The 144,179-nt window shown below is 45.7% G+C and overlaps 2 protein-coding genes and 1 long non-coding RNA gene across 12 annotated transcripts in view; 1 reads left to right on the top strand and 2 right to left on the bottom strand.

The window, feature by feature from the left end:
- The window catches only part of CASR (calcium sensing receptor), a 71,250-nt gene extending 28,303 nt beyond the window's left edge, over positions 1–42,947 (bottom strand). Inside the window, exon 1 of one of the 7 annotated variants that reach the window (XM_084802263.1) lies at positions 42,927–42,947. The gene's annotated coding sequence lies outside the window, so the exon portion shown is untranslated. The other 6 variants (XM_084802262.1, XM_084802258.1, XM_084802259.1 and 3 more) reach the window with 6 other exon arrangements.
- Positions 42,948–70,511: 27,564 nt separating this feature from the next.
- LOC311608171 lies at positions 70,512–85,465 on the top strand. Its single transcript, XR_014782862.1, has 4 exons — positions 70,512–70,645; positions 71,640–71,725; positions 83,206–83,426; positions 84,996–85,465. It is a non-coding gene; the product is annotated as an uncharacterized lncRNA (long non-coding RNA).
- On the bottom strand, positions 74,444–139,927 carry CD86 (CD86 molecule). Of its 4 annotated transcripts, XM_084800503.1 has the most exons (8): positions 139,773–139,925; positions 116,149–116,253; positions 102,844–102,893; positions 93,388–93,723; positions 90,241–90,537; positions 86,687–86,827; positions 77,531–77,573; positions 74,444–76,048 (listed from the first exon to the last, which is right to left on the bottom strand). In XM_084800503.1, exons 2-6 carry the CDS (start codon positions 116,175–116,177, stop codon positions 86,691–86,693), a joined length of 849 nt encoding a protein of 282 aa, XP_084656629.1. In that variant the 5' UTR covers positions 116,178–116,253; positions 139,773–139,925; the 3' UTR covers positions 74,444–76,048; positions 77,531–77,573; positions 86,687–86,690. The 4 variants fall into 4 exon arrangements, with proteins under 4 accessions (XP_084656629.1, XP_084656627.1, XP_084656628.1 ...); XM_084800501.1 differs by lacking the exons at positions 74,444–76,048; positions 77,531–77,573 and having other exon boundaries at positions 86,101–86,827; XM_084800502.1 differs by lacking the exons at positions 74,444–76,048; positions 77,531–77,573; positions 139,773–139,925 and adding an exon at positions 132,582–132,714 and having other exon boundaries at positions 86,101–86,827.
- Positions 139,928–144,179: the final 4,252 nt, after the last annotated feature.

Below are 144,179 nucleotides of genomic sequence, written 5' to 3'. Positions count from 1 at the left end.
GAAGAAGCATTGACTAGAAATCAACTCCTCTGGTAGTCCTTGCCCAGGATGCCTCATGTGACGTCACCATCATGTGACCTTACCACCGCCTTGGTTCTGCGCACACAGGAACTTGGGCACTAGCCTGTCATCACACTAGGTGACCCACCTAAGGTGCCCTGGAAATCACAATGGTTTTGAAAATGCCTTAGCTTGGATCCAAGACAATTGTGTGTATGGACTGCAGGGTTTTGTTGAACATACAAAGTTTTCTGCTCTTAAACAAACACAATGGCTTAGCTATGGAAAACAGGCGTTTACTCAATAAGGAAGTATTGCCGTTCTTTGGCATGTGTTGACTCATTGTATCTTCAGATTGTATTGTGTCAGAAGGTTTGTTTGTTTGTTTTTTTTTTTTCTTCAACATTGCCATTTTAGTTGCTGACTTGAATGTCTTTAAAAGAAATTATTCAATGAATTTTGGCTTGGAATGGGGTAGATTTTCAACAGTTTCTGATATGGTCCTAAACAGACTTCTGCCATTTTGTATTTCATAAGTATATGAAGTGCCATGTTCAGTATTTGTGATTATAAATGAAATACCAATGAACTCTCAATAATATTGGAGATGAGGCATAATTTTTATCTGAGATTTAATTTTTATGTAAAAATAAATAAACACATCTATATCATCAGCATGCAAATTTGCTGATGTCTTTAATAAATGTTAAAATTATATGTATACTGAATGTCCTATAGTTTTTGCTTGTTTGTTTGTTTTTTAAATATACATTCTCTCTATAGGCCTGGCTAGCCTGGAGCTCTCTATGTAGACCAGGCTGGTCTCAAACTCACAGAGATCCTCCTGCCTCCGCCTCCTGAGTGCTGGGATTAAAGGCATGTACCACCACTTCTTAGCTCTTTAAGTTGCTTTTGGTCAGAGATTTTTTTTTTTTTTGGAGGGTGGAGTGAGGTGGGGTCACAGTAACAGAATGAAACTAGAACCCTAAATAATTGCTTTAGATACATTCCTTTCTGGTTTATTATCAGTAAAGATTTTTCTCTGTGTGACTATTTTATGTGCCTACACACCTAAGGCCATATCAATTTTGTTTTTCAGGAAAAAGTGGTGACAAGTGAAAAGGCATTAAGAAGCCCTGTGGTAAAAGAGTCAGGTAAATTACGGATCGGCCATTGGATCCGGGGAATCCTCCTGAGGTTGTCTGACCAGCCTGCTAAGAACCCTCTGCTGTGTTCATCCGACATCCCAGCTCTCTCCTGTGTGGGTCAACACTGACTGCTTTTTGATGTTGTCTCAATAGAGTCTTTTTTCAAGTTCAGGGCCAAGGACTGTACTGTCAACTGGGCATCTTCATCTGGGCTGTCCCTCCCAAACTGCTTCATCTTAGCAAGCCCTAAGTGCCCCTCCCTCCAAAATGCGTGTTTCTTTCATTGTTTTCTATTACAGAAAATTATTTCGCACCTACCAAGAAACAAGCTTAGGCCCCATCGTTGCTCCCTTGCCAAGACATGACCACACTCGATCACTGCAGAACTTTCTTTCTAAATTCCTCTGGGACTTAGAATTCTCCCCGTTTCCAAGGGCATTTATTTATTTATTTATTTATTTATTTATTTATTTATTTATTGTACCTGAACTTTTACATTTTTTTCCTAACTGTGAGGAAATTTTTATTGTCGTTGTTGGTCTTTTTGTGTTGTTTTTTTTAGTTTGTTTAGCTTTTGAAACAGGTCTGACTAGGTTTGGAGGATATTTTTTATCTCGTTGTGAAGCCTGAGATTGTGAACTGTAAAAACCTGTTTCTTGTTTGGTGTGGTTCATCCATAACACACACCTTCAATTTGAGAAATCTCTGTTTATTGCAAACAGATGATTATGGTGTGGCTCAGACCTAGTGCACACCTTTAGCTGTCTGTACACAGGATATAATAAAATTAACCCTAGGTCAAGAGACAGAGCAAGCAGCCAGCTGACCTTCCTATTCAGCTCACATCCTAAAGGAAAAAGTCTTTCTTACTCAGATCATATCCCAAATGGAAAAAGCCAAAACCCAAAACCCAAAACCCAAACCTAGAAGCCCCCCAAAGCCCAAAAGTCAAAAGCCAAGGCCAAAAGCTTGCTAACTCAGTTGACAACACAGGAAAAGCCAAAGAGCTCCATTTTCTTCTCCACACTGTCTTAAATACTCTTCTCCCAAAGTCCCTCCTTTCTACTTAATCCCTCTTAGTTGGTTTCTGGTTTCTTGATCTGCCTCTTGACCTAGGGTTAATTTTATTAAATCCTATATACAGAAATCTCTTGGATGAAAGATGTGTATGCTAGGGGTGAGCCACACCAAACGAGAAGCAGGTCTTTACAGTTCACAATCTTGGGGTTCACATTAGGATCACATAGGTAGATCAGAACGGCCAAGAACTCCGATGTAGCTCGGGCTGCCCTCAATCTTGCAATTGTCCTGCATTGCTGAGCCTCAAGGTGCGCAGGTGCACCACCATGCTGAGATTCCGCCTTCCGTCTTGTCACTTGGCAGTGTATCCTTGCAAGCTTTCACACTTATCAGAAGGAAGCGCTGGGAGCACAGGCTTCTAGTTAAACCTGGATTTGACTGTATTTCTACTGTGTCTCAACGTGGGACTCTGGGCAAGTTGCTTGACCTCTGTGAACCCTTATAAACCATCAGCACATTGTAAACTTCTAGAGATGGTCAGCCTCGACAAATCTCTTAAAAGTTTTTGTATTACACAAGGTCACGTAAGGCTGTGAGTGTAGTCTGAGAAAATTCTTTCCCTGTACCTTCTACTTAGCTCTCTCTCTCCTCACCCCTATTCCCATTAGCATCCTTTGTTCCTAGACAGCTTCACTTCTACTTCTGTGCCAACTACACGTACATAACTTTATGTGCACTTCAACACGTTATCTGCAGTTGCATCCAGCTCCGGCAAATGACATACCTTTTTCTTTAAAAAGATTTATTTTTTTTTTATTAGTGAGTGTGCACCTGTGAGCTGCCCCACTAGGGTGCTTGTTGCTAAACTCAGGTCCTCTGCAAGAGCTGGAGGCACTCCTAACTGCTGAGTCATCTCTCCAGACCCCAACACCATCCTCTTTGTGGCTGAAATAATTCCACTGTGTATATAAACCATAGTTTAAAATCCACCCCGTTGCTGTTGGATACTGAGGTTGCCTCCACTCTTTAGTGTTATGGATATTGCTGCAATAAACGCTGATGTGCAGTTACTTGTGTGATATGTTTATCAGTACCCAGGAGTGGAATATCTGAGTCATGTGGTAGATTATTTTTTACATTGTTGTTGTTGTTTCATTTTGTTTTTGTTTTGGAACCTTTACTCTGATTTCCATAGTGGCGGTACCATTTTACAGTTCCCACACCCTCTACAAAGATTCCCACCCACCCATCCTTGCCAACATTGGTCACTACTTGCTTTCTCGACTGTCTTTCTGACGGGAGTGAGACAGGCTTTCAGTGGAGTTTTTGTTTGTTTGTACTTCTCTGATGGCTAACGATGTTAAAAATGTATATGCTTATTGGCAACTTGCATTCCATCCTTTGAGAGCTGAGAGTTCACTCCATTAGCCTATCTATTGATTGAGCCACTTGGTGTGTAGTACCTTGAGTTCTTTGTATATTCTAAATATTAATTCTTTTTACAATGGTGTAAAAAAAAAAAAACAAAAGGTATGCATTGGAGAAAAGACAGTTTCCTGAACAAACAGTGCTGGCCAAGCTGGGTAACTTGCACACAGAGAATGAAACGAGGTCAGTGTTTCTCACTCTGTTCAAACATTGAATCCAAATAGATCAAAGGCCTTAGGCTAAGACCCGTCAGAGGAAAAGGTCCAGGACCCACTGTGAAGGCTCTGGCTTGGACAAGACCTTTGTGACTGGGACTCCAGTCGCTCAAGTAGCAGCACCGAGGCCCCAAGCAACAGGAAAAACCTTTGCTAGCTGCCCCTCTGACTAGGCACCGCCTGCTTTGTGCTTTACCCTCCGCCTCACTCAACTTCTTCCGTTCTCATGGCCTCCTAGGAGACTCTAACAGTCATTCTAGCCAACGGCACTGGACTCCTCCACCCGGAAGAGAAATCAGAGATAACGAACTTCCCAGAAGTTACCTCCGGAAATATCCAAACACCCGGGAACATTTCAGTTTTTTTGCACACTGCCATCTTAATTTTGGATATTTGGCTTCATCTTATGGACCTGGCATGCGTGCTTGTCTACACAGCTTAACATAGAAGTGTGCAGAGGCCTGGCAATATAAAGATCATCTGCACATATATAATCACATGTAATTCTGTCCTCAGGCAGTTGTTTCTGGAGAGCGTCAGCATTTACCTCAACAAGAAGGAGTGAAAAACAAGCTACTCCCTCACCCCCAACCTTCAACTTTCTTTCTTTGAACTAAATCAAACAGTGACTCAGGCACTGTTCTTAGCGCTGTGTCGAAAGCAGCAAACGTCAACTGTTCGTCAAATGAACACGTAGGAAAAGCGAGTGCTTGGAGAGAGACAGACACTAACGTGAATTAACCAGGCATTGTGCGAGCTCCTACAGACCCCAGCTTACTTTAAACTTGCCAGTGATTTGGCAAAGAAGTAAGACCGAATCCACTTTGTAGGTGAGAAATAGACTCCCTGTAGACGCGGCTTAGTCAGGTGAAAACGCCGGTACTTGAAGCGAGCCTGCCTCAAGAACTCAGAATTTTTAAGGAGCCCTGTGCACCGAGTTAGGTAGAAGTGAGAACATCGTGACCGGCTGGAGTCACTAAGTAATTAAGTTATTAATTGTTTCCAGTGACGGATTAGCTCCTAAGGGAAGTTTATTAACTTCTAGTCCACGCAACAGAAACTTCTTGGTAAGAGGGAGCAGGTGCTGGAAGACGTGGGGTCAGTTTGCAGCAGCAATCAGGGCTGCCAGGCTAACGTGGTCTCCGTGCAGCCCTTTTCGGTCCTGACCAGTGACTAATTTGCTTTCCGAGCTGAGAGTCACCCTAGGGCCTCTCTTCTTCTCCGTCTCATCTCACAGCCATGCCCTCCTGCCCCGTTCTGCCCTCATCCTTCCCTCTGCCTTGCCCTGCCTGCTGCTGGTCCCTGCTTTGGACTCCTATCATCTCCCCTGCCAAGAGCATCCTTCCTTCCCCTCTAGCCCTTGCTCCCACTCCTAGGCTTGACAGTTCGGGCAAGTGTGGACCAGCTCGTCTGCTTAATCTTGGCTTATTCATGGCTGTGACCTTGGCTTACGTTTGGCTTGTAGCAGTGAGACTAGACAAGCTTGCGAGCGATCGCTAATAACACTTAGTATCTTATTTTTGCTTATGTGTGTGCGCCTCTGTCTCTCTTGCGCAAGTGTGTGTGTGTTGGGGGGCGGGGCTTAGTGTAGACACGTGTGAGTGTCGAAGATGACGTCAGACCTCCTGGAATACGAACCACAGACAGTTGTGAGCTATCCTCCGCGGCTGCCAGGAAATGAACTCAGAGCAAGGGCAGCTAGCATCCCCTAGCCACTGTGCCATCTCCTCAGCACCAAGACTTCAGTTTTAGTATTTGTATCTCATATCTTCCCTCATTTTTAATGCCACTACAAACTCATTGTTAGCAGGAGAAGTGGCTAAAAGAAGCTTATCTTCCTCTCTCTCCTCTTCCTTCCTTATGATGCGAGGTCATATATTACATCTCTGCCAACAGGGTTTGGGCTGGTGCCAAGTGGTAGCTTCTAGGAAACCTGCTTAGGAAAGCCAGTCCTTCATCCCTGCATCACCTCATTTGCTCTGTTGCATGGAGGACTGTGTGACAGCTGGCGCCCAGCTGGAACCCAGAGCCACATTCTAGGGAAGGATGGCTCTGGCCAGTGAACCATCCTGACCGTCACGTGACAGAGAGCACGTTTCTGACTTGTTTAAGCCCTGGTTTTTCTATATATTTTTTTTCTTAACTAATTATTCCTAACAGTGCCTGTCCTGGGGCACAAACTCATTTGTTCTCCTCACATTCTGTTTACTCCATTTAAATCACATCACTCCTATTTGCCTTCCTAAAAAAAAAAAATCACCACACGCAAAGCCAAGGCTAATATTTGCTTTGTTTTGTTTTTCTTTCTAACTGGCAGACATATATCGGAAGCAGCTGGTTCCATGTTTAAGATGTTCTTGCCATCATGAGGATGTCATGAGGGGTTTTTCAGCACAGGCAGGTGATTTCTTATGGAGCTCCCTACCTGAGAGGCGATGTGAGCAGACTGTGCTCCCAGGATGAACTGAGTCACAGTTTTGTAAGACAAGCAGCACCATGGGCGGCGCAGGGCCTGTCTCTTCCTCATTAGGCCACTTGCCGGCCTACCACAAAGTGCCACCAAGTAGTGTATCTGATGTTTAGTAGATAATACAGATAAAAATATTTGTTAAATGAATGACTGACGTGTAAGTGGTCCAGGGCAGGTCGGCCTGGGCGACAGAGCAGGGATGGAGTCACCGCACGTGACCTAAGGATGCCTGTGAGTGCGGCTTCTTCACAATCCCAATTACGTCTATAGTGTTGAACAAGGGGCTGAAGCTGAATGGATACTTTACAAAACACACACACACACACACACACACACACACACACACACACACACTCAGTTGAATTTACTTTTGCACAAGTAGGAGGCCCTTGGCTCGTCTAAGATCCACAGCCCAGATCAAGCTGCCAGAGGATGAAGACAGGCTAATTACTGACATTTGGACTTTCAGTTTTCACCAAGGTAAACCCCTCCCTTACCTCCCTTAGGCGGTGACATTTCTGGAAGCCATATAATTCTCCTGCCTAATGACTTTGTCTATCCAGAGAACACCCAGGGCACAGATCTCCCCAACACGGAGCCTGTGCATATACTTAAGACATGGCAAGCTCAAAAACCGGAATTTCTCAGCTTCTGGGTTTTAGAAATAATATTTCTAGACTGCCCATGAAAGACAAATGGAAAAAAAAATGTTTACAAAGCCAAATTGATTTCCAATGGAGGTCACCTGTCTTTGTAGGCTGAGCACACAGATTTCTCTCTGGCTTATGGTAATCTTTGCCCTCTCAGTCACACTGACTGTGGATACAACCTCCAGGGATCAAGCCACTGTTGTGGAAAGGTGAGATGTGCATGCTTTAATGAGGATGAACGGGAAAAATAACCGGGAGAGGTTGAGTAATGATCTGCAAACATGTGTGTACCTGGCTCTGGTTGCAGCTTTTCTTACTCTTGCTGAGGGTGCATCCACAGTAAGAGGTTTCTGTACACACTCGCTGCCCAAGAATTGGGGAAGGTCAACCTATCTGTCGTCATCAATGCCAGCATCCCTCACCAACATGACTGTCCCCAGGCTTGGGCCAGGCTTCATTTCTTCTGTTCCAAGGTAGGACACCTCTTGTTTTTACAATGAGCAGGGGGCTCTTTCAGCACTGTAGGGAGCACAAACCTCCAGGTCACTCAGCTGCCTCCTCCTAGCCTGGCTTGTTGGCTGGCTAGCCGTACAGGTTCTGCACCCCCACCCTTCCAAAAAAAAAAAAAAAAAAAAAAAAAAAAAAAAAAAAAGAAAAGAAAAGAAAGAAAGAAAGAAAAAGCCCTCCCCGACAACAGGTGTGACTTTTGGAGAGTCCATGCCTCATTTAGCCCTGGTAATGGCTTAATTGAGTTGGAAAAAATGCAAGGGCAAGAGCGTGATAAAAACCAGCTGAGCTGGGTTCCTGTCACTTGATAGGGAAAAAAAAACCTATGGGGAAGGGAGGGAGAGAAGGAGGGAGATGGATGCACAGGAGTTGGGAGCAACAGCCTAGGACTAGGAGCGCCATGGAGAGAAGGCAGATACAGTGAATGAAGGCGAGGAGCCGGGGTCCTGACTTCCATCACCCTGCATTAGGAGGGTCCCGAGAGGCGCACAGCGGTGGCTCAAGGTGGAGGGCTGCATGTACGTGCCCAAAAAACACTCGTCGCTGTGTAAGGAGCTCACGATACTCTCAAGGAAACAGAAAGAAAAGAAAGAAAGAAAGAAAAAAAAAGGAAAAGAGAGCAATGGAAGTGTGTAAGTTCATAGCTAAAACGCGCGCAGGATTTTAAGAGAAAAAAAACTTCTTATAAGGGGTTGTGGCATGGCCCCTGCTGATGGCTAGTCTCCAGACAGAACTGGGTGAGCTACTGGGGCACGGATCAAGACTTTTTCTCTTGTCCTACTTCACTTCATGCCTAAGTGAGCTCTGTTGATGGACGTGTGGACACCCAAAGGGTTACTGAAACGGTTCATTTGAACTGCAGAGATACCCAAGGCATGCCTTTATAAATATAACAGACCTTCCATGAGTACCTGTAACTCCAGCTCCGTGGGACCCAACACCCTCTTCTAACCTCCATAGGCACATTAAAAAAAAAAAAATGGCTGTACAAATGACCACAAATGTTAAACACGAAAAGCCAAGGGGCTTTGTGCCTAGTTATATGGCACAGCTTTCAGACGTATTTTCGGCAGTCTGTGCTCGTGGCTCCTGCACTGCACGTCCATTGGCAGGCTGCCTCTGCTTCATTTTTCCTTATTGCCTACGTCTCCCCTTTATCTCTCCTTTATATCTCCCTCCCTTGAAGTAACCTTTGATTTACAGCGTGACAAACACCAAGACAGGCGCACAAACCATAAGTGAATTCTCAGTGTGTGCAGACATCCATGGAGTTGGCTTCCAAGCAGAGAGAGATGGAGACTCGGAACCTCGGAACCTCGGAGGCTGACCCAGGTCTCTCCAGGCATGATGCTCCCTCCCCCTGGGGACCAGAGCTGACCTCCACTACCAGACTGGTTTCTCCAGCTTTGAACTTCATATAGATGGACCTATGTATTCTAGGCTCTTGGCTGCACACACGCTAAGCAAGCTCTCCTCCCAGCTTTAAGTTCCCTCCTCCTTCTGTGTCTGGGTTCCATTAACACCCTTACAAGACTCAACCACATGGTAATGAGGAACCTGTTTGCTTTTCCTCTTCATCGCATAACACAGCCATGTGCCAGTCAGCAGCGGGACAATGGCTCAGGCATGGAGGTTATGAAAGTCAGTTGCAGTGCCCTTACAGGGGACCCACATGGCTTAGGTTCGTCACTCAATGTGTCTTCTCCTTTTAAAACTGTTTTCTCACTTGTTTTATGTATATGGCTGTCTTGCTTGTATGTATGTCTAAGCACCACGTGTGTGCCTGGTGCCCTCAGAGGTCACATGAGGGTGTCTGATCTGGAGAGGAGTTACAGACAGTTGTGAGCTTCTATGTGGGTGCTGGGAATCAGACTCAGGCCTCTTGGAAGAGCAGCCAGTGCTTTTAGCAGCTGAGCCATTTCTCTAGCCCTCCCCACTTTCCCAGCCATTATCAAAAAAAAAAAAAAAAAAAAAAAAAAAGAACAGTTTTAAAATTTGAGCCAGAGCCTCACTAAGTTGTCCAGGCTGACCTTGAATTTAAAAAGCCTCCTATCTCAGCCTCATGTAGGGCATCATTATCAGGCCCAGTTTGCCTTCCATTTAGGTGTGTGTGTGTGTGTGTGTGTGTGTGTGTGTGTGTGTGTGTGTGTGTGCGCGTGCGTGCGTGAGCGCGCGCAGCCCTGACTGCCCTGGAACTTTGACTCTGTAGACCAGGCTGGCCTCACTCAGAGCTCTGGCTGCCTCTGCCTCCCGAGTGTTGGGATGGAAGCACCACTATGCCTGGCTGTACATTTTTGTTTGTTTGTTTTTTGTTTTTTAAAGTTAGCTTGCCAAACAGCAGGTTTCCATATGGAACGTCCGTGCGTATTTCATGTTGGTTGGTCCTCATCTCCCTGTCCCCTTTGCCTGCCGCACCTTTTGTCCATGGCGCCCCTTTCACTTCATTCTGCTGTCTTTCCCGTTCTCCTTCTTTGGAGCCTCTCTGGCCCCCAGTGTCACGGACCCCTTTAACTCCTCCTCTTAGAGGCCAGCATCTGTGGATGAGAGAGAACTTAGGCCGCGTGTGTCTTTCTGAGCCTGGGTTATCTAGTTTCAACGCCTTCTATTTCCACCCATTTTCCTACAGATCTCATTTTTATTTATTTGCCTCCTTTTTATATTGTTATATTGTGTTCACCTGTATTCCTAAAAGTACTAGAATGTTTTTTATTACTTTAAACTTTGTAAAAGAAGACCATTCTGTGTACAGTCTTCTGACACTACACTTTCACGTCGTCAAGACTCATCTGTCTGTTTCTGCTCTAAGTCATGATTTTGGCTGCTATATGATGCCTCACAATGTGACTAGATCACAGTACACTTGTTCATGCCTTCTCAAAAGGGCATTTGAAAATTTTCTTTCTTTCTTTCTTTCCTCCCGAGACAGGGTTTCTCTATGTTATCTTGACTGTCCTGGACTCGCTTTGTAGACCAGGCTTGGTCTCGAACTCACAGTCTGTGGACGACCTCTATGCAACTTATGCAAATACTACTAACTTTTTGCAAAATTTTAAGGATTTAAATGACATATTTCCACTGGGGGGATAGGAACAAAGTTTATTTTATATGCATTTGAAGTTATAAAAGAATAAACTAAAAATATTTGAAAAGTTAACTAAAAGTCTTAACTACTTAACTATTTTAGAATTAAGGCTGCTTCTCTTGCTTGGTTAGCCCTGCCATGAAAAATCAGAGACAAGGAAAAAAACCCAGAGAAGAGACAAATGCTCATTTTTGAGGGGTAGAATTAAGTCAGCCTCCTTGTTCCAGGCCTAACAACTCAAAAAGACTTCATTTCCAGAAACTTCAAGTTATTTCATATTTTTTCTAGAGATTTATATTAATATCCCATAGACCTTTCCATCATCTTTTAGGGCATGCTAACAGTCATGGGTATCATGTTTTTTAACTGACCTTGGTCTGAGAGGAACAGCTTAGCTGATCTTAGGGCACACATTCGTGGGCCTGCTCCCTGTGATGTCACAACGTGGCTGATCACTGTCCACATCCCTGTCACCCAGGCTGTGCGTTTGCCTTTTGGAGAAGTCCTTTTGGAATCCATGTCTGTGTTTTAATCTCCAACTGTATCACTTTGCAACTGGTAAAACCGAGCTTGATTTTATTTTTGAGGAACCATGTCTCTTGGTTAATTCATTTTGAATGTTGTTCCCAGTTTAAAAGGAACTCAGCTCCCTGTCAGGAAATATTTATAGACTTACTAGCTGGCCTCTCCAGGTTTGCCCAGGTGTGCCTTGAACCACCCTTTAAAACAAACAAACCAAATGGAAAAACCAAATCCTGGAGTGCCACAGTTGCCTCTGTGAAGGGTCTCCATTAGTGATGTCACCTGCAGCTGTCCCTGAGGGAGGGCCTCTCCTAGAAAAAGCAGAATTTAAAGCAAATGGGAAAGCATTTTCCTATCTGTGCTAGGAATTTCACCCAGGGCGTTAGCCTTACAGGCAAGCAGTCTGCTGCTGAGCCAGGGCCCTAGCTTAAGAGGCATCATCTGCTTACAGAAACCGAATACTAAAGAGCTGTGGTCACCAGGTTAGGTGCAGGACAGTGAAGCTTAACTTGTTCCTGGGCCTGCAGTGGCAGCAAGTATGGAGACTGGCCAGAACTGTGGGTTTCTAGTCACATCCACCCACCGAACTGGAAGCCCGAGCTTGTGTAAGTTCCCTGCTTGGAACTGATGCTCACTCAGGTCTGAGCATCTCAGCTAAATTATCCATTATCTGCACGCGCCCAAGGTCATATACTGTTCTAAGAGCCCCAATCCCTCTGAATCCAAGAATGATTTCTTTTTGTTTTAAACGAATCTCTTCGGCTCCGGCACTATAATTTCCCAAATGTAACCAACCGGCCAAGCAAAGATGCACCTTCAAGAGACAAAAGGACTTCCTGTCGGTGTCCACCCCAAAATCAGCTTCCCCCAGATCTATCTCATGCAACAAGCTGCTCAACAACAGTGAAACTGCATTCTAGAAAAATCACTCAGAGATCACGACGCTACAGCCTTGTGAATTTCTGTGAGACAATGAAATGAAACCACTGCCCACAGGAGGCAGCTCCCACCCTCCATCTCAGCCACACGAAAGGAAGGGACTTACCTTTGTGGTTGTTACACCCTCCACCCTTTCCCAGAAGGAGCCTCCTGAGGTCCATTTTTAACTTGAATCTCATTATTAAGGCCCTTACTCAGACATGACTGCTGTTTTTTTTTTTCTCTCTCCACAGTTTTCCATTGGTCCCAAATAGGATGGTCTGGGACTCTTAAGCAGGGCGTTGGGAAATCCCCTTTGCAGAGCCCCCCCCCCTTATCCACCACTCCCTGCCCCTTCTGGTCTCCCAGGAATGCTTAGGCCCCTCCTCGGGCTGACTTCCAGCATTCTGCAGTCTGGTTTGTGCTTCCCCGGTGCGCCCTGTCCCTCTTGCCCTCACCCGGCCTCACAGCTGGCCAGCATGAATACAGATGACCAGCCTTCCAGAGTCACAAGGTGGCCTTGCTACTCAGAGGCCAGGATGACAGCTATTTGACTCCACTGCCCTTTGGAATGAGATTTGATCTTCTCCTTCTTCCTCTCCTCCATCCCTCTTTTTATGGTCATCTTCCAGAAGTTTCCAAACTGCTTTTTAAAATATTTTATTCGTTTATTCATATTACATCTCAATTGTTAGCCCATCCCTTGTATCCTCCCATTCCTCCCTCCCTCCCGCTTTCCCCCTATCCCCCTCCAATGTCTGTGACTGAGGGTGACCTCCTCCCCCTGTATATGCTCATAGGGTGTCAAGTCTCTTCTTGGTAGCCTGCTATCCTTCCTCTAATTGCCACCGGGCCTCCCCATCAAGGGGACGTGGTCAAAAATGGGGCACCAGAGTTCCTGTGAAAACCAAACTGCTTTTTAAAAGTCTTCTCCTGGTCTCTCTGTGGGTTGTCTAAAAGTCAAACACAAAGGTTCATGCCACTTTTTCTTTCCTAGTTTTGTGTCACTTTAAGTTGATTTCATAACATCAGGACTCAGCTCAGCCCTCGGGTGGCTTGTTTGTGTCAACACACCTTGTTAATATACAAGCACACCCCCGCCTCCGGTGGCTTACTTGCATAATGTCTCCCTGTTTTTGTGTGTGTGTGTGTGTGTGTGTGTGTGTGTTGTGTGTGTGTGCGCGCGCGCGCGTGTTCCAAGGGCAGTTTGAGTACTTATGGCAAAAGCTAACTGGCCCACGAGGTCTAAAAGGTTTACAATTTGGCCCCTTACAGAAAAGTCTGCAAGAAGCTGGGCCCCAAATCCCTGCTCCTGTCACAGCCCAGACAACTCAGCTCTAACAACTAATGCACCTGGCAAGAGCTGCACTTTCTTGCAACTTTAAAGGAGTTGGTTTCCCCAGGATTCTTGAGAGAAGGAATCAGTTTGATGGTCTAGCCACGATTAGGGATGGAGGTTGGTTCTTTCTGGTGGTTGTCACCTGACTCCAGGCACCTGGAGCTGTGTTTATTTACCATTTGTTGGCAGGAACAGAATAGAGTGGGAGCATGAGATGGTAACCCCCCCAACCTCCCCCACTTCCTCCACCCCCCCTTCCCCCCACTCCCACCACCTCTCCATGCCCCGACCACTAGAAAGCCTTCATCTCTGAGGGGAACTCAGGCTGTGGGTCTGACTCAACAGCAGAGCACAGAGCTTGTCCCTGACAGGTTTCCCAGAGGGGGCCAGTTCTAGGACATAGGGCGTCCCCTCTCTGTGAACTGACCTAAAGGGATTAGGTTAGTTCGCTGGGGCTTGACTGACGAGCAGAAATGTCACTTACCATGCAGACCTAAAGCTGGGAGGGGGAGGGGGAGGCACACAAGAACTAAGCCCTCTTTCTGCAGAGAGGGGAGAGGACTGGCCCACTCTTGGTTTAAGTCCCTTCTCAGAAAACCTCCCTGTGAAATTGCTGTCTTTTGTTTCTCTTCCTCGTTTCCTTTTTAGCAACAGGCACCTACCTTGTGGAGAGACTAGGGGAGAGCAATCAGAGAAGACAGGCTGGCGTGAGTGTCCTTCAAACAGGGCCTGCCTGGGTGGGTGGGGAACAGGCTTGAGGCAAGAGGTAGGAAATGAAGGGATGCACAGCTTGGCAGAGCCGGGGCCGTATTGGCGCACTCTTCAGCCATGCTCTGTACTACTGCTGAGCTGGAATCAGGCAGAGGAGGACGGCTGTGGGGTAGCACATGACAGAGGTGCTAGATAGGGCTGGCAGGGGAGCCCAACTTGTTGATACGGAGATACATTGTTAACTACAAGTGTATTCCTACTTATTCTGGGATGCATGTGGCCTATTGGCTGCACGTGGAACATCTTGATAAAGGACTGGGGCTTGTGCTGGGTGATTTGTGGGAGGGTTTGCAGAAGCTGGCCTCTGCACGCTGTCAGAAGCAGCTGTCAGTCAGTCTCTGCAGCTCTTGCCGTGAAGGAAGGCAGGCTAGAGTGAGGCTGGGCCTGAAGATGTAAGGTAGCGGCTACCACTGACTGGAAACCAGACCAGGGAAGTGACTGGCGTTTCTCTTGATTGGACGACGTTAAAGTTTTTGTGTTCACTCGGACACGATTGCAGGGTGGCTCTGCCTTTACCGCAGTCACTGGGTCTCCTTGCTTCACACTGCTGTTCTATGAGGTCACAGATGTTCAACAGGAGAGCACCAAGGCCGAACCAATAGGCCCCCAGAAAGTTGCCAAAACTTTCCTTTTTGGTACTGACTGCTTCGCTCTCTCTTTCTGAAGTCACAAAGGATTTTTGAAAACCATCTAGTTTACACCCTCCAGGTTCAGGGAAATGGGAACTCTGGGATGTTATGTGACCTGCCAATGTCACTCAGCCAGCAAGAACCACAACTGGTAACCCTGAGCCGCAACCCACACCCCCCCCCCGGCCCCCAGCACAGCCTGGTAACCCTGAGCATCCCCCAGCCCGCAGCACAGCCCAGTGGTAACCCTGATCATTCCCCCACCCCCAGCACGGCCTGGTAACCCTGAGCATTGCCCCAGCCCCCAGCTCCCAGCCCCCAGCACAGCCCAGTGGTAACCCTGAGCATCCCCCCACCCCCAGCACAGCCCAGTGGTAACCCTGAGCATCCCTCCACCCCCAGCACCACTCGATAACCCTGAGCATCGCCCCAGCCCCCAACCCCCAGCACTGCCCAGTGGTAACCCTGAGCATCCCTCCACCCCCAGCACTGCCCAGTGGTAACCCTGAGCATCCCCCACCCCCAGCACTGCCCAGTGGTAACCCTGAGCATCCCCCCACCCCCCAGCACTGCCCAGTGGTAACCCTGAGCATCCCTCCACCCCCAGCACTGCCCAGTGGTAACCCTGAGCATCCCCCACCCCCAGCACTGCCCAGTGGTAACCCTGAGCATCCCCCCACCCCCCAGCACTGCCCAGTGGTAACCCTGAGCATCCCTCCACCCCCAGCACTGCCCAGTGGTAACCCTGAGCATCCCCCACCCCCAGCACTGCCCAGTGGTAACCCTGAGCATCCCCCCACCCCCCAGCACTGCCCAGTGGTAACCCTGAGCATCCCCCACTGCCAGCACTGCCCAGTGGTAACCCTGAGCATCCCCCACTGCCAGCACAGCCCAGTGGTAACCCTGAGCATCCCTCCACACCCCAGCACTGCCCAGTGGTAACCCTGAGCATCCCCCCAGCCCCCAGCATGGCCTGATAACCCTGAGCATCCCTCCCCTGACCCCCAGCATGGCCTGGCTTCCATCAGGGCTCATGTCCCATCTTTTTAGCCCACACAGTCCCTTAGCTCCCCATTAACTTCAATTCTTCATGATCTTTCTCACCAGATTTTTTTTTAATAGCAGCAAGGTAACGTCATTCAGAACAAGGCAATAGAAAAGACCAGAATGAATGGAGCACAAGAGAGCAGCAGGCCTCGTGAGCGAAGACACACAAACGAGGGCCCTGCTCAAGGCTCTGCCTGTTGTGTGCAAGGTTTTTTCAGCTCCCTGACCCACACTGTCCACTGATGCATTCCTTCTCTCCCAACTCCACATCTCCACAAAGCCCTTTCTGACTCTCAGTGCTCTGTGCCTCCGCCCGCCACTTCTATTTCAGAGTCTCCTGTCCTTGTCACGCAGCCAGGATCCCTGGTCTGTCTTGTCAATATCATGTCCTCCTGTCAATCATGTGATAACGGAGAGCTGCTTCGCCCCAGGCCCGGCGGAGGCTCTAAGACCATCCTTCTTTTCCTAGCACAACTTAAAAAAAAAAAAAAATAGAAAAAAGGTTCTGAGAGAGATCCTTTCTCAGGTCTCAATAGAAACACGAAGCAGGCACAGTCAAGAACACACAAAGCCAAGTAAAAACGCTGAGGTGGTGCAGGTGGAGGGTGAATCTGATGATGCCCAGGCCAGCCTTCCTGTGATGGCTATCTGGGCATGCGGGCATGCTGGAAGAGCTGCCTGCGACCAGGGATTCCGGCTCAGGGTGGCAGCAGCCTGCAGCTGGTGTGTTCAAGGCCCTGATAGAAGAGAACCTAGGGTCAGCTGGGCAGCAGAACAGAGTGTGAGGAAGCAGGCAGTGGTCTCTTCAGTGTTAATGAAAAGTAAGCCTGCTCTTTCCAGAAAAATGCTCATACGCATATGTGATCCATTTGGGTGTTTCATGTATCTGAAAAGTAAGAGTGAATGATTTGCCCAAGGTCATGCAGACAACAATGGCGGGATGTGTATGTGTGTGTGTGTGTGTGTATGTGTGTGAGTGTGTGTTGCTTGGTGGTTTGATGGTTCGAGGGTTAATATCATGAACTGTTCTTCTAGAGGAACTGGGTTCGAGTCCCAGCACCCACATGATAGCTCCCAACAGTCTCTAACTCCAGTTCTAGGGCATCTGATGCCCTCTTGCCTTCATGGACACTGCATGTTTACGTACACAGGACGTACTTAGTAAACAGTAGCTCTTAATGTGATAATGTGACTCCCCCAGGTCCTTACTAAGCGAACTGAGGAGGAGAGTGACTGGATACCTCCCCACTGACTGCAGAATGCTATTGTGGGGGGGGGGGCTGCGCAGGAGGCTCAACTTCCCTCAGTGAGCTATGCTGATGAGACAAGACTGGCGGAAAGCCCTGCAAACCAGCTCACTGGATCAGAGATGCAAAGCAGCCTTAATTAGTGTTGTGAGGTATGTGTGGAGGTCTGGCAGTGTGACACTTCCCTACTCCCCAAGGTGTAGGGAGGGGTGTAAGTGGGGGGATGGGTGGGAATGGAAGTAGGGATGTGGGGGGAGGATTCTGGGTTACAAAGGTGGGGTTTCCCATCCTTTAATGATTCTGCATTCAACAAGACTGTGGAACACCTTGGAAATGTGTTCTTCTAAAGAAGAGAGCCCTTTTGGGGAAAAAAAAAGCCTGGAGGAGGTAACAGAGCACTGGAAGGGAAGGGGTCAGGCTACAGTGTGTGGCTCTGGGTCTTTTGGCTTTTGGGTAGGATGAATCGCCTATGTGTGGTGCTTCAGTAGAGGCTGAGTTAGAAGCTGCCCTCTGTCCCCTCTCATTGCCTGCTGCAGGTGAGGGTCTTTCTGCTGCGTGTTTCCCAGGGCCATCTGCCCCAGAGCCACAGCTCCTTTCCCCCTTGTCAGCAGCCCGCATCCGCCCGCGCCTGCCTCGCCAGAGCAGAAAGATCTCCGCGGGTCAGTTTGCAGCCTTCCCCGGCTTGGCGTCAGCAGGAGGGGTCGGTTTGGTTGTGTAAGGCATCTTTCTGAAGCAGTGGCCCTCTGGCTAGGAAACACCACCTCACCCGAAAGTCTTCTTGAGCCCACAGAGGCTGGGCTTCCCTGTTGGTCTCCAGGCATTGTTGACACCTCAAGACCAGTGAGATAACCTCTGCACCGAGTGAACAGACATAGGGTCCAAGCTGCTGCCGGAAAGTGTCTCAGAATAGTTCACCGTCACAGTCCCATCTTACAAATGGGTGGACTGAAGTTCCAAGAGGGAAGAGAGACTTGCGCTGACGACTGGGGGTGAGGTGTGGGGAGGATGGAAGCCATCTTATTATGTATTATCAGGGTGTGAAGTCTGCATAGAAGGGAGCAAGCCGTAGTGGGAAATGGTCACTCCCAAAAGTATTAGGATGTGTTCAGATGGGAGAATTTTAAATTTGGAGAAAAACTAGAAGTCATGTATCTTGTTTACTGATTGCTTAGCTGCTGCCTAGTGTCTGTCGAGCAAGGGTGCCGACTCCAGTGACCCCTGACCGTTGCCAGGGCCGGCATGGTTTCTGCCTTAAGAAATGTTGCAAACATTCTCCCTCCTTCCTGAATCTTCCTTGGGCAAAACAACTTAATAAGAAGCCAGGTGCTCTGTGTACCCCCAGGGCACACAGATATTGGTGGGTGTCATTATCAGAAGGGAAAACCAAGGGTCAGAAGTGAAGGAGCCTCTTTCCCGTCAGTACCAGTGATCTCATTTTACAGCTTCTCCTTTGAGATGATGCTGTTGCCTCTGAAAAGCTATTCCACAAACAGCTGCCCTTCTCCAGAGGATCTCTGTGATGGGCTAGGCAGGAGGGAGCAGGCCAAGTGTTTGCATGGAGACTGAGCTAGCTTAATGGATGTAAGTGGAAATGGGAGAAGACAAGTGTTTAATGGATAAATAAAGGCGCCGGGGTGAGTAGTCGGTAAAAGGCATTGTGTATTTGCTAGCACTGTCAGTCAAGTACTCCAGTGACGGAACAGATACACCGTCCCTGTGTGTAAGCGGATGAACTGGGGGAGACTCAGAGAGACGGAGAGAATGGGCAAGCACACTAGTAACCATGGAGGAGGGTGAGCTCAGACCTAGAGCGTGCTACTAGCCCCCCCATTCCCCCCCACCTCCCTCCCCACCCCACCCCACCCCCCCCACCCACCCCCGCCCAGGACGCTTGGCAGGCACACTGGGGATTTGTGTGGGTGTTATTTTTTGTCGCTTTCTTTTTGACAACAGATCACTAAAGAGTCTGCATCTTTAATGTTCAAGGATCTGTTGGTTTTCCAGTCTGAAGAATTCTGGACTCTGGCTCTCCACTCTGCCCCCTTGGGCCATCCGGGCCGGCGACGACTGTGGGCAGTGAAGAGAGATGGGCTCTGGGTGGGGGCAGGGTCTGGACTGAGATGAGAGGGAGCATCCTCAAGATAGTTCTAGAGGAGTGAGGACTGACGGGTGGGCAAGGCAGGGGATAAGTGGAAAGAAAATGAATGACAACCTTGTGTCAAACACACACACACCAACACCGTGCTGAATACATTTAAATTTAAGCAGATTTTTCTGTTTCTTTGAGACAGGGTTTCATGCAGCCCAGGCTGGCCTCAGACTCACTATGTAGCTGAAGATAACCCTGACCTTCTGATCCTCATACGCCCATCTCTCAAACGCTAGGATTACATGCATGTGGCGCCACACCTGGTTTATGCAGGCTGCAGACCGAAGCCAGGGTTTCAGTTATGTTTGCCGCCAACGGAGCTATATCCCCGGCCCCTTATGAGAGTCTCTAACAGTCTACAGCACGTTGTCAAACCCTCCAAGAGGAAGCTCTAGCAAGTAATGCGGAGAGTTGACAAGAAAAGCAAACTCCGCTCTGTTCCACCTTCTTTTGTCTTTTCCTCATTTTCTCCACAAAGTGTTAAGTCCGTGGCTTGCTTGACTCATTTGTGGCTGGCTACGATCACCAAGGATACTGGCGATAAACAAGGCTGCTCTGTATTATTTTTTCCCTAGAAAATTTCAGTCCATGTCACGCTGGATCCCAAATGTTTGAGAAGAATCAATACCCCTCGGCCCTTCACTGGCTCCTGGCCTGCTGTCATGAGCAGCCATCTTCCAGATGCCCCTGGGTAGAATGCAGCGTTGGCTGGGGTTGGGGGTTGAAGCAAAAAGCAGCAAGGAGTGGCTGGGCATGAACAGATTCTAAGAGGACATGCCTCTCTGCCTTGTCCAGTCTTTTTCTTGTCTTTCTGAAAACTATTTTTTATTAACCTATAACTTATTTCAGTCAAGTTTGCAGTTCTTAAGGATACAACTTTTTTTTTTCCCCCAAAGTGGATCCAGGTTACAACTATCCAGATTGAAACCACGACATTTCTAGCACCCCAAAGGTTCCCCAGTGTCCCTCCTACCCCTGCACACCTTCAAGTGCTGCTCTCTGCTTTCAGATCTTAGATAGCTTTGTCATCTCCCTTAGCGTCACATGTAACGTGTGGCAAGGAGCTGTGTGTTGCTCTGCGGTTAACAGGCTGTACCCAGAGGCAGCCATCACTCATGGCTCAGGCTCCACATGTGCTGATGGGCAAAGCTAGAACACACCTTCCTGTCTCCAGGAGCACGTCGGTACACGAGCCTGCTACTTGCCACGGATGCTTCGTGCTTGATCTTACACGCAGGATAATGTGGAAATGGCAGAGAAACAACAAGTATAAGAGCCAGCAATATTCTAAAAAGATTCCCTCCAAATGCCCTATTCCAATCAGCCCGCAAGGCAAGGATTTCTCTGGCTTAACTTGCAAAATAATAAACGACATTGAGCTCACGCTATGTTCTGTTCTAGTGACGAGTCTCAGGTGTCTAAACATCTCTTCCAAGCAGCATGAGAGGTGGCAGGCCACCATCCCTCTACCTACCTTAACTCTTGTTACTTTGAGCCCCCACTGGCCCAGCCTTCCCAGACGCAGGTTTTAAATATCACAGATCAGGCAGCACTCACAGAAACCTGGCTCCACTTGGTGACCCCAGTCTTGGTGACCTATGGTCCGATCTATTACTCTGGGTACCCAGGTTGTCCCTGATTCCTGAGCTGGCTTGTGTCTCCTTACTATTAAAGCCTTGATCTTGCTCTTGCTCGGCCTCATGAGATATACCACAGATTCTCGGAGGACACTCGACTTTTATCTACAAAGCGCACCTGCTGTCAGCTCACCTCTGATCCACTGCGGTAGCATTAAACTGTCCTCCGCTACCCTCTCTTGAATGGCTGGCTCTTAACTGGTCTCCCTGCTTTTACTCTTTCTCTGAAACAGTCCATGCCCCTCACTTGTCTTGGAGACAGAGGCCAGATCATTCTGGCTGCTGTATGAAGAGGGAAATGTCCCAACTCTGTGCTCTGACCTACGTGATCACACACCAGGCTCCTGTGTCCAGCCACGCTGACTTCCTACGTGCTTCTGAGACATGCTGGCCTCCTTCACCTTGCTCTGTCTTCTACCTGGAATGCTCTTCCACTGACTTTTCTGAAAGTGCCCCTCTCTTTCATGTTTTACATTAAGCATCATCTTTTCTCAAGTTTGTATTTCTCATATACCCCCTTTATTTTCCTATAACATTTACCTATAATCACGCACTCCGTAATATGTAATTTATAATTAAGACAACTAATTTCTCTATTTAGTGGTTTATTATCAAATTTCCAGTTCCAAACCCAAAGTATGCCCTTCCCTGGCAGAGAGTTCCTCTTGTTCACAACTGAATCCTCATCACTTAGTAAGGAGCGATAGACAGTCACTGAGTGAATAAAATGATTCTTCACATTTCTGGCTCTCTGGAGAAAGCTTTTAGAAATCACACTTATTAATGCACACCTGTGGCTGTATGTGCTAGAGCACATGTAGAGGCCAGAGGGCAACTTGCTGGGTTTTTTTTTTTTCTCTCCTTCTACCATGTGAATCCCGGGGATTGAACTCAGATCATTCATCTTGGCCACAAGCGCCTTTTCCTGTGGAGCCTTGCCTCATAAAACTACTTTCTCATCAGATCCTACAGGTCTCTTAAGTAAGCCTTGAGTCTTTCCATTTCCTTCTAGCTTCACCACAGCACTCCAGGCTAAACTACCACCATGCCCCGAGTCCTGCGTCGACACTGACAGCCTGTTACGCCTACTGCCTGCTCCCCTCCTCAGGCCCCTTTCAACCCGTTCTTCTTGCAGTGGCATGGCTTTTGGGTACAGACACCTGTATTCAAATGGCCTCAATGGTTTCCTCCGCCATTAGGCTTTAAGACCACGCTTCTCCCAGCGCTCTTCGCAGCTCTCTGCCTGGCTTAGTTTTTTCTGCCCTCAGTTTCCTTTCTCTGTTCCATACCCCCACACTGCTTCAGATGTGACCGTGTCTCACTTCTTGCAGCCTCAAGGCCTTTGCACACATTTCTCCTTCTGTTTGGGATCTGCTTCTCCTCACTCTTATGCTTTGAATCTCGACTTAAATGTCAATGAAGAGAAATCTTCTTTATGGCCCTATATCTCTCATTACACAGGATTCTCCATAGGGTGAGGTGTGGTCTATCCGGCTGACTGCCCTGTTTATAACACATGGCAGAATACTTGGCATATGTCAATGGCTCAATAAGTATATGACCAACAAGTGAATTTTAAAAAGGGAATACTCTAAGTGGCAAAGTTATACCCAAAACTTGATTTGAGTAACAATGGCTCAGTTCTGATGAGTCACGCATCCATGTGTCCAAAGCCCCCAGTGGCTTATCCAATGGCATCCTTCTAACAAATGGAATCTGGAAGTTCTGTAACAGCTAGACTCTACTGAGCTCTTTTGACGTGTCGCATTGTACCAAATCCCTGAAATGTAGTTCTTCCAGCCATCATTACGTCATTAGAATGGTTCTGTTATTACCACCATTTCAAAAGATAACTCGTGTCTCTGTGTGTGTGTGTGTGTGTGTGTGTGTGTGTATGTGTTATAATATGTGTCAGTGGGTTAATCTCAGATATTTTCCTCAAATGCTCTTCATATCATCATCATCACCACCACCACCACCACCACCACCATCATCATCATCATCATCAGAACAGGTTTTCTCAGTGGACTAAAGCTCACTGATTTGGCTAGACTGGTGGTTCTCAACCTGTGGGCCGTGACTCCATTGTACAGGATTGAATGACCCTTTCACAGAGGTCGCCTAAGGCCATTGGAGAACACACATATTTATATTATGATTCATAACAGTAGCAAAATTACAGTTACAAAGTGGCAGCAAAAGTCATTTTATGGTTTGGCGGGGGGGGGGGGGGGTCACCACAACATGAGGAGCTGTATTAGAGGGTCACAGTGTTAGAAGGTTGAGAAGCATTTGCACCCCACAGGCCCTCCTGTCTGTGCCTCCCCAGCACCAGGATGGCAGGTGCATGCTGCAGTGCTGGCTTCCTAAAATGTCCTTGCTGGGGATTTAAACTCAGTCCCTCATGTTTTCAAGGCGAGCACTTAACTGACTGAGCCATCGCCCAGGTTCAGAGCAGCTAAAATTGTTAACCTTTCTTCCTGTTATTACACATCATGGGAACGCCTCAGCTTTCTCAGATTCTATTCTCCTGTGATAGCTATATCTATAATTATATATATAATTTAAGTATATATTAATATATATAAATTTTAAATATTGAATTAAAAAATATCATTTAAAAAATTGAAAACAAACCCATAAGCAAGCAAACTAGTTCTTATTATGTAGCCCAAGTGAACCTCAGACTCCTGATCTTTCTGCTGTTGCCTTCTGAGTGCTGATATGGACACGTGCTACTGAGCCAGGCTCATGATCAATGTCTGCATGGATTTCTGATCCTCAAAGAACTTCCAGGAAAGTAGGAAACTGACTGAGTCCTCCTAACACTGCAAAGCAGACGTTCTGGCTGGAGACCATTCGCTTGGCAGGCTGTAAGGCGCCAGAAATGGTGGGTGGTGTTACAACTCTGACTGTGCTCCCCAGCCTATCCTTGCTCCCCTTGCTCACCTCTAGCAGTGGGAATAAATTGGGTGAACTGCCAGTCAGGTCAAGGACGAGGCAGCGCGAACAGAGCAGAGGGGGAGAAGACAGCCTCACTCAGTGAGGCTTCGATGACCTGGCTGACTGACTGTGTCTGTGGACAGTATGCCCATCAAGAAACAAGATTGACAAATATACTTAAATATTAGAGCCTGACATTTGTGTGGCGCTTGACAGTTTGCAAAAGAGCTTTCATGCCCCTGACCTAATTTGACTCTCATAACAGGTTATGAAAAGTGGACATTATGAACATCTCATTAGAGATGAGTAAACAGACGCTCTGTCAGAGGGGAGGTGCCTGACGGAGGCCACAGCCCTCAAGTAACACAGCTCTGGCTCTGTTCCAGAGGTTGTGGTCCCCAAGACTTCTAACACATGTCCTTCACAGAGTCTCGCTGAGGGCACTGCTCGTCGGTCACTTCCGACATGGGTCCCCTCATGACAATCTCTGAGCTGTCCAAGAAAACCAATTATACCTGACTTGGCACTAGAATTTTGTCGCTCAGCTTAATCATTACCCATTCACCAGATCTAAGCGCCTCCCGGCAACCCTGGCCTATTTTGAAAACTCAAATCCTCTCATCAGAGTTAAAGCTTTGCCCAAAGCAATGATTTCAAAAGACTGGGACATGTAGACTAATGTCCAGAAAATATTAGTGATGGGATTTTTGCCTACTTCAAAAAAAAAAAAGCCATTTGATTTTTTGTTCTTTTCTTCACAATCAGGAATCTCTATGCCCTTTCTATCCCAAGTTGTTTAAATGAGAAGCAATGGAAACAGTTTTGATTTTTTTTTTCTTTTTGAGATAGGATCTCACTTTGTAGTTCTAGCTGGCCTAGAATTCACTATGTTGACCAACCTGGCCTCCAATTTACAAAGATCCATCTGTCTCTGCTGGGGTTGAAGGTGTGCACATCACAGCCAACAGAAAGATTACTTAAAGAAAAAACGCTGACACCGGAGGCACCAGACAATTCTGAGTTGAGGATACAGATGACGGTCACTTTCTCCTTACAGTTTTCTTTGCTCGGCTGCCTGACAATCTTTTGAGCTCTGTGCAGGCATCATGGATGGAGTAAGTGAGAAACTCGACGGGTCTCTCCGCAAAGGATGCTGCACTCATTTGTCATGCTGATTTAAAAGAAAGCAGCAGGTTCTTTTCTGTCTCACTCATGGTCAGTGTCCCAGCCTTGCTCCTGGCTTGCTCCTGCGGGCGGGGGCGCGTGTGTATGTGCATGGTACATAGTAGGGCATCACTTTTCCAATTATGTAGCAAAGTCTTGTTATTAGCCTGTTACGGTTTAAATCTTGAGTGTTCCGCAAAGGCCCACATGGAAAGACTGTCACTGTGGCACTTTTGGGAAACTGTAGAGCATGAGGAAGCCTTTATCCTGGAGGTGTATGTTATCCCAGGGCCTTTCCTCCTGTCTGTTGCTTCCTAGTAGTTTGCTCTGTCACGTGCTCCCACCATGCTGCGCTGCCTCTCAATGGGTTGAGAGTGACAGAGTCAGTTTATTATGAAGGGGAACTTCCAAAATCATGAGCCAAAAAGAACCCTACAATCATGCCCACCATCCTTCTGATGTTGCGACCTGATGTGCCACGTATAAAGGCCATGGTCAAGAACCATATAATCCATCAGGTACACACACACACACACACACACACACACACACACACACACACACACACATACACACACACAGTTGTTGTGAGGAGATGGGTTTTAGCAGGAAAGGGGGAGGGAATAGGATAGTTAATAAGGAAGATGTGGTGAAAGTACATTATATGAATGTGTAATGTTGCAAACGAATAAATGCTCTTTCTTACGTTAAAAATGACCAGCATTTTAGGTAAGTTTATGATGTGTTGGGCTACACTCATAGCTGTCTTCAGATGTTTGAGGCCTCTGGGCTGTGGTTTGGGTGTGCCTGCAACATGGAAGCAGATGGAAGACTATTTGAGGGGAGGTATGGTAGATCCCCCCGCCCCCTAGGAAGGGCATTGTTTGGGAGGGTGATGGTGGCAAATGCAAGCCAAGTGAAAATGTCAAAGGAGCCCATTATTTCCTATGATTACTTAAAAATAATATAAATATAGCACCTTATATTGACATAAACTCTACCCCTTTGCAAGCTGATGTTCTCGGGCTTTTTGTTACAGCCACAGAAGCTGATTAACAGGCCTTTCAGGATGCTAGAGGCAGCCATGTTTTTAATAGCAACAAAGACAAGGATAAACGTAGTACTTTTCCCCCACCCTCCCCCCACCCATGTACCAGTCCAGAAAACTCCAGTTACAGCTTCTGAGTGTGTGGTTTGGGCTAGTCTCTCGGTGGTGCATTTCACATTCTCAAAGTTAATAAATGACCGGAGAAAGCAAGTCACTTACCATGGGCTTTGTGTGACCCTTAGTCCAGTCAATGAAAAACAATACTGTGCTCAGTGAGCTTTCAAACAGGAACTGGCCTTACTACTACACAGCCATGTGTCCAGTCAGAGGACGCAAACTATTCTTAGTAACTTTATCCCAAGGTCTCCTTTGCAGAAACTCAAGATTTTATTTGACTAAATTCTAGTTATTAGCCTTTCTATCTAGGTTGTGTATAAGGTGAGTGATAACAAAATCCATCCAAATGGCAGCTATATTTTTCCCTGGGGGGAGCGGTCAGAGTTAGGAGTATATTCCATTTGTGATGTTACATGACCTCCAGTGGTCTGCCCTCCACATCCACCCATAGACCCCACCGGCTCCTTGAGCTTTGCTAACATTTGCATTAAGAGAGGCTGGAATTCTGTTTGTCTTTATCTTCTTGTCTAAGCCCTGAGCCATACAAATATATGTATATGATGTATATGCATATGTCTGTCTATCTATCTGTCTATCTATCTGTCTATCTATCTGTCTATCTATCCCTCTCCCTCCCCCACCCCCAAATGTGTGTGTGTTCCGAGAGCTTTTTTACTATTGCTGTTAGAAGCCCTCACAAATGATAAATCAACAGTTTTCATTAACAAATCTTCAAATGGATTTGGAAAACAGAGTCATAAGATGGAATCAAACCTAAATGGACAAAGCATTAGCCTTTGGCACAGAGAACAGAGTGAAGGGCTGGGGAAGCAGTGTGAAACAATAGCAAAATTCTAGCCCTTCCCAAGAGAACAAGACTCGGGATCAAGTGTCGACCTAGTGGTTCAGGACAAGGTTAATTTGAGCTTCCCTCTTTCCATGCTCTCAAGTTCCTGTCCTTCCGTGCTAGAGGCAGAGAAGCAGGAAGAAGGAGCTCTGCGCATGTTCTGGCTTCTTCTCTTATCCGGGACACCTGCTGCCAGGGCCGAGACCTATTTTGACAAAAATTGTACGTCCACTTATGGTAGCACCTTTGCAAGCTGGGAGCTCCACAGGCTATCTTAATGTCTATGAGGTATCTATGCTCTACAATGCTGAACTTTCAAAAGCCTTCCCCTTAAATTCAGCAACAAGAAAAGCATGGCTCTTTAACATATCCCCACAGAGGTTTTAGTCAGCTTAGTGATACATCCCAGTGATCTCAGAAGTGCCATGTTTAGGGAAAAAAGTGATTATTATTATAGACAACAAGATAGTTTTAGAAGTCATATAAGTAGAATTAATAAGAGAATTCAGCAAAGTTGAATTTTTATTTATATTCTTTGTGAGAAGATACTGCTTATAATAGTAACAAAATAACTTTCCTCAGGTATGAAAGAAATGAAAGAAGTGTAATAACTTAAAGGAGAAAAATTCAGAAAGTGGACAGATTAAAAAGCAGTCTAAGTAAGTGACATAATCTCCTGGATTGAGGAACCATTAGAGTCAACATTGTTAGGGTTCCAGTTCTCCCCCAGTTCAGTGATGATTTATCTAATTCCTAACAAAAAAGCGTAACAGGTGTGTGTGTGTGTGTGTGTGTGTGTGTGTGTGTGTGTGTGTAGGTGTACACAACTTAACTACTTGATCTTTAAAAATTATTTTAAAATTTATGTGTATCTGTGTTGGGAAAGTATACTCAAAGGTGGCCTTAAAGTATTGGTTCCCCTAAAGCTGGAGTCAGGCGTCTATGAGCCACTTGATGTGGGTGTTGGGAATTGAACTCAGGTCCTCTGCAAGAACAGCAAGTACTCTTAACTCATGAGCTATCTCTCCAGACCCAACTTCTTGATTTTTAAAAGCTACATGGACAAGCAAAGTACTGAGAATAGTTGATACTCCTGGATAAAAGGCTTGCCCTCCCTGCTGCCAAAACTTAACTCTTTGGTGGAGTAACAGAAATTGTAATGATGGTGGGAAAGCCAAACAGCACAGACAGACTAACAGCACAGAGAGACCAACAGCACAGACAGCCAAACAGCACAGACAGACCAACAGCACAGACAGCCAAACAGCACAGACAGACCAACAGCACAGAGAGACCAACAGCACAGACAGCCAAACAGCACAGACAGACCAACAGCACAGACAGCCAAACAGCACAGACAGCCAAACAGCACAGACAGACCAACAGCACAGAGAGACCAACAGCACAGACAGCCAAACAACACAGACAGACCAACAGCACAGAGAGACCAACAGCACAGACAGCCAAACAGCACAGACAGACCAACAGCACAGACAGCCAAACAGCATAGACAGACCAACAGCACAGACAGCCAAACAGCACGGACAGACCAACAGCACAGAGAGACCAACAGCACAGACAGACCAACAGCACAGACAGGCCAACAGCACCGACAGACCAACAGCACAGAGAGACCAACAGCACAGACAGACCAACAGCGCAGACAGACCAACAGCACAGAGAGACCAACAGCACAGAGAGACCAACAGCACAGACAGACCAACAGCACAGAGAGACCAACAGCACAGACAGACCAACAGCACAGAGAGACCAACAGCACAGATAGCCAAACAGCACAGAGAGACCAATAGCACAGACAGACCAACAGCACAGACAGACCAACAGCACAGACAGACCAACAGCACAGACAGACCAACAGCACAGACAGACCAACAGCACAGACAGACCAACAGCACAGAGAGACCAACAGCACAGATAGCCAAACAGCACAGAGAGACCAATAGCACAGACAGACCAACAGCACAGACAGACCAACAGCACAGACAGACCAACAGCACAGACAGACCAACAGCACAGACAGACCAACAGCACAGACAGGCCAACAGCACAGACAGACAAACAGCACAGACAGACAAACAGCACAGAGAGACCAATAGCACAGACAAGCTGTTTGCACACACAGAATCCCAACACTTGGGCACCCAGCACCCAATGACCTTTGCTCAGATCATACACAAATATCAGCTAGCTCAAACATGTAATGTGATAGGTAAAATTTGGAGTTCTTTAGAAGAAAATACAGAATGTGATTATGATTGCAACTATAATTATATAACTGTAGTTTTAAATAAAAAAGGTAAAAGCTATAAGAAAAGAAACAATGAACTCAGCTATGGCAAACTAAGAAATTCTGTTCACGGAACTGCTTTTCTCTCTGAAGTGAAGAAGACAAGCAGCTGCAAGCTGGGAGGGCCAGTTGCTGCAGTGCAGCGGAAGAAGGTACATTTGCAGAATAGAGAGAACTCTGCTAAAAGATAAACAGAAAGCGGTGGGCACTGGACATCAACAGATGTTCTACATAGAAAATATGTGAATAAAATAACACATATGCTCTTAGATAATCAAATTAAACCCCCCCAGCTCACAAATGTGGCAGCAATTCATGGTTGACAGGAATGGGCTAAAATTTGCACTTTGGCAGACTAGTGGGGGAACTTGAAAGCCAGTGAAATTATTTTGGATATTCATTTTGCATCACCTACAAACACAAAGATGTTCAGAAGGTGCCTTACACTTTTACTCTAATTCCCTAAAGATTCTTGAACATCTACATTAAAATTTTATTTGGGAATATGATGTACATACATATACACATGTAACAATAGTTAATGATAAGAGAGGCCGTGAACGTGAAAGATAGCGGGAGGGGTATATGGGAAAATTTGGAGGGAGGAGAGGGAAAGGAAGAATAATGTAATTATATTATAATCTAAAAAAAAAAGAACAGAAGTAATACAAATAATTGTAATTGGGGCTGGGCAGATGGCTCAACAGTTAAGAGCATTGGCTGCTCTGCCAGAGGACTCAGGTTCGATTCCCAGCACCCACAAGGTACCTAGCATCCACTGCATGTAACTCCAGTTCTAGGGGATCCAATGCGCTCTTCTGGGTTTCATGGGCACCAGGAATGCACATAGTGCACAGACATAGTCACAGGCAAAACACTTAGATACATAAAATCTTTAAAAAGAATAAAATAAATCTCAGGACTCAGGGAGGCAGAGGCAAGTGGATCTCTGTGAGTTTGAGGCCAGCCTTGTCCACAAAGTGAGTCCAGGGCAACCCAAGGCTACATAGAGAAACCCTGTCTCAAACCCCACCACCCCCAGAAGAATAAAATAAATGAGATTATAATTGTTTTCTATGAAAAAAAATCCAATGTAACTTTTCTATTAGAATATTAATAAAACCAAGAACAAACCTAATTATAATCAATAATTCAAGACACATTAAATTTCATCTAGGCTGACCGTGGACTTGCTATGCAGCTAAGATGACCTTGAATTTCTGATCCTCCTTCCTCTACCTCCTGAGGGCTGTGATTACTGGCATGAAGAACCATCTCTATGTTGTGTTGGGGGTCGAACCTGAGGCATTGTGCTTGCTAGGTGGGTTTTCTACCAGCTGAGCCACACTCCAGCCTCAAGACATTAAATTTCTAATAGTATAAAAATTTGTCTTTTAGAAAAAAGAAAAATATAGGCCCACCACCGTGTGTGTGTGTGTGTGTGTGTGTGTGTGTGTGTGTGTGTGTGTGTGTTATTGGGAACTGAACTCAAGAGCATGCACATGCAATTTCCCCAACAGCTATATTCCCCACCCCAGAAGATAACTTCTTAGAAATTTCTAGAAGGTTGAGGAAGCTGCCTTAGGACCATGTGATGGAATAGCAGGACAGACTGTGAAAGCACTGTCAGAACAGATCACAAGGGCCAAGTGAACCCTGGTGAGAAGCTGCAGGGATGCGCTTCCGTCCTGAGACACTGGCTTGCCATTGTCAGCTGCGTACTCTGCACCAACTGCAGTTCTGTGGTGGCTTAGGGCATGTATGTGCTGGAAGACAGTGGCTACTTAATGTGCTGACCAGTTCCCTCGGTTGCCAATTGCATATGAATTAATGTGTATTACTGCAACAGAAGTTGCAGCACACGGGCTGAACAGGCGGATGTCACGTGACTACAAAGAAAGGGAAAGCGAGAGATTCAGGAGTGGCTGGCTACAGCTTTCTAGGAAGAAACAGGAAGGGTTGATTGGGAAACCCAAGTATCCATTTCTGTTGTTTTCCTTTTTCATAGATAGGTAGATAAGTAGATGGATGATAGGTAGATAGATAGATAGATAGATAGATAGATAGATAGATAGATAGTTTATATAGGTATAAATGGCTTATTTCATGGTAAAAAACATCAGGCAAAATGAGTATTTTTCACAGTAAAATGTTTACAAATATGTAAAAGGATGATAACAATAAATTTACCTAAGTAACGTACTGAGAAAGAAAAAAACCCTAGTATATTTTGGACTAAAACAATCTTTTCAGTGAAAACATACAATAGTGAAAAGAAAAAACAAAACAAAACAAAAGAGCCCCCAAAACCCAAAGAAAAGCAAAAAGGTTAGAATTTTCTAAAAAGTCTGTCATGAAGAGACCGTATTGTGATGACTCTGTACTCACATGATCGTACAGAGCTTGGATCATATTATGCACCCATTTCATACTGTGTCTTTATTATCGTTAATGCATAATGATCATGCTTAATGAGGTCAGAGTGGTTCACAGTAGGTATGACTCAAAATCATAGGAAGCCATCTACTTTGGGGATTTAAATTTTTTTACTTTGTTATAGTTGTACATATCATTTCAGTTGGCCTATTTTCAAATTTGCTTTGGAGGTGCTTTCACTGTGCCCCTCAGGATGATCTCAATCCCATGATGTTCCTGCTCCTGCCTCTCAAGCGCTGGGGTTATGGGGACATGCCACCATTCTGACTTCAAATACGTCACTGATGTTAGGTTTCACTCCAAGAGTTGAAAAAAAAAAAAGAGCCACGAATTCATTGGGAATTGGGGGTGTCCCAGATAACATATATCTCTCGTAAAAATAAGTTGTGTTAAATTTAAACCAACACTTTGTTTTGTGGAGAACTGCTGAGCTGTTTCACATCGGTAGTTTATCTTCCTGCCTGCTCCTCCCGAGACTGACCGCGCTGGACTCCAATGTTCTAAGTCTCCTCAGGGGCCTGAGCGGTGGTGAGGCTGGTTTTAAAGAGGTCTTAATGAAGTATCAAAGGCTTAAATGGCTGGACAAAGGGCCACTGAGGAATCAAACAGGAGGCTCAGGAGAGGGCTTTCTAGATACACAAATGGGGCGGAGCAGGACCAACGAAGGAAACCATCAGAGACAGCGTCAAAGTGAAGAGAGAAGACAGAACAGAGGAGGACCTCCCTAGAGCCTGGAGGAAAGGGAGCCTGTGAATGGGTGGAGATCCTGAGCCAAAGGTTAAGGAGGTGGCTGGGAGGCAACAGAACACAGGGACGACAGGGCAAAACTAACGCAAACCTTCACTAGGAAAGCAAAAGATCCCTAAAGACACAGAGAAACTAGCATCCACTGTCTAGATATGAGCTTGTTTGTTTGTAGGAGCATCTTGGGTATACAGTGGGGGGGGGGGGCGGCAGGCGAATAAGAACAGTGGACAAAGACCTACACTATGGGTTAGTTTGTTTGTTTGTTTGTCTTTCCGTTTCTTTTGTGGTTTGTTGTTACAGGCTCCTGATGTGTGACCTCTGCTGTCCTGGAGCTTACTTTCAGTGGAGCTCAGCTGTGAACTCAAGATCTGACCAGACGGAGCCTCCGGATTGTGTACTGCCATGTTAACATCTGTAGTTAAGAGCATGGAGTTTCTTTCCATGGAAAGAGGAAAATGGCTACTACTCAAGAGGAAAAGATGAGGGTTGCTGGGCCAAATGGGGGAGTGGAGGGAGGTAGAGAGGACTCTCAGAGCATGAAAGGGATTTGGACGCAGCAAGTGAGGAGCCACACAAGGACACGCTGCCAGACCAGAGCTTAGTTTTGTGCAAATGTGCTCAGCTTAAATTATTGTCCCCCAAACTCAGCCTGTTAGGGCAGTGACAAAGAGAGCCTACAAAAGGGCTTCAGTTAAGACCAAGATGGAGGTCCAAAGACACCACATCCAAAGGGGCGGATGCCACCGAGTTACAAGCTTCCATACGTTCTGAGGACCAAATGGAAGAGCTCTCTTCAGGGTCTTGTGAAACAACAGGGGTGCATACCAACCAACCAAACATGGCAGGGTGCAAATAGGGGATAAACAAGAAGAAGCCTTTTTGTCTTTTTTTCCCCCTGTGTTTTGATGGTACCAAGATTACAGGGTGGGAGAAAGAGAGAAGGAAGAGAAAGTGAGGGCTGAGGGTGAACCGGGCATTGAGAGGCCCCTCATGGCTCCTCCAAGGGGACTCACAGGTGCAGGAGATGAGCCCTGCCTTGAGGGGGCTCAAATCCAATTAGGAAAACAAAGTCACTCATCATAAAAACCACAGACATGATGAATTGCCACGTAGGAAAAACAGGGCAGCTGGTGTGCACGAGCAGGTGTTGTTCAGAAAAGCTTCCTGGTTTGATGGTTTGTGAGGCCTCTGGACAAATGGTGCTGTAAGAGCAGGTTCCAGATTGTGAATGAGGCAGGAAGGGAGGAGCCAGGCACAGCTGGGGAAGGCACACAGAATGCAGATGTGGTCCCATTGTCATCACCGACACAGGAACGACAGAAAACCAGGAGCTTGGACTTTGGGACTGGAAGGGCTTGTGTCTATCACCTGTACACAGGTTGCCCCGGAATCCCAGGCTCTCCCTTTTAACGCCTTCCCTTCAGGGCGGTTGAAGGGATGTAAAAATAAAGTGACGAAAGGTAAGTCTTGTGGCATGTAATACACCCTGCAAGTCACGTTATTATAGCACGACTCTTAGATATAAAGGTACTGGCTGGAAATTGGAGGACAGGAAAATGACAAGACTGAAAAGTTAAAAATTTCAGGAATGAAAGCGTTGAAATACAAGGAACAGTGTTAGAGCCACTGAAAGATGAGCCAGGTAGAACAGGGTTGTGAGAGAGTGGTGCACGGATTAGCATCACCAGCTTCTCCTGGGAGCTCTAGGGAAGGCAGACATTTGCCCAGGCTGCCTCAATTAGCAATTCTATGGGCAGAAATCAGCAATCTACATGTCATAATGCCCTCACCCAAGCCACCTTAAAATTAGAAAGCTCTGGAGGAAAGGGTTTAGAAAGCTTCTTGTTCAAGAGATTATTCTGAAGTAGATTACTGTCCACTCAAACCTGTGACGGCAAAAATCCATCTTCTCACCTAGGTAGAGTGAGTCGTCGATTTACAAAGGAAGCCCGGAGAGTCTCCGAGCCACAGCATGGCATGAGAGAGATTCACGATTGAGTCCAGCTCCGGAGTCTAGCCACCGGAAGTGGAGTACGTATGTCCTACGTTTGTGTAAGTCCCATATCTCTGGAGGCTGAGTCGAAAAACATTCTATACGTATTTTAGAGCTTTGAGAGTTTTGAAGCTGTAGACTTTTGTTGGCCCACTTAACTCAGATATCAGTCCCAAATAACACATATCTTCAGCCTGCCCAGTTTATGAGGAAAGTGGAGCTCGGACAGGTCTCTATGGTTACAGGCTAATGCACGTCAGAGGCTGGATTTGAACCCAGGACCCATGATTTTAGCTGCTAGTGAATGCTCTTTTGTAGCCTATAGCATTGTTAGTCATCCCATCAACACTGGAAGCGTAGGTTACCCTCAGTATTTCCCTTTCAGATAACACCCTGTGAGGAGACCCTCTGGTCATATGCCTAATGATATTTCTGATGATGACTCTATGATAGAGTCCCAGAAATAGAAGTCCTTGGTCAATTACAATGAATAGGTCAGAGATTTTTATTACTACATATTAATTATATATAATAATGGATTTTGTTATATTTTCATACATTTGCATAACGTATTTTGATTATATCTACCCCCTTTCCTTTTTTGTCACCCCTCCACTGTTGCTGAACTCTTCCAACTAACCACCTTTGTACTTTCTTTTTAAAAATACTTTATTTATTTTTATTTTATGTATATGAGAGGAGTTTTGCCTGCATGTTTGTTTGTGTACCATGCATACAACCCAGCAGACCTGAGGAAGGGATCAGGTGCACTGGAAATGGAATTGCAGACCACTGTGAATTACCAGGTGGGCACTGGGAACCAAACCCAGGATCTCTGGAAGAGCAGCCAGTGTGCTTAAACACTGAGTCATCTCTCCAGACCTCTCCTTCTACTGCCTTCTGTGCCTTTTACTTATTTTTTACTCCTTTGTTATCCACTGAGTTTCATTAGGGTTCTGCTTACAGGAACATGGCTAATTTGCCAGTGCCTGGAGCACTTGAAGACACATTTCTCAAATGTGTCCCTCTCTCAAATCTTCCGGGAGAGGTAGGGCCCCAAGACCCCCTGCCTCCTTCATTTATAAGGGCGTTGATGGGTTGTATTTTGTGCAGATAGTCACGCCGTGGTGCGATTAGCAGTCATGCCATACCTGGAAGTCAGGGGCCCACAATGGTCCCTTCCCCTTTCTTATATTTCTGTCCCTTCATCCTTGATAGAGCACTGAGCCTATGGGGTGATAGAAGAAGCCATGAGAAGTTCCAAGGCAGATGCTTTCTGGGTAGTCTGTTCTGGGGTTAATTATTTTCTCTCATTGATCAGCGTTATCTTTAACTTCTTAGTTTACCTGATAAGCTGGCCGGTGTCTTCATTTAAAAGTGATTATTTCTGGAGCGGGAGGGATGGCTCAGCTGTTAAGAACACTTGTTGCTCTCCCAGAGGACCTGGGTTGGGTTCTTAGCACCCACATAATGGCATACAACCCATCCTGACTCTAGTTTCACAGATCAGATGCCCTCTTCTGGCTTCAGAGGGCACTGCATGCATGTGGTGCAGGCAAAACATTCACACACATAACTAAAAACTAACTGTAAAATTAAGTTTACTATTTCCATCCAAATAAAGTTAGCACACCTAAAACAACTTCCAAAACCGTGTTTTATTGGAGTAAGAATGTTTAATGTTAGATCTGACTTTGCTATCTTTGCTTCATTACTTTTATTTACTTGACTTTAAGAATTAATTGCCCAAAACCAAACCAAAATAAAACAAAACAACAGGCTGGGCATGGCAGCACACACCTTTAATCCCAGCACCCGGGAGACCAGAACAGCCAAGGCTACACAGAGAAACCCTGCCTTGAAAAACCACAAAAAAAAAAAAGAAAAAGTTTTAATAATTCTATCATTTTATGCATGTATATAGTTTATTCTGATTTCTTTCCCACCTTTCCTATTTCTCTTCCTAGTTAGCATATTTTTAAATATTCTGATGCCTGGTGTGTTTTTCATCTGAAAAATGTTATGTCTTTTGTCTATCTTTAAAAAAATTATCATGTTCTTAAAAGTTTTTGTTGTTGTTGTTAAATTCTATGTGTTCTTTACACATTTTTTTCTTTTTTTGAGACAGAGTCTCATACCTCAAGTTGGTCTTGAACACGTGATATTGCCAAGAATGACCCTGAATTCTTGATTCTCCTGTCTTTATCTCAGAGGCATGGGGTTGTAAGCAAGGTTTACAATGCCTGGTTTCTGTGGAACTGGGAGCCAAACCCAGGGCTTTGTGCATGTGAGGCAAGCCCTCTGCCAACTGAGTTACAGCCCCAGCCACACCTTTACAAAGTTTAACCTTTATTTTCCTCAAAAAAAAAAAAAAATACAACTTATTTGTGAGCAGTCCAAATATCTATATAATAAAATATATCAATATTTCTCTTCAAGAGTCTATTACTTTCATTCTTAGACCTTCTTCATCTTCATAAAGCATCTGTTGTTCTCCTCTCTATAAGGCAGAAACTTTCCAGACGCTCAAATTCTGGTTCTGATTTGGGTCAGCAACTTGAGTATATCTACAGCAAGACGCTTATGGCCTCAGCACTCCAGAAACACCATTCTTGAGTGTGAATATTCTTTGTGTTCTACCAAACCTGTATAAGATGAAGAGGCACTCAGTCAGGTGTGGGGAGACTAGGATGGCATGAAGCCAGCCGTATCATCTGGGTCGTCGCAAACTATCCCACCTTCCAGAGTCCCGCTGTCCCTAGTGTGTAAAGTGAAGATGATGGTACCTTTTGTGGTCAATTTCCTGGGACACTGATGGTCTGCCAGTCAGTGAGTTATCAGGGTCCTCTCTCTCAGTCACCATCAGTGGCATCTCAACAGAAAAGTCTACGTACTGAGATTCAGTTGCAAGGCATGCGTTCACTCGGTCTCCGGGTAGCTGGCTCCTTCGTTCCTCCAAGGTTCTAGACACTATGTGGGAGCCTAGAGCTTCAGTGTTGAGTAAGAGTCTTAAGAACTAATGTCCGGGGTAAAAATTAATAAACTTGGTTCAGAGGGAAGGAAAATGGGCACAGAGAAATTAAGCACCGTGGAGCTTGGCTGGGCGCCCAGGCAGCCTAGGTCCAGAGTCCAGGCTTTGACCTGCTGTACGACACCGCCTTTGAAAAGACGAGGGTGTAAGTTGCCTGGTTGCATGGAACAGAAACAGTTTTGTAATGCTGGTCACTTTCAGGAGCATAGAAAAGAGCCGCCTGGTCTCCTTGTCACCATTTTTCCTCTGATTCCACAAACAGCACCACAGGGCTCCCTGTAGCAGTAGTTCTGGGCTAGGCAGCCCCAGCCCCTGATAGGAAAGACTTCTCAACCTGTGGACTGCGGCGGTGGGGGGTGGGGGGTGGGGGTGGGGTCTGATGCTGTGTGTGTGTGTGTGGGGGGCTGATGCTGTGGCTCTGGACCACGGAACAGGCTTCCTTACCCTGCTCTTGCTTTTCCAGAGCAGAGAGTCTCTACCTCAGCCCAGACTCTGCCTCACACAGAAAAGGTTAACTAAGCTGAGAGCTTGTGTATGTTACAAAACAGGAGGGAAGACCAAGCAAAGAGTAAAAATCCTTCCAACCACCAGCTTCTGGTAAGGAGAGGAAAACAGAACATATTCCTAAGGACAAATAGGTCCCGGTGATGGAGATGGGGCACTACGGTCTCCTTGTCCCTCCCCGCCCCCCCAAGTGCTTTTCTTTTTGTGTAAGAAACACAAAAAGTACCAGGAACTGTGGCTTGCAACAGGCCTTACCAAGGGACAACATGGAAGCGAGAAGTCAAATGACTTCCTTTTCCTCTTTGGTGGCAATTTTGCTTAGAGTGTGAAAGACTTGTTGACAGAAGAGAAGCTAAAATTAGTCACTTCTCTGCAGGCATCAGATTACCTTTGCTTCCACAACCCCTGATAAGCACTTGAAGAAAACAGGTTTGTCCCCAGGTTCCCAGGGGGAAAATCAATTATAGATTTGAGACACATAAAGGAAAAGTAATCCAGGTTATTTAACATAAGAAGTCTTCGCCCTTCCTGCTTTTTTCAATGAAAGGAAAGTCATGGGACTAGGTGAGGTGAAGGGTAGGGGCCAGGTAAGCACCAGCCACACACCAGGCACTGCACGGAGCCCTTTCCATGTATGGAGCGTATTACAATCCCAGGGCCAGGAAGATGGCCCAGGGGATAACAGTGCTTTCAGCATAATCTTAATGATCCACCATCCATCCCAGCTGGGTAGAAGTTGAGACTGAACTCCAGAAAGTTATGACCTCCACACATGTGCTGTGGCACACCTATGCCCCCTCAACACACACACACACACACACACACACACACACACACACACACACACACGAGTTTATAAAATCCTATATCTAGCCTTTGAAGACAACATTATCCTGGCATTTCGGATACTGAAAAGATGTTACTAGTACAAACAGGCTCAGTTAGGTAGGTCATTCCATAGCCCTGGTTGGCCTTGAACTCATGATCCACTACACCTGATAAAAGTCTGTTTGTCGGGAGTGGTACTACACTGAGAACAGAATCCAGCATCTAGTACATGATAGACAGGAGCTCTACGGAGCCCCCACCCACCTCCAACCCGGAAGGTGTACTTTTATCCTAGGCCATCCTGAGCAGAGGCTAAGCTCCTCTCTCAGTCAATGCTGCCTGATTACAGTGTAACACAGCTGTTTGAGTAACTCAATCCAACAAGACACACTTAATGGGCTAGTTAAATATCTGTCTGTCTGTCTATTATCTATCTATCTATCTATTTATCTATCTATCTACCGTTCTATCATCTTACACCTAAGCCCACGCTGGCCTCTGACAAGCAACAATTTCTCTTGCTGCAGCTCTCCAAGTGCTGGGCTTACAGATGTGAGCCAGCACACCCAGCTTCTCACTGGGTTTTAATGAGCTCATATTAGCTCCTCAGTCAGTGCTTATTAGACTGTGGAGTCATTTAAGGAAAAAAAAAAAAAAAAGAAGGGGGCTGGGTATAGTGGTGCACACCTTTAATCCCAGCACTCAGGAGGCAGAGGCAGGTGGGGGTGGGGTGGGGGATGGACTTCTTACATGTGAGGGCTGTGGCTTTCTACTCCCTCTTTTCCACGAGGGTTAGCATAGCTCTGTGCATATAGGATTTACTGCAGACAGTGCTCAATGGGTGAAAGTATTTGAACGTGAAGAACACTGCATTTTAGAGTATCTGTGCCATTACATTAGGAGATTTTTGTTCACATACAGCATCTTTCCAACTGGTGGTATATGTATGTGTGTGTGTGTGTGTGTGTGTGTGTGTGTGTGTGTGTGTGTATAACTAAAAAATAAGTATGACAACTTATAGTATCTAAGACACTAAATCTTTAACTTCCTCCTCTTCTTAAAAAGTACAAGGCCCAGCACTTGGGAGGCAGAGGCAGGTGGATCACTGTGAGTTCGAGGCCTGCCTGGTCTACAAAGCGAGTCCAGGACAGCCAAGGCTACACAGAGAAACTCTGTCTCGAAAAACCAAAATAAAATAAAATAAAATAAAATAAAAAATAAATAAATAAAAAGGAAAGAAAAGAAAAGAAAAAGTACAAGGGCTGGGGCTGTGGCTCAGGGCAGAGTTTGAGCTTTGCGTATACAACAGCAGGGTGATATTTACGGTCCACCTGCCACAGCTATTTTTACCTGGGATGCTATCCAGTGACGACACTGAAAAGTCACCACATAAGCAGCACCAGCACGATCTCCGTATTTACCTTCTCAGTGGGAAAGTGGGTGACTCACATTTAGGCTGCAATGTACATTTTATTGTAGACAATAAAATGAAATCATAGGAATTAAGTTAATCTGAGCATTTAATTTAAAAGCAAGAATTACAGCAATGGAAAACCACAGCCAACAGACAACCCATCCAGCCTAGGACGACAAGACATTCTTTCCCCTTGGGCCAGTAACAGCAACTGCACGTGGGCACACGTCAAGTGACAAATGCTCTACAGCTGTTTGGTGACCGGCAGCCAAATACTGTTCCTAACCCAAACAGTCTGACCTCATCTCAAAAATCAGATTATCTTCAGCATTCTGAGCACTTGAGGACCTCAGCGGGGGGAGTTGTGGTTGAGAAAGCCTACCCTGGTCTTATCCCATTTATGCGCATCGGAAAGTTTATTTTAGCATGTGATGATATAGTTGATAATCATTTTCCTAGTAGCTGCTCACCCTCCCGCAAGCATCCATAAGCACCAGGAGGGCAGCATCCTTGTCTGGTCGTACTTACTACTTTGTTCCCAGGAACTGGTGTTTAGCTAGGCGATGCAAACATTTTAAGTGAGCGCTGATGTTTTTCACATTTTATGCATCCGTGTCTCTGTTTGTAAGCGGCACACAACCCCTCATCAGTCTGGCGCGGCAGCCCGCCTGCCTTTCTTCACTCTCTAGTTACAGCACCATCCTTAGTCCCATAGAAGAGGGGACCTCTAATGGCCTGAACTTTGTGAGATTCAGTTCAAGATGGCGGCGCATGAAGAAAAGTGAAGGAAACAGAGGATTGGGACGGAGCAGACTGAGGTTACTTTAAACAGTTTACACAGCTTCGAAAGGACCTCTTAACTCAGTGAAAAATAAGATCAATTACTCTGTTTTAACCTACAAAAATGGTTTGATTTGTTGATCCTGGGAAAGAGCCGGTGACGCAGATTGTCAGCAGGAAGGCCCCACGTGTGGTCCCTTAGCAAAATTACCCAGGGTCTGTTCCTTAACGACAGGATTCCTCTCCTCTCAAAGACAACGCCCCGTTTCTCCCTCACCGTTTCCTGGCCTCCATCTCCTCCTTTGTGTCTTCTTTTTCCCTTGCCTATCACAAAGCCTTGGCCCATTCACAGGGCCAGTTTCAAACTCACTTTTCCAGGTCCTCCGGTGGGCGTGCGGGGTGGTTGGAGGGGGGGGGAGGTTTAACAAGCATTGCAACTTTGGGGGCCTGGAGCCCAGCTTGGGGGGCGGGAGTGTAAATAAGTGCTGAAGTGCTAATTTAAAGTGTGGGCTGTAGAGAGTTTGGGGAGATACTCTTTCTTTGCTTCCCTCAGCACCACCACAGCACTGGGAAAGCCTGGAGAAGAACAGGTGAAGATGCTGCAGGGGGCTGTTCCCCAACACGCCCCTCTCCCTGTCTTTGGAAGGCTAGTAGATCAGTCTTTTCCTGAGGTGACCCCCCCACCCCATGCTGAGGACCACCTCAGTGAAAGATGCTGGGGAACGTACCCTGGGCAGGAAGGAGTTAGATAAGGGATCAGGATGGGACACAGCAAACACAATGAATAAACACATGTGTTAGAAAGGAAATAGGTCTCTAGACAGCGGGCATTGCTGTTATTTAGTAGTTTAAAGCACATTCTATCAATTGAAAGCGACAATATCAAATAATAACTTTATCAATGCATTCTTCTCCCCCCCCCCCAAGGACTATGGAGGCTGGTAACCAGACACCCTAATTTGGTGCCATTGAGGCAAGCATCTTGGTAGGGCAGTAAGTAGGCTCGCGCGCACGACACACACACACACACACACACACACACACACACACACACACACACACACACACGAGAGGCTCTCTCCTTGACACTCGGAAAAGTTCTTTCTGACCACATCTCAGGGAGAAATGAAACGGAGGCACAAGACACACCCCACAGCCTTGTTTCTGTGTGATCTGTATCCATCCTCGAGGGCGACCCTGCTATTCCAGAAGCCCAGCATTCAGGGCTCTCAGGTCCGAGCTGCTACTGCTCACTGGCCTCAGACCTTGTCAAAACCCCTCCGCTACTCAGGTTCGTTGTACGCGCCCTCCTGGTGTTCCCCGGCCCTACCTGGAGTCTTTGACTTGCCTCTTTCCACAGGGACACCTGCCGGCCTTCTGTCTCCCCTGGACCAGCTGGATGCTGAGTTCAGGATGTCGGCACCTGCCTTGCCTGGCTTGCCACGCCAAGTTCAAGTTGCTGAAGTGGAGTGCTCCCACCTGAAGCTCCGGGCTTGGGTTGGGCCACTGCCTCCCGCAGACCCTCTGTTGGTCACCGTGGCCCGGCCCGGGGCTCCGCCCCTTGCCTGCTACCTGCCTGAGGGTCTCTTGGGGTCCCTGGCCCCCATGGCCCTCGGAGCACACTTACGGTCCGCGCCTAGCCCCGCCTGGAGCCTCCCAGGCTCCTTCGATCTCTCTGGTCAGCCGGAGCTGAGCTGCGCGCTAGGGAGCCAGGCGCTGCGGGCGCGATGTCCCTCCCCCAAGGCCATCCATCGGGTTTGGTACCTAAGGGACCGAAGTACAGCGCTCAAGTCCGCCTGTCTGCGAAGCGGCAGTAGCAGTTCCCAGGCCTCTGGTCCTCAGATCCTGCTCCTTCGGTTGGTCGGGAAGACCCCCCCCCCCCCCACTTCCAGCTCCTCCCTGGAGATGGAAAGGGGATCACAAGGCGATCTATGTCCTGTGCCAGAGGATGGGGCACTTTTTTCCTAATAAAGATCCAGAAACTCACAGTATAATAAACACTCTTAGGCTTTCTGCTAGACTCCAGCGTTGCCTCAGCGGGCTGCGCACAAACAGCTCCCTCTCCCCACTGTCCCAGAGGATGCTGTAAGCCTTGCCCCTGCCCCACAGTGTGCTCCTTGAAGGCAGGAGCCCAGCCTGGCTCCTAGTTGTTCTTAAGGTCTGGCACAGCGCCTGCCACTCATCAGGACAGTTGAATGAAGTGGAAAATCAAGATATTTGGTAGTAAAAACCAGCTTTTGTTTTCCAGCCCTAAAGCCTACTTACTCCTTTGGATAGGGAATTTGAAAGCTAACACACACACACACACACACACACACACACACACACACACACACACCATAAAACAACTAACTAACTAACTAACTAAATAAATAAATAAAAACAACCTCAAAAAACCTTTTTGTAGTAATTTGTGGTGATTCCCAGAACAAAATAATGTTTAGATGTAAATGCACATAATAAGTTCATTTTTAATAAAATAATGATGGTCAAACAATGGCATCACAGCTATGACTCAGTGGTAAAGTGCTTGCCCAAGCAAGCACGAGGACCTGAGTTCAAGTTTCTAGAATCCATGTGAAACCTGCTGGGTAGCATGTCTGCAATCCTGTATTAAGATGGGAAACCTTAAGGAAGCTAGCATGTTTACAAAACCACAGACACTGTTCTGGAATGAGGTGGAAGGCCAGCACACACACACACACACACACACACACACACACACACACACACACACGATCAAAATACAAGAAGCAAACAACATGAAACCTATCAATAAGAAATAAGTTAGAGAAATTAAAGTAATGTGGCTTAACGGCAAACCACAGGCCCATTATAACACAGACATGGAGACTTCAGTGCCTCCAAGTCTTTTTAGAACACATGGACAGTGTTTATTCATAAAGAAAAGAGTGAAAATACAAAGTAACATGCTAAAATGTTTACAAAATAACACCAGGCCACACAAGAACCTAAGCATAAGCATGCTCCTGGGCTTAATCAAATACACATTTCTACCCTGTCAACATGCAGGTTAAACCCAATCTCAAGAGATGCTTGGCTTATTGAATAGGACTTTTTTTTTAAAGCTAGTACATAATAGATTCTCAACATAAAGCTTCCATACCTGCTCTTTTTAGGAACACAGACTCATGTCCATACTGTTAAGTGCATTTTTATCATGGCCTGGGTCTGCACATTTGGCTTCCCACACTTTGCATGTAGGGCAGGAAACGAGGTTGAACAAATATTCGAACCCCAGGGTGGTGGAGAACATAGCTAATAAGAATAAATGTCTCCCTCTGCACATGGCACAGGGGACATTGCAGAAGATGGGTTGCAAAGACCGTAAAGGGTTGCTATTGTGGAGGAGTGCTGCAAAGCAGTGTCTTCTGGACCCAACGAGGGCTATTGCATTCATGAGTTCACAGTGGTTGTGGCTGTCCGAACAAGACCTACACAAGACCAGGCCAGTCAAAAAATCCGGCACGGGGCTGATGAGATGGCTCGGAGGTTAAGAGCACTGTCTACTCTTCCAGAGGTCCTGAGTTCAATTCCCAGCAACCACATGGTGGCTCACAACCACCTATAATGAGATCTGGTGCCCTCTTCTGGTAGGCAGGCACACATGCAGACAGAATATTGTCTACATAATAAATAAATAAATCTTTAAAAAAAAAATCTGGCACAGATAGGGAGCTTTTGCAGTTGAAGGTTGGGGTAGGGAGAGTCAGTACTGTTTAGCAGAGTGTCCTTTGTGGACTCTAAACAGCCAGAATCATAAGCTTGCGATAGCAGATTTGGCTCAGTACCAGCACTACTTAAACTACCTCAGCAGTTATTAAACTGCTTTGAACACAGGACCTGGCTTTGAACACAGGACCTGGGAGAATTGAGCTGGAACTTGGAAGCCTGCTCCCTGATGACTGGCTCTCATGGTATTAGATGATGCTATGCAAGCTGCCAAGGGAGAGGAATAAATAAATGATAGTGCTGTCTAGCTGCAGAGCCTGCAAGATACCCACAATGGTGCACAACAGTGACACTTTTGTCCCAGGGGTTCCAATCAACTGTCTAAGTGAACTTATGACTTCCTTCAATAGGGAGAAATTCATGCCCGGTACTGAAAACCTAGACAAGCCTGGAGAGGTCACAGACCTTGAGAGCAGAACCCATGACTGCCATGTTTCTAAACCAATATAACTTATAACTATATTCTAGATACAGGTAAGTGTAGTTTTTATAAAAAGAAGCTTCTTCTTTTCCTTTTGAAACACTTAGAGACTAGTTATTACAAGACGCAGAGAATAAGGGATTGTGTGGGACACCCTGTCCCCAGCCGATATATCTGCAATGCAACCATTTCACCTAAGGCTCATGAAAAATCATGAAAGAGGAGGAAGAAAGATTTTTACGAGTCAGAGGCCCATGACACTTGATATGAGACTGTGTTTCCTAGACATGAAAGGGAGAATCTGCTTATGGAATCTCCACAGCATGGCTGCTTGAAGAAGACAGCATGATTCAACCCAAGAGCAGAAAGACTCCATAATCTTAGGTTGTGCCAATACTCTTCAATGATGCTTACATTTGGGTTTGGCCTTCAAGTGTCACCCTCAGGAGCAACGGAACTGCTATCCCTATTTCACAGGTAAGACTGGAGCATATGGAGGTGACCAGAGGGAGGACAAGACAGCTAGGAAGCTGTAGAGCAGAGGCTTGCCCTTGGTCAGTGCGAACACGTGCAGAGCTTGGCTACCTGGACAGCACGTTCGAGTCTGCATCTTCCACAGGGCATGGTTGTGAGAAGCGTGTGGACAGTGACACTAAGAACAGTGGCTAACCAGGTGAAGAACTGTGTCTTTACCAGTTCTCGTTTCTGTGGACTAGGTCAAGGAAGAAGGGTGACTTTTTTTTTTGCTATTTATCTTTGCCCCTCTCTGACCTTTGCTAATCCTTTGTTTTAACAACAGAGCTTGTCTCTCCCTCAGAGCCTGTGCCAGGCAACGACTCCTAAGTAGAATTTAATATCATCACTTTTCCTTCCATCTTCTGTTATTTCTTACGTGGTTAATTTTGGGCTACATTTACTTAAGTAGGAGAAAGGGCTACTGAAATGACCTACAGAAAGGCCCAATGATGCTTGTAATTGGGAAAACCCTGCCCTACAGGCCACTAAGCCCAGAACATGGAGGCTGTGCTGAAGCAGCATCAACACATAAAGATGGGATTTTCTAACAACCAGAATTGCCAGGAAGATGCTAAAGGGCTGCCTGTGTGCGTGTGTGCATGCGTGCATGTGTGTGTGTGTGTGTGTGTACCACATTCTCTTTTCTTCCTGTTTTGTTTGTTTGTTTGGTTGATTGTTTGGTTTTGTTTTTTGAGACAAGGTTTTCGGTAGACCAGGCTGGCCTCAAACTCACAGCGATCCACCTGCCTCTGCTTCCTGAGTGCGGGGATTAAATGTGTACGCCACTGCCGCTCCTTTGTACTCGTTCCTCCAGAAGAGTTGAAACAGAGACTTCCAGTGCTGCTGAATAATGCCATGTGTAGAGGATTCACATGGTAGGTAGGGCATTACGTTCCCGCCAGACAGGAGAATCCCAGACTTGGTAGCAGATATAGCCAGGAACCTGACTTTAAAAAGACAGACTTCACAGTTACTTCCGTTAGCTCCCTTTGAGGACAAAGTTGGAAGGAAAGTTCACCTGGCAAATCTGAATGTCTCAGTGGCAGCAGCTGCCCAGTGAGACTGCTGCATAATTAACAGAGTGCCAGCAGCTGCAGGTGCACAGTATGACCATTGCATAATTAACAGAGTTCCAGCAGCTGCAGGTGCACAGTATGACCATTGCATAATTAACAGAGCGCCAGCAGCTGCAGGTGCACAGTGTGACCACTGCATAGTTAGTGGAGTGCCAGCAGCTGCAGGTGCACAGTGTGACCACTGCATAGTTAGTGGAGCGCCAGCAGCTGCAGGTGCACAGTGTGACCACTGCATAGTTAGTGGAGTGCCAGCAGCTGCAGGTGCACAGTGTGACCACTGCATAGTTAGTGGAGTGCCAGCAGCTGCAGGTGCACAGTGTGACCACTGCATAGTTAGTGGAGTGCCAGCAGCTGCAGGTGCACAGTGTGACCACTGCATAGTTAGTGGAGTGCCAGCAGCTGCTTCTCAAGGTAACTAGTAAGAACCACTTGGCAGGATTTAGAAAGCTTGGAGTGCTGATTGCATCCCAATCCTCTAGCCCCCAGATATACTTTCTTCTTGTGCATACCTACTTACAACCACCTGCAGGGACCCCAGGATGGGCATTTCCTTCTTTTCACACATCCTCATCTCTGTTCTTCAGACTACACTTTAGGAGACCTCCCTCCGTTGTCTCCAAGGCAGTTCCCTCTGCTGTTCCTTTAAGACTTTGGCTCCTTCTGTGTGTAATTTATGAAATAAAAATGGGTGCATAGGATTCTCAGAACTTTAAATGGGCATAAGATATTTACTGTGCAACTGTCTGGTTTTAAAACTCATGAGGCACATGGTAGCACTTGTGTCATGGCTCTGTATGCTTTAATACTTAGGGCATCCTGAACATCAGCTGGCCTCCTATGGATACTTAGGGCATCCTGAACATCAGCTGGGTTCCTATGGATACTTAGGGCATCCTGAACATCAGCTGGCCTCCTATGGATGCTTAGGGCATCCTGAACATCAGCTGGGTTCCTATGGATACTTAGGGCATCCTGAACATCAGCTGGCCTCCTATGGATACTTAGGGCATCCTGAACATCAGCTGGCTTCCTATGGATACTTAGGGCATCCTGAACATCAGCTGGCCTCCTATGGATACTTAGGGCAGCCTGAACATCAGCTGGGTTCCTATGGATACTTAGGGCATCCTGAACATCAGCTGGGCTCCTATGGATGCTTAGGGCATCCTGAACATCACCTGGGTTCCTATGGATACTCAGGGCATCCTGAACATCAGCTGGCCTCCTATGGATACTTAGGGCATCCTGAACATTAGCTGGGTTCCTATGGATACTCAGGGCAGCCTGAACATCAGCTGGGCTCCTATGGATGCTTAGGGCATCCTGAACATTAGCTGGGTTCCTATGGATACTCAGGGCATCCTGAACATCAGCTGGGCTCCTATGGATATTTAGGGCATCCTGAACATCAGCTGGGCTCCTATGGATACTTAGGGCATCCTGAACATCAGCTGGCCTCCTATGGATACTTAGGGCAGCCTGAACATCAGCTGGGCTCCTATGGGGACTCAGGGCATCCTGAACATCAGCTGGGCTCCTGTGGATACTTAGTGCATCCTGAACATCAGCTAGCCTCCTATGGATACTTAGGGCATCCTGAACATCAGCTGGCCTCCTATGGATACTTAGGGCATCCTGAACATCAGCTGGCCTCCCATGGATACTTAGGGCATCCTGAACATCAGCTGGCCTCCTATGGATACTTAGGGCATCCTGAACATCAGCTGGCCTCCTATGGATACTTAGGGCAGCCTGAACATTAGCTGGGTTCCTATGGATACTTAGGGCAGCCTGAACATCAGCTGGCCTCCTATGGATACTCAGGGTATCCTGAACATCAGCTGGCCTCCTATGGATACTTTGGGCAGCCTGAACATTAGCTGGGTTCCTATGGATACTTAGGGCAGCCTGAACATCAGCTGGGCTCCTATGGATACTTAAGGCATCCTGAACATCAGCTAGGCTCCTATGAATACTTAGGGCATCCTGAACATCAGCTGGGCTCCTATGAATACTTAGGGTATCCTGAACATCAGCTGGGCTCCTATTTAGGGTACACTTTGCTTTGCAATCACAATTCCTGTAACTCCCTCCTCAAGGCTAGTCATAAAAATCCTAATATTTTCCTAGCTGTACTTGACTGCAAGGAAACTTTCTAACTGCTTTCATCTGACAGTAGGTCTTATGAGTCTGGACAGGCTTTGCTTGTCTCTACCCAGCCTGTCAGTCCTGCTATGTAATGAGATCTCCATGGGAAGGTGAAAGGTCAGAGTTCAAGAGCCTCCTGGTTAAGGTTCCTGGAAAAGGCTGTGTACCTAGAGGGGACATCAGAGTGAAATAATCCGTATCCCATAGCCCACTCATGCATCTCTTATAGCCCACCACCCAAAAAGGAGGGGACTATGAGACCCTTGACTTCTAGCAGTGAAGGTGCAATTGCCTAGGTTTTAGGGCAGACATTAGCCTTGTCGGACTTAGTTCTCAACCTGTGGGGTCTGATGTGACCTCTATGTAGGTAGAAGCCGGTTGGGTTTTTGTCAACTTGACACAAACCAAGACATACCTGGGAAGAGAGAGACTCTCAACTGAGGAAATGCTCCCTCAGATTGTCCTGTGGGGACCTTTGCTTAACTGCTCCAGGCCACGGTGGGCGGTGCCTTCTCAAGGCAGGCTAGCCCGGGCTGTAGAAGAAAGGAGGGATGCTGCTCGCTGGCGTCAGTTCCTGCCTCGGTTTCCCTCGGTGATAGATGGTGACCTATAAGCCAAATAAATTCTTTTCTCCCCAGGTTGTTTTTCGGCCAGTGCTCTATCACAATAGAAAGCAAGCTAGAACATTATCAGAGCCAAACTGAGGTAGAGGACATGGAGTCGCTGTCTGCAGAAGAATTGCTTGCTCGCCGAGGAGAGCGACCCTCACACCTTCTGGGGTCCGAGAAGTTTCCTTGGCGGATTATTGTATGAGAGCAGATGAGAAATAGACTTTGTTTTTGCTAAACACTTCTCCCAACTGCCAAAAACCGGCCCCCGTAGGAGCTTACTTGGCAGGTAAGGGGACAGAACATTTCCACAGGCCAGTGGAAGGGCTTGCAGCTTCCTTCCACTGGCATGAATTAGCTGCATCCAGGGGGGAAGCGTGCCCAGCTGTCAGGAAACTTTCTGGGTTAGAAATATCTTTCCAGAACCAGGCTGTGGAGGTGATTCAGCGGGTGAAAGTGCTTGGCACGCATCAAGCACGAGGACCTGAGATTGAACCTCTAGAACCCACGTCAGGCTGAGCATAGCAGCACACATCTGGAGCCCCAGTGCTCGGATGTGCAGAGAGGAAAATTCCTAGACGCTCACAGACCAGCAAAACCCCACATGTGAAGTAACGAAAGAGGAGACCTCCAGCTCAACCAAGGTGGAAGGTAAGGCCTAACACCAGGTGTTGTCTCTGACCCCTGCATACCTTAGCACACTCACACATGAACATGCACACACATATAACACACACACACACACACACACACACACACACACACACACACACACACCAGGTTAGCTATTCCTTCCTGAAGTTTGGTATACTTGACCTTCTGAGTGCTCCATAGCCAACTTGGAGGCCAATGCCGATGAGGATAAGGGGCTAAGAGACGGTCAGCATTTTAGCCTTTATCCCAGCTCATCCAGGTCCCAGAGGATGCTGGGGTACTTCATCCTACCGCTCCAGTAAATCACCCATCCTCTTGAGTAGAGGCCATGGCATCCTAAGAAGCCACCCTCTAAGCAGTGTGCGTTCTGCAAAGAGGAGGGCCCTTACAGAGGAAAATGTCCTCAGTTCTTCCAAAGGAAGCCACGTGTCCGCAAGATACTAATCCATCCCCGCAGATGGCACAAATTGTAAAGAAAAATCCAAAGGCACCGTGGGCCCCGTGTCCTCCTAAGTCGCTAAGTGTCCCCTAGGGCACCTCAACAGACCTTATGAGTAAAAAAATAAAAGGCTAGATTTTGGCCACCCACATGGTTTTCAACCTGCAGCAGGAAAGTACAGCAAAGAGCAAAGCCATTGATAACAAGAGAAAACAAAATGGCTGGGCTGTACTTTTAAAAGCGCTACAGTCGTCATATGTATCCCTGATAACCCCCATTGGCTGACTTGCCAGGTAGGACAGTTATAGTTGCTCTGGCTAGAACCAGGTTAAAGGACTTTTCCTAACTATGAACAATATTTTTTTTTCTACTATGAGGCCTCAGAGAGCCTTCAGTACTTAATCAGTAAATTCTTCTGTAATGGGCTTTTTAATTCCCTGCTGTAACCTTGCAACACCCCAGTTTTAGCCATTAAAATTATCCTTCAATCTGGCCTTCCAAGATCTCTTTAAAGCGTTAATGGTCCTTCCTTTATTTCCTGAGTCACTCAGCCTATAGCTAAATCCCTGGGAATTAGATATCGTCTTTGTTCATCTTTGAGAGATCAGGCCTCAAGAAAGTTGGAGCTTATTGTAATCAGACCCTAAAATTTTCCACTAAAAAAGCAGACAGGAGACTCATCTTACCCAAAAGGCAACAGCCTCTCTTAGCTCACAAGGTCCTCACTTAATAGGAGCTTTGGACTCATACACAGTCCTCATGTCTTGGTCTGACCACCCTCAGACCTGTGCATTTTCTTGGTACCCTCTCATGAGCAGACAGTACTATTTTTATTTATTTGTTTATTTATTTATTCATATTACATCTCAGCTGTTATCCCATTACTTGTATCCTCTGGTTCCTCCCTCCCTCCGTCCCTCCCTCCGTCCCTCCCTCCGTCCCTCCCTCCCACTTTTACCCTATTCCCCTCCCCTAGGTCTATGACCGAGGGGGACCTCCTCCCCCACTGTATGGTCATAGGCTATTAAGTCTCATCTTGGTAGCCTACTTATTCTTTCTCTGAGCTGAGTGAGTTAACCCAGAAACAGAAAGATTCACATGGTACATACTCTCTTATAATTGGACACTAGCCCAAAAGGCATGTCCCATGAAAGTCTTCACTTACCAGGAGATTGGGATAGATGTGAGGACATCCTATTGGGACTCTAGGTAAGAGAAATATAGGAGATGGGGAAATAGAAGGACCCAGAGGGTCCTAGAAATCCACGTACAAAAAACAAACAAACAAACAAACAAACAAACAAACAAAAAACATCATGATGGTAGATCTGGGCCCAGGGGGTTCTGCTCAAACTACTGCACCAACCAAGGACAATACAAGTAGTAAACATCGAACCCCTACTCTGATCTACCCAATGGACAGGACATTCTCCATGGTTATGTAGAGAGTGGGGACTGACTCTGACATGAGCTCTGGTGCCCCATATTTGACCACTTCCCCTTTGTAGCTCAGTGTATCCATCTTCCCCTGGATGCGCCCTTCGTTTTTTTGTTCTGCTCAAGAAATCTTTGCCTCCAGGTGGTGCACCCCTTTAATCTCAGCACTCAGGGGGCAGAGGCAGGCTGATAGCTATGAGTTCAAGGCCAGCAGGGTCTACAAAGAGAGTCCAGGACAGCCAAGGCTACCCAGAGAAACCCTGCCTTGAAAAAACCAAACCAATACAAAAGAAATCTTTGCCTAAGTAAGTCAGTAATATTTCTCTTCTGTTATGTCCCAGGAACCTGTGAAACACCTGGAATTGATTTTTGTAGGGGCAGGTTTCACTTTTTTTTTTCTCAAGTGAATATCCAATGGACCAGTTACTGAAAATGCTGTTTTACCTACTGTTCTGTGTCACTTCTGTTAAAAAGAAAAGCCATATCCACATGTTTCTATTATGTTTTCACTGATCCATTGCCTGTTCTTTTTTAAATTAAAACAAAGATATCACACTCATATTTTTTGTGGCTTTATAATGAATTTTATAATCTAGTATGCCAAATTCTCCACTTTTATTCTTCCTAGGAACCATCTTGGATTTTCTTGGCTAAGGTTGTTTTCCATACACATGCACAGAGCTTCATTCCCCCAGGTGGTTTTGGTCTCATCAAGTTGACCACCACAGAAGACAACGTGACACCATCCCAAAGTCCAAATTTGCATATTTCTTGATTTAGTAATTTCGCCTCTAAGACTGTGGTGTCTAAAAGGCCTCAACCATGAGAGCGTCTTCCTGCAGAGGATAAATGGTATTTAATAGAGAACTTTCCATGAACTGAGAACTGAGGGTCCCTGTGCCTGCCAGTAGAAGCAGAAACCCATTTATTAAATTTATCAAAGATTCAAAACATCCATACATTTTGATATGGTAAATTCCTTACTGCCAATTTGTTATGAAAAGCTTCCTACCTAGAAATGTTTCCAGGTCTTTATCCTTATTAGCAAAACACATGAATTTTGTAGCGTCTAGTGCATATGTCCCTAGACAATGGGAAATCCATCCAATAGGCTGTCACCGTACCACTGAGGTTGATACTTAGAAAAATAACGTGTTATTCTTTGGGGATCATTATTTTGAAGAGAAAAGTCACTGAGTAGATTATCCATCAGTTATTGTCACGGATACAGCGAGAAAATGCATTTAAACTCAAATGGCCACCATTTGGAAAGTCCTTTTCCATAAGACGTCACCAAGGCTGCCCATCCATAGCTGCTTATTTCCCCATTCTCTGTCTCCTGGTAAGCAGGGTTTGGGGCTACACTGCTGACTGGTCAGCCCCTCTCAGCCTGCCTGCACTCCTCCCCCCCCCCCCCCCCGCTTCTGCTATTCCTCTCAGCATCTGCAGCTGGCTCTGCCTTCTTCTCCATCTCTCTTCACAGGGACCACCCTTCATCCTTTGATCCCCCAAACTTCAGGAGCTGAGGTAGCTGTTCTCATAGTTATGTGCAGCACATGTTTCAGTCAAGAACATACCACATGGATGACGGTTGTGAACCCATAAGATTATAACAGAGCTGAAAATGTCCTGTCCCCCACTGTTTTCACTGTGCTTTCTTATGTTTAGACACACAAATAATTATTATTGCTTTACAATTGCCTATGCCCAGTATGGTAGCATCTACACAGATTTACATCCTGCGGCAGCAGGCTATGCCATGTAGCTTAGGGGTGTAGCAGGCCCATCTAGGTTTGTGTAAACATTATATAATAATTTATTGCATCTATACATTAACAAAATCATCTGCCCACATGCTTCTCAGACCATTGACCATCACAAATCACGTGACTGTACTAAATTTTTAAGGAGTATTTAGGAGGGGGCTGGGCACGGGAAAGCAGAGGGTTGAAAAAATAACTCTGAAGAGATCACTGAAATGAGTGTACGCTACTGTTGGTCAAACTAGTTGTTGCTTTCCCTCCCTGGGATGCTGGTGCCACCTGTGAAGGCAGTAAAGTGGCTTTCCCTTTTCAGTGAAGAAAATCATATCCATTTCCAAACTGGAAAAAAGAAAAGCATAGCTATTTACATTGCTGTTTACGATCACAGGCAGTCCTGCCAAGAGCTCTGCTCTCTGAGGTGAACCCTGGTGAGAGGCTAGATCTCGGATGCCTGCTGTGTCCAGGAGGGTCTTGGGTTGGGCCGTCTCAGTTAGGTCAGAGTTAGCATTCTGGGACTGAATGGGCCTTCTGTGCTGAGTCCATTGCCATAGGTAAGACAGGAAACCAGAGCCTCCAGCCTCGGCATCACGCTGTCCAGGGCCACCTCAGGCAAAACGAAACAGAACTGTGCTTTCCTGAGATGGTGAGTGCTGCCCCCACATACAAGTGGTGGAAGAAAGATGAGTCATGTGGCTCTGTGCCCTGGTCAGCCATGGCCACAGGCTGTGGCCAGCACTCGGGAGAGGGCAGGAAGTGACCCCAAGTTGTCCACCGCCGTTGGCTTCTAGGGAGGAGAGCGGTAGTGTCTCCAGGGTATCTGAGGGTGCAGGTCTTATTAAACCTCTGTTAATAAGCACGGCTTCCTTATTTATCAGGGTAAAGTATTCTGGGATTAGAGAGAGAAAGTAGCTTTTATTTTTCAGGACTATTTTTATAAACTATGTTTTTTCCATCTGGCCTCACAGCTGTGAACCCAGGACGAACCAGGCCTGACCTTAACTGTGAGCAGTAAGCTCATATCCGGGTGTTCATTTGACCCAGCCCTTGTTTTTTTTTTTTTTAAGTTGTTTCTAGATGATTGCTAAGGAAATTGTGATTGGAAAGAGCAAGCTCCCTTCCCAAACGGCCGCCAAGATACTTTGGAGGAGACAAATTTCAACCTTTTTTTTTTTGTTTCCTTTCCAGGCAATTTTCCTTGGGTTTTATAGATGAGCTGTTAATTGAAGTCATCAAAAAAAAATTGTGTGTGTGTGTGTGTGTTTAGGTTTTTCTTTCTAGAATGAACTTTATTTCTTTAGGTAGAAAAACATGCAAGATTTACTTATTCCCTAAGAATCCCTTGGTGTCCCATGCTCTGGCCTGTTGGGGGCTGGGTGTGGTTCCAAGAGAGTCCATCTGCTGCAGGTGCCGGGCTCCCAAAGCAGTGTGCACCAGCAAAGGTGTCGCCACTGAACATACAGGGGAGAGGTCACAGGCGGTGGCACACACCACCTGACAGTTCCACACAGGGGAGAGGTCACAGGCGGTGGCACACACCACCAGACAGTTCCTAGTAGGTGATACAAAACCCAGGGGAAAGAAATCAGACTGACAAAATATTAGAGTGGACTCAAGTCCTCCAGGTTGCAGGACAGAGTCCTGGGTTTGGGTATGAGGCCTGGCACCATGCTGTGTCTTGTGAGGAAAGCTGGGAACAGGTACTCTTCTGTGCCAGGAGGTGGGTGACAAAACATCTGTGGCTGGATTGGTCTTTCCTTCCTTTTTGCTAAGCTCCACTGAGGAGGCGCACTTTCAAGTCTTTTTTTTTTTTTTTTACTTTTTTTTAAAATATAAATTCATTCATATTACATCTCAATAGTTATCCCATCCCTTATATCCTCCCATTCTTCCCTCCTTCCCACTTTCCCCCCACTCCCTTCCCCTATGACTGTGACTGAGGGGGACCTCCTCCCCCTGTACATGTTCATAGGGTATCAAGTCTCTCCTTGGTAGCCTGCTATCCTTCCTCTGAGTGCCACCAGGCCTCCCCATCAAGGGGATGTTGTCTTACCAGTACGTTACATTTAGTTAGTTTAACGCTGAGCCTTCTGTTTGCTCCTTGCTTAGAGGGTGGGATGATTAATAGGGCCAGCTGAGTCAGAACTCTCCTTTCCACTCCGGTTCCTGTAAGTTCAGGACTGCTCACTGTGGAACATAGCTCAGGCTTCTGGGAGCCTCTGCGAGGTCACAGGGACCCAGCTACACGTTCACTGGGGGGGGGGGGTGTATTCTCAAAACTTGGGGCAGTCCCCAATAACAGAAGCATAGCTAATCAAACAATGAAGCCTCTATTGGCCATTTACATGTGTGCTATGCAATAGACTGGGGCCCAAGAGTTTGTAAAATAATACTTAGCATGTATTAAGCGTTCAAAAAGGACTCAAGGAGACCATTGCTATTCCCACTGCCCCTTGAGGAGAAATCGGTAGAGTGAGTGAGGTTGAACAGCCTCCCACGATGCACAGCCTGAGGAGTCGGGAGCTGACTGCTGACACTGGGCCCCAGCATGAGGGAGACGTGGGAGACGCTTCACTTGCCGGCTTAGAGTTTCTTCTAAGATCATGCGTCTTGCAGCAGATGATGACTTGCCCTTCATAAAGTAGAAGGGAAAGCTGTGGATGCCTAGATTCCATGCTTATTTTGATTCAGGATTCAGATACTTAGATTTGGTGTTGTGGCACAGCCACTATTACTACTCCACGGGGCTTCTGACGGTATTTGCATGTCACCGTTCCTAGCAGCACTCAGAAGTGTACTTTTATTTACTTTGTTATCTGCTGGTTCATCTAGCACCCCGCATTTTATCTGGATCAGGTTCATCTGACAACTCCAGAGCCCCCTTTTTCCACCCCTACGCGATCCAAATCCCTTACGCTAGGAGTTTGCTGTTTCTGTCACCTGGCTGTTGTCTTAGTTTCTCAGAACTTGGTTTCTCACTGCAAAAGTGACTCATGGCATGCTTAGTCAGCAAGCCACCCTGGGAGAGAGGAATGCAGTCAAACCTGGAGCTGATCCTGTTAGGGAAGATGGCACTGAAGAGAGTGGAGCCAGACAAACAGTACATTGGTGACTACCATTTTTTTTAAAAAAACTTTTTATTTGTTCTTTGTGAGTTTCACACATGCACCTCAATCCGACTCATCTCTCCTTCCCCTTGTACCTGCCCCCCACCCTTGCAACCTGCTCCCTTCAACAGAGAAAAAAAAATCTTACTGTGGAAGCTGTCGTGTGTCACGGTTTGTCCTACAATATACTGCTTTATCCACATTTCTGTGCTTGCAAATGTTCATTGCGATGACATGTTGGTCTGGTTCGAGGCCTCTGGCTTCTGCTACTCTCTCAACACCGCAACCTCACTGGGATTCCTCTTGGATGTCCTGTTGTTGCCCTGTGTCATGGAGATCCTGTAGTTTCGGATTTGTAGGACCAGCTCTTCCATGCATTCCAGCAGTTCATGGATGGGGTAGATTGGGGTGGGCCAATTCAGAGCCCTGGATCTGAGCCTGAGAGGTGTCTGAGCTGGTGAGTCTGATGGCTCTCCTACTCTTAGGCTCTTGGGGCTGGCTCACCAGCAGCCCCTGCTACCAGGGCCAGCTCTACCCTGCTGCCCAGGTGAGGTGCAGGCTCCCCACTCTCCTGAGGGTTGCAGCCAGTAAGGGCATAGTCAGGTCTCCCATTCTCATGGCCCCAGGGCCAGTTCTCCTGCCTTCCCTAGATGGCTAGGGACAAGGGAGAGAAGGAGGCTATCTCTCCCTTACCTCAGGTGGCCACCATTTATAAGCAATTGAGGTCAGAGAGCAGAATATAGAATGAAGAGACTTGTGAGGGAGGTAGGCCTGCATCAGTCTCCCTTTTTCATGCTTATTGGAATATGTCATGAATATCCATGTTTGAGGTATGGTCATTCCAATTGACTCCTTGAGTCCAGGAAGACAGGGCCTGGTCTCCTTCACTCATGCCTACACCTCCTCAGATGCAGTACTGTGTCTCACACAGGGAGGTATGCAGGAAGTATTGATTGAATAATTGAACAAATAGCAACCATTTCTTCCTGTAAGGAGCCAAGAGTTGCATCCCACAAGCTTGACCCCGTCTTTCTGATGTGGTGTGGAGGGGAGAGAGACTTAGAGAATTACAAACAAAGGCAGCCCCCCTGGGTAACTTGTGAATTCTGTGTAGTGCATGGCATGTTCTTGGCCTCTAAAGAAATGGCTCATATTCAATAGGTGTATTTCCATTCATTAAAATCAAATTTTAAAAAGAAAAAGAGCCAATTAATTACTGGAGAAGAAAGACGGTTGAGATGACTTCTAAAAGCATATTAGCGAATCTAATCCTCGAAACGTGTGGACTAGGTCCTATCCAGAAAATGATTTTGCAAGTACTATTAAGAGGTGAGCTCCTCAGGAGAAGAGATGGCTCTGCATTAGTGTGGGCAGCCAAAGGACTAATGACAAGAGTCCTAGCAAGTGATAGTAGAAAGGAAGTCAGATAGAATAGGAAGGGCCAAGTGAGGATTGAAGATGCTGAGTGATGCAGCCACAAGGCAAGGAATGTCTGCAGGCACCAGAAGCCGGAAGGAACAGGGAAGGGTTGTATTGTGGAGCCTTTAACAGGAGCATGGCCCTGTGGCTACAGTTATCTTCTGACCTCTGCATTCGTGCCACAGCACATGTGGAGACACACACACACACACACACACACACACACACACACACACACACTCACCCACCAAATAAGTCTTTAATTTTTTAAAAGGGACTTCTGCCTTTCAGAAATGTCAGAGGATAGATTTCTGTAAGCCACCGAATGTGTGGAAATTAATACAATGGCTGAAACAACAACAACAACCAAAAACCCAGCATTTGTATTTAGTGAAGGGTAAGCTTGCTTTTATTTTTAAATGAAGGAAGCCCTGGGCTTCTTCGTATGTGTCAGAAGTTAAGTGAGTCAAGACTCACAGGAGCCAAAGAGAGCACTGAGTTGTATGTTCCTAACTGCTAAGTTCTCTGTCAATCACTGTCCCAGAGACACTACCCTTTAAGACACGGGTGGAATGGTGGGTGAGAATCCTTGATTACTTCTTCCGTTTACTTAAACTTTAACAGAAAGCCAAACGATAACACGGGGAAAATACACTGGTGAAAATTTGAGTGTTATCCCTTTGGGGAAAAGGAAAACCAGAAACAACCCAACCAAGAGGCGCAGCAGGGTCTGCATCCCTCGTGTCAGCGTGGGATGTACCTCTGTCCATGATCTTGGTCTGGGTGCGGATCCTCTCCAGTCCAGGAGAAGGAATTTTCATTCTAAACTGTAAGTATTTCTATAAAACCAAGAATGGTGAGCCCACAAAGGCAAAGACAGCCATGTGCAAAGAAGAAGCAAGATTCACAGACATGTTTACCCAGATTTTGAATATCTGTCACTGTGTGTAAAGCAGCTAGGTCCAACATTTGACTTTTGTGCTGCTCCCATTCAAATGTTGATAATCTCTAGAGCAGAAATCTTTAAAGAGGACTTTGGAAGGTGACTGCGGCATGAAGAAAGTTCTCATGACGAAGATTATATAGCCTTACAAATGGGAGCTTAGAAAAATCACTTGCTCCTCCCACTGTGATGACATAGTGAGAAGTTGTTCGTCTATGAACCGGAAAGCAGGTTGTTGTCAGATGTTGAATCTGCCAGAACCTTGCTCTTGCGTGTCATAGCCTCCAGAAAGGTGAAGGATATGTTTCTCTTGTTTGTAAGTCATCTTGCTTTTGGTGTTTTGTTATAATACATCAACTGGACTAGGAAACAGCAAACTAAAAGTATGTAGAGCTTATAAAATACATAATTAAAATTGAAAACTCTGGTGGGAATTTTTACTAGTAGGTGAACATGGGCAACAAAAGGAAGTGAATTAGAAGATAGGACAGAAAATGTCTAAAGAAAGAACTGGGAAATATATGTGAATTTTAAAAGGAAAGTAGGAGGGTCGGCAAGAGGGCTCAGTGGCAGAGACACTTGCAGCCAAGTCTGATGATCTGAGTTTGATCCCTGGAACCCACATGATGGAAGGAAAGAAGTAGCTTCTAGAAACTGTCCTCTTATCTCCACACTCTTCCATGTAGGGACACACACACATACACACCTAAATATATAAATATTCTTTCATATGTATATATAACAGTGTGTGTGTGTGTTAGTGTAGCAACAATTAGAGCAATAGAAGCCATGAATTTGACAGAAAGTACAGGGATGAGGTACCAGAGAACAGCTGTAGGAAGAGAAAGGAAGGGAGAAAATGATGTAATTATATTTTAATTAAAATACACTTTAATAAAGAAACTTCTCTTAGTAATGGGTAGAATAGCACAATACCAAAACCCAATAGTAATATAAAAAACTTACTGATATAGTTACTATATGGCACAGGGGACACATGGAGAAGGTGATTTTCAGTGACTGTAGTGCACATTTCAAGCCCATAAATAATACTTTTGATCATATATTGAACCATAAAGAAGTCAGAACAGAACCAAAGTCTAGATCTCATGCAAATCATGTTTCTGACCACAGCATAGTTAACCTAGGCCTTGGAGAACTAAACACAACAATATGAAATCTCTAAGTGTTCACAAAACACAAAATTCAGTTATAAAAATCCCACGGGTAATACAAAAAATCACAAGGGACTTTAGAAAATATTTTGAAGTGAGTAATAATGAAAAGGCTGTATAACACACCTTTTTTTGATACAGTTAAGACAGTTTTTAGTAGGGGGGGAAATGACACCTTTTAGTAGAGCAGTATAGATTGTCTGAAAATAAATAGATCCATCTATTTTAAATTGTTAGAAGGGTGGTGGCAGTGCACACCTTTAACCCCAGCACTCAAGAGGCAGAGGCAGTTGGATCTCTGAGTTCGAGGCCAGCCTGGTCTACAGAGTAAGTTTCAGGACAGCCAAGGGTACACAGACTAATGTTTCTTAAAAACCAAAACCAATGTAAGAACATTAGAAAGAGAATAACCGTATAAACAAGAGAAAGCGGAAGGACAGAGAATCGTTGCTAAGGAGTGGGGTTGTTGCCGGCATGAACTTGACCAAGAGAATCTTAGGCCTTTGGAATTTTTTTTTTTTTAACGGATGGGGATGTGATAGAGTTTGGAACTTCATCCTAGAAAAGACCTAGATTATTGTAAGCAGAGCTTAATGAGTCATTCTGGTGGGGGCTGAAAAGACAAAAACTCAGAAAGAAAAATGGCTAAAAGAGAGGTCCAGCTCATGAGGTTTCAGAGAAGACCAAGGGACCCACTGGCTAGAGGTAGTTCATGGTATATTCTGGGAAAGACTCTGTCTGCCTTCTGTCTGTGTCCCAAGGACTCAGCTGATTTGTTTGCAAGAGGAAATGTCTAGACAGAATGCCACTAAGGTTGTACCATGGTTTCTGTTTATGTCAAGGTTCCTGAAGGCCGCTGGGGCCAGGCAAAGTGTGTCGGGTCCATACTCACTATAAGGAGACTCTGAGGGGACATTGTGTAAAGTTGTGAGGATGAAGCTTAAGTTTAAATAGAGATTCCAGGATGTCAGAGATGGCAGGGCCATGGGCTATTTGCTGAGGAAAGCTGTGGGCATAGAGCAGAACCAGCCCAAGAGAGAGGTTATGTGTGCCACAGGAGTCAGAGCTAGAGAGGCAAGGCTTCCCAAACCCTTTGGGTTCCAGATGATCACATCACAATCTCCAGATGCCAAACATGGACCTGTTGGGTTTGATGTTTGTCCTCCTGGGTTTTGGCTGACCTTTTCTTGCTATTTTTCCTATTTTGAATTGGGATTTTATTCCATGCTGTGGCATATTGGAAATGTCCCAGCTTTTTAAAAAAAATTTATAAGAGATCACAGTTAAGAGGCTGTCCTGAGTCTCAGGGGAGATTTGGACTTTGGACTATTAAATGTTGCTGGAACTGTTGAAGGCCATGGGAACTTTTGAGATTGGACTTGAGTACATTTTTGCATTATGAGATGGCCATAAGCCTATGGGGACAAGGGGTGGATGGTCATGGCTTAAAAGTGACATGTCTGAGCATCAAAGCTGAGGTTTGCAATGGCTAATGTTGATCACCAGCTTGGCAAAGTCTAGCATCACTTAGGTGACAAATTTCCATATATACCCATGAGGGTTTTTCTAAATTGGATCAGTTGACTCACCCTAAATGAGTGGCACAGTTCCATTGCTTGGAGTCCCTGACTGAATAAGAAGAGAAAGCAAGCTGAGCACAGGAGTCCAACATTCAATGCTTCTGACCACAATGCAGTGCTATCAGCTGCCTCATGTTCCTGCAGCCACACCTTTCCTGTGATTGTAGGGTGTGACCTCAAGCCCACAAACTATGAGACAGAACAGACCCTTCCTCCCTATGTCCCTTCCTTCCCTCCCTCCCTCCTTCTCTCTTTCCTTCCTCCCTCTCTTCCTTCCTTGCATTACTTTGTGAAGTATTTCATCACAGGGATGAGAAAATAGCCAACACAGAAAGAAACAATAGATATACAAGCAGAAATTAAGGAAGTGGGAAACAGATGTACACCAGAGAGATCAATTAATCCAAAAGTTCATAATTTGAAAAGACAAATAAATTGAGAAAGTTCTGTTGGGATTAAGGGCATGCATGAGAGGGAGATCAGGGAGAGAGGAAAGGAAGGTAAAAATAATTAATGTCATGCATAAGATTCTTTCATGGATTGAAATGATAACAAGATTGTATGAAGAATTTTATGTCAATGTACATGAAAATTCAGATAAAATAGAAACATTGCTAGGAAACCACAACTAAAAATGATTCAAAAAGAGGGAAAAACTTGAATAACCTTATGTTACTGAAGAAATTGAATTAACATTTAAAAACTCTCCTAACAGGAAAACCATACGTGGAACGGGGCTTCATCCGAGGTCTAACTAACAATTATTCGGTGGAAAGTCCAGAATCACCCACACTCTTCCTGAAAGTACAAGGAGGTATAAGTGCCCACACCTCACTACCAGGAGCAGACGCACCATTGATATCAAAACTGGACTAACACAGTACAGAGCAAGGGCAAGTGTTAAACAATGTCTCTTGAAATGGGTGTGAAGACCTGAAACCAAGTCCAAAAACAAAGAAAAAGATTGAAGACCAAGTTGACTTTATCTCATACAATTGAAGATCTTCAGGAACACAATATGATTTATTATGCTTTGAGAATAATATGGATAAATCATACTTAAAAATGACATATAAAAAGATAAACATACAGAAGACGTTTGTTCGCATTTGATATCCATTCATATTAACCACAAAACTCTTCAACTAGGATTAGTATAAACTTAGTATGATGAATCCCATCTGTAAGGACTTCTACCAACACATGATGTCGACATTGGAAGCATTTCTTCAGAAAACTAAGAGAAACCAATGTTTCCTGTAATCAACCACTGTAGTGGAAATCCTAGAAAATGTAGCAAGCAAGGAAAAGAAGGAATAAAGCTATCACTCTCTTTGATGACATGTGCACACCCACACATACCCATGTACACATGGACCTCTTACACACAAGTAAAAAAAATAAAATAAAAACAAGACACAAATTTTAAAAATGTTAAACCAGGAGCAGACCTTATGTCTGGGGCCATTGGCAAGTCTGTCAGATAGTTATACAGGGGTGTGCTGTGGATGGATGCAGTCTGAAGATGCTATGAAATGTATCTCATAACACCAGCCGTCATTAGTCCATGAGTAAATGGGAAAACATACGGTCTGGTTCTGTTTATATAAAACTAGACTAAAAACCCTACTGTCCAGGGTTGACGCACAGGCTGTAAAAGAAATAAAACAAGGAGGTTCATAAAAACAAGATGAAGGTAACTTAATGGGCATCCTACATGTCATCTTGATTTTTCTTTGGTCCTATTCTTGCCCCTAGCTCTCCACGATGATATAATTTTAGCAGAATCCTAATGGCAGACCATTTCCTTGCCTGTAGAAACACGACGCTCCATGAGACTGAAGCTTCCTTGCTTCTGCTTCAAAGCCGCTGTTTACCTTACTGATGATGCCGTTTCTGGAGCTCAGTTGCTTCCTCTGCCCATAGTATGCCAGGATCTTCTTATTCTCATCAACAATTAAAAAGGACCATCTATCAACCACGCCTAATGAGAGCAGAAATTCCTGGATCCTCAACAATGCTTTATTCCCCACTCCCAGCTTGGCCCTTATCAGTTTGGTTAGTGAAGCACCTTTCCTCTAGGGAATGACAGGCCACTGCAGCATTCCCTAATTCCAATCCCTCTAATCCCTTTTCCCCCTGAGTTCACTGAACCACTCTGGCACTTCTAATCCACTAGCTATGGACATTCTTCTATTCCAGGACTCCAAGAGTTATGCCGAGAGAGTGTTGGAATTGTCACTCAGGGCCCTCCGAAGGGCAAATCCTTCATTCAGACCTTTGCTGTCCTGCTTCTGATCCAGCAGCCCCAGGGTGGCACTCCAGGCAAGCCTTTGTGGTCCCTGCCTGTGACCCTGAGCCAGAGCTCACAGCAGCTCCTCAGATGTACTTCCTTAGCAAGCCTCCTACTTCTGCAGTCAGATTCTTCTGACAATGACCTCAACAAAGCCCCAGGGAGCCAGCTAGGAGCTAGGGGAAACCCCTGAGGAGGGTAGGCTTGTGAAGCTGCCAGATCCAGCAAGTGAAAATACGTATGTAAAAGACTAGGGCACTAAAATCTATCCACTGTTTATTGTTTGTCTAGAATTAAAGTTTAACAGGGCGTTTTGCACTTTATCTGGCCCGCGTAACACTTCCTTCGAGCCTTCAAACAACGGAAAGGTCCTGTTTCCAAGGAGAGGGAGCTTGTCTCTTCTGCAGACCCAGAGGAAATTCAAAATTCCCTCAGCCCATCTTTGAGGGTTCCGCACTCCCACGGCAGGAGACCAGTGTCCTTAACACTTGAAGATGTTCAGATTCTGGCATTAGTCACTATGATTTTTTCCTCTCTCTCTCTCCAAAGTGGTGGTTACTGACAGTTGTCCGATTCCACCGTCCTTTGTTAGTCAATTTCCTTCCAACTCCTCAAATATACCTTGACTAGATCAAAGCTCCTAAGCCTATCAACACAGAGCAACTACCCGAGAGCTCCTAGAGAGCTCATTGCTGAATTCTGCTCCAGGAAAAGTGATGCAGTCGGCCTTGGGCTTAGGCAATTTTTAAGAGCATCTCGGGTGACTTTAATGGAAGTCATCTGAACCACAGACCAAGGGTACTACACCAATCACAGCATGCCACCACAGCCCGCTGCAGGGAAGTGTCTCCAAAATCCACTACCATGATGTCTTAATCTGTTCCTGCTGCTACAACAAAACACCTTAGAGTGGGTAACTTGTAGGTGACGGAGATCCATTGCTTACAGCTCAAGATACGGGGACATTGCAGGTCTGGTGACAGCTTGCTTTCTATTTCCTAATACAGAGCTTTGTGGCTGTGTCCCCAAATGGGAGAAGGCAGAACCGCAAAGGAGCAATGGCTCTGCCTCAACCTCCTTCCTAGCACACCATCCCTGTTCCTGTGGGCAGAACACCTATGCCATGTCTCACAGATCTCCGCCTCCAGCGGAGTCACTGTGGATGGTAGGTTTCCACATATGTGCTTTGGGAGGACACATACCATCCAGGTAACAACGATGGTTCTGCCATCTACCTCAAAAGCCAACGTCAAAATCCCACCCTTAGCATCTCTTGTAGGTAGGCTGTCTGTAGTGGATGTAAACATGTTTTTGTTTTGATCCCAAGTGTGGGATGGGATACAGACCTGTGAGAGAACTAGAAGATGAACCAGCTCATGCGAGGGCTTGGTTTTTGCCAGCTGAAACACATCTTAGTACAGACTCTGAGAGGATATATATATATATATATATATATATATATATATATATATATATATATATATATATATATATATATCCAAAACAGGAGTGGGGGGGCTTTTTGGGTCTTAGTATTGTTTGGCTGTTCATTGCTCCACTTAGAGACACTCCTAGAGAGACTGCTCCAGAGAATGCTTTGGGGCTCCAGGTTCCGGCTGCTGTTCCAGGTTCCAGCAGCAACTTTGGTTGAATTGCTGGTCTGCTGAAATCCTGCTGACTACGCCAGGGGAATCGCTCCCAGGAAACTGAGTCTATCTAAAAGATCTACTTCTCCTGTTCTCCTATCTAGGGTAGGTGGGTTGGAAGGGAGGTATAAGCACTGAAGAATCTCAAATAAAGTGGATTTGGAAAAGGACGAAACCTACAGCTGTCCTGGGCGCAGAGCCTACGGGGCTATCCAAGTGATGTCTGCAGAGCAATCTAAGGAAGAGGGAGTAAGGGAGGCAGCCAGACAGCAGGGATAAAACTCATCAGGAATGTGGTCCCCACTAGGGACTAGCACCATAGCCTGACTCGGGGCTAGGGAGCTACAGTGCAGCAACTCTACTAGAGTCAACCCTACCTTGAGGCAGAGGGGGTGACCTTTTGTACCCTTACATTAGTTAATCATTGTCTGAGGTCTGTCCTTAGACAGGTGAGAGTAGCTTGGGGCACAGCTCCTTAACCAGGACCAGGCCTAAGGAGAGGAGAACGGCATAAAATCTGGGTGGGTTCTCCAAACCCCCGTAATGACGATGATGTTATTTTAATGTGATGTTTTTGAATAAATCGAATCAATCTGAAAATTTGTGATGAACAAAATCAAATTTTAAAGCTAGACTAAAAGCCTAAGGGAAAAGCTTCCTGTTTGGCCAAGGCCACTTCTCAGAGAGGAGGGAGCTAAGGGTGATCCGTGACCCCTCACAGCTTCTCGGGGACAGCTGCATTGGCCAAGTGAGACTGGGTGAAAACCAGTGACATTTTGTTTTGGTACTTTCCCCCTATTCTGTATACGTTTGCCTTTGTCCCAGTCCCCCATGATTCTTTGGAGACAGCTGGGGAGAACAACTATTTAATTTATATTTAATCTATTTAATAATGTTAAAAACCTCTGTATCTGGAGACTGCTTCCAGAACTTTGACCCAAGCAAGCTCAAACAGCTTTCTCTTAAGAAGAGCCATGTTGGAGCAAACAAACAAACAAACAAACAAACAAAAAACAACAAAAAAAATGCTCAGGGAGATAGAAGCAGGAGTTCTGGAGTCATCTTCCCCAGCTAAGTGACAGCTGTCAGTTTCCTAAATGTCCCCTCCCCCTTGACAACAGTTCCTGATCCCTAAGTCAAACACTTAAACAAATTCTCTCTCCCTTTAGGAGGATGCTTCCCAAGCCCCCACCATTTCTCCACCTCTTTCTGACGTCACTTCCTGTGCTGGATGGTTGTATGTCATCCTGACACAGGCTAGACTTATCTAAAAGGAGGGAACCTCAATTGACAGCCTGCCTCCATAAGATCCCACCCTAGGGCATTTTCCTAATTAGTGATTGATGGGGGAGGGCTCAGCAGATTGTGGGTGAGGCCACCCCCTGGGCTGGTGGTCCTGGGTTCTATTAGAAAGTGGGCTGAGCAAGCCAGTAAGCAAACGGTTACTCCTCCACAGCCTCTGCATCAGCTCCTGCCTCCAGGTTCCTGGCCAGTGTGAGTTCCGGCCCTCACTGCTTTTGATGATGAGCTGTTACATGGAACTGTGAGTGAAACAAACCCTTTCCTCACCAAGTTGCTTTTTGCTTATGGAGCTTCATAGGACAACTTCGCACCTCATAATCGCTCACAACTCTCTTAAGGTAGAACCAATTGCCATCTCCTTATCCTGCCCAGACAGCAAACACAAACATTGCCCCTTCATTCTGCCACACCCAGAAGTTTCCTTCTGCTCTTAGTTACAACAACAACAACAACAACAACAACAACAACAGCCACAACCCCTGTCAGTGTAAGGTCAGCTATAGGAGTTGATACAAGCCAGGCAAACACTGCATCACTGAGCTACACTCCAGCCTTCCTTAAGTCCTTTTACTGTCTGATGCCCCATCATTGACTTTTGTTTCCTTTACTTGTGCTGGCTACTTTTATGTCAACTGGACAAAAGCTCCAGTCATTTGGGAAGATGAAATCTCAGCCTGTAGGCAAGTCTGGGGTATATTTTCTTGATTGATGATTGAGGGTCCAGCGCACTGTAAAGTGGTGCCCCACCCCCCAAGGGTGGTCCTGAATGCTATAAGAAAGCAGGCTTAGCAAGCAAGCTATGAGAAGCAAGCCAGTTAGCAGCATTCTTTCCTGGCCTCTGCACCAGCTCCGGCCTTGACTTCCCTTAGTAATGGAGCGTGACTTGAGAGTTGTAAAGCGAATTAAACCATTTCCTTCCTGCTGCTTGTGGTCACAGCAATAGAACCCTAAATATGGCACCTACTCTTCTTAAATGACTTTGAAAGATTCTGAAGGCCAATTCAGGCTTTCTCTGTTCACCAAGATGCTGCCTGTAGATCTGTTTAAGATTTTTGTAGTTGTATTTGTGTGTGAGTGTATGAGACCCATGTGGGTGCAGGAGCCCACGGCGGCCAGAAGAGGGCACTGGATCCCCAGGAACTGGAGTTACAGGTGCTTATCAGCTGCTATGTGGGTACTGGAAACAAACCCGGGTCCTCTGCAAGAGCAAACCATACGTTTCCGGCAAAGAAACTGGCATTTCTCTGGCTTCCTGTAAAGCTGTTTGCACACCAAGTGCCAAGCTCCGCCCTGAGCGCTGATGCTGATGACAGTGATGATGATAGTGACAATGATACTATGTTGTCACTTAGCTTAGGCTTGGAAAGGTGTGACAACTGTTTCCAGTGCCCCATCCAAAGATCAAGATTCTCCTCATATTTTATGTATGCTTCCTGCTGCGCATAAACCACCTGAGCACTTTTCAGGATATGAGTGCTTCCTTGGGGAAAATGGAAATTCTCAAGACTCACGGATCTGCCCTCTGTTTAATAATTGCCACAACACACTTTCCCCCTCTTTTCTTTCCAACCAGAACACTCTGAGCCCGGAGGACATTCATGCATGTTAATATACATGGTTGTTTTGGACGGGGGCTGTTTTTTAACATTAAAGGTGGCATTCCTTTCCCCTTTTCCTTTGTAATTACCCAGCAAGAGTCTTAAAATATAACCCTTAAACTAAGAGTCTTGGAGTCCAACCTCACACTGAAGGTTGGAGGGAGGAAAAATGAATAGATCACTACAAAGTACGTGAACTCATGTGTTGCTCTCCCCAGCCCTCTTTTCCTTTCAGTAGGATAGACGCGATGTTTCCTCAGCTCTAATATTCTTAATGAGGTTGGAAGGCCTGAAGGCTGGGGGCAAATGCGTGAAGTGTGTGGTTAAAAAGTGGCAGGTGGACCGGGGAAAACAGCACGGAACTAGTTTGTGTTACAGTCAGTGGAGGGCCATACCTTGACATGTTCTAATAATATGCATCAGATGCATGTGTGCTTGGCAGTGACGGAAGGAAGTTGGCCCCTGGGCCCTGCTCTGTGCTGTGTGTCTGATGGTCCACACCTGCCGTTTCCCTTGCCCTAGTCCTGCGCTGGATCTGCGATTGACAAGCGATCTTTTCACCTTGTGACTAAGCCAAAGAGTATGGTTTCTAACCCGATTTCCAGTTTGCTGACCTCGCCTGGATTACCCAGACTTTCCAACGCCAGGTTTTAGGGTTTCACCCTTCCTGTTCTGATTTCATACAGAAAGCTTTGTGGTCCCCAATTTCCAGTGCCCTCTGTTTGCATCGATGAAGCCCATCGGTCCCCTTCTCTGGTCTGGCCAACTTAGGCATCCAGATCCGTGTGGATGTGTTAGGGGGCTTGTTCTTGTTCATCAACAGGAATTCTGACCTTGCTATGCTCACTGTGCCAGCTTCCTAACTGATTTCCCTGCCCGCTGCCCCAAACATGACTTCTCTCTCGACCAGCAAGCAGTTCTCAGCCTATGCTGTGACCTTTCACAGGGGTCACCTAAGACATTTACATTACAATTCATAACAGTAGCAAATTTGCAGTTATGAAGTAGCAACAGAAATAATTATGGTTGGGGGCCACCATAACATGAAGAACTGTATTCGAGGGCTGCAGCACTTGGAAGGCTGAGAGCCACTGCACTAGACCACCGGTTTCTAAAATCTTGCCTGGGAGCTTCTGTCCTTGGAGACCCTCTCTCCATTTCCCTCAGCCTAACCACTTAGTTACTAAATATAAATTTACGTTACATTTAGTAAGAACAGAGCCTCCTGCCACTGTAATAGAGAAATAGATACTCTCGAAGTCAGGGGGGGAAAAAGAATCAACAAAAGGAAGATAAAGAGATCCTGGGAAGGGGCCTCAGTCAGTGGGGGTGGGGCAGTCCAGAGTGCTCAGAAATTGCATGAGTCATCATCTCTGGTTGAGGGGCTGAGAGGCAGGTGCACTGTGAGACTGATGTGGGAGGGACTGTGAGAGTACTTCTGGCTTTCAGAAGGAGGGCCAGAGGCCAGAGGCTCTGGGCTTAGGGTAATAAGAATAACTCTACAGTGAGGGCTGGCTGCTTCCTCCCCCGCCCTTCCTTCTTTTTCTCCTTCTTCTCATTTTCACTATACTGATGCTTCCCCACCATACCCAACCCCACCCTGCGGAAGCAAAGGATCCAACTGTTTCTTAGATAAGGCTCTTCCTGTTTCACTTTCTCTCCCTTTACTTTCTTTTCTCCCTATTTGAACTATAGTGCTCACTTTTTACAAACTGTTGCTCCCTAGCAGTCCGGGGGATCGAACCCAGGGCCTAGCACATGGCTAGGAAAGCACTTTACTACTTAGTGACACGATCATCCCATCTTTAGGATTTACCTTTGCTTCCATGAGGTAAGCGGGCATTCTTTATTTATCAAACAAGGAAACAGAGCCAGAGAGATGAAGTTCACAGCCAGGCCATATGACATGGTCACGGCTGACTGAAAGGCCTTGCTAGCACAGACGTACACTTCTTGATGCCCACCTTCTAGCTCTCCTGACTAATAGGAGGAGTGGAGGGACAGACATGGGGCTGATGTAAAGCGCCCTATAAAGACAAGGGCCGAGCCCTGCTCATGGCTTCCTCTGCTGCCTGATGATTACTTTCGATTCTTACCTGTTTCTTAAAATAATAGGATGGGTGTCTGGATGCTCTGCATATTTCTTCCAATTCTGATAGACTGTAGGAACAACTTAATGGGTTTTTGCCCTTTACTCTGGGCAATTAGGAACCTCACAAATTCACAGTGTGTAACTGTGGGATCAGTGCTCTATGCACAATCAAGTCAAGGGTAGAGAAATCACAGCTGCATGTGAGCTAGCAGCATGGCCAAGGCAGAGGGGCCACTTTTAAGCCAAGCTCATGCCTCTTTTTCAAAGGAATGTTTTTATAATAATAGCATAATAATTTTTTTTATCATGTAACACTTGTTTATAAAAATACTCCATTGTATTTGTGTACATATAAATAGGGAAGGTGGGGGTTCTAGAATGAGGAATTCAGGGGCACTTTGTTTGTCTTGGAAACATCATTAGTAGACACAGTGTCTATGGTTGACTTAACCTTACCATTTTGAATTAGACACTTCATGTATAGATTCTTAAAAACACTAGAAGGTGTGTCAGGTGTGGCTCTTTTCACAGATACCAATAAGAATTTATTAATTATTGTAATTGACATTGTAGATGAATAGGAATTTTTTTTTTGAAAAATGTGGGAACTATTACGTGCTGATTCGTAACATGCAAAAACCTACTGCTCTGGGTCTCTTCGCTTTCTCCTTCATCGTCCACACCTTTTTTCTTGAATGCTCATGCACTGTTCACCAGAGAGTATCTTCCTTAGGATGCATGGAGAGCATTCAGAAATCACTGTCTCCACAAGGAGCTCCAAACCCGTACATTCGGGCCCAGAAATCTTGCTGCAAATGGGTATGTTTCCTTTTCTGTTCCACCCTTGCCATACCCCACACATCCTTGTGTGTGCCTGTCCATAAACGCTTCCCCATTTCTCTCCAGACCCTGCTTCCCAGTCCCTCTGGTACCTAGCCCTCGTCTCCTGAGAGGACAAAGGACTCTTGGGTTTCTTTTTTGACCTCTACAAGTACATGATACCATGAAATGGAAGTCTTTTTTTTTCTCTTTTCATTAATAAGGATTTTACTAAAATGGAGTGGTAGCCACATGGTAGAGTTTTCTCCTGAATAGAGGTCTATGTCTTCTTTAATCCTGCTCCTCCTGTCTGGGAGGAGCACATCTGCTGTCAATACACACCTCCCTGGAGGCTGAGAAGACTGTTCAGTCAGAGCTTGCTTGTGTGCTTGCTTGTGCTCAACTAGGTTTCTCCACTTTTATATAGTTCAGGAGGCCCTGCCTAGGGACTAGTGCTGCCCACAGTGGGCTGGGTCTTCACATATCAATTATCTTGAGACAGTCCCCCACAGACACCCCCACAGGCCAACCCAAAGTGGGCAATCTCTCCCTCAGACACTTCGCAGGCCACTGTTGAGTTGGTAACTGAAGCTAACCACCACACTAACACTATGGGTAAAATGGAAATTGATACAGTAAAAAGATACACAGGGTCTTGCCATTACTCCATTTTATGGATGAATAAGTTAGGTAATCTATCCAAGGCAATTTAGATCCGAATCTAGATCTGTTTGAATCAGGGAGTTATATTAACATGGCAGTTTCTTTCTTTCTTTCTTTCTTTCTTTCTTTCTTTCTTTCTTTCTTTCTCTCTTTCTTTGTTGTTGTTGCTATTTGTCTTTTGATTTTATTTGTTTATGCATTTATTTTTAACATAACAAGTCTAACTAGTGCGCCCTATGCACACGCCGGTGTGGAACCACCCACTGGGACATGGGAAACCTGCCAATGACCACCCACAAAGAAAAGTGACCGACCTTCCTCCTCCAGCAACCACCAACTCCAGAAGCTCCTCATATGTGCTAGAATTTTGTGCAGGTGACCACACCACAGTTGCTCAGAGGTTACGTGTGAGAATGGATCTTTTTCTGAATTGTAGCAAGAGCGATCTACTTGAATAAAGTCTTCACACATGCATGTGTACACACACACACACACACACACACACACACACACACACAGTGGTCACATGCACTGTGTGAAAGGGAGGGAGGGGGAGAGAGATTGAGAGAGAGAGAGAGAGAGAGAGAGAGAGAATGTAAGACTGTGTCTGTGGAAAGTTTTGTAACATCAGAGTGGCATGTCTAGGGAAAACATCATGAACGGGATAACTCCATTCCTTTGGGCGTTTTAGTTAGGGTACAGTGAGAGAAAGGCTGATCAGTTGCATGGTTCTTGGAATGAGTAGGCAAGGGGCGGGGCCCGTGCTGGAGGAGTACTTTCCGGACCTGATCTGGTGATGAGCGGGAGGAAGGTAGGTTTGGAAGCGGGTTCTGTGGGCAAAGTCAGAAGGTTGGTGTCAAAGATGACTCTTGGCTTTCAAACGTAGATGAGGAAATGTGAGGACACTGCATAGGGGAAACTGCCTCAGAATGGCAGAGGGAAGGGAAGGGAGGGAGGGGCTCAATAGGATAACAACAAATGGCAGTGCGGAGGGAGCCGTGGGAGGTCAGCAGAGTTGTTTCACTTTCCCCATGACCAAACCTCCCTTTACTCATCTCATCATGTGCCTCCTAGGCCACAGTTCCTGTCTCCTGAAGTCACCACCTCTGGGCACTGAGAATGTGTAGCACAAGACGTGAAATATGCAGTCAACCAGGGCCGGCAAAATGCTGTTTCTTCTACACCCCACCCCGAGGGAATAGAAAGTAGGGTGTCTGTGGGGGTTGGGGGGTGGGGAGACTAAACGGAAGGGTCAGCAATAGATGCTAAATTACTCTCTCATCTCTCTGCTTCGGTTTATTCACGAGCAAAATGGGCACAAGACCCCACCACTATTATCCCATGAGTGTCATTGTGAGGACTGGGCGGGACAGCAATAGGGAAGGTTTTGAAGAGCAGAGCACGTGGCAAACAGGCAGTGTTAGCTAGTATCTTGCCTGATGGACTCCTTCAGCTGGATTTTACGTCCCCCCAAAAATGTGAGGCAACACAAATTTAGAAAATTTAATATGCAAAGGACAGATGTTCTCACTAAAGGGTGCGTTAGCATTTCAGTCTTCAAACCAATGTGTTTTGAGGCACCGTCTTCAGTGCTTGGGTCCCTCTAGTGAGGAACCTGGACAGAGCTCTCTTCCTCACAAAGTCCAGTTTCCTTCTTCCAAATATTGTTGGCTTTTCTCACATTATTTTTGTGTGACATATGTTTTTATATTACTACTTTATAATCAGGGTTTTTCTTAAGGAAATATTTTTACATTAAGCATTTGTTTATCATGTGCATATGCACAGAGTTTAAAAACTGCTCAGTTTGAAGGGTTACAACCTTATTCTGAGGTTGGTTTCCTACTGGCACTCAGAAAGTCAATTTTACTCGATTTTTAAAGATGTCTCATTATTGAGATATATATTTAGGCAAACACAAGCCTCATTCCTTATATAGTGAGTAGAGAAGACATAAAGAAAGAGGATTTGGGAGTAGTCAGAGAATTTTAGCCACAGAAACATGAGGCATGACTGTTACTACTGACGTGGAAAGGGAAAAAATGTAAACTTGAATAAATGCAAGAAAACTTTATTGAGATCTACTCTGTACAGAATACGTTAGTAACAGGCCAAATCCTAAGAGTCTGCCAGGCAGGGTCAAAATGTACAAAAAGAAACATTAAGCCGTGAGCCTACTCACAGAACAGTCTACAACCCCCAGGGCCCCTTATATAAACAGCGAAGAACAGTTTTATTATTTTTTTTTCTGCTTGCACATCCCCAAGCCCTCTTTGAGTTTGCATGATGACAACTCCATGCCATGCCCTACCACTTTTCTATGAGGCTATTTCTCCCTTGTATACAGTTTTCTCATCTTTGCTTTCTGTTTCCATTGCTCTTAGTCCTTTGAAGGGCCAAGCCACGCCCGCTGGAACATCTGCAGGCGAAGGGAGCCTCCAAGTGTTGCGATTTCTGCTTTTCCTATTTCCACTCACACCTTGGCCTGAAAGAGCCTTGGCATTTCTCTCTGTGTCTCATCAGTGTGACTGCCCTTCTCCATAACTTGACATCCAGCTGTATCTGAAACACGGAGATCATTAAAGCATCTGTTGAGCCCGAGGTGACTACTGTCTGTGTCCATTGAGACACACTGTCTATCTCTGGCTTCTTGGTCATCAAAGGACTGGGCAGGGCGTTCCTTGCATGAGCTTCCATTGGTTGGACTCTATTGGTTTCCCCTATTTTGATTATTTTGTTGGTTTGTCCTTGCACAGCTGTCACCAGACCATCACCAGCATCTCATTTTCTCAAGAGGAGAAATAAACGGAGCATGTCTTGCTTTCTCCTGTGCTGCCTGGTAAGGCTTGTGAATTGCTAGCTGGACAGGTGGGTTCTCCCAGTGTGAGTGGCAGCCCAGATAGGAGTGGCTCTTGGACCTGGGGATGGTCCCATCTCTGTGTTTCTTGATCTCCCAGCATTGAGAATTCTGTGCTAACTGTCACCTGTGCATCACTTAAGTCATGGTATTCATTACTGATCCTAAGAAAGGGACAGCATTCCTTGTAAATGCTGGGTCTTTCTCCAGAGTGTTGTAGTTATCTAGAATATTACACACTCTTTTCTATTTTTAGATATTAACACAAGCATATCAAATACTATCGAACACAGCACTCCCACCCCCAACTGAAGAGGTAGTTGTAAAGGCGCACGTATACGAGATGAATTGGGATATCACTTTAGAATTCAAGACAGATAAAAGACAGTATTTCTACAACAAGGAATTCCATATAGAACACACTGCGCAAAACGAGGAGAGGGCTGATCCAAAATGTTGTTCTCGGGAAAGGAGCTATTTCAGCGCACTTGGCCTATGAAAGTGAACTGGGTTAAGCAAAGCAAGGCAGAGAATTAGTGTCTGCTCCTGGCATAGGGAGCAGAAGCTACTATTTTACCTTGAGGGAGTCTCACAGCACCACCTAACCTGATGACTATGTTATCTTGACTTCCGGGAAATCAAAGAGTTTGCCCCCAAACTTGCAAAGTAAAAGGGATAAAATGTGAACACTGTCACGAATGTTGTCCTTTAGTTAATCGAGCAGGGTGTTCTGGCCATTTGAGGACGCTTTTGGATCGTGGACGATGCTGGACTTCTCATTTCTGGCACACAGATTTTTAACTCTGGAAAAATAAAAAACCAAAAACAGGAAGTGGGGTGAGGTTTCCAATAGGACCACTTTAGGTAGATCTCAGAGATAAGACACAAGTTGGAGACCTCTGCAAAGTTGCCAAATAGAAACAATGTATTGAAACAGAGGAGGAGACAGAAAAAGGAAAGAAAGCTAGGCCCCCCTGTCACCCAAGCCAGGCCTCACTCTCACCCAAGCCAGGCCTCACTCTCACCCAAGCCAGGCCCCACTGTCTCCCAAGCCAGGACCCACTGTCACTGTCACCCAAGCCAGGCCCCACTGTCACCCAAGCCAGACCCCACTGTCACCCAAGCTAGGCCCCACTGTCACCCAAGCCAGGCCCCACTGTCACCCAAGCCAGGCCCCACTGTCACCCAAGCCAGGCCCCACTGTCACCCAAGCCAGGCCCCACTGTCACCGAAGCCAGGCCCCACTGTCACCGTCACCCAAGCTCCCCTCAACACCTACCCTTTGCTTCTTCTGCCTGGTGCTGGTCCTCACCCTGCCTTTGTGCTGCCTCCTGACACCTTCCCTCTGCACGCCCTTCGAGAACAATCTGAACTCAGCCCTACAGGGTCAGTAGCACCTCAGAACTTCGGCTCTCTACCCACAGTTCCTGGAGTGAGTCTTGTTGCTAGTGCCTGGTAAGCGCTGAGCTCCTTATAGCCTGGAGTTAAAACTGTCTCTTCAACCAGGCTCTTAACTACTCAGAACCAGGCAGTCAGTGTCTTGGTGTTCTGGAGCTCCCAGCTCCTCAGTGGGGATGGAGGAACGGACAACCCCACTGCGTCATGTTGGCGGAGGACTGGTCACCAGGAACATTTAGGTACACCAGGCATTGTGCTGGCTTCTGGGGGCAGTGGCGGAGCAATGCTTTCAGCTGCCGTGGTTTCTGCCTTCTATGGAATAGTGCGTTTCCTGAGGCAATTTCAGGTGAGTAGGTTGCCTCATGATACTGCAGCAGGTGGACATGAGTAGGTCTAGGGAAAGGTTTTTGAGAAAGTGCTAATTGCCAATAGGGGCAAGAGCTGAGGAATAGGGGAGAAGGAATGGTCGAAGCAGCTTCCGAGAGGTGGACAGAGCAGGTGCAAAGGTACATGTTATTATTCATTGCTTCTTCTTTCTATTCATTCTGCATATGTAGGGTGCTCTCTAGTTCAGGCACTTTTAGGGAGCTGTAGCTGACATGGTGAATGGGACATGGGCTACGCTCACCACACCATAGCCCTGTGTTATTGCTTATTCCTTGACCTTGACTGACTCAACGTGGCCTCAGGGCACTGTGCTTTGGCCACTGTCATCTGTTTACAGCCACTTTCCTCCATGTTCTCTCTTCTCTTACTTTCTCCCGTGTCCCCCACTAGCTTTTTATTTTGTAAGTCCCAACATGCCTCAGTGCCAGTTACAGGCACTGCAGGGTGGGGTGGGGGGTGGATCAAACCTTTCTCAACAGTGTTGCCAAGTCAGGACTCACCTTTCCTCAGTCTCCTCTTCCCCCTCGCTCTCCATTTTGGTTTCTGAAAGAGATTTTTTTAAAAAATTACTTCAGAAGCCATACTCCCCATAGAAGTGGGAAGAGGGGGGCACGAGGCTTTAGAACACTGGCTCTCAGAGAGAAATTATGACTGCGGGCTGGGAAGGAGTTATTTGCATCCCCAAGGTAAAAAAAAAAAAGCATCCTTTTGGTGCCTGTGCCTTAAGCTCTAATGTTGGACATAATCCCAGCCTCTCATAGAGGCATCCTCACTGAAACAGAGGGGCATGCGGGTAACCCACTCAGTTTTACTAGTCATTTAATGACAGAAAAGTGTTGCTTTTTTTTTTTAATTTAAGTAGGTTTAGAAGGTGGAGAAGAGGCAATCAGTCCCAAGGATACAGATGTCTAGGAAGGTTAGCCAGATGGTGCTGCCAAATGCTACCATGTCTGTGTTGTTGCACGGACAGGCTGAAATAGGCAATCCCCAGCCAGCTAGCTCTCCAAAGGCCCAGTTGCAAACTGGGGCTCAAATTCCTCCTGTTTGATTGACAGGTTGTAGTACCACTGTCCCTCTCAGAGTGGTATGGGTTGCTCTCCTGTGCATGCCTGGGAATCCTAGGGACCGCTCGACAATACCCCGATGGCTTTGTGACTCAACCTTTACTAAAATAGTCTTCCGGTCACCGGTGTTCTCTTTTACGTGGGTGCATATTTAAAAATGACCATCTTTGTGGAGGTATACCCATGAACGAGATGTGAACTTTTGGAGTCGAAAGTTTAACAAATGTATATGGTATGCAACCCTGGGGCAATCAAGACAGAAAGAGTTGTGTAGGTTCCTTTTCTGCATCCCTTCACCCAGCCCCTTTAGTCCACCCTGCTCCTCCATGACAGTTGGTTTGTTTGGCTTTTTCTTTATCTTGAAGCTCACATGAACAGGATTACGGAATGCAGTCTTCTTTTGCCATCATTCAGCATAAAACTTTTGAAATTTGTCATTTTGCGATTTTTCTCTACATGACAGTATTTTATTCTTGGCTGGTGGGTCGTCTCTGATTAGTAACATGTAACTGGATGTTATATGTATTTCCTTTATCAAATGTATATTTTAGAAATATTTATATTTTTTCCAAGTTTGTGACTCTACTTTCTTGACAAAGTCAATGGGCAAATATTTTAATTTTGATGAAGTTTACTATACCCATTGGGTTTTTTGTTGTTGTGGTGGTGGTGGTGGTTTGTTTGTGGTGAGTCCTACCAAAAAATATTTGCTTAAGCTAAAGATACAAAGATATTTTCTTTCAGAAATGTTTTAACTGTAGCTTCTTTAGATACTCTATTATCTACCTTAAGCTATTTTGTAAAATTCTTGGGTTTTAATTATTCCAGTACCAATTATTGAAAAACAGTGTCCTTTTAGCATGGAATTACTTGCTATTCTTATCAAAAGCACTGACTGTTTGATTTTATTTTCTTTTTTGCTCTTTTTCCCCCCCTCATTGACTGATATTTATGTCCTTTTCCCAATGATAATTTTTTGTGGAACTGTTTTGTGAAATGTATTGCCAAACTTTTATTATTTCTTGATGATCCTAGAAACTGTAGAAACATTTCTCTGGCCTGGTGGTGGAGGCGCACGCCTTTAACCCCAGCACTTGGGAAGCAGAGGCAGGCAGAGCTCTGTGAGTTCAAGGCCAGCCTCAAACTCCAGATCCAGATAGATCCAGTCCCATGACATCCATGGATACATATATAGACACCCTTTCTTGACAAACAAACAAACAAACAAACCCATTTAAAAAAATATTTGTTTATTGTTAGTATGTAGAGTATAGTTGTCCTTGTCTTTTTGTTTGTTTGTTTATTTTATTTTGTTTTGGGGGGTTTTTAATTTGGTTGTTTTGCTTTGTTTTGTTTTGATGTTGGACTACAGTTTTTAGTCTGATCTCAGCCATTAGGGACAGCTACTCCTTTGGATATTTGAGAGTGTGCGCTCTATCCTCCATAGGCCTTTCTCGGGTTAAGCATTCATTATTTGATGCTCTGATTTCAATGTGGTCTAATAGGCTTTTAATAGCTTTGAAAGGCTTTTACAAACATGATCATGTTATCTGCCTGAAATGGAGATTTTTCCCCTTTTTGTTCCAAGCTGCAAGCTTTTTTTTGAGTCTTACCGCACTGGCTAGGACTTCCAGCACAGTGCTGAACAAAAGCTGTAAACCTGGGCACCCTCACCTTCTCCCGGTCTGAGAGGAGGAGCAATTGTCTTTCATCAGTGTGATGTCATCAGAATGATTTCGGTAGATGTTCGTTGTGGGTTTGAGGAATTACCCTTGAATTCCTCATTCGTGAGCATTTTCCTTTCTTTTCTAAAATTATGAATGAGTGTTAATTTTGTCACCTGTTTTTCCCATATCCATTGACATGACCACATGGGGTTTCTTCTGGTCTGTCTTTACGACTGTCACTCCTATGGTTTTGATTGTTCACTTTCACCTTCCTAGAACACGCTCCACTTCATCTAATTTTGTTAAGATTTTTGGCATCTGTGTATGATAGGGGATTTTTGAAGGATTCTCTTCTTGCCTCGTTTTCCTAGTTTCGGGTATCAGGAATCCTACCTGGCCATTGACTACAGTCGGTAAGCTGTGAGCAACCGTAATGTTGCTTTTTCTCTGCTCTTAGTTGTGCTTCTATTTTTCCTGTAGCTGATGCCCAAGGTCTCGAAACAATAGTTTCATGCACATTTTGTGTGGTTTCCAGTTGTGTGCTGCAGGGAGCAATTCATGAAGCAGTTGGGAGGAAACAGAAGCCGGCTTCTTCCACACGGTCTGAAGGGAACATCAGCTCTTAGGCTGCTCTTCTTCCCTCCTACTTCATAATCTCCCCTTGCTGAGATGCACTTTGGGCTACAGTTTCCTGTCTGATCTTTACTGTTGGAGACAGCTACTTCCTTTGGATGTTTGAGAGTGGGCTCTCTATCCTCTTAGGCCTTTTCTCGGGTTAAGCATCCATGGTTCATTTGATGCTCTGATTTCAATGAGGTCGAGCCCCTAAGGTTCACATGCTTAAAAGCACATTGTGGGGGCAAGGTGGGTCCTGGTTGGAGGGAATTTGGCCCTGGGGCCTACACTTGGCAGAATGAATATGTACCCCCATGGGAGGGAGTGAGTTGTGTCTCAGGGACTGGCACTGTAAAAGCAGGTAGCTATGAAGACCAGCTCCTCACCGTGGTCTCTCTCCTGCAGACATGCACATCCCCACATGCTGCTCTTACACATGCGCCCTCCACACGATGCCATCAGCCTGTCACGGTGCTGCACCATGTGGCTGTCTGACCTTGGGTTCTTCTGCCCCAAACCAAAAAACATGCTAAAGTTTTCCTTTAAGGTATCCAGTATCTGGCATCTTGGTGCAGGCATATTGAAAGCACCAAGACATTTGATCTGGTTTTTTGTTTGTTTGTTTGTTTTAGAGTTCCCAAATTCTTTATAAATGTGATTAGATTTTTTTTTTGTCCAAATTCCTCTAAAAATTATGGTACCTTGTGGCTGGGTATAGTATCCCAGAGAGATATAAAACAAAAAATAATCAAATGGTTTTTTGATACCCATGGCAAAGTCAGCATAATTACAAGAAAGCCCCAGTTTAAAAATGAAAGCAGACAATCAGATGATACAAAGTGTGACCCATACTTTTGGAATGGATGCTAACTTCAGTATTTTGATGTGATGAGATCACCAACTTTCAGTTTTTAAACTCTGTGGAGGTTTCTGTTTAAATGCTGATTAAAATGAATCACTTTGGAAAAGACACTTGTACTTTGAGAAATAGTTATAACTAGAACTATTATAACATTTTTTTAGACAAGCAAATTGCCAAGTGTGCAAACTGATAGGGTAACTTCAGATTAGATGAAGATAATAATTCGTAATTATGCATCCTCCTTTAAGAAATTATGACTATCCAGGTATGGTGGCACAAACCTTTAGTCTCAGCACTCAAGAGACAGAGGCAAGCAGATTTCTATGAGCTCAAATCCATGCTGGCCTACATAGCAAGGTCTGTGCTAGCCTGAGCTATATAGTGGGATCTTGCCTCAAACAAAACAAAACAAAAAAAAAGCTATGGGAACCAAGACTCTTTGAACTTTGCTGTAGGGAGGCAAACTGTAAAAACTGTTGGCTTCATGAGCACTATTATATACATTTTTTGAGTCAAGCAAAGTCCAAAGTGTACAAACTGATAGGGTAACTTCAGATTAGATACAGACAATAAATTAATAATAAACTGTCTCCTGCTTTTTTTTTTTTCTTATTAATCCAGAGCAGGGATAAGAAATCACCCAGAATAGGCTTGGTACTTCCTTCTTATTCTTTTCACTGGCCTACATCAGATAATATGCATAACCAAGGCAGAATTAACAAAACAAACTCTAGATAGGACTTTTAATGCCAGGGAGTTGCTTTCAAGGCTCTTCCGTCTGAGAAGTGGACTGATGTCGTATTTGGAGGAAGTTCCATTTGAGGGTATTTTCCTACTGGTTGTCAATGAGCTTGGGTCTTTGTGGATGGCTCATGCTCGCTCCTTTGGGTCTTTGTGGATGGCTCATGCTCGCTCCTTTGGGTCTTTGTGGATGGCTCATGCTCACTCCCGTATTTGTCTTTCGGCAAGATTCAGCTCTCTGAGCTGTAGAGCTGAATGAACTCTTCCTTTCTTAGCTGTCTGTCAAGCGAGGACCATTCCTAGCCTCTGGAAGTGATCCAAATCCCTTGTTCATGGCCTTGTTTTCCAAGGTCCAAAGCCAGCAATGATAGACCCCAAACCTCGTATGCCTCCCACTTCTTCTAGCGCAGCTCTCTAACCTGCCTGGGGAGATTTCTATAGCTCACGTAAACGTTTGCCATATAGGATAACGTGTAGAGGGTCTGGAGGGGTGACTCATCGGTTAAGAGCACTTGGTGCTTTTTGCAGAGGACCCTGGTTCAGTTCCCAGCACCCACACGGCAGCTTACAGCTGCTTGTAACTCTAGTACCAGGGGATCTGGCACCCTCTTCTGCCTGGCCGCTAAGAGTACCAGCCAGGTGTGCAGTACACATACATGCTTGTATGCAAAATTCTCAGCATATAAAAATAAATAGGTCTCTTGAAAGATAGCATAAGGTTTTAAGGATCGGAGGCAGACATTTTGAAAGGGGCAGTATTTTACTTATCACAGCCAAGATCAGAAGAATTCACAAAGCAAGGAGGTTGCTACAGAAGTTACAGAACTCAACTTCAGGAGCATCTTGTATCTATACGGTTTGGCAGTCCGCGGTGTGTCTCCCTCTTGGAGCCCCAAGGGTCCTTCCTTTGAGCATGCTCACTGCCATGTCGAACTGTCTCGCCACATGAGTCTTTGCTCTCAATAATCTTATCACATTCTTTTGGGGGCGACATCTATGTGCTACGCTCTCCTGTTTTCTGCCTTTTGATGACATATTAGTGTCACCATGTTACGCACACATCTAGCTTCTCTAAGTCCCCTTCCAGATTATTTCTTGTGTGTACACATATCACCTTTGACTTCCTTATCGTGTCACAAATATTTCTGGTTGCCTTATTGGGGGGGGGGGGAAGGAAACCTTTTTTTTCTTTTTCTCTTTTTTCCTCCATTTCTCCTTTGTTTCAGTCACAAGCTGAACATTTCATTGTGAAAGGAACTGTAGGGAACTGCTCAGTCACATCTAGACATTGCTTTTACCCCGCGGCTAATTCTCTAAGCGCTATTGGAGACTGAGCCCACGAGGGAGAGCTGCCCACTAAGCAGTCACCCAAACAAAACCAGAAGTGACGTCCACCCCAGTGGACGCTACACCACAACCAGGAGCAGAGGAAATACGTCAAAGCAAGGTAAGATGGTGCCTCCAAAAGATCACAACTCATTGACTTGTGAACACAAAGATATTGAAATGGCTGGGCAAATATTTGAGAAGTGTACTGACAAAGATGATTTATGACCTCTACGCGGGCATAAACAGCTAGACAAATGAATTAAGGAAACCAATTCAGGATGAGAATGAGAAAGTTAACAGCATATATGAAAAATTCAACAAATAAACAGGTTTTGAGAGGGGTTGAGGAGAGAACAGAAATGCTGGAAATGAAAATCCAATGAATCAAAATGAAAATGTCCCGTGGAAAGCCACTAGACTAGACAAGGTAGAGACGGCTTAAGGAGAAACATCAGGGGCTAGAGAGATGGCTGGCTCAGTGTGTGGAAGTGCGTGCTGTGTAAGCACCAGGACCCGAGTTCAAATCCCTAGAACCCCTGTAAAGCACAGGTGCATGGCAGGAACATCTGCAATCTCAGTGCTTCTGTGAGAATATGCCAGCTGGACTGGAGCGAGGAGAATCCTCATATGTCCACTGGCCAGATAGCTTGGCATACGTGGTGGAAAACAACCAAGAGGCACCGTCTTGCTGGGCATGGTAGTGAAGGCATTTAATCTCAGCACTTGGGAAGCAAAGGCAGGCAGATCTCTGTGACTCTGAGGCCAGCCCGGTCTACATATTAAGCTCAGCTGACCATAGCAACAAACAAGCAAACAAACACACAACAAAAAACTAAAACCAAACAACAACAACAAACCTAGGAATAAGTCTAACTCAGAAGGCGAAGGACCTCAAAACGAGAACATTAAAACATTGAAGAAACAAAGAAATTAAAGGAGACACTGCTCACGGGTGAGCAGAAAAATTATGAAAAATGGATATATCATCAAAAGCACCACACAGATCCCATTCAGCCTCACTAAAATTCCAATGACAGTCTACACATAAATAGAAAGAAACATTTATAAAATCGATATAGAAGAAAAAAGGCCCCAAATAGCTGAAACATATCACAATATCTGATCTCAAATTACACTATATAGCCACAGTCGCAGAAACAGTGTGCTCCTGGCACAAAAGTAGACAGTAGGTCAATGGGACAGAATAGAGGACTCGGAAACTCATGCAGTTACAGGCCTTTTCCCCCCTTTCCTTTACTTTTTTCTTCTTTTTTATAAATGTGCCAAAAACATATATCAGAGAAAAAGGGGACTAAATATGGCCTAGAGAACTATATACACACATATTGACTACAACCAGATCTCTATTTTTCACCTTGTAGAGAAAAATCTACTAAAATGGGTGAAGAATGTCGTTAAGACAAACTGCTTCTTTGACGCTTTAGAGGAAAACATAGGGTTGACACGCAAGATAAGGCCCGGGCCAGGACTTGTTAAAAAGGACTCCTCTAACTCAGGAAGTCATAGCATGGCGCGACAAATGGAGCTGCACAAAAAAACTAAAAGAGTGCTGAGAGAAAAGCGCACAACAGGATGAGGAGACAGCCTACTCAACAGGGGACAGTCTTCATCAACTCTACATGGAACAGGAAATAACTTGAAGAACACTGTTTTGTTTTTTCTTCAGGAACACAAGCTTCACAGCCACTTGGACCAAGTAGGGAAGCCTTGGTTCCCTCTGAACATTGTAAACACCTCCACTGAAAAAGAAAGGTGATCTAGAGAAAGAGGAGAAAGAAGAAAGAAAGGGGGAGATTGTGTCAATCAACAAACCACTTTAGATGTAAGAGCCAGAGGACGGGGAAGACGGCCCTGAACATGGCACGGACATGGCTGTTGCACACATGAACTCATAGCTGTGGTGCCCTACATAAGATCTATACAAGATCAAACCAGTCAAAATTCCCATCACTGATGGGGAAGGGCTTGTGAGACCTCACTTCTACATGAGAACCTGTTAGCAATTGATGGCTCTGAGGAGGGAGAGTTACTTGTTTTTAGGAGCGTGGCACTGGAAGGTTGTCCATGCACCAGTGGAAGACCCCGATGTCTCTGTGTGTAATAGGACTCAGTGGGTTAAATAAGTACATTATAAAAGAACAGGCCTGGGGGAGGGGGTGGGAAGAGTTCTAGGAGAATTCAAGTTAGAAAGTTAGGACTGAATACAATTATGAAACACTATATTATTTTCAAAAATAAATAAAAATTTAAATATGTATTTCAGTGATTTCACAAAGGTCTTATGAAGTCAGAAATTGCTATTTCAATTGTTTTGTTATTCTTCAATAACTAAAAATGACATCAAAAGAATGTCCTGAATAAATGCTGGTTAAATTACTCTTAAAAAAGTAAAAAATAAAAATTTAAATACAAAATAACCCCCCCCCAAGCACACAATTAATAAATTAATTGAGCAGTCACTTCCTAAAGAAACTGATGATCAATAAATAAATACCCACTTCCCACTACTTAACATACAAGTAAAAACTACAATGAGATCCCAATGGCATCTCAGTCAAGAGTGACTGTCATCAGGAAAGGGAAAAAATGATAGAAAGGAAACAAGGAAAAAGAGGTTTGTAAACTGTTTATGGAAATGCAAATTAAGGCAGCCACTAGTATGGAAGTTCCTCAAAAGACTAAAAATAGAACTGCCATGTGACACAGCTATACTATTCCTGTGTCTATAACCAAGGGGATTTAAGTCTGCATACCACAAAGATATTGACACATAGACCATGTTTATTATGTCACTATTTACAGTAGCCAAAATACAGACCCATCAACAGGTAAATGAGTAAAGAGAACATGGGATATATACATACATATATATGTACTATAAAGTTTGATTAAACTACCATTAAGAACAAAATTATGTCATCTTAAAGTAAATGAATAGAGCTTACCATGCTCAGCAAAATAAGCCAGACTCAAAGATAACTATAATGTGGTTTTGCTCATGCAGAATCTAGGTCTAGCAATCACTTTTCTTCTGAGAGTAGAGGGAAGATTATCAGGAAGATAGAAGGTCATTGGTGTGTGTGTGTGTGTGTGTGTGTGTGTGTGTGTGTGTGTGTGTGAACAAGTGACGATATGGGGAGATGAATATATGCAAAATACAGCATAAACATGTGAGTGTTGCAGTGAAACCCATGGTTTCATATTCTCATGTAAAAACAGTTAGCTCAGCACTGGAGACTTGACTTGGCTTGTTGATGCTACGTAACATTGCACCACTGAGCCAGCTTCTCATCTTGTATGCTCATTAAAAGCAGACATTAGGTGCTCATCCTCAGACTGGACAATGACACTCATCACCTTTCTAAGTGCCGGGCTGCTCCTGCTTCTTGCACCGTAATTTTGAACAGAACAGCAGCACACAGAACAATGCAACAAGGACACCGGCAGCCACAGCCCCGAGTGTCCATTTCTCTTCAACAGCTGCAGTCTCTGGAAGAACTAGAAATGACCACAAGTTTTCCATTAGTACGAAACTCATTTACGAAAGGTTTAAATTTGCTGCTTGTCTTCCATCCCCCCTCCCTCCCTTCCTCCCTCCCTCCCTTCCTCCCTCCTTCCCTCCTTCCCTCCCTTCCTCTACTCTCCTTGGGTTCAACGGCCACAATCTCCTAATGGGTGTCTACTTCGATGTATTTGATTATTATTACTACTGGGGAAGGCCCCGGCTTCCTCAGCCAGCCTTTCAGCACACCTCTTCTGTTAGAAAACCTTTGCTATTTCTTCATTCCGTGAAAAATCAGATCCCTGAAGGGCCAGGAATTATTTCCTAGAATAGAAATGCCTAACTGCAGTCTGGCAAGTTGATAGAAAGCTGAATAGCTCACTTCATAGACCTTTAAAGGAACAGTTCTTCTGTTTAATCCTAAATTGTAGGAAAATTTGGATCCAAATCTCCCATAGTTTAGGTACAACTTGTAGGCATGTGCTCTGTCCCTAGAATAGTAAGGAAAAGAACTGTAGGCGTCGTAAAGCATATTTAACACCTTGTGAGTGTGTCTCTGTCTCACTTGAATCCATTTGCAGTTTCCAATAGAGGAGGCTATGCTTTTTTTTAATATGAAGACTTCTGCCTTTTGACACTCAAAAAGATTCAGTAGCTGTGGTGGTTTGTATACAAATGGATCCCAAAGAATCACGCATTTGAATGCTTCGCCATAGAGAGCAGCACTTCTAGGTGGCCTCATTGGAGTAGGCGTGGCTTGTAGGAGGAAGTACGTCACTGTGGAGGCGGGCTTTGAGCTCCCCTATGCTCACCATATGGTGGCTCAGGCGGCTCACCTCTAATGTGTTCTGATGCCCTCTTCTTGCATGCAGGTATGTACATAAAGACGGAGCACTCATATACATAAAATAAATGACTAAATAAAAATCTTTAAGAGGTCTCTTATGTTCAAGCTACTCCCAGTGTGGCACAGTCTCCTTCTGCTGCCTTCGGGTTAAGATGTAGAACTCTCAGCTCTTTCTCCAGTGCCACGTCTGCCTGCGTGCCACCATGCCTCCCGCCATGCTGATAATGGACTAAACTTCTGAAACTGCAAGCCAGCCCCAACGAAATGTTTTCCTTTATTAGAGTTGCTGCGGCCGTGGTGCGACTTCCCGGCAATAAAACCTTCGCTAAGACACTAACTAACCTATCTCTGATCAGGGCCCAGATTAAGGACACAGGGATGTAAGCCTGTTTGATGAAGTAGCTAAGGCTAAAGCATCAGTGAAGGTGGTACCTGCGGATGTTCTAATACAATTGATGTGAGTCACAATGAGTGTATGGTGTTGACAAGTCCCTGTTCATTTGTAGACAAAGGTGTGGGAAACTGATGCTAGTGGCTGCCTGAAGGTGTTAAGCATCAGGTCCGGCTTAAAGTATCTTCTATATGACCAGGAGATGTTGCAGTAGGAGCAACTAGGATATCTGGGTGACCCCATCTTTTACTAGGTTCTCGGTGGCTGAGACCTCCGAGTAAAAAGGAAACCAGCACTAGGAGAGGGGTAGGTTCGGTTGCTTAACTGGCTATGGGCACTAGACATGGGGATGTTTCTAGGAATATGTCTATAGTTACTGAAGGAGGTACCAGGATCAAGGAGGAGGCAAAGCCAGGGGATGCAGAAAGGGATGGATGGATGGATGCCGTCAGAAGGAGCAAATCATAGCCTGGACTGGAGAAGGGGCGTAGAAGCAGAAGGCAAATGGCTGGGGGCGTGGGATCAGGCTTGGGATAAGCAGTGATGGGGGTCAGGTGGGTACAGAGTGTCTTTATTGTAGGAGGAACGGTTGCCTGTCAGAAGTGGAGTACAGGTGTGGATTAGCTCCCTGTGGGGCAAAGCTGGGACGGAGTTTCAACCTGTTCTTTTGTGGGTTCCTTTCTCTGTGAGGCTGGGCTAAAAATCTGGCCCCAGAGTTTTCTCTAGCCTTCTAGAGGCTGGCTAAAAAAGGCTCTGTTTTGAGAACCAGTCGCGAGGAAGGCCTTCTGGGCAGGAAGGGAGCACTGGGCAGCTGTGCTCAGATGAGTTGAGAAAACAAAAAACAAAAAACAAAAAACCCTGCGTTCCTTCCAGAGGTGGAAGGGGGCTTCTGGCTTGTAAAAGGCCAGACTACACTTTATTACAGATAAAGACAAAAGAGTCAAACAACTACATTTTAATTCACTAAGCTTTAAAAAAAGGACAAGGACAGTGCTATATGAGAGGGATGGGGGTTGCGCTGCCAAATCTTCCAGCCCCTGGGTTTTTAATTAAGCGTATTTGAATAGCAGGAGATGCTCCCAGGACACTTCCCAGGGCTTGTCTCCAGGGTACCTTTGATATGTTTTTCTTCAAAGAGCCAGCTTTTCACACCTTTTGTGTGGGTTAACACATTTGGGTCTGGTGGGTTGTTACCAACAGGGGGCTCCGCTCACCTATGTCTGAGCTCAAAGCTTACCGGGGAGGGAGCGTCTCTTCCGCCTGTAGACAAGGGTCCACATTCTTTCATTATCATGGAAACCACATCAAAAACGTGCCCCAGGGACTCCTTCCCTCAGTCTGTCCTGAGCACACTCCCTGCTCTGTACCAGATACATCTGGTTCTCTGTGGCCCTCTCACCCGCTGAGCACGCATGCTATCTCAGCTTTTCTGTGCAGAAAGTCACTCCAAATTTGAGGGTCTTTCATTCAGAGCTCTGTCCCCCCCCTTTTAAACCATATTTACTAAGCCCAATAATCTGTTTTACAGTATGATAAGCCCCCCCCCACCCCGTGCCTTTAGGAAGAGTTACCTGACTTTAAAGATCTTGCCTGCCTCTGAATGCTCACAGGACTGGTTATCAGCTTGTTTTAATGTGAGGCAATTGTTTCCATGAGCTATACTTTAGATTTGAATTTCATCTTTAAAAAAAATTTCAGTTTGTCATATGTGTGCATCATGGATTTATTTTTCTGGAGGAGGCTCAAGAACTAGATGTCTTCTATCCGAGTTTTCATCCTTATAACCCACAGGAACTAGAAGGACTCTGTACACACAGTAAGTACTGTTGGGAAGCAGGTATATACAGAGTACATATGCATGTGTGCATACATTTCTGTATGTGCATGTATGTGTTTTAGGCAATCGAAGGCTTCTTGCTAGGAGATCTGTTTTCTATCTGCAACACCTCATCACTGGGCTTCAGGGCTAGGACCATGTGCCTTCAAGTACGGCCCAGGTTCATGGACTCTTAGACCTTGGATTACACAAATGGACCAGTAGCCTTCTATTCGGGTCCTTCCTGGTGGCCCTGCTGGAGGGTTTTCCAGCAAGCAGTGAACACTGGAGGACTGGGCTGAACTGTTTGCATATGACATGGGGTGAAACAGGTCGTCTTGGGAAGCAGCCTTACCTAAATTGTGAAGCACGGAGGTAATATTCATCGACTCAGTTTCCAGGACACACAAGACGGTCACGCTGTACACACCATCTGGGAACGGGACTGCCAGGCGGATGGAGACGTCGAACAGTTCTGTGACATTGTCTGGTGATATCTGCATGTCTTCACCGTGTTTTTCGGTTGAGTTAGATATCAAAAAATACATCTTTGTAGGTTTTGGATAGCCTTGCTTAGATGAGCAGGTCAAATTTATGCCAGAATCTCTGGTTACATTCTGAGCCAGCTCTATTTTGGGCTCACTGAAGTTAGCTGGAAACAGAATAGAGATGGAAACAGTCGGTCCTAAATGAAGGTGTATTTATGAAGGAACAGTAAACAGCTGACGTCAACCCCGATTGGGATACACCAGGCGATCTCAATGTGTATAAAGTGTGCACCCATAGTGAGAGTTATGTAATAAGGCTACATTTATCTTTCAAGAAATACATTTACTCCTTATTTAAGTCAAGAGAGTGCTCTCCAGGAGAAGGCTAGCTGAAGTTATCTTACCAAGGTCCATGGTGAAGCCACCACTATAAGAAGTGGGGTCCCAGTGGAGACTTGCTCTAACTATTGGGCCTATAGGAAAGTATTTCGGCTTCCCACTCAGGGGTCGAGCTAAAATTCCACCAGGAACTCACAGGGTTTACGGCCCTTGCTGTGCTCTGGGTCTCGTCCTTAAGAACCTAAGAATGTGGGTAATAAGTGGAGTCTTTGTGTTTACAAACCCGGAATATTGGTTTTTGACATGACTATCATTATGTGCTGTAACAATGGTGGTTCTCAACCTGTGAGTTGCAACCCTTTTTTTGGGGGGGGTCACATATTAGATATCCTGAATATCAGATATTTATGATTCATAAAAGTGGCAAAATTACAGTTATGAAATTAGAAGTGAAATAATTTTATGGTTGGAGGTCACCAGCACATAAGGAATTGTATTAAAGGGTCACAACATTAGGAAGGTTGTGGACTACTGTGGTATAAGAATTCACCCATCTGTGGGCAAATTCAATGCTCCCTCATCTTTCTATCCACTCTTGTTTTTAGGGCTGAAGGGCACTGGCACGTAGATCCTGGACCTGACAAATGTGCAGATTCTATATACTAATTGATAGTTCAGTATGAAAGGCTGGGAAGATGGCTCAGCCATTAAAGGCTGGACTCATAACCAAAAAGATAATACAATGTATTGTTTCTAAAAATGGAAGTCATTTGCATGCCACCTTTGTGAGTTTTGCAACAACGATGTGCTCCTTGAACATTCTGCTGATGCTTGCGAGGATTACTAGATTTTGTTTAGCTTTGTCAACAATACCCTTTGTAGCCATGGGTTATGTCGCAGTACTAATATACATTATAATAAATAGGTAACTGGCTTTCAAAGCTTATCTATGGCACTCCTAAAACACACAGCTTCTCAAAAGGTGTCTGCCATGCACTGAGAGCGTTATTGACTTGGTAGCCCCATCTGAGTCACACTGTGCTCATGGGGAGCAGCACTCCTGTCTATGTCTGGTTTTGCCTGTTTTATCCCATGAGTTCAGAAAGTGTTCATTCTAGGAGGAAACGTTGCTTCTCACAAGATGTTGGTCTGCCTTTTCCAAGTTAATGAAGAATTCATCGGATCCAGCAATACCACAGCTCGGTGTCTACTCTAGACAAATACAAACTTAGGTCCACACAGAGGCTTACAGTTGTACAGTAGCTTAAAACTGGAAACAACCCAGTGTCTTTTGGTGGTTGACAATATAATGCAATTCATCAATTAAAAAAAAACTTGCAAATTTCTGATTACACCCAATTCAGGTGAAACACAAAGAGCATTTTGCTGATTAAAGAAATAAGTTTTAAAGGTTAAACATATATGCTCAGCTCCATTGTATGCTATTCTTGAAATGACAGAACTCTAGGACCCAAAGCAAGAGCTATGTGTAAACAGAGAATGATTCCGTAAAGGAACTATCCCAGAGGAGATTGTTCCAGTGTGATGGAAGTGTCCTGAATCTTCCCTACCATGGTGGTTCCAAATATCTATACAGTATCTATCAAATTAGTAAATACGGACTCACATGATAGATTCATTCTACGGTGTGCTAGTTACAAAGGTCTGTAGTGACGTGCAGGCTTCTCAAAGCCTGGTGAAACTGAGAGGATGGGTTTTTTTGGTTTGTTCAGTGGGTTGTTTCCCTTCTGTTTCCTGAGCTCATGGTTGGGGTAGCAAAAACTCATAAACAATCTATGGAAAGTTGAAGGGAAAGCCCATCTCAGCTATCACCACTGGTAGGACGACTGTGTGTGTGTGTGTGTGTGTGTGTGTGTGTGTGTGTGTGTGTGCATGCTCATATGTGTGTGTTTGTCTCTGCATGTGTACTCACATGTGTACTTGTGTGTGTGTGCATATGTGTGTATGTGTGTGTGTACGTGCTATGTGTCTATGCATGTGTGTTTGTTTGATTCTGTGTGTGTGCTGACATGTGCATGCCTGCATGTGAGCATGTGTGTGTATAGTCTGTACACATGTGGAAGTGAATGTCAGATGTCTTGCCTCAATAAGTCTTCACCTTTCTTACTTTTCATCAGCCTTTTCACCGGACCCGAAGCTCGTTGTTCCTATTAGGTAGCTGGCCATGAGCTTCAGGGATCCCCTTGTTTCTGCACCCGACTCCCTACCTCCAAGTTCTGAGGTTAGGGGCACATGCACTGCTCTTGGCTTTTTATGTGGGTTCTGGGAATCCCAAGTCAGGTCTTGATGCTTGTGCTGTAGGTGTTTTATGCACCGAGCCATCTTCTCAGCCCCCTGGGTAAAAAGACCTAAGGCTAAAAGGGTGCAATGCCACTTTGCCCATTGCTTTAATCTGGCGTTACTTTTGTTCAGCCAGCTCTAGTTTATCTCTAAAGAAAATTCTCACTGATCCCCAAGCAACAAACCACTCAAGTAGAAAGGGCCTCCAGCTCTCCGCTCTCAGATCCCACATTCCCATCAAATGGATTTCCTAGAAGTGGCTCTCTTCAGCCTTCTTCTCCAGTCTCTTTAAATCCCCACCCTCCATGTTTTTTTGCTCATTTATGGTCTTCCCCGAGTCGGCCAACAATCGATACACAACACTGACCACATACCGACCACTGTTAGCCTCGTCTCTGTTTTATCGATTATAGTAGATCCTTCAGGCTTTTTCTTTTGTACATAACAAATGTACACGCCCATGTCTTTGATCTGTGCATTGTGAAGTCGTAGAACCCAGTCATCCTCGTCAAAGCTTGTGCGGCCCCGGTACTCGGCACTCACGCTCTTCAACTTCTCTTTGCCCCAATAGTGCTCGTACAGAACCCTATTGTTCTGGTCCTGGCAAAATACTATCAGCTCACTCAGGCTTAGGTTTCGAGCCTTTGAAGATAGGCAGGGCAGGGATGCAGTCCTATTGAAATACACTTGGCTCTTCATGGAAACGGCATCTGAAATAGGACAACTGAGAATTAGGGAAGAGGAAGTGAGAAGGAAGAAGCTGCAATCCTCTAGCACAGCACCCAGCCTCCAGCTCGTCGGTGAGTGATGAGTCTAGAGAGTTGGACGCTAGGGTCTGGAACTAGGCATGCGTGCTGGGCGCTAGCGTCTGGAACTAGGCATGCGTGCTGGGCGCTAGGTTCTAGAACTAGGCATGCGTGCTGGACGCTACCGTCTGGACCTAGGCACGCGTGCTGGACGTCTGGAGCTTCAGCCTCTGTTCTTGCTCCACGATCCACTTGTGCAAGCTGCAACCTTTCTGAGTCTCAGTTTTCTTGCCCGATTAAGGAGGTGATCTGAAGAAATTGGCTGTGCGGTTCTGGGATTTTCTAGAGTGGAATAATGCTCACTGTGGTTGGTCACAGGCCTCCATAATTGCTGTGTCATCCTCTTAAACCCTTCCTGCCCCGTGTTATCTTTTTATCCTTTGGTCTGCTATGGTTAAAACAAAAAGATAGCCGACAGTGGTAACACATTTGCTACCACCCTTCTATTATTCTTCATTAGTTGGGAGCTCCGCTAAGCAGCCTCTTTGAACTTCCACTGCTTCCTGCTCCCATGGCTGCTGTTCTCAGGGCCAGAAATAGGGTTTCAAAATGACTCAAGTAGTCAAGCGACGTCTCTATTCTTAGTGACCTCTCTAGGCTCCTTCAGGGACCAGAAAGGAAACTGAGCAAACGTAGATGCTCTTGGGAAATTGTGGTGGTCAGGGTATTTAAGGGGCATGAGTAAACTGCTGGGAGTGAATTACAGGTGGAAAGGTGACAAAGTCTTATTGGAGAAATCCCAGAGAAACCCCCCAGGCCGCGTTGCCCTGCGATCTTTTATAACACTGAAAGGAACGTGCTGGAAAAGTTCAGAGGAAGAACATGCTGGCATAAGGCAACTTGAAGGACTTTTGGTGGCTGCTGTTGGTTCACATGAAGTTGGATGCTGCCACAGGGAGAAGGTTGTAAAGAGACATTTGTCCTTCAGGACTCAGGAAGGGAGAGAAGGGAGGGGTCAGTGGTGAGGGAGATGAGAGGAATCCCACTCGCCAAGTGTTGGTGGGTCAGGAGAAATTAAATTGACGTTGATCATATGGCCTTCTTTTCAATAGGAAGTAGACAGGTGCAATGGCGTGCACTTGGCAAAGCTGAACTGCCTGCAGACCACCCCATGAGAACCTATGACCACGAGGTTGCCAGCAACACCACAGTCATCAGTGAAGTGCAGCGCGCGCACGTCTGGGTTGGAGGGAAGAGGGAAATCACTGGGCTCCCACATTAATGAAAATGGGACCTAAGGAAGCCGCAATTGGCCTTCTGCGGCACCTTTGCTAAGTGAGAGGCAAGAGTGCCACCTACTGTAAATGTTCACAGCGCTGCGAGGGTTGGGTGCTGGGAAAGAGCAGGACACATTCTGGCTTGGGTCTAACATTTTGCGTGACTCTGGGCAGATGATCTAATAGAGAAAGCAAGCAGGCAGCTCAAGTGCTGGCCAGCTGTTGGTTGATGTGACGACGTTATTGCTATCCGCCGCGTTTTCTGGGTCTGGAGGTAAATTTGCCCTGAGTTTCTTACATCCTCTTGACACACATTTTTTTTTCTCCCTATGTGGAGACACACAGTACCTACTTTCCTTCCCATTCACTCTCTTTACTAACGGACAAATACAACTTCACCATCCCAGGCTCTGTCTCCTGAAGAGAACACGGACTTTGCCGTCTTCTCAGCTTTCTCTCTATCTACCAATACAAAGCACACCAAAGCCATTGGCTCCATCTGGGAGCTGGTCAGAAACCTAGACTCTCTGGTTCCACCCAGGACTCTGAATCAGAATCTGCGTTTCACTGAGAAACTCATATATAGGAAGCTGAGAGGATCAGAGCGGATGAGGAGACACATTCATTTCTGCCCTCTCCAAGCCCCGCCCCCTCCCCATGGGGTGTAAACCACTGCATAGCCATTCTGAGTGGGACTGAAAGTGTTTCACAGTCTAGATACTTTAGCTCATCACCAGACCCTGGTTTTCTTGATGTTACTCTGAACCAGGCAAGCACATCTTCTTAACTGTGACCATATGGGGAAGATTTGACCCAAGGTCTGTTTTTTCCCCAGTGGCTTTAGGCCTTCACAGTTATGGTCCCCAGAATGTGGGGCCTCTAAGCAAGTGAACTCCCTAGGAGTCCATTGGTGGAAAGCACTGAGAATCCCTCCCTCCTCTAACACTTGGGTAAGAGAAGGTCTTTAGATTTACTTGTGACTGCGTGCTGTGTTGATGCCAGGAGCTAGGCACACAGGAATTCAGCCAAGTCTCTCCCCACCCAGGAAATAGTCATCAAGAATACTAAAGGAACAGTCAGAGTGTCACACGGAGCCCATAGGCTGAGAACCATGTGAGCCTCTGACTCCACCACGTCATTCTTTCCTGGTCACTACCACACACACTCAGGTCATGTTTTAATCATCTCTTCCTCATTTGCTATACTCATTACACTCAAAGCTCTTTCTTCTTTTTGTGAACTTCCTCCAAAGCCTTCCTAGGCCTGCTGAGAGGCCCGTTACGCCACTGTACTGGACTCCGCTATAGCTGGACCTCTTCCATAAATACGCCCCCTTGAATGTGCTTTCCACGAAATCTGGATCTACCTCAAAGACCCTGTGTGGCCCTCAGACACTGCTAGCTTCATCACCAAGGACTTGAGGAGCTCCTGTCCACACGGAGGTGTCCTGTCTCATGGTTGTGAACCACTAAGTATTGGTCACTACCTCTTCATTCAAGGAGGATTTTGGTATTATATTCAGGGCTGTTCCTTCTAACTAATTTTCGATATAACTGCCAAGATCATCTAACAGTTCATCCACCAACAGTCTTATATCAAAGTTGCTTGGCTTCAGCAACCACAGAGACCCTCGAGGACCCACAGACTGGTCCAGCAGCCTTCTTTTTCTCATGACACGATCCGGAGCAATGTACCAGGAGGCTTAATACCTCAGGTGTCAGCCGTAAGCTGTGGTTCCTCCAGTGTTCACTCTCACTTTCTATATCTGCTCTTCAACTTCATTGAGACTTTAGCTTGCTTAGACCTCAGCCGTGACCTCGCAGTGCGTTTGTTGTTTCCTTGAGACAATTCTTTTGAGAGGAGAGGATTCTTATCTGGTTTTGAGCAACATGGTAACTAACAGCTCTCAAATCCTTGATAAATAGTAAATGTGACCAAGAAACTGGATTTTTGTTTTGGGGATTTTTTTTTCTAGACAGGGTTTCACTGTGTAGCCCTGGCTGTCCTGAATTCACTTTGTAAACCAGGCTGGCCTTGAACTCACAGTGATCCCCCTGTCTCTGCTTCCCAGAGTACTGGGGTTAAAGGTGTGTGCCACCATGCCTGGCTAAAACTGGGTTATTTTTACAGTGCTGAAGACAGAAATTAAAAATTTTCATCTCGTTTAACTTTAATTAATTAAAGCTTAATGAATCATATTACATGGCTGAGAAACACTTAAAGAAATGCTCAACGTGTTTAGTCATCAGAGAAATGCAAATCAAAAAGACTCTGAGATTCCATCTTACACCTATCAGAATGGCTAAGATAAAAATTTCAAGTGACAGCACATGCTGGCGAGGATGTGGAAAAAGAGAAACACTCTTCATTGCTGGTGAGAATGCAAACTAGTACAACCACTTTGGAAATCTGTCTGGTGCTTTCTCAGAAAACTGGGAATAGTGCTACCTCAAGACCCAGCTATTCCACTCCTTGGAATATACCCAGAAAATGCTCCACCACACAACAAGGACATGTGCTCAACCATGTTCATAGCAACCTTATTCATAATAGCCAGAACCTGGAAACAGCCTAAATGTCCCTCAGTTGAAGAATGGATAAAGAAACTGTGGTACACTTACACTATGGAATACTACTCAGCTATTAAAAGCAAGGAAACCCCAAAATTTGTGGACAAATGGATTGAGCTAGAAATGATGATAATGATGAGTTAACCCAGAAGCAGAAAGACTCACATGGTACATACTCACTTATACATAGGCACTAACCCAAGAGGCATGTCCCATGAAAGTCTTCACTTACCAGGAGATTGGGATAGATGTGAGGACATCCTACTGGGACTCTAGGTAAGAAAAATATAGGAGATGGGGAAATAGAAGGACCCAGAGGGTCCTAGAAACCTACAGAAAGAACACCGTGACGGGTGGATTGGGGCTCAAGGGCATCTGCCCAAACTACTGCACCAACCAAGGACAATATAATAGTAAACATTGAACCCCTACTCTGACCTACCCAATGGACAGGACACAGTTATGTGGAGAGTGGGCACTGACTCTGACATGAACTCTGGTGCCCCATATTTGACCACATCCTTTTGGTGGGGAGGCCTGATGGCACTCAAAGAAAGAATAAGCAGGCTACCAAGATGAGACTTGATAGCCTATGACCATATAGTGGGGGAGGAGGTCCCCCTCGGTCTTAGACCTAGGGGAGAGGAATAGGGTGAAAGCGGGAGGGATGGAGAGAGGAATGGGAGGATACAAATGATTGGATAACAATTGAGCTGTAATCTAAGTAAATTAATTAAATAATAAAAAAAGCTTAATGAATCACATATGGATAGTGTAGACAAAAATAACACAGCCTTTTAACCATTTTTCAGCAGTAAAAAGCCAGCAAAGTGCCTCTTTGCCTTAGTAAAAGCCATGCTGAGGAGACTACTTCGAGTCTACAGATCTGATCTTATAGCAAGGTGGATGACCACCCTGAGAGGAAATGATTTTTGAGCAGACAGGTGACATTTGGAATCTGCGATGCCCTACTTGTCTGAACGTGTCTCACCACCCTGTCTCAAACAGGCCCCCTCTGCTCTTGCTTTTCATGTCGGTTGAATCCCTGGAGGAGTGAACAGAAACAGCTTCCTCTCCTCCGCATTGCTCACCCCCATCTCCTGTGGAGATTTCCTGACAAAAGATGCTAGCATCTTCCACCAGTGCAGTCCCCACCTGACCATTCCACCCAAAGTAGCACAGCTTTGTCATCCAGCCTGCTTGGAATAAACTTCCTCAGTCTGACGTCCTGGCTCATGTGTCTGTTCTCCCAGTAGATGCTTATTTATTATGGTGTCTGGACTCCTTCATTGGCATCTCAGACACCATATCCAATGGCCTGGTGGATGTTTTCACTTACACAGCAAGGGATACATTCTTTTTCCTCTTAAATCTGAAAAGACCCCAAGACAGTGGCTAAACTAAGTGACTCTATGGGCACAATAGGTTTGAACTGTACCCCAGGTACTTGATTTGGTGACAATAAACATTGACCAAAAAACAAAAACAAAAATAAAAGCACACAAACTAGACGCAAAGAGTAAACATATAAATGCTACTTTCATCTGACATCCAAGCCAGAACCTATAAAAACTTAGGGGAAGACAGAATGCCTTTCCACAGAACGTGGAATGAGTCTGAGGCTGTTTATGTACATACTTAAGCGAAGAAGGACTCTTCCACTCCAGGTTTACTGTTGACCAGTGTTGGTCAGATGGAATGAGAACGCTCGAACCTGGAGAAGCCTCAGACAAAAAGAGATCAGCTGCTGATGTCCAACCTGACCAGGCATGGTGTACACACCTGTTGCCATAGCTATCTGATGGCCAGGCTGGAGGTTCCCTAGAATGAGAGGCCAGTGAGATGATTCAAAGGTTGCTGTACAAGCCTGGTGACTTGAGTTCGACCCTCAGAACCCACATAAAGGTGGAAGAAGAGGGGCCTGGAGAGATGGCTCAGCGGTTAAGAGCACTCTCTACTCCTCCAGAGGTCATGAGTTCAATTCCCAGCAACCACATGGTGGCTCACAACCATCTATAATGAGATCTGGTGCCCTCTTCTGGCCTGCAGATGTACATGCAGGCAGAGCACTGTATACATAATAATAAAATAAAATAAATCTTTGGAGAGGAAAAAAAAAAGGTGGAAGAAGAGATCCAACTCTACAAGGTTGTCCTTTGTCGGACATGGTCACACCAGCTAGTCTGAGGCAGCAAATGTGGTATCTAATTTATAGGCAAAGAGAAGATGTGAAAGGTGCAGGCGGCAGGACAGAACTGTTCTTTATGTCTTATCTGTCTTCATAAATCACCCAGCCTTGCAGTTTTTTTTTCCTGTGCCAATTACTATACCTCCTCTCTCTAGGTCTTTACTCCCTAGCTCAGGAAACAGGGGTGTATCTTGAGAGGAGAGACAGATTAACTTCAGATTGACTTTTTGTATGCTTAAAAATGGGTGGGTTTTAATAAGACACTCTAAGTCCATTTAGTGCTGCTCATAAGCACGTGTATGTGGGCTATCCACTGGGGGGCATAGATACCAATGTCCCCACCCCAAGAAAAGTGGGGCTCTCTCCCTCCGTAGCGATCACTTGCCATTAGCATTTCATCTAGAGATGGGGAGCAGCCCCTCGCCGCTTCTTGCTGGAACGTTTAACACTCTTGATCTTATGGCCGTCCTGAGCAGATAACCACAACCTCTGTGAAATCACATGCATAACAGCCATGTCATGTCCTGAGGCCAGCGGTCACAGAACTCCTGCTCATCCTCCGGATCTTACACTCATCTCCTCTACAGTAATGTTCACGGAGCCTCTGGGATTAGGCTTGTGGGCGGGGGTGTTTCATATATGCATATTCAGAGTTGAGAGACGACGGATGGGTGGTATCTTGGAGGGACCAAGGGCTTGGAGAGGAGTGGGGTGGATATGACTAAGATACGTTGTGTGCATGTTCGGAATTAAAAAATAAACTAAAGAAGTATACTTATAAGTGGTTATACGTGCTTAAGATAGTAAAAAGAACGAAAGGTCGAAGATGGATGGCAACTGTTTTATCATTATGTTTATCGGTGAGTGACGGAGCGGCAAGTTCACTTCCTAGTGGTTGTTGCTGTTTGCCTACCATCTTTGAGTCTGTTCTTCCCCAACATATAGCCTCTCCACATAAATCCCCTCGCTACAGTGAAGCCTCAGTTGTCATTCAAGAGGTTTTTTTTTTTCTCATGGTTTCACTTTTATCGCCCCCCCCCCACACCCCTTTCAAGAGCTAGGAGTTTCCACATGGTTTCAGAGCAGGTCAAAAGTGAAGTGACACCTGTCCTTGCTTTTGATGGGTCTCTCAGTTTTACTTACTCACTTTCAAAGGGCAGAGCCAGGAAGTTGGGGACAGAGAAGTTGTCTCAGTTAAGCTGCTACTGAATATTTGTTTCCAGGGCAGTTCTCTCCCTGGTCATGAAAGCTAGGCTTGCCACTCTGATGGTCAAGGCCTTAGATGTAAGGACAGCAGGGGTGTGGCTGGACATAGAAGGATGTGAAGGGGGCAACTTGTCCACGAGGAAGGACCAAGCTGAAGCTATATCATCCACCAAAGCTATTTAACACACATACATGCACACACACACACACACACACACACACACACACACACACACACATACACACACACAAAGGCACACACACATGCACATGCAGGCAAACGTGCATGCACACACATATACAAACACCACACACACAGAGTTGTAGACACAGGCACACACAGATATACATGCGTGCACACACATAGAGACACATACAGATACACAGACACACACAGACATGAGCACACACGCACACATGTGCACACACGTGCATACCCACGTAAAGTAAAACCTCTCTTTCTCTCCCCTACTCCTGATATTTGTATGTGTGTGCAATTTCCCTTTCTGCCTCTCCAGGAGCTGAGGCTCCAGGCCATTGGCCCTGGCAGGTGGAAGCTTCTCCTCACACCCGCTGGATAGGTGAGCATCTCTGTAGACGTCACACTGGTGGCCTCAGCAAGCCTCAGGAGCTAAGCAGAAAAGACAAATCAAGGCCTGACTCCACCTGCTGGGATCTGAGGGACTATCTATCTGTTCACAATGCTCAAAGCCTCCTCACCCTGCCAGGGCTGGAGACAGGGACCCAAGGGCCTGTTGGGTGCCAGTTATGCAGGAGGTGGTTTTGTAGACTTAGCTGCTTAGTCAGCAGCCGGGTGGTCAGGGGTGGCCTGCAGCTGCTGCAGGCATACCACAAGCTTAGCTGCCCGGTCTGCCTGTCACCAAGGCTGAGGTGGCTTTCCTGTCAACGCTGAGGTGGAGAAAATGAGTACAGGAAAGGGTGCGCCCCGCAGAAACAGAAGGGCGTGGAGTTGCAGGATGCATCTTGGGGGCTCCTGTCAGCTGCTTGTAAGCGCATCCTAGAGGAGGCTAGTGAGCCGGGGCGGGCTGAGTTAAGGAGACCTCACACTTCTAAACTTTAGGGAGCTATTAAGAAAAAAAAAATCACACAATTCAAATGCAAAATGTCACCCAGCAGGAGAAGACTGTGATGGTGGGAGGAGGGTGGGGGTGGGGGATTGGGGTTAGGGGGTTGGTAGTTGGGGGGTTACGGGGGGGGGGGTAGGGGAGTTGGAGGGAGGCATCATTTATAGGGGGAAATGTAATTTTAATCTTACCTAATTGTGGTTTTCTTATCTATAGGGAACTCATGAAGCATTAGCGTCCTTGGCTCTAGGGTAAATTGGTTGGCTTGATTAACTGGAGGTCCAGAGTCACAAAACGTGACTGGTATAAACTAGGGCACAGGCTAAGGAAGAAGAGTGTGAGTGGTGGGGAACTGGTGCAGCTCAGAGAAACCTTTGAAAGCCCCGCAGCTGTTTCCTAAGGGCTCCAGGAGACTGGAACTAGGGACAGGGAAGGCCAGAGTGTGTATGTGTCGGGTCAAGCAAGAGGCGTCACTGCAGTGGCCTTCCGTAGACCTGGACGGGACACTCCACCTTGTGCTGTATGTCTGGACCCTGGTGGTTTGTTTGCAGAGGAAGGGGATGCTCTGACTGGAAAACACCTGGGCACCGTCCTCATCCTTCTTTAGACTCTAGGAAAGTTATTTGTCATGGAGTCTTAGGCAACTCTGGTCAAATGTGAGCAAACCCCACTAACCCAGGCCTGGGCTTGCAGCAGTCCGACGCACGCACAGGAAGACAGCAGAAGGACGCAGGACTGGACACAGAAGGGATTCTTACCTGAGAGCACGAAGGCTGTCACCAAGAGAAGGAATCCCAATTCCATGATGCTAGAGTTTGAAAAGACACGAAAAAACTAAGTTAGAACGCGAGACCGTAAACACGTGTTCACTGAAATGTGACCCAGGAATAATATTTGAAATTCATGTGGGTTCACACATTCCCTGAAGTCATTTTTCCCCTCTTAGTTTCACACTCACAGGGCGTATTTCCCAGTCTCCTTTGCAGTGAGGTAGACCATGTTCCTGGTTTCTGACCAATGAACTTTGGGCAGATAAGATGGCTGCTACATTCAAACAGGATGCCAGAGGCTTCCTCCCTTTCCTCCTCCCTCATCCCTTCCCCCTCCTCCCTCCTTCCTGTTCCCTCCTCTCTCTCTCCTTTTTCTTTCTAGACTCAGGGAATCCCAAGAAAAAGTCCAAGGGCCAATAAGATGGCTAAGAGCTCACAAAGGCAGAAAGCTGTTTCTTAGAATGAAGTACTAGAAAACGCTGCTCCCCACCCCTCCCCCCCCCCACAACTGATGGGGACTGTGACACTAGCAAGATGTATACTTGATATTAGAATATCCCATGAGGCTGTGGGTCATTCTGCTGTAGAGCATAGCCTTTTCTCAAACAATGTAGGGAATATGAGGAAACACAGAGAGACACTTGAGGGATATCAAACTTCCTTTGACTTTCCTGTGGTTTCCAAACTTCAGTGTGCACAAAAGTCACCAGGAGAGCATGTGAGACGCTTTCCTGAGCCTCGTGCACAGAGAATTTGACAACAAGTTGAGATGAAGTGTGTGTGTGTGTGTGTGTGTGTGTGTGTGTGTGTGTGTGTGTGTGTGTGTAGCAATTCCCAGGGCTACACTTTGAGAAGAACCGCCTGACGTGTTCACTTTATCGGCAACACGAAAGCATCACACGGGCCTTTATAACATCGGCCGCTCTTCCCTTCCTCTCCTTTTCTCTCTGCTTCTCTGCTCCTCACTCACCATCGGCCAAAATGACTGTAGGGCTCACAGGAAACACAGGGTAACTGGTGGGGGTGGGGGTGGAGGCGGGGGACAAACCAAGTACAGCAGTTTGGAGCGGATCCCAAGACAAGGCCACTGCTAAAAATGCTTACCATAGACTGTGCCGCCTGCATTGGGAGGTACTCAATTGGCTTGTAGCTTTTTAATGACTCATATGAAAGAAGAAGCCTAGCAGGTGGATTGCTACCCATCTCGGTACATAAAAGGAGACGAGAGCTTTGGAATGAGCACACAACTGTTATTCACTGAGCTGCAGAAATGTCTTCCTTGGAGGGTGGAGAGTCTGTGCCATCCTCCGTCCTTCAATTTGCATATCTACACTTCCTTCTGCTCGTATAAGCGCTTGGTGCAGGGCCATGGCCTCACGTGTGTTGTGTTTTTTTCTTTTTATGCTTTGAGACAGCATTCTTTCATTAAGAAATTTTAGAGGCTATATCTGTATGTAGCACAAACATTTTAAAGTGAAGGTGATTCTTGGATGTGGTAGTATATGCATTTTACTCCCAGCACTTGGGAGGCAGAGGTAGATATCTGTCTATCTTTAGTGAGTGAGTCCTAAGCCAGGCTGGTCTATCCAGGGAGTTTTAGACCAACAAGGGTACATAGTGAGGCCTGCTTAAAGACAAACAAACAAACAAACAAACAAACAAACAGAAAACAAAATAAAGGTGATGTATTACTTAATTGTCTGGTTGTTGCAAGTATCTGATAAAAGGCGCTTAAGGAAAGAAGAGAGGGCTTATTTTGTCTCCCAGTTTTGGGGTATAGTCCACACGGCAAGGAGGTCATGGGGTCCAAGCTTGAGGCACCTGGTCACATTGTACCCACACTGCCTTTTCCTTTTCGTTCAGTGTGAGACCACAGGCCATGGATTGGGGCGACCTATATTTAAGATAGGCTGCCTTGCTTTAATTCACCCAGCCTAGAGGCTCAGTCACAGGCATCCCAGGGGCGTCACCTCGGTGAGTCTAGATTGGTGCTTCAAGCTGGTGGCCGCTATTATCTGCCACAGCGATAAACAGGAGAAAGGAAGTCTCTCTCCAAGAACTCCGGACCCCGGCCTTCTAGCTTTCTTCCAAAGGCCTGGAATGACCAGCCTGTCCCAGTTTCTTGCCTTCACTTAGAATTATTTTAGACAAAACAAAATAATAACATAGATCCACATGCTACTCTTATTTTATTTTAAAGGACAAGTAGTAGTATTCAGTACTTAGTTTCGCACATGTACTACCTGCATGGGGATTATTTTTACTGGCATTAATTATCACTCTCATGTTAACAATTGCATACTATTCTACTGCAGAGTACTTGATGCAAATAGCCAGATAAGTTGCTCTTAATCTCTGGTAAAGAAAAACCCAACTTATACTCCGTCTCACACCTGCAGGAGCTGGCTGTTTCCTAGAAGCATGGCCAAAGCCTAAAGGGTAATATGCTTTTAGTTTTCACAGATACAGAGAGATTATCCTTCCCTGTCATGTTAAAACTTCTATCAACAGGAGACTGCTTATTTTTCATGTACTTTCTGTATGTTTTCTAATTTTTGATCTGTACCATTTTTTCCTTTTTTTAAATTATAACTTATTCACATTACACCCCGATTGTTATCCCCTCACTTGTATCTTACCATTTAAAGGTGACTATGGATGGCACTTTATTTTAAGTTTCTGGAAGTGCTTGGGATTGAACCCAGGGCTTTGTTTGTACCAGGCTCCACTAACTGAGTCCCCCAGCCCTCTCTTTATAATTTTTTTTTTAAGTTTAGTTTTTAAAAAGTTTAGTTGTGGTAACATACATACAAAGTTGACTAGACTGCTCATTTTCAAATGTGCAGTGGCGTTTGTAAAACCTTCACATTGCACAACCGTCAACACCACCATCTCTCCTGACAGAAACCCTGGACTCAAGAGACAGTGACCGCCCCTCCTTTTCTCTTCTGTCCCTCTCCAAAACCACCCTCTGTCTCCATGGATCTGACGTTTTTCTATGTAAGCGGGATATTACAATGCTTAGCTTTCTGCCGTGGCTTGGCTTCACTTGGCACAGTGCCGTAAGGCCCCGCGTCCGTCGGGGCCTATCCATGTTGCGGCACCTGCCAGCATTTCCACGCCTCTGAAAACTCTCACGCTGTGTTTAGCTTATGCGCTCGCCCGAAGACGGCTGGCTGCTTGAGTCACCCACGCCTTCTGAGGACCGTGAAGAATGCTGCTGTGAACACAAGCGTACACATTTCTCCCCAGTTTTCTGCTTTCACTTCTTTTAGGTACAAACCGAGAAGTGGAAGAGTAGGTCATATGGAAATTCTATTTAAAACTCTCTGAGGAACCACTGTACAACAGCAGGACTCCACACACCCAGCAGAGGCACCCAATAACTGACTTCTCCATACTCGAAAGCTAATACTTTTCTGATTTATTTTTCAAAGTCTAAGCCACGTCTCTGAGGTGGTTTCCATTCTCATTTCAAAAAAAAAAAATTTTTTTTTCTTTTAGGAATTGGAGCATCCTGCCAAACAATTAAGATGTTCATATCTTTGTCCTATGTACTCATCACACATTTATTTTCCCCCATTTTTGAGTCTGGTGTTCTCTTGTTAAGCTGTAGGAACATTTCCCCATCTAGAATATAAACATTTGTGATAATGTTAGAAGTAAGCTCAGTTGCTAAAACTTAAGATGTTCAATGTATGAATTGAATGTCTGGTTCCCAGTAGCTTTTTCCCCCTTTCTCACAGTAACTGTCATGGACTTTAGAGTTTAGCATTATCTGTTGAGCGGGAGCCGACGTGGCATGAGGGCAGAGCCTGGGAACCCATCTCCTCAATCTGAGTCACTCAGAGCGCTCTACTTCTCATGGATCTGAAGGCTGGGGACTCTTCACGTCTGAATTCCAACATAAATATAAGAGTCTGTATAAGACCTGAAAAATCAACACATCGAACCTAACGGAAGAACTTCTCCCTGCCTGACATGTCACACAGACAGGGATACAAAATCAAATGATGCTATACACTTAATAGATTAGCTTAACTCAAATAAGCACATGAAACTATTATGACAGAGGCGCTCGATCTGTGGGTTGTGACCCCTTTGGGAGTCAAACAACTCTTTCACAGGGATAGCCTAATACCACGGGAAATATCAGATATTTACAATCCAATTCCTAACAGTAGCAAAATTACAGTTATGAAGTAGCAGCAAAAATAATTTTACAGATGGGACGGGGGGTCACAGTAACTTGAGGGACTGTTTTAAAGGGTCACAGCATTAGGAAGGTTGAGAACTACTGTATAACGGCCTTTGGAAAGTTTGAACAAATAGTTCCTGTAACTCATCGGGTGGGCGAAGCTCTGGCCCTGCCCAGGAAGTCCATGCTGTTGCAAACTTCTCCGTTTGGAAACTTGCCTTTCCCTGAGCAGAAAGCAGCGGCCTCCCTCACTTGCTTGCGTCGACTGATAACCAGTTTTGTGAGGTGTTTTGCTTTCTTTTTGCTTTTTTGCAGGGTGAGGATTTGATAAGGGGGCGGGGTCCTTGCTCTATAGCTCCCGTTTGCCTCAGCCTCCCAAGTCCCACAAGCACACCCAGCTTAGCACTGTTTTATCCTCTGAAGCTACCTACAACAAGCCTAACGTAGGTCATCAAAGGCCCTTTAGGGGCTTGAGGACAGCAGTCTTCTTCTTCCTCATGCACTTGCCTCACCAGTCAGGCTTGGTTCTCCAGGGCAGCAGGACTAGTGCTCACGTGGAGACTGCACAGCAGCCCGGCAGATACCACAGACACCTCCAGTGTCCATTCCTACAACAGTGACACAGCCCTCCTTTAGTGTGTGTGTGTGTGTGTGTGTGTGTGTGTGTGTGTGTGTGTGTGTGTGTTAGGAAGCCAGTTCCTCCCTCTTGTTGGCTCAGAAGAACAAAGATGTCCCTTCCCCAGGAATGAACCCCGCCCTCCCTCAAACCCAGGCAAGACTTTTACCAGGCGGCCCATGAAATGGAAACCTTCGCTATTCACAGAGGGAGCAGTGAGCAAAGGTGGTGGGAGAGGAAAGAACCTAAGAGTTTATGGGGGCGGCGGGGGTGGGGGGGGTGGTGGGGGTGGGCAGCTCTCTGACAGATTTCTGTGCCTGGAATCAGAATGAGGTCCGGAAGGTGGGTGAGTTAGTGAGACCCCTAAGAAGGAATAGTGTTCACGCAAGAAGAGTTACATTCTAGAGACCAGTGTGTCTGCAGGCCCCACAGAACCAGGCCCCTCACAAAACACAAATAAGAGTAGTGGGTGAGAGGCCGATTGCCCTGTTGTTTTTCTTGGTGAGATGAGGTTGTTCATCTCCATGAGAGAGAGGAAGAACCAGTTTCATAGGGGTGAAGCTATGTTTGAGGTGAGGCCAAGCCCCAAGCCTGGACAGCAGAATTGAGAGGCAAATGGATCCAGCTTTACTTTAAGACAGCATGGTTCCCTTAAAAGGGCCACAGATTCAGCAGTGCATGGGCAGCACAGTGAGTAATAAAGATTCTGAGGCTGCCCACTGGGGTAAGAGCAGGCAGCGTGTTCCCAGGACAGATCCTGAAATCACTACAGGAGCCTTGGGGAGAGCCTGGGGTGGGGTAGGATGGAGGCAAAGCATCCACTTGCATCGTGGGAGGCTTTGCCCTAGTAGGCGAATCGGTCCACAGATGCTGCTTGTTCACCTGCTATGTGCTAGGCTGCTCTGCTCCGCCCCTCACAGGCTGTAGCAAGGCACACCTGCAGGGGTTCCCCAAGAAAGAAGAGTGGGGAAGAAAAGAGAGGGGATCAAAAAAAGGGAGGCGGGATTTTCTGAGGTCTGAAGGAGTGTATACAGAAAAGGAAAGATGGGGCTACACTCTCCTGACAATGGAGGTGGGAGAACTGGGAAAATACTTTGTCTTAAATGTAGTGGTAACAGGGCACTAGAGAAATGCTACTAAATGGGATATTTTCTTGGCAAGGCTGTTCATTCACACAGTCTTAAAGACAAAATATTCGCTGCCTATCTTCAGCCTTAAAGCCCTTCCAAAGGCTTGGGGAGATATAAAGATGTGTATGCCTGGGTCCCTCATAGAGCATTAAAAAAGAAAGGCAGAGTATCCACCAATGAGTCAAGCCAAAATACACTGCAGAGAGTGGTAGCATTTAGCTTCTCCCAGAGTGCAGAGTTCTTTCTACAAGCAAAACAGCAGATGCCACACCCACTGAGGCAGGACCGGGTCTGATAGCTGAAGTGCACTGAGGCCTGGCCACTGCTCTATGTCTGTGTACGCTGATGAATGGACAGACCAACTGTTGGGTGGGTCCATCTGCTGCCTGAGGGACACAAATCCTGAGGACACCCCTTGCTGGAGCCTCTGTTTGCCTCTAATGTGACATACTGTGCTGAAGTAATTCACAGAGTCCCAAAAGCCACATGCTTACAGCAGCTAGCATTATCTGGGACAAATAGGGTGGAGTTATTTCTTTTGATACAAAGTGTCTGAATATAAAGAATTGGAGTCCTGTGCCTTTGACCCATAACAAGTCTCTGGCACAGTGACATGTTCTCTGACATCCTCCAATCACTTCTTCTCACTCCAAGGCTAGCCTAGTCTAATCACTTCTGACTCCAAGGGTAGCCCCACATTTGACCTGTTCGATAATTAGAATGCAGTATTTTGAGAAACGTTCTGGAGTTTCTGAAACTAGATCAGAAAAAAGCCTTGTAGCTGTTCCATGTCTTTTTCAGAGTGTATCTCCTCAGGATTGAGTCCACCATGTAGAGCCTTCCACGCCCCTCAGACCACAGTGGCAGAGAGCCTATGTCTAAGTTTGGGTCAAACATTCTAGCTCAATCCAGCCATATCTGCTAAGCTACCAGGTAACTGAATAAAACACCATCCACTGATGCCATGGAGGATGGGAGAGTCCCGTTCCCCACCCCCCCAAGGCCTAATTCTTGACCCATATAACTGTATGAGTGAACTGGTCCCGCTGTACCTCTGGGGAAAGTTTGTAATGTATGCATAAAGAAAACAACTAGGTACCAAGTAGGTGAAAGGTTGGGAAGGGGGTGGTAAGCTAGGAAGGATTCTGAGTAAAAGTGACATCACAAGCGAAGGCACTGAGGCAGTGGGGGCCTTGAGAAAAGATTAGGGACTGTCTGTGGTTGAAGTGTAGGCAGGCAGGAGACTAGGCTGAGAGTTCAGCACGAGCCAGAACACATTGCTTCATTGCTTAGATATGATTTTGTCCTGTATCGTGACACAAAGGTCCATCCCTAAAGAAATGACCGCAGAGTGACATAATAAAAATGTTACACTGAAAAAAAGGGCACAAGAAGCCTACTTCACTATAATTGTTGGAGTAAACATGATGACTATTTGGTCAGGGATAGTTTTTTAAAAAAAAGCAGAAAGAAGTGGGTTGATCAAGAAATAGGACTACAATCAAGAGGATATGCTGACGGATTAAAGTGATGAAAAAGGATCCGTTCATTCATTCATTCATTTGTTCATTCGTTGAATCATTCTCTATAAGCCCCATATCTCTCAGTGGCCTAGTCTGCTTTTTATTGCTGTGGTAAAAACACAGGCACAAGCAGCTTGGGGAGAAGAGGGTTTGTTTGGTTTTCATGCCCCAATCACGGCCAGTCATGAGGGAAGTAAGGGTAGAAACAGGAACCCAGAGCAAAGTCTGAAGTAGAGGGCCTGGGAGGATGCTGCTTCCTGGCTTGTTCCTTAGGCTCACTTTTCTCACTCCCTAGCACCATCTCCCACAGTTGGTTGCACCCTCCCACACCAATGAGTCAAGCCAAAATACACTGCAGAGAGTGGTAGCATTTAGCTTCTCCCAGAGTGCAATTAGTCTAGGAAGTGCCCTTCCCCCCTCTCCTCCCCGTCTTCCCTCCCCCCCCACACAAGTCTTGCCTACAGGCCAATTTGATGGACTCATTTTTCTCAATTGAGGGACCCTCTTCCCAGATGACCTAGTTTGTGTCAAGTTGACAAAAAACTAGCCAGCATAACCTGTAAGGTTCAGCACAAAGAGCTAAACTTGGGTGTAAATACAATGGCAAGCACTAGAGAAATACCTGTGTGCAACGAACTGTATGATAATAGTGTGACATAATAAATCAACATAAATTCGGTCCCTTCCGTTGGAGGTAAGGGATGGTGGAAACAGCACCCAGGGCCCGAGGCATGTTAGTCGAGTGCCCCACCTCTGAGCCACACCCCACGCCAAATTAATTCTGTCTGCCCACTGCCATCTGTGATAATTGGACCACAGCACTGTGGTATCTTGTGCATCGAGGTCAGGGTCACACTTGAGTGACACTGACAGAAGTAGAGTATACCAAGTGAAAGGGCAGCAGGATTCACCGGGGGATATTGAAACGATGTCAAATGAGGAACAATGAAAAAGACCCGGATTAAGGAACCTGAAGAAGAGAAGGCTGCAGCGATTTTGATGGCCAAGGGCAAATGGCAAAGGGCCTCCAGTGGAGAGGAAGGTGTGCTGCCCTGGAAGGGCAAGCAGTGCCCGGAGCTGGAAGCCACCAGGGGACAGGTTTCCTCCCCAGGCGGTGAAGAACTTTTAACAAGTAGCACCAAAGTCTGAACTTTCTTCTGAGGTCTGTGAACCCTGTCACCAGGGGGCAGGGGGGGGGGAAGGCTAATAATACAGAAGAGATATTTTGTGGGGGTTCTTGAACTGCTGTGCAGTTGAGCTCCATAACTTTGAAATCTCATTACACGCCCAGAAAAAAGAAAATACGAGATGCCTCCCCGCCCGCCGCCCCCCACCCCCCATCCCCGCCATCCCATCTCCCTACCCCCTCCCCCATCCCATTCCCCACACCCCGCCCTGCCGCCATAGCACAGTGGCAGTACGGTGCCCTCTGACTAAAGAGAGAGTCCACGAGCTGGCTACCAGTGATCCTCCAGATGTGGGCAAGAGCAAACACTCTTAAAGACCGGAAAAGGAGAGAGAGAGAATGGTGGTGTTAGCACTGGGCCCGGACAGTGGCTGCACCTTGGTCTCAGAGAGTGGCGGCAGCAGCCGATGTCTGTTGGGACGAATGCAACCCCACCTCGTTTCATCTGCCCAAACAGATGTTGAGCAGTGAGAAATATCAGAACGAGTGGCCAGTTGTCGGCTCTCTCGGCACCCGTTCTGCTCCTGACGGCTTCAGGCCAGGCCACTGCGTTGTTCAAGAGTAGGTCTCCTCCTTTCTCACCAACAATGGCTAATTTCCAGAAACTTGATGTGGTTGGCGCCCGCTTTGCCCTTGAAAGGCTTTCCAAGTTTTCAATAACTCTTTCCTCCAAGACATTCTATGCAACAGTCCTCACACTAGGCAATCTACACAGCTGCCTAAAGAAAATCAAAGAAGCTTGGTCAAGCTATCAGTGAGCCACTCTTAAACGCTGATGATGTCACAGGGCTAAACATCATATTTATAGTCTTGGTGAGCGCACGCGCGCGCGTGTACACACACACACACACACACACACACACACACACACACACACACACTTTATCCTGAGTTCAATGAATTTTTTTATTGGTATAATATTCCTTGAGAACTTTTTTCTTAAATTGTTGATTCTGCAGTGCTGTGGATGGGACCCAGGCCTTGTACAGCACGCTAACATTGAGATACACACTGCCAGCCCAGTCTTACATTTTTAATTAATGCATACTAGTTGTTCATATTTCCAGGGTACAATGTGATCTTTTACAATGTTTATACAACAAACTACCATCAGATCAGGGTAAGTAGTAAGTAGTGTAACCATCACCTCAAATCATCTTCATTTCTTTGTCTTGGGAATATTTACATCTAATGCTCTATTGGTTTCATAAGGTTCTGAGATCCAAACAAACAAAATCACTTAAAAGATTTTTTTTTTAATTATTGTTTTCTATTTAGGTGTTTGGCTGTTTTGCCTGCATGTTTGTCTGTGCAACACATGCAAGCAGTGCCCTCAAAAGCCAGAAGAGGGTGTCAGATTCCCTGAACTGAAGTTGCAGGCAGTTGTGAGCCTCCCTGATGGTTCTGGGAATGGAACTAGGGTGCCCTAGAAGAGCAGATAGTGCACTTAATCCCTGAACCCCCTGAAGAATCCTTTCAGTCCCTAGAATAACTTCTAAGGACATTTGGAAATGGATGAGCGACCATATTCCTTTCAACATTTGTTGTTGTTGTTGTTTTGTTTTGTTTTGTTGTTTTTTAAACTGACTATACTTGAGGAGAGAGTAGACAAATAATGGGATCTTAGTTTCTGTAAATAGTGCAGGAAAGCAGAGTAAGGCTGGAAAGTCAGATAAGAAATTCTCATCTGATTCTATAGGAAATTGGAAGTTTCATATTAATGGCTTGAAAAGGAAAAACAAACAACAACAAAACCAGTGCATGAAAGCTTAACGAAAATAACCCATCAGTGGCTCTGGAAAAGAGTGAGCGTGCTATCAGAGTGACTGGGGAGGCCAATATTAGTCCCAACACTCACTCGGGAGGTAGAGGCAGGTGGGGCTCTTGTGAGTTCGAGGCCAGCCTGATCTACAAAGTGAGTCCAGGACAGCCAGGACTACAAAAGAAACCCTGTCTTGAAAAACCAAAACCAAACAAACAAACAGCTAAAAAGCCTCAAGGATCTGAATGGGGAGCAAAGAAAACCAGTGGAGGTGTGTGGGGGGGTGGGCAGCGGGGGCAGAGTAGGGAGGAGCTGAGCACACAGGATGCTCACTGAGGCTCAACTGCTTCCTGGTGTCCTGAGGGCACCTGAGATGGGGACCATTGGCTCTGGCTATGTGTCACTCAGTCTGAGCTCTACTTCCTCCCAGCTCCCTCCTGAGCCGGGTCTCCTTCTAGCTCAAGCTGCATCATCTGTCTGCCTGGGTCATCTCATACCCACCATGGAGCAAATTCCCTTTAGCCTCTTTTCTCACTTAGATTTTCTTTTCCTTTCTTTAGCTGTTCTTTTCTGCTCTCATTCAGGAGCAGGATACATCCACGCATTAGGAACATTAGCAGATTCACAAATAGCAAGAGGATGCCTTGGTTCCCCTTTGATAGAACTAATCTACGAAAATACAGATTACTTCCTCTCCCTGGCCCAGAAGATACATGGCAACATATTTAGCCTTTTCAGTCTCCTAACAGCAGGTTTGGGTATAAGACGGATGCCCGGTTCCCTTAGTTCTATCTATAATCAGGTTTCTCTGTGGTTTTTCGAAGTCAGTTTTCCCTTTTTTTTTTTTTAATCAAAAAGTACCCACAAGTGAATCCATTCTACAGCTACCTCGCTAGCTCTCTGCCCAGCCCCTCAGGAGCTCTACCTGCCAGGAAAGAGAGCCACAAGATTTACCCAAAGGCCACTCACTGCCTCCTGGTGCCCAGGGGAGTCCCTATCTCCTTGTCTCAGAACTAAAACCATGGTCAAATAGAAAAACCAATGTTGTCAGGGCCCAGTCTGCGTGACAGCAGCCCCTTCTTCCCGTGATGGGCACTGCGATTTTCTCCAGTATACTCCAGGCTTTGGAATTTCCTATTACTCATCCCTTGGGGTCAAGGCTGTGTTTGAAAGCCCCATAAAATGCAAGGGCTATGTGGAAGAGAAATTTGAGAGAGAGAGAGAGAGAGAGAGAGAGAGAGAGAGAGAGAGAGAGAGAGAGAGAGAGAGAGAGAAAATCTGCTTTCAGCTGTCGGGAATTACATTCAAGTTAGTTTATCTAAATAGGGCATGAAGGGAAGGCCTGGTGAGACAGATGAGGAGTGGAAGGGACACTTGACATGGCGGTTCAGGTCTCAAAACCTTGACAAGGAGATACAGTGCGCCCAAAGCACACTTGGCTTTCCTTTACTCATGTTTAAAATGGCGCCTATTTCCCACCCTCGTTCTAAGAGTACCCCACATGCTGTTCAGAAACAACTTTCTACAGGGGGTAGAGAGGAGGGCAGAGGTCTAATAAAAAGGCTTGCCCTGCTGGCCTTCCTCCTTCTTCCCCTAACACTTGTCTCTGCCTGGCTGTGATTGGCCAGCACTCACCACCCCAAATCTGGAAGTCCTCCTACGAGCCTCCCCTCTCCTGCTGGCCTCTGTCAAACATGTCTCCACGGTGGTCCTTCTGATGTTTTCAGCTGCAATCCCCTGGGCCTGGATCCCTCCCCTAACTCCCACTACTGCCTCGTTTTGAAACACGACCTCTACACTTCTGAGTTTTCTATTGAATGATCTGGTGTGTTTCAGTAGCTCATCTTTCCCTCTCCCCATCCACGTCAAGTTCATGAAAACCAACTCCCCCTCTCTGCCCATAGGTGATAAAATAGCCAGAATCACTAGACAGGATTTCGGTTCGCGCAGTCACACCATTTCCTCGTTACCTAATGGCTGCATCCCTTTCTTGCATGCCTTTGATACTCCCTGTGCCTAGGACATAGTAAGAAGCCAGCAAACATGTACTAGGTGCACAAACGAGCTGATAGTCAGGACAGATTTCACTTAAGCTCCTATGAGTCTCACCCACAGCGTGTGCAGCCGCAAAAGGCAGACTCAGCGCAGAACTGCCAGCCTGAGCACAGACAGGCGCTCATTTTAGTCCTGAAAGTTTGACCTAAGGAGAACAGGCCAACTCCTTAATTGTTATAAGCTGAGGGGTGGGACGTTCCCTTGGCCAAAAGTTGTTTCTCACCTGTCTCTCCTGAAGCTTGCATTGCTATTAATGGAAGCAATATTTTGAGCCTATTTGCAAATGCAAATGTGTACGCAGCCTGGACTCTTTTTTCACCTAAGAGCCTTTTCCCCCCAAATGAGCTAATGGCTTGTAACGTGGCATTAGATCAGACAGTTAGATGGAAACCTAGAAGGGAACCCAATTTCTGGGCCTGTCAAAGAAAAGCCGAACAGGCACCCAGAGGCCATAGCAGAGAACCGTTGGAATTCCCTCCCTCCACACTGCCCAGGCATAGGAGCTCCGGCAGTGCCAGTGTCCGCTGAAAACATTTCTATAGCAGAGCTGCTGGGAACCCCCAGCACCCCCAAAAAATCAAGAGCAGCTACCAACTACTTGGTAAGTGGCACTTTCTATTCCCTGCCTGTCCTGTCTCTTGGTTCACTTACAGCAGACTCGTTTCTGTAATGCCCCACATTTGATGTGGACAGGCAGAAGCTCCAGTGAGCTAGGCAGAAGGTGTAAGCGTGTGCCCTCTCCCTCTCTTGCCCGCTCCCTCTCCAGCTGACTGCCCACTTCTGCACAGCTGCCCCAGGTGCAGCTTCTGTCTCCCATGCTCACCAGGCTGCACATTTCTTGAGGATGCACATGTCACCAGTGCCTCTCCACCGCGGCTCTCAGGGACCACACACACAAGCACAGTAGCATTCCCGAGGACTACAGGAACTTGAAAAAAAAAAAGTAGAAGGAAAAAATGTACTTTTTTTTTTAAACTAGAAAAAGAAGCCTTGTCTGCCTCCCAGGCTGTCTTGTACTCCTTGTACAGCGAGAATAAGCTGCGGACTGAGAAGAGCTCAGATGCAGAAAGGGGAACTGACTAGAGCGACTGACACCACAGACAGGGGCTGTGTCCGTGCTTGGTTCCAGATAACTTCTGCTGGCAGGTGGGCATTTCCACTGACGAGAATGACTACACGTGTGCCCTTGGACAGCCAGCAAGTGTAAAGCCCTGAGGAAAACCCCAAAGACAGCCCCTTCCACAAACACAACAGCCACTTCCCTGACACACCAAGAGTCCCAGGAGTGAAGTCCGACAACTCCAAAGCTAACAGCTATACTTTGGGGTGGGGGGCGGCGGGTGGAGAGATGGCTCAGCAGTTTAATTCCCAGCACCCACCTGGCAGCTCACATGCACATGAAATAAAAATAAAATTGAAAAAATTACGCTCCGTGCAGAGCCTCACTCCCAACCAGAGAACAGAAGAGTTCTTTGGGAGGGACCTTTCCATAGATCCTTCTAGAAGCCATTTTGCACACACCACTTTCATTGCTAGATTGTCCTATTCTAATCCTAACTGTTTGACTCCAGAGTGATTCTATTACTTCTGTCTACCATGTCTGGGCACGGTGGGAGGGGCTCTCCTGAGCTAGGGGACAAGTCCCAAGCAGCAGTGTGAAGGTGTGTGAAGGCCCAGTGAGCACTCGTTTACACATCTGGGTGTATAACTCCTACCCTAGGTAGCTGCAACTTTTTCTCGCCAGGCACTGGCTATCTAGCCAGCTGGCTCGGATAGGGCATGTATGTGTCTGTGAGGTGAACTCAGGACAGAGGCAGGACCACAGTATGTGCCTCACCAGCTTTCTCCGAGGCTAGCTGTGGCCCTCTGAAGGACTGCAGAAACGGTCAAGGTTGTTTGTTGTCCACTGATTGAGGGACATAGAGCAGAGGATGGGGCGAGGGGTTGGGGGTTGGTGGTCTCTCACTGAATCCTGACTTGACGGTTGGACTCAGGACAAGTCATTGGACATATTGTAGTCAGACTTCTGGCCTATGAAATGTAGCCCATAATAGGTTTCCTTGCTGCATGGTCAGGCAGAACAAATAAGGGTTGATGGTAAAACTCGCAGGTAATTCATCTAGCACAGAGTACACCACAAAGTGAATTAGGCGTCACCGTTCCTTCCCTGTTTCTTTTTGAGTCTTTTCCACTTCGTGCGTTGACCTTTTCAAAGTCTTCACTCTGTCAATAGAGTTTGCGATGGTTCTTCCCAGACAGATCTGAAAACCCAGTTACCTTCAGCCCAGGGTTGCTCAAATTCGTGGGTGCTTGCTGGCTTCTGGGTCCTGACTCACCAGGTCACCACTTCCCTCCAGTGACTCTACATACTTATTTTAGAAACACTCTTTATTGGATGGGTTCTACGGTGATCAGGGGTGTCCTCTGGATTTTACGATCGTACTTTTTGATTTTTAAAAAGGTCCGTGTGGTTTCATTGTTGGGGCACATAAAAAATCACCCACTTATCACAGTACAGGGGAATTCTTTAATATTTCACTTAATTTTCAAGGGTTCTTCTTTTCCATGGGCTCACCAATCAAAATACAAGATGGGAGCCTGGAGCGATGGCTCAGTGGTCAAGGGCACTTACTGCTCTTTTGGAGAACTGGAGTTTGGACCTCAGCAGTCATGGCAAGCAGCTCACAACTGCCTGCAAGTCCAACTCCAAGGGATCTGACATTTTCTGCTGGCTTCCATGGACATCCAGACACACAGACAGACAGACGACAGACAGACAGACACACACATACACACACACACACACACACACACACACACACACACACACACACTCACCTTTAAAACATATATTAAAATACAAGGTAAGTTACATTTAATATGCTGCTATCAAATTCCCCGCCCCCTCCCTTGGATATCAAATCCAGGTCTGTGCACATGCTAGGCAAGCGTGCACCCACCAAGTTACATCCCAGCTCCATCAGAATATTTTAAATACCAAACTTCTGCCATCCTAGCTGTCCATACTACTTGCCATGTGCAGTTTTCTTTTAACTTATTTTAAGTACATTTATTTTAAATGTTTTTGTTAAAATTGAAACATTTTTAAGAAAGCAATTTTATTTACTAGAAATTTTTTTTTAAAAAAAATTGAATAAAAATAACATGCTACACTGGGAATTCCAGAGACCCGGGTTCAGACCCTAGCTGTGCTGCTAATATCTGTGTTATCATTAGAGTTTTAACCTTGCATTTCTCACCGAGGCAATATTGTGTTAAGTATGCTCGCCTTGAGGATTGACCCGGAGAGCATACACGCGGCACCCAACCCAGACGCTGACAGGGAGGGAGAGGTTGTTCTACTGTTTCCTGCGTCCATATCTCATCGCTTATTTACGTGCTCCTGCTTGGACCAGCTCCTCCCCACGTGTATATTGCAGGGAATAAAAGGATGAGCTTGAGTGATGAGGCAGGCGGCCGGGTGAGGGAGGAGGTAGCATCATAGAATTCTCTGGCTCTATGATTTAGAGTTGCGAGGCTATGAAGGACGTCAGAGACAGCACTCCAGTCCATTAAGTCAGGATCAATACAAAACAGAGTAGTTCCCACAAATACTTGTAACAGCGTTATTTATTGTGGTTTTATTAGCACTTGTTTTCTGAGTATTCTTGGTATAGAGATGTGTGCCAAGGCAAGAGGACCCAAGAGATGAACATCCATGGCATAGGTGATTTTCTTGGTGGCCCCGTAGCTATAACATCATCTCCTCCCATCGAACTCCAAGAGAGAGAGAAGACAGGGAAGAGGTGTGTGGATCGAGGGGCCAGCGGGCACCCAAGCGCCCCTCCCTTCCATGGTGGTGACTTCCTAAGGGACAGATGACTCATGCCTAGAGAGGCAATGCTTTCAGCTCAGGCTGGCAGTCTCAGCAGATATACTGACCCTCGGTATGTGAGAAGGAAAGGAGCTATCAGACTCATCAGAGAAGTGTGGCCTCTCACATCCCCATAGCAATCAGCACAAGCTAGGATGCTTACAAGGCCCTTCATCAGACACGAGGTAAACTTCCTGGATTCTGCCTGGGCTGAAACAAGGAAAGGAGCCTCTTGGGTAACCTGCAGAGTGGAATCTGCTGTCCAAGGGGGCAGAATGCCAGTTCAGAGGTGGGATTGCACTGTGTTAAAAGAAACCAAGGAACTAGGCTTACTATACGTCGGAGGTGGGAGGATGCCAAGTTCAAGGCCTGCCTGGGCTATAGAATGAGTCCAAGACCAGCATGGGCAACTTAGTGGGACCATCTCAAAACAAAAAGTGAAAATAAAATTGAGAGTGTAGTGTAGTGATAAAGTGCTTGCCTAGAATCTGCAAAAATTACTGGGTTCAGTCCCAGTAAACACACACACACATACACACACACACACACACACACACACACACACACACATACACTAATAAAAAAAGATAGAGTTCAAACCCTGTACAGAATATCACCCATGCAAGAGCAATGGAATGTGTTTGTGAACAGAATCACTGAACTGTGCTTTAAAAAAAAAGATTTATTTATTTTTATTTTATGTGTGTGTGTGTGTGTGTGTGTTGCCTGAATGTATTTATGTGCACCATATGTGCACTGCCTGCAGAAGCCAGAAGACAGTATAGGATCCTCCTGGGACCAGAGTTTAAAAAGATGTTTGTGAGCTGCCTTGTGGGTGCTGGGAATTGAAGCAGGGTCCTCTGGAAGAGCAGCCAATGCTCTTAACCATGGATCCATCTCTTTGTTGAGAATCGCTGCAGCCCAGAGCTGAGCTGTTCCTTAGTTCTAGGCCCTGCTATGCAAGCTCTAATAAAGCAGGATCACCGTCAGCATCCCTAGGGCCCAGTGATGCCCTTCAAATGAAACTCTGATGGGTCCACACTTCCCCCCTACCCTGTGGGACAACATTCAAAGCATTCACAGTGAGCTTTCCTCTTACTGCTACTGTAAAACTGTACATGCAGATGCCTCCTTCTTAAAGCATAAACACACACTACTAAGAGGGAGAAAATACAAGCCACAGGCCGGGAGGAAAATATTTGTAAAACACCTATATGATGAAGAAACTCCAATCCAAAATATACAAAGAATGATTGAAATGTAGTGACAAGGGCCTGGAGAGATGGCTCAGTAGATAAGAGCACTGCCTGCTCTTCCAGGCGTCCTAAGTTCAATTCCTAGAAACCACATGGTGGTTCACAGCCATCTCTAAAGGAATCTGGTGATCTTTTCTGTCATGCAGGTGTACACGCAAATAGAGAACATATGTACATAAATAAAGAAAAATATTTTGTAACACGTTAAAAAATATATATGACAAGGAAAAACATCCCATTGTAAAATAGACAAAAGATGTGATTATGTACCTAGCCAAAGAAAGTAGACAGGCAGTTAAGTAAATAGTATATGCAAATAAGGCCATCACAGAACTGCACGCCAAAATGGTGGCAATATAAATACCAGAGAATACCAAATGCTGGCGACTGTGTGGATAACCAGGAATGCTTGCCCATTATCAGCAGGAACACAACTGATACAAGCGATACAAATGATACTGAGATACAAATGATACTGAGAAGACCAGTTAGCAAGTTCTTAAAAAATGCATCTACTTTACTGTATGAGCTAGCAACCACACTTCAGAGCATAGTGAGGCAGTGGAGTTAAAAACACATACACCCCCACACAAATATTTATGCCAGACTTGTTTATAATTGCTTAAAAACTGGCAATACGCGGACCCAAGTTTTATTCCCAGCACTGGTGTCAGGCAGTTCACAACTGCCCATCGGCCCAGCTGCGGGGGGATCCATTGATTCCGTCTTCTGTTGGCACCGGCACTCATATGCACTTATTGATACACAAGCTACACGAATATAATTAAAAATTAAAGTAAATCTTAAAAATAAAAAGTACATAAATAGTTTTCTTCAAAGAAGATATTCAAGTGGTCAACATTTAAAAAAAATAAGATGTTCTTCAGTGGGTGAATGTGCATCTGTGTATCTGTATAATGGAATGTATTTTAATGATGAAAGTAAATGAACCACCAGGATATGAAATATATAACAACAACAAAAAAAAAGACTCAAGTGCTTTCAGCTTGAGTAGAGAAGCCAATCTGAACAGACTACACACGACATCCTGAAGAAGACAACACGTTGAGACTGGTAGTTACCAGAACGACCATCGAGATAGGACAAAGGCAGGGGATACCCAGACGGCACACACTGTCATGTACGGTGGCATAACGGCGGTCACGGCTGTCCACATTTAACAAAACCGTGGGAAACGCAAAGAGAAAAGCTTAGTCCCACAAAGTGTGTGCTTCGCGAATATTAACATGTCGGCCCCCGTTGACTGGGCCTAACAAACCTACTACCCTGATGAAGATGGTAACAACAGGGAAGGCTGAGTGCCCAGCAGATACAAGAGGGGTGGGAATTCTCCGTACTATCTGCTCAATTTAAAAAAAAAAATCTAAACTGTTCTAAAAATAAAAGCTAGTAATTCAAAGACGTACACACACTAACCACACACACACACACTGATTCCTGGCAAAGCTACTAAATTAATGATGTGACATTTTAGAGGGCTCCTGCAGTAGTGGGAAAGTGAATTAGCATTAATTTCACAGTCCAAAGGTTCACTTCCCCATGTTCCACGCTGGCCAACAAAATGCCATGCGTACAGCAGTGCTGAGAAAAATCTCTAACCTTGTATTTATAGCCTCTCTTTTGATAATTTATGCATATTTTTGTGCAGAGCTATAGGTTTTTATGTCAGTTCCTTAAGTAAGTGAAAGGACAAAAATTCTTTTTTTCTATGGGCTGGATAAATTTAAGAAAAACAAAGGGCCCCTTTTTCTTTCTTCCTTTCTCTGGAGGAACATTCTTAGAAATGTAGTGGGTTGTTTTTCTCTTTGAAGGGGGGGGGGGAGATGCAATTTTGGTTCTATATCATGAGTACATCTTAAAAATTAAGAAGCATTTGAGGTTTCCTCCCCACCCTCTTCCCAATGTTTCTTCAGCCTTTATTTTTGTCATACAAATGAGTCCCCGATGTAGGAAGGGACCCTCTTTCTCACAAGCTCCAACAGATTCCACTTGCCCCCCCCCCACCCCCACCCCCCGAGGCTAGCTTTTCTGTTTCCTTAGCTGCCCTGGGGTATACCCTTGGTTCACTTTCTCATGATGCAAATTTACCCCCATCATTCATGCATGCTAGGAAAGAGGCAGCATCTATGATCTCCTCAGATGTATATTATTAGTTTCCGGACATAAAACCTACGACCCAGGGAGGGACACACGTCACCTGCGTGTTCTCAAGAGAGAAGCCAGGAGGACAAGAGATGTAGGGTATTTGCCCGATGACTTCAAGTGAGTGCAAAGGCTGTTTTCTTCTCCGCCCCACATGATAGCTTCAAAACTATGCCTGAACTTTAACAGCAACCTACATTTATGTGAACCCAAAGGTTCATTGTATTCAAAGAGGATTACATGAAAATGTTGTCAAGTAGATAAAAGTTTGCCATGGGAATATGTACATTCTAGAAAGGATGCTGCCGAGCAAGGAGTTATAGGCAACAGAGAATATGAGGAAGGTTGGCCCGGGGCTGGTACTAACTGCTGCAGCAGGTAAGGGGCCCTTGATCCCAACACCTGGGGTCTAAGCTGCTGTCTGGTGAAGACACAGCAAAATCGAATCAGGGGATTCTGGGAAGCGTGTGGAAGGCATGCCACTGGTCCAGTAGCAAACTAGATAGACCACAGGTCAGGGAAGCAAGGGTAAGGTGGAGAGGGACTACAATGGAGAACAATGAGGGGGTCACTACTCACCCCAGGGATACTAAAGACCAAGCTATTCCAAGAAGACATTCCTATCTTGCCTGCCTACTGGATACCCAGACACCTCATGGAAGGAGCTGCGTGGGAGCTGGGATTAACCGTGGACTCTAGAGGCACAGAGAGATGCACACATGCGTGATTCCTCTTCGCTCCCTTGTAGTTCAGCTATATTTTCCATCTTCCAACAATACTTGAAATTAAAGATGTCACTGCACCATTCGAGATTTCTGGCCTTGGGCCCAAGGGGAGCGGGAGAAGAGCGGTCCCTGCCCTCTTGGGAGCCTGCAGTTGAACGCAGGAAACCTGCACCCATCCAGCAGGGTCGCGCGCCTGACCACCAGGCTATTGTGAACATGTCCAGCTTTGGTCATGCGTACTACCCTGGAGACTAAATACCGTATTAAGAGCATAAGGTGGAGTTTAACTAGGCTGTACAGGTCACAACTCAGAAGTTTCCCACATTTAAGACCTGGCTTCTCCAGGACGTGGCTGGGGGCGAGGGAGAAGGAGGGGCCCGCATCAGTAGGGCCAGGATGGATGGGAGGAGCCTTAGTGCGCTCTGCGTTTTAACAGCTCTATATTCTAGCTCTGCTGCTCAATAGCGTCTAATATCTTTCAATCTCAGGACTTCTCTGATGATCGGGACGGCCTGGTAGTTAGCAAGTAACATAAAGCCTTTCTGTGACAAATGAAACAAATCAAATGAAAAATAAAAAATCAGTGTCAATGCACTACCGAGGCCTCTGTGAGGTCATTTTCTAGAACACAAAATAAATACCCGATCCCACGCTCACGTTCTTTTCAACCTCAGTGTTAGCTGAGAACACTAAACGGGTGCTAAGGGGCTCAGGATCTGCATAGCAAGCATCCTGTTGGCTTATACATTCTGAGAAATGGCCATTTCCCTTAACTGCTCTTTTAGAAAACTCTTTTAGAAAACTCCGAGTGAGGTTATATATTCTAAATGCCAAAGTTGCTGGAAGGCATCAGTCCACATTTTTTTTTCCCTGTCTTTGCTGAGGAGGGCAGAGCACACAAAACAAAAGTAACACATTTTAACAAATGGCGGTGTATTTCAAATTTGAGGAAGCCAAGGATTTGTGAAAGTACCTTATGCAAAAAATATTTGTGCAGGAGTCTAAATAAGACATGCATGGCAAAGTAAAATAAAATAGATCGGGGCGTATAGAACACAGCCTGTATGAATGGCAATGCTTGCTTGTTTGTTTAAGTTGATTTTTTTTAAAGCATCCATTTCACCACAGGGCTGAGAGAAGGACGTCTGTACACTTAAAAAATGTCACTTCTCTGTGACATCTTTGTTACCAGAAGCAATGCACATGATATTGGTTAGCCCTTGAAACATGCACTCATACACCTGGATTTAGTTTTCCAGTTAGTGGTGCAGGGCCACTAAGGTGGTATCTGTCTGTTTGTCTGTCTGTCCATCTATCTATCTGTCTGTCCATCTATCTGTCTGTCTTTCTATCTGTCTGCCTATCTATCTGTCTGCCTATCTATTTATTTTTACAGGTCCTTTCTATTCCCTTCACACCTTTCTATCTAGAAGATCCTAAGTGGATGATGCCACTTAGCAGACATTTTCTTAGTTAAAATCAAACGTCTCTTGTCCTGATCCTAACTTTTGAAAAGGGCCTCACTTTGAGCTTTCTTTAGACTGAAAACAATTTGAAACAAGCCTTACACAGAATGGTGTGCAGTTCTAACGTGGAGTTGAGATCTCGAAGGGCATTTATAAACCAGTGTGACCTTTGTGTGTTGTGGACTGGAGACAAATACTGCATCCAAGTCACACTTTCACTCTGCCTGGATTATTTGCATACAGACAAAAGAGGTTATTTTTAAAAAGAGGTGTTCTCTTGTTTTTGTTTTGGTCCCTTGGGGTGGCAGTGGCCAGCAAGAAGTGTGTGGGTCATTTTCATATATTGGATCACATTTATTGTGTTTGCGTCACCATTCCCTCACCGTTCTTCCTCATAATCTGATTCTATTTCATTTGTGGCCAATTTTGGAGAGCTCATCATTCCTTGGTAGACTATGACATCATTATTGGTGGACTATGACATCATTCCTTGGTGGACTATGACATCAGTCTCCTGGCTATGAGATTTCCTTCCTTAAATGGTCTGTTCCTTGTTCCTCACAAGCTAGGTCACACCTCTGAGCAATACTCTTCACTGTCTAAATCCAATTTTACTTTTCTATTTTTATCACTCATCCTGTGCAAATCACTCTGGTTATATTACCCACTTACTCTTTTCTGACCTCCAGGCTCTTTGAAGACTTTTTGCCACCATTAATGTTGCATAAGCTGTCCTTCATGCCTGGAACCCCTTCCTTGCCTTTTAATGGCAAGTCTCTACTTGACCCCAAAATGAAGGATATTTTACCATTGATGCCTTCCTGCCACCTTTACGTACTCTTTTCTGAATGCCTGTGACTTTCTCATGCTCAGACAACACCTTTTACTCATCTCTTATGACAGTTTCGCATTGTCCAGAGAGCTAGAGGGTGGGGACCATATTTCTTTCCCTTTGTGTTCATGGTACTTGATACGTAGTAGCAGGTCCAGAGTGTGGCTCAGTGATCTGCCAAGCAATGAGGTAGGCTTCCTGAGGTTACCTTACACCTTCATTTAATCTTCACAATGAATGTAAAATGCTTCAAGGATGACACAGCCTGTGAGCTCAGCAGGATGTAGAATTGAATCTATTTTAGCTTCTAGCTGATCTTGCTGTAATGACTGTTGTCTGAGTGACAGGTGGAGGTCAGCATACTCTTGCCCGAATGCTGAACGGCTTGGCACTTTTCGAGTGAGTCCCTTTTTTCAGCTTACAATTTGTGTGACCTTGAGCTGGTGGCTGAATCACAGTTTTCTCATTCGTTTCCTTTGATGAAAAAGATCTAAGCCATTTGGCCACTGCCAGGATTTGGGCTGGCAACCATGGAAAGTTCTCAATGTGGACCCTGGCCATGGCAGAAGCAAAGTGCTCCGTCCCACCCTTCCCACACTTGATATTCCTCCTTTGACTGGCTCACGCTTTATCCCCTCAAAGTTCGGAACCCTTCAACGTTCTAACAGACAAAAAGCAAAACCAAAACCCAAACCCTACAGCTCAGAGACATTAACAACCCATGTGGAGTTCCCTTAATCTGTGGAAATATTTTTTTCTTAGGCCCCCTAGGACTGAGTAAGACTCTCCAAAATTACCCAGTTAAATAAGTAAAGAGACCATGGTGTAAGCTCTTGTACAAATACATTTATAAACATTTAAAAGGCTGGATTTTGGTCACCAGCCCACCCCACCCCTCTTCTCTGACCATCCCCCCTCAATCCCCTCCAATGTCCCTGATGGTCATGAACATTTAAGCTAGAGAATTCTGGAAACGGAGCCAGGGATCGGCCAGTGGACGAGCACGCTCACATTTCTGATTTCTCCATTTGTTTCAAATTCTCACCTCCTCCACTAGTTCCTGTCCACCCTCAAGTCACTTCCTTCCACCCTCTCCTCCTTCCAGGGCACAGGCCTCTGATGAGGAGGCCCTGGCCTCCTTGAGGAGCTGGGAAGACAGGATCCTTGCTTGCATGTGGCTGTCTCTGATGGTGCTTGCTGTGCCCGGGCTAGTGGTCACTCCTGCTTTCCACACAAAGGCTTTCCACCCAGGTCTGGAAAGTTGGAGAAGGGAAGGCAGACAGGTGGGAGAAGGAGCCAGGTCTCCACTGAGGGTGAGTGGCCTCAGCTGACTGGCCAGGTTTTCCATGGAGAATGTGGCCTCCTGCTACAGATGCCCTAATTCTTCAGAGAAAAGTGAGATTTGCATTTATGCAGATTCTCCAGATTACGTGTGCGTGCGCACACACACAAACACATCCGCAATTACTTTTGGTGAAGCTCTTGTTTGATTTGTTCGTTATAGGAACCATTTACGGCCTTTAATTTCCAAAATTTTTCTCTAATTTTTGTTCCTGTCCAAGGCTACTGGCTCTCTCCTGGCTCCTGTCTTTATCGCCTGGTCACCAGAGCATGCTTTGCACCACTTTCTCTATGGTGTGGGTATGTGTGCCTGTGTACGTGAGCACTTGTATTTGTGTGTACATGTATGTGAGTTCACATGGAAGCCAGAGGTCAGTCTTGGGTGTATTTTTCAATTGTTTTCCACATAAGTTTTTGAGACAGGGTCTCCTACTGAACCTGGGTTACTGTCACCATTAGACTGATGTCTATGGAGCCCCTAGGATCCACTTGTAGTTAGCGCCAAGGCTCTAGGATTACGAGTGTGTATCACGACCCTTTACAGGGTCACTGGGGACTGAGTCCAGGTCCTCAGGCTCATACAGCAGAAAATTTACCCATTCAGCCATTTCCTGAGCCCTGAGTTCAACTCTCTACACATAACCCCAATCTTTTTTTTTTTTTTTTTGCTGCAAAAAGTAGCCCCTCATCAAACAAATAAACACACATACACACAGAGACATACACAGACACTCACACACACAGACACACATGTGCATGCTGACATACACACATACACACGTATACACACACACACACACACACACACACACACACACACACACACACACACCCCTTCCATAACATATAGGTAGACAGTTGTTCAGTGCTAAGGTCTAGAGTCAGGCTGCCTCAATACTCACTTTGTGATGTTCAAGACTCAATTTTTATCTGTGAAGAATTGAGACTAAGACCATTTATGAAGCTTAAATAAGATAACATGATATAATATCAGGTAACATGGCTCATGCCAACGAGTAAGAGATTCCGGCTACGGAGATTTGCCATCCCTATGGTGGCCGTAGCTTCTACACAGAATCCCAATCTGCCTCACTCTCACGTCTCCATCATCACTGAGTGAATTAATAAGCAACTAGTCGCAACCTCCTCCTTTCTGGTTCTAGCTCCCCACAGCCTGGCCCCCACCATTCTACTCACGCTTGCTTCATTTGCCTCCAAATCTCTGTGACCTAATGGAGGTCAAGAGGTCAAGGTAAAACTGGTATGGAAGGGCAAAGAACACCCTCCCAGACACTGAGGCATAAAATCAAGGCATTTCATCAAATGCTTACAAAGTTTGCCTTTCTGACTCCTGCAGAAGGAGACCAGGCTGTCCTGCCTCGTACTTACACACAGGACGGCAGTGCAGAGAAGAGTCTGGAGAGAGGCCGACTGGCAGGTGCAGTGCAGGCCCCACTATACACACCTCATGGCCCAGACAGAAACCTCAGACCCTTAGCACTCACCGGCAGCATCTCAGGGTCTCTGACTGCCGGTCCTGTTTAGAAGCTCAACTTCACCACAAGGGCACTTTATATTTAGTTTTTAGTTCATTTTATATGTTTGGGTGCTTGGTCCCCATGGATGTCTGTGTACTGTGTGTGCCTGGTGGGTGAGGAGGTCAGAAGAGGCCACCTGACCTCCTAGAACTGCAGTTATAGATGGCCGGGAGCCACCCACGAGTGCTGGGAGTCGAATCCAGGTCCTGTGGACAAGCAGCAAGTGCTCTTACTGGGTGGGTCAACACTCTAGTCTGACCTCAAGACTGCTTTACACGTCACTGCATTGGGTTTAGTAGGATGATGCGAGTTTACTGTGGATTTGGCAGGTGCTATCAAAGAACCCTTCCCCCCCCATAATTGCACAATCTAGAAGGAGCCACTGAGTTGTGACGTGCTTGCTTCTTCTGTCTGTGCATTATTTCCTTTATAACCACATGGTCTTGTGTCATCTTCTGTCATTAAAATGTTGCTTTCCACTTCATGACTACTTTACTGATGCATCCATTGACTATTAAGCATTATTACCCACTTAGGTTGATCATATTTAACAATGATGTGATATGCATTTCTGTGCATAAATCTGTTTCTGTGTTTCTCATTATTTAATGAGCTTCCATGGATGTGAAATTATAGCAAGCTATGTAAGGATTTCTATAGTAAATAAAACGGCTATTCAAGTATCTTCTAGAATTAGAAGATCAAATATGAGTAGTCATTCATAGAAACTAACACTCAAAAGAAGTCATTACCAGGTAGAGGTAGGGAGCCGAGGCCAGTGACACACACCTGTAAGCCTGCAATCTCAGAGGCCTGAAGTCCTAAGGCAGGAAGGCTACAAGTTCCCGACTTGCCTGGGTTACTAGTGAGTTAGAGGCCAGCCTGGCAACTTAGAGGACCCTGTCTCAACATTTATAAAAGGGGCTAGAGATGATAGCCCAGCTGCAGAGCGATGACTCAGCAAGCACAAAGCCTTAGGTTAAATCCTAAAATACCACACAAAGGACTTAGAAGTGGATGTAAATACTTAAGTCCAAAGGCTTAAAAGCAGGTTGTCATAAAAGCAAGTCTTGAAGATACCTACAGAGTTACCAGTTACGGGGCAGGATTTTGTTGCAATGTTTTAGGCTGGCCCTCATGGCCATAATTAGGAGGTCAGCCACCTCAACTTCTAGGTTCTAGGTAAGATTCCATTTCCTGGAACTCACCAGAAAAGATAGAGCTAGGTGCCATGGAGATGGATTAGCCGTTAAAGCTCTTGTTGCTTTTCTAGAGGACCAACATGCCTTCTGGCTTTCTCAGAGTCCAGCACACACACACACACACACGCACACGCACACGCACACGCACATATGTAAAAATAAAAGGGAAGCTGGAGAGATAGCAACATGCTTAAGAGCACTTGCTGCTCTAGCAAAGGGCCTGGGTTCAGTTCCCAGCACCCTCATGGCATCTCACAACTGTTTGTAACACCAGTTCCAGGGCATCTGACACCTTCTGATTTCTGCAGGCTCTGGACAAGCCTGTGCATAGACATACACACAGGGAGAACACTCATATGTGTAAAATAAAGATAAAAATAATTTTAATTAAGAAGAATAGAGCTGTTGCTGCTGCACCTGAGGCTCTGCACCTGGCGCCCTGCACTGGCCCGCTGGTTTCAGCTCGTTTGGGTGCCCTGGTGCAGGTGATTTCTATCCCTGGGAAAAGATCTTGGGCATCACTTGATGTTTGCCTCTTACTTCTGAGTTCATCCTGGTGGTGTTACGTACCTTTTCTTGTTTTATTCGATTTCGTCTGCTGTGTGTATGGATGTTTTGCCTGCATGTGTATTTATGTATCACGGTGGCCTGGTGCCTGTGGAGGCCAGAGAAGGCTGATGGATCCCCCTGGAACTGGAGCTACACCATGTGGGTGCAAGGTATTGAGTTCAGAGAGGGCCTGTGGAACAGCAGCCAGGGCTTTTTTTTTTCCCCCTCTCTAGGAGACACAGTTTCTCTGTGTAACAACAGCCTTCCTCTCCTGGGCTCATTTGGACCATTAGATCCAGACATAATCCTAACTACTCAATGGAAGAATTGTTAATAAATATGTTAATCTGTTTTGTTTTGTTTTTTAAGAAGAGGAATAGAGCTAAAGGAAACTTAATTTTCTTATGTTAAATGAATAATTTAAATTTAAAATGCAGACAAAGGGATGTTAAAGGCTATGTTTCCTAAGACATTTCCAAACAGCATTATAAATTCTCCACAGCCCTTGTGGTATCATAAGTACTACGAGCCTCATTTTACAGAGGAGGATCCCAAGGTTCAGGAAGTTGGGTGCCTCTTCAAGGTGATGCCAGCTAGGATTTATGTAGAAGACAGTGTGTGTCTGTTTGACATCAGCTCAGCTGAGTTCAACCCCAACATTTATCTCAGACATGATACTGCCCACGGACCAATGCAAGCAGCCACATTCACACTCCTGAGGAAACCTGCACAGATCACTTTTCTAAAAAGAGCATTGGGTTTGATCTATTTACCACTAAAGAGCCCCTTGAGGAAAGAAGCATATTTGTTCATCTGTGGTGTCTTTTCAGTGTATACCAAAGTGCCTGGAACCAAAGGGCTGTGTCTTAGTCACTGTTCTATTGCTGTGAAGAGACACCATACCCAAGGCAAATCCTATAAAAGAAAACATTTAATTGGGAGCTCACTTACAGTTTCAGAGGTTTAGCCCATTATCAGCATGGCAGTAGGGGGCATGGTGGCTGGCAGGCGTGGCAGCAGGGGGCATGGTGGCTGGCAGGCGTGGCAGCAGGGGGCATGGTGGCTGGCAGGCGTGGCAGCAGGGGGCATGGTGGCTGGCAGGCATGGCAGCAGGGGGCATGGTGGCTGGCAGGCGTGGCAGCAGGGGGCATGGTGGCTGGCAGGCATGGCAGCAGGGGGCATGGTGGCTGGCAGGCGTGGCAGCAGGGGGCATGGTGGCTGGCAGGCGTGGCAGCAGGGGGCATGGTGGCTGGCAGGCGTGGCAGCAGGGGGCATGGTGGCTGGCAGGCGTGGCAGCAGGGGGCATGGTGGCTGGCAGGCGTGGCAGCAGGGGGCATGGTGGCTGGCAGGTATGGCAGCAGGGGGCATGGTGGCTGGCAGGCGTGGCAGCAGGGGGCATGGTGGCTGGCAGGCGTGGCAGCAGGGGGCATGGTGGCTGGCAGGCGTGGCAGCAGGGGGCATGGTGGCTGGCAGGCATGGCAGCAGGGGGCATGGTGGCTGGCAGGCGTGGCAGCAGGGGGCATGGTGGCTGGCAGGCATGGCAGCAGGGGGCATGGTGGCTGGCAGGTATGGCAGCAGGGGGCATAGTGGCTGGCAGGCGTGGCAGCAGGGGGCATGGTGGCTGGGAGGCATAAGTCCTGAAGCAGTAGCTATGACAGCTATGTCTTGACCCACAGGCAGCGAGAGCAGAACTGGGCCTGGTGTGGGCTTTTGAAACCTCAAATCCCCGCCCCCTCCCCACCAGTGACACACTTCAACAAGGCCACATCTCCTAGTCCTGCTAATCCCTTCAAACAGTTCCACTCCTAAGCACTCAAATTCTATGAGCTCATGGGGGCCATTCGTATTCAAACTACCACAGGTGTAGTGAATTTTTGAAAGCCACTAAGAACAAGAGAAGCAGGCGGTGGCCCGGACAGGCGCCTTCTGGTGTGAGTGAGTACTGGAGACGTTGTAGCTACGTTGACACGCATCTCCTTCTTCATGGGGAAGATGCCACTTAATAGTACACAACCAGCAGCAGCATAGTTTGGCACTGCTAGTGCATGCTCATTTGCATCCAGACTCTTGCAAACTCCCCAAGTCGATAATTCAATAAATGGAAATCTCATGGGAAGGAGTTGGATTGTCATGTGTTCAATACTTAGCAAGGTAGAAAAAAAGATGTATGAGGATATTCTGAATACTCTTCCACCAGTTTCCTCTGGTGGTAGTGTCTTGCATAACTGTTTTAGTATGTTAAAGCCAGGAACTCCGCAACGAACACGCCACCAAGTCTATTCTAATTCCACCAGTGTGTCAGGTACTCACCTCTCTCTGTGTGGAGTTGCATCAATTCTATCACATCTGCAGGCTCATGTAGTGAGTGCCATCACCAAGATGGAGAGCAAGGAGGTGAAGAGCTAACTCAGTGCTCGGTGTGTCTATGGCTCCTGCAAGGGATTTGGATGAGGATCCCGCCAGCCATGTCAAGAGGCTCATAACTGCCTGTAATTCTAGTAACTCTAGCTCCAAGGAATCCAACTTGGTCTTCTGGTCTCCTTAGCACCTGCATTTATGTCCACATACTCACACACAGACACACGCAAGCACACAATTAAAAATAATGATGATGATGATGATGATGATGATGATGATGATGATGATGATGATTTAATAGCTACAGAAGTATGCAACCCCTTCGAGTAACCCAGGATGAATGTTGATAACTGTATGTCTGTCCCAGGAGCTCCCCCCCCCCAACTTCTGTTTTCCACATCACCATAACCATGGCAACCATCAATCTGATCTCTGTCTCTGTTACCATGGCAGGTAAATGGAACAGGCAGCTTGCAACTTTCGGGGACTGGCATTTCACTTAGGGCAATTCCTCAGAGATTCCTTGGAGTTTTTGTGTGTATAAATAGCTTGTCCCTTCTCACTGCTGAGTATTATTCCGTGATGTGCATGTACTAAAGCTCGTTTAACTACTCACACTGAGGGTCCTTTTTTGGTATTTGGTTATTACAAATAAAGCTGGTGTAAATATTTATCTAGTTTTGCCTGAGCATGGCTTTTCATTGCTCTGGGGTAAATGGCAATTATTGCAGTCACATGGTGATATGGTAAGAGCATGTTTATGTTTGTAAGAAACCACCAAAGATTTTTCCAGAGGGCCTGTATCAATTTAACACTTCCCAAAACAGATTGATCCTGTTTCTCTGCATTCTACCAGCACTGGTGGGAACATTATTATTTTTTAAATATACTGATAAGGATGTGGTAATAGTTCATTTTGTTTCGATAACAGTTAATGATGCTGACCATCCCGCAATGTGGTAATTTGTTATTTATACCCTTCTTTGGTGAAATCTCCTTTGACAGGTTTTGGCTATTTCTTGTTGGGTTGCTTGTTCTGCTTGACAAATGAAAATCTGTTCACAGTGTTTGGTTGCTATTTATTTACTATTTGGCAAGATGAACGTCTTTTTTTGTGTGTAAGATTATTTATTATGTATACAGTGTTCTGTCTACATGTACACATGCATGCCAGAAGAGGGAGCCAGCTCTCATTATAAATGGTTGTGAGCCACCATGTCGTTGCTGGGAATTGAACTCAGGACCTCTCTGGAAGAGTAGTCAGTGCTCTTAACCACTGAGCCATCTCTCCAGCCCCTGAGATGAACTTCTTTTCATTTGTGTTTCTTTGTTTTAATGAGTGAGTAGAGCTAGGCACAGTGGCACAGGCCTGGAGTCCAGCCCCTAAGACAGGGGTGACAAACTAGGTTTACCTTCTGGTTAGTTAAGTATTTTAGGTTTCCCCAACATTACCAGTGTCACACTGTCATTTACTAACTAGCTCACATAGCTAAATGTTTGCTCATGTTTGCTTTTATTAGATCTTTGCTCTCATTAAATCTGATAATTTTGACTCTGAGTAGTATGGGCCTGTGATAATTGGGTTGCTTATATTATGTATTCCTAGAGTAAGGCTCTTCCCCTTTAAAACATTTTATTTTATTTTATTTTATTTATGTGTGCATGTATGTATATTACCTATCATCAAGTGTGTGTAAATACTTTTAAGGAGGACAGAAAAGTGTGTTATAGTGTTATAAAGCTGTAGTGACAGGTGGTCATGAGCTGTCTGACGTAGGGGCTGGGAACCGAACTCAGTTCCTCTGGAAGTGCATCAAGTATATTTGACCCCGAAGGCACCTCTCCATCCCCAAATCTGGACTTTCTTTGAAATGGTCTCACTATGTAGCCCTGATTGGCCTAGAACTCACCAACATACTCATGAGTGTCCAGCAGTTTACAGAGATCCTCCTGCCTCTGCCTTCCAAGTGCTGAGGTTAAAAGTGTAGGCCACCACGCCTGGCCATGGATTCTTTTTGATTGTAGCTTTTCAAGCAAACGCTTTCATACTTCTGCCTTCCAGCTCTACCGTGTTTTCTCTGCCTCTTATTGACATAAACTATAAACCTGAGATTCCAGTTAGGCCCGTTTGGCCACTGAAACACTCAAATAAGCAGATTTCCTTACTCCACAATGCAGACCGGAATCTGTCCTGGTACAAAATACATGAAATGGTAGCTGCACGTTGTTTCTGAAATCCCTTTCAAACCAGCTTTGGTTGGAAAAGAAATATCGACTTCTCTCTTTGCTTAGCTTGCAAACCCTGGAAGAGGGCACGCCAGGTCCAACGGAGTTGACGTTGTGTCATTTCTATGAAGATGTGTGTGTGTGTGTGTGTGTGTGTGTGTGTGTGTGTGTGTGTGTGTAGCGATGTATACATGTGTACTCAGAGGCCAGAGGTATCAGCTTCCCCTGGAGCTGGAGTGACTGTGGTTGTAAGCTGTCCGGCGTGGGTGCTGAGAAGGTCCTTTGCAAGTATGTGCACTTTACAGCTGAGCCATCTCTCGAGCTCCTGACTCTGTGTCACTTTAAAGTTTGTGCAGGGGTCAGGTGTTATTTGGCATCACACTTTCTCCTCTGGGCTGCCTCCCTGGTCTCGGCTTTCTGAAGCCAGCCCCCTCTGTCCAGCTGAGAGCGTTGGAGAGGCCACCATGACTCTCTGGATACGCCCTGGTCATCCCACTTCACCTTTCTGTAGAATCTGACACCATGACTACTTTCTCCTTTGTGAAATGTTTTTGTTCTCCTAGACGACCTAATCCCTTCTTAGTTTCTGTCCCATCTCTCAGATGTGCTTTCTCGGTTTCTCTGGTAACAGAGTACCAAAGACCAAATGGAGAAACAATACAGTTTTTTTTTTTCCTTTCTTTCCTTTCTAGAAGCCAAGGGTACCAAATGAAGGTTATCGACTGTGTTAGCTCCTGAGGACTGTCAGGGAGGACTCTGCTCCCAGCCTCTCTCCTTGACTCCTGGATGCCCCAACCACAACCACCATGTATGTTTTTCCACCCAAGTTTCCTTATCTCATTTACAAGCTTAGATTAAGACACACTTTAATGACCTTGTTTTATCTTCTCTCTGTAAAAAGCCCTGTCTCCAAATACGGTCACATTCTGACATAGGGACGGGTTAGATTTCAGCATAAAATTTGGGAGATGGGAGAAGGGCCCGTGACGCAGCCGCTGGGGTCACCTTTCCCATTACATCTCATGTGCATGTGTCTCGATGCAGCATTTTGGCTAATACGCTTTCTCCCTCCATGTTTTTCTTAACATTTTGGTTTCCGTGATACCGCTTCTGTCCTGGCTTGTTCCAGCTCTCCAGCCTGTCTTTCTTGTTCATTCTAGACTGTTCTTCCTCATCCTCTTCCCCACTGAGGTTTTCCAGGTTCCATCCGGGACTTCTTAGTCCACTCTGAGAACTCACCCAGGAGGATTTCCACCAGAAGCTATACATATGCTGAGGGCTGTCAGTGTCCACCCTGCTCCAAGCCTCTCTTGAGCTTGGCCCTGGCATAGCTTCTGTCTGCTTAGGCATTTTCATCTAAGGCTTACATTCCCTGGGAGCAAATGAACTCACCGCTTGCCCCGCCCCCCCCCACCTCCATCTGCCCCAAGCTCAACTCCAGTTCCTGTGTCCTCCATTACGAAGGATGACACCACACACTTCCATCTTCTCCCTTCTCCAGCTTCCACACATGTAAAAAACCAAAACCAAAAACATGGTGGTGCACATCTTTAATCCCAGCCTTCAGGAGGTGGATCTCGGCAAGTTCGAGGCCAGCCTGGTCTACACAATCAGTTTCAGCACAGGAGGGGCTATGGAGAGAAACTCTGTCTCAGAACATACACACACACACACACACACACACACACACACACACACACACACAGAGAGAGAGAGAGAGAGAGAGAGAGAGAGAGAGAGAGAGAGAGAGAGAAAGATCCCGTGGGTTCCAGGGTTCAGTCCTCCCCTCTCCTACTTCAGACTAACCAGCCTTTACGTCACTTCCTGTCTCCCATTACTCCTTTGCTCACACTTTGTCCTTGCACCTGATTTGGTCCTCAGTTGTCTTCGTTTCATCATTCCCCCCCCCCCCCCCCCCCGTGTTTAGCTTCCCACTGGACTCCACCACTCAATGAAGGCTGCCGCCCTTGCCCTTGGGCCCAGCTTGCTTCAGGTCAGCCCTCTAGGAAGTTAGCCTGGGACCGTCCACCCTAGCGCCAAGCACACTGCACAGTTCTGTGGGGGAGATGACAGGACACGGGAAATCAAGCTTCCTGGAATAGTTATTTAATCTTTGATTAAATAATTTCCCCTCTGTTTCTTAACCATAACCGTATTAATAAAAATGATCAATAATTGTAATTAAGTTCTCGCTAAAATTTTCAGCACTTACTAGAGATTATCACGTTAAAACCTCACAACCACATATGGCTTTGCTGCCAGCCACGTTTGACAGGCAGGACACTGATGACTAGAATGTTTCAGAAGCTTGCCCAAGATTCACAGCTAGAAAAACGTGTTTATGTCGGGGTCTGGTATTCAAATATACAGCAACCACCAAAACCAAAAAAGCATAATTTGTAACAAAAGGCTGTAATCCCTGGCGGTGGAGTCCTACAAAATGTGAGCGATCACAAACAGACACAGGAAAGTCAGTGTAGATACTGGTTTCCTTTTTAAAGATCAACTTCTAAGTTTCTTCCCACAGACATGTTTCAAAGCTCAAACGCACACAATGAAAAGTAAAACCACTCACGCACGCCCCTGGTGACTAGTGTGCACATACGCATCATCGTTTACAAAGGACACCACGTGTCCTCTTTTTCCCATAAGCTAAGCACAGTAGAGATTGCTCTTTGATAGAGGGTTTAAAAAATAAAAACAATTTCATGATATTCCATTATGGGTGTTTCATAAGTAACCAGTCATCTATTTTTAAACAATTGTGTCTAAGATTTTCCTCGGTATATAAAAAATAATGGCAAGAAAAATATTTCCACCATCAAACCCTTACTAATACATACTTTTGTACTAAAAGATGAACTGTTTCTGTTCAGCAGCGTGAACTTTAAAGATAGCTAGTATACTTCAGCAGACTGTCACCCAGAAGGAGTGCGTAGCCATCAGGGGTATGTAAGTATACTTCCCTGTCTCCTTAGTAGCATGGGAAATTCTTGCCTGGTTTTTGTTGTTGTTGTTTTGTTTGTTTGTTTGTTTTGAAGTTAACATTTGCTACTTTGACCAAGAGAAATGATAATTTACCCTTATGATTGGCATCACGTTTATTTATGCTAAGGTGCGACATTGTTTATTGCTATTTATTGTTCATAACTGGGCAGACAACACTGAGACAGAGACCATCTTAGACAAGAACCAAGTACCTTAGGTCCTTAGTTTCTGTCCCATCTCTCAGATGTTCTTTCTTGGTTTCTCTGGCTGCACCCACTCTCCCCGCAGCATGCACAGGCCTATAAGGTCACATAGGCCTGTGACCCTATAGACATCCGCAAGCAATGCCAGCCCAGAGCAGTAGCATCGCTTCTACAGCTCCATTATGACTCTAAATCCTGAATTTTTTTCCCCACATAGATATGAAAATTTAAAAGTACTCCAGAGAGGAAAGAACTTTTTCCTTGGGAATTAATCTCTGATCTTCTGATATGAAAGCAGCAGGGGCCTTTCTCAAACCAGTGAGTGCTGGGTACGTGAGGGCATCTCACATGCAGTGACGTAACACAGGTTAATGAATGATGCTGCCTCCAGCCACCCAAGCAAAAGAAGGGTAGGCCGGGCTGGAGAGATGGCTCAGAGGTTAAGAGCACTGTCTGTTTTTCCAAAGGTCCTGAGTTCAATTCTCAGCAACCACATGGTGGCTCACAACCATCTACAATGAGATCTGGTGCCCTTTTCTGGCCTGCTGGCTCACATGCAGGCAGAATATGTATAAATAATAATTAAATAAATCTTAAAAAAGAAAGAAAGAAAGAAAGAAAGAAAGAAAGAAAGAAAGAAAGGCATGGCTGTCTCTAGGAAGCCTGGGCCCTGGGGACCTGCCACAGCAGATTAGGCAAGAAGGATTTTACTTCTATCCTCAGGAGCCCTGTAGCCTTGAGTGGCATCCACTTTCTCTCAGCTCAGCTGTTAATTAACACAATGATACTGTCTGTCTGGACACCACTGCGAAGTGTAACACTAATGAGATGGCGTTAGTGAAGTGCACAGCGCGCCAGGCATCCCACAGACACCGGGTAACTGAATTACTCCCAATGCCTGTTTGTGTCTTAGCTTGTGTTTTTTTCCTTTCTTTTCTTTTGCCTTACACACAGTCACCCCTGAGAATCTACACAAATACCAGAATCTCGGGTGCCAAAGTTCCCAATATAAAGTGGGGTAGTAATTTGCATACTCCCACGTACTTTAAGTTATCCCTAGATTACATATGATGCCGACACAATGTAAATGAATGACAACAGTGCCTGTTCAGGTTCAGGCACATCTGTAGGCCAGCCGCACTTCTGTCTTAAATGGAAAGATGCTCACATTCGGAGTCCCTGCATGTGGAACCCTTGCATTCAAAGAACTGGCCGGGCCCCTTCTCTGCATTTTCTTTGGCCTCGCTTCTTTTGCCTGCTCTCTATTTGATTTCTTCACCTTTGGACCAAATTAACTCTGACGTACCAAAAAAATAAGTGCCTCTTCTTGTTTCTCATATTTATACAGACATTTAAAATAAAAAATTCCAGACTTAAAATCAATGACAGTAGGTATTCAATATCTGCAACCCAACTGCCTTTGGCTCATCAGATAAGTCTTACCCTCATGAGAAAGGAACAATAAATAAAATAATAAAATAAAATAAATAATAGCCATTGTAGGAAAAAGAAAAAAAAGAAAAGCTTCCCGCTGTGGATACAAATAGCACTCTCCCTTTTCCGGGCTCTCTCTCTCGTTTTAGGGTCAATTAACTAGAGACGTTGCACAAAAGCCTTCTGTGCAGCTCACCCGAAGGACAGAAATGAGAGCACAGTCGCCAGTCTCAGCCTCCACTGAGGCTGCAGCCCATAAGCCACACTGCAAAGAGCAGAAGCCATCGCTCACCGTCTGGGGTCCATCTTGGGTGCTTCTGAAAGTCCTAGAACAAGTTCCACCGCGAGTCTGGTCGTTCAAGCCTGTGCTTCCCGCAAGGAGCCACCCTTACGCATCTGCTCGTTCCCCTGTCTTCCTCGGCAATGACTGTGTGCCCAAGTAGACTTTTTCTTCTTAAGAGTTGTTCCTCTTTTCTTAGACTTGAGGTTTTAACCCTTAACTCACTTTGTAGAGTATTTGAGTTGGGTCTAAATCTTGAATTAAGAAACAAAACAAAACAAAACAATTCAGTGCCTCGAGTGTCCACATGAGACGACGTTAAAAGGAAACTAAGAAAGCCAAATCAAGCAACGCTGTGAAATCAGTAGATGTACAGGAAAAAAGAAAAAAAGCAGAGACCACATAAGGTGAAATTTCCTCGTCTGGACGACAAAGAGACACAGTAGGCTTCTTGACAGCAGGGTGGAACAGTTCGGACGGACTAAACTCCAGAACCAACCTCCTTGCAGAGGCCTCTTTATTTTTACACTAAAGGTACTTTTAGTAAGACATTTTTCACATACCAAAACCTCTTATCTGATCTAAGAGTTGTCTGAAGAAACCATCACCCAAGCAATTCTCAGCCACCCAAGGTTTCCTGGTTTGCCAGGTATGTCTGGGGGCTAAGTTATGCAAAGGCTCTGAGAATCCTTCAGAAAAAGCAACTCCATAAGCTTCAGATAACAGCAATCACTGACCACTTGCAAAAAGGCTACTTCAAAGCCCAGAAGCCATCACTGTGGGATTCATGGCGGATACAATAGCTCTGCTAATTTGGCTGCAAGAAACTCATAATTCAATATTGCCAAAGCAAAATTTATGAGGTAGATTTCTTTTTCTTTTCTTTCTTTCTTTCTTTCTTTCTTTCTTTCTTTTTTGTTTGTTTTGTTTTTCAAGACAGGGTTTCTCTGTGTAGCCTTAGCTGTCCTAGACTCTCTTTGTAGATCAGGCTGGCCTCAAACTCACAGAGATCCACTTGCTTCTGCCTCCTGAGTGCTGGGATTACAGGTGTGCCCTCTCACGGCAGCTGTGGATTCTTTTTTTTTTTTTTTTAATGGTTTATAATGTTTTCTTTCGGTTTTTATGTATTCTTTTCTCATACAATACACCCTCACTAAAGTCTCCCCTCACTCCACTCCTTCCAGCCGTCCCCCACCTCCCTCCATCCTAGCCCCGCCCCCACTCCTCCCTCCGACCCACTACTCCTCCGTTTCCCTTCAGAGAAGAACAGAGCAAGATGCAATAAGACCAGGCACAAACCCTCATACCGAAGCTGGATGAGGGAACCCAGTAAGAGGAGAAAGGTCCCGTGAGCAAGGGAACCGGCCAGAGACAACCCCACGCCCACTGTTAGGAGTCCCACAAAGCCCCCAAGCTAAGCAGCCACGGCATGTATGCAGTGGGCCTCCCGCAGACTCAAGCAGGCTCCGTGTTTGCCACTTCATTCTCTATGAGCTCCTATGAGCCATGAGACGAACGAAATTGGCTGATTTCTGTGGGGCCACGGTCTCCTGGTATCCTTGATCCCTCTGCCTTCGAGAATCCTTCCTTCCCCTCTTGCAAGGGGTTCCTTGAGCTTGGCCAAATGTTTGGGTGGTCTCTGCATCTGCTCCCATCAGCTGCCGGAGGAAGCCTCTCCGATGATGATTGGGCGAGTCACTGATCTATCATTAGAACTCATTTCACTAACTTTTATTATATTTATTTGTTTATTTATTTATTTTTGGTCAGTCATGTTTGGTTGTACCCTAGGTCTATGAGCTATGCAGCTTTGGGTTTCTGGCCTTCCAGGCATGGCCTCTCCCTCTCCTGGCTTGGGCCTCAAGTTAGACCACTCATTGGTTGGCCACTCCCATAAGCTCTGAGCCAGCATTGTCTCACCACATACCTTGCAAGCAGGACCGGTGTGAGTCAAAGGTTTTGCTGGGGTCCCAGTCCCACCACTGGAAACCTTGCCTGGTTACAGAAGATGAGCAGTTCAGGCTCTGTGTCCTCAGCTACTAAGAGTCCTTGATAGGATTCCAGAAGTTCCCACTGCACTAGGTTTCCACACGGACACCCAAAAGCTGCCCCCCCGCCCCACTCCTGTCATTATCTCCTCATACTCTCACCTGACTCCAGCCCACTGGCAAAATCTATTGTATTTTCTCTTTTTTCGGGGAGATCCATGTGTCCCTCTCGAGCCCTCCTTGTTACTTAGCCTCTCTGGGTCTATGGACTGCAGTGTGGTTAGCCTTTACTTAAAGCTAATATCCACTTATGCGTGAGTACTTATCATGTTTGTCTTTCAGGGTCTGGGTTTCCTCACTCGGAATGATTTTTTTTTTTAACTTCCATCCATTTGCCTGAAAATTACATGATGTCATTTTTTCCCCTAACAGCTGAGTAATACGCCATTGTGTAAACGCACCACATTTTCTTTATCCATTCTTTGGTTGAGGGACATCTAGGTTGTTTCCAGTGTCTAATTATTATGAATAAAGCTGCGACGGACATAGCTGAGCTTGTGGTAGGATGGAGTGTCCTTTGGACATATACCCAAGAATGGTATAGCTGGGTCTTGAGGTAGATCAATTCTCTATTTTCTGAGAAGCTGCCATATTGATTTCCGTAGTGTCTGTACAAGTTTGCACTTCCACCAGCAATGGAGGAGTGTCCCCCTTTCTCCACATCCTTGCCAGCGTGTGCTGTCACTTGAGTTTTTGATCTTAGCCATTCTGAGAGATGTAAGGTGTAATTTCGGAGTATTTTCATTTGCACTTCCCTGATGGATAAGGACACAGAGCATTTCTCTAAGTGCTTCTCAGCCGTTTGAGATTCCTCTCTTGAGAACTCTATGAGTGGAGTCTTATCTAGGCAGAGTTGCTCAGTTGGCCATGTGACTGTTGTAACGCATAGGCTACTGATTGCTTCCCTCCTTGGAAGCATGCTTCTGGATCCATGAGAGCCAGTCCTCAGAAATCAGGCTTTCAGGCCAGATCCTGGGAAAGTCTTCCAAGCCTTGTGTCTGAAGTGCTTGTTTTCACCAATGGGGACTTACCATCGGTCTCTGAGACCACCCGGAGCAACAGCAACAGCCAACATTGTTTGGGGGTTTCTTGGGCTGCTCCGACTAAGTAGAAATAGGTTCTCATGTGTGGGATGGGGGTTAGGTACTTTATGGTTCTTTCGAGGAGTGTAGTCAGCACAAGTGGACTAACTTCAAATATGTGTGTGTGCGTGTGTGTTTAAATTTCATCAAAATGATGTTGACAATTCACTTCTAACATTTTCTTAACATTCTAGATTAAATTTACAGTAACTATTCCTCCAACCCACGACTTTTACACACACACACACACACACACACACACACACACACACACACACACACATTTACATGTATATAATTATAGGTAAATAAATAATGCTATAGTTTCTTAATTATTTAAAATATATTTCACTACCTTCATATTTTTAAAAATAGGTTTAAATCTAGATGAAGTTATCACCTTGAGAGGATAACTTCACCACATAGTTATTTGAAGAAAACAAATGATTGCTTCTTTGTCCCAGCTAACAAGGATTTTTTTTTTCTTTTTTGTTTTTTGTTTTTCGAGACAGGGTTTCTCCATGTTAGCCTTGGCTGTCCTGGACTTGCTTTGTAGACCAGGCTGTCCTTGAAAACACAGCCATCTGCCTGCCTCTGCCTCCTGAGTGCCAGGATTAAAGGCCTGTGCCACCACACCCGGCTGATTTTTAGACTTCATTAAAACAATATAGATAATTCACTTCTAACAATTTTTTAGCACTTTCCATTAAGTTTACAATAATTATTTCCCCTACCCACAGCTTTAAGACTTAGCACTGTTTCAGTTTTATTTCTTTTCTGCTCTGGCTTCTTCATCTTAAAACTTTCAATTTTAATTCCCTTAGTGTGGTTCTGGTGGTGCAGCAGAGCTGGAAGTAATAGAGTGAATGTTATAAAGGACACTGGTGGATTTGCTTAAGAGATGTTAAGTCGCACTAGAGTGTAGGTTAAGGAGCACTGCCTCCAAAATACCCCAAGAGTAAGTAATCTGCTAACCAGAAGAAAGAGAAACTTAGGGTGTTAAGATGATAGTTTCTCCAACAGGCTGAACCAGCCATTAGGATCCATTCCCATAACAAAACGAGACAAGCCTGACTTGAGCCTTTACCCCCATTTCTCTACCTGAGAACAAGCCTCCAGCACACAACTCCATGGGGGCAGCGAAGGCTGAAAATCATCACAAAGCCCCAATTCTCTTCTTGAGAAAGCCATAAGGCTGCTAGGCGGATAAGATGACCCAGGGCAACAATTATTTGAAAGACAGTAACATTAATGTACTCAACACGATTCTGGCAACATTTAATACCTTT

This window comes from Acomys minous, assembly GCF_964271855.1.
Source record: "Acomys minous genome assembly, chromosome: 11".
Lineage (NCBI taxonomy): Eukaryota > Metazoa > Chordata > Mammalia > Rodentia > Muridae > Acomys > Acomys minous.
The sequence above is the reverse complement of the archived record's forward strand: the minus strand, read 5'-3'. Positions and strand labels throughout refer to the sequence as shown.

Excerpts from the sequence above, each read along its gene's own strand:
- CD86 (XM_084800503.1), bottom strand. The coding sequence starts at position 116,177 with ATGTGCATCCTCAAGAAATGTGCAGCCTG. Across the intron at positions 102,894-116,148 it reads CTCAAGAAATGTGCAGCCTG|CATCATGGAATTGGGATTCC; the intron begins GTGAGCATGGGA and ends TTCAAACTCTAG. Across the intron at positions 93,724-102,843 it reads GACAGCCTTCGTGCTCTCAG|ATGCCGTTTCCATGAAGAGC; the intron begins GTAAGAATCCCT and ends GTCCTATTTCAG.